General features: G+C 42.7%; 3 protein-coding genes across 7 annotated transcripts; 1 reads left to right on the top strand and 2 right to left on the bottom strand.

The window, feature by feature from the left end:
- Positions 1-20773: 20773 nt before the first annotated feature.
- On the top strand, positions 20774-56991 carry TCEA2 (transcription elongation factor A2). 2 transcript variants are annotated; one of them, XM_036752317.1, is made up of 11 exons: positions 21011-21025; positions 28114-28161; positions 29814-29876; positions 31414-31519; positions 35078-35165; positions 40876-41009; positions 41614-41670; positions 48109-48263; positions 51833-51979; positions 55120-55191; positions 56693-56991. In XM_036752317.1, exons 3-11 carry the CDS (start codon positions 29823-29825, stop codon positions 56699-56701), a joined length of 822 nt encoding a protein of 273 aa, XP_036608212.1. In that variant the 5' UTR covers positions 21011-21025; positions 28114-28161; positions 29814-29822; the 3' UTR covers positions 56702-56991. The 2 variants fall into 2 exon arrangements, with proteins under 2 accessions (XP_036608211.1, XP_036608212.1); XM_036752316.1 differs by lacking the exon at positions 28114-28161 and having other exon boundaries at positions 20774-21025.
- Positions 56992-62198: 5207 nt separating this feature from the next.
- Positions 62199-89514, bottom strand: RGS19 (regulator of G protein signaling 19). 4 transcript variants are annotated; one of them, XM_036752840.1, is made up of 8 exons: positions 89219-89461; positions 77891-78054; positions 72453-72504; positions 67349-67450; positions 67023-67144; positions 65498-65572; positions 65015-65249; positions 62218-64480 (listed from the first exon to the last, which is right to left on the bottom strand). In XM_036752840.1, the coding sequence occupies exons 4-8, from the start codon at positions 67376-67378 to the stop codon at positions 64292-64294; spliced, it is 651 nt and encodes a 216-aa protein (XP_036608735.1). In that variant the 5' UTR covers positions 67379-67450; positions 72453-72504; positions 77891-78054; positions 89219-89461; the 3' UTR covers positions 62218-64291. The 4 variants fall into 4 exon arrangements, with proteins under 4 accessions (XP_036608733.1, XP_036608736.1, XP_036608735.1 ...); XM_036752838.1 differs by lacking the exon at positions 72453-72504 and having other exon boundaries at positions 62199-64480; positions 89219-89514; XM_036752839.1 differs by lacking the exon at positions 72453-72504 and having other exon boundaries at positions 77891-78049.
- Positions 89515-96428: 6914 nt separating this feature from the next.
- On the bottom strand, positions 96429-99109 carry LKAAEAR1 (LKAAEAR motif containing 1). Its single transcript, XM_036749888.1, has 3 exons — positions 98819-99109; positions 98356-98478; positions 96429-97212 (listed from the first exon to the last, which is right to left on the bottom strand). The coding sequence occupies exons 1-3, from the start codon at positions 99107-99109 to the stop codon at positions 97156-97158; spliced, it is 471 nt and encodes a 156-aa protein (XP_036605783.1). The 3' UTR covers positions 96429-97155.
- Positions 99110-122822: the final 23713 nt, after the last annotated feature.

Below are 122822 nucleotides of genomic sequence, written 5' to 3'. Positions count from 1 at the left end.
GTAAATTTTCATTTCTTTCAAGGTGGTATGATCAAAGGAGAGGTGTTTACTGCTTTCCTGGCTTGTGCTCTGGTTTGTGAGTGACCACAAGCACTCTCTTCTGCCTTGGAACTGTGAGAATTCCTTCTCTACTGCAGCCACAAGCTCTGGCATGCCAGTGCTCCTCCTTACCCCCGGCCTGCCACCTAGGATTGTAACCCAGATCCAAGCAAGACAATCCTGCCTCAGTGCTAGCAAAGAGATCCCTGCAATCCCCCCCCCCATCAGCTGCTTGATTCCCCCTACCCTCTGTGAGCTAGGATCTCTGGAAGCAGCCCTGCTGCTGCTGCTGCTGCCACAGCCCTGAGGCTAGAGCCTGACCATGCTACTCTCTTACCCAGGTCCAATAGACCTTTCCCACTGACTTTCTAAGTTATCTTTGGTGTTTGTGGGTTGAGAAGTCTGGAAACCTCTATAGCTGCTAGTGATTCAGTGCCATGAGGCTTGCTCCAGCCCATCTGTGCTAGCACAGCCCATGTTGGGCTGCACTCCTCTCCCAGTTCGGTGCAATAGACCTTTCCTTGTCAACTTTCCAGGTTGTCTTGGGCTGGAAATTTGTTTCACTCTTATCATTTTGTGGGTTCTGCAGCTCTAGAATTTATTTGGAGTCATTTTTACAGGTATTTGGAGGGTTAGGGGGGAGAGCTCAAGCAACTCCCTGCTTTTACACTGCCATCCTGGCTCCACCCTAAACTTAATTCTTTAAGACTGAATGTCAGAGAAGATGCTGACCTGCCTTAGTAGAGATAATTTCTTCTTTTGGGAGTCCTCTGTTATCAATGAGATCAATGCGGGGTGTATTCGGTGTTCAGAGGACTAACACCTCTGGTGGGAGAGCTGCCCAGTCCTTTCCAGGGCTGCTCATCCACCTTTGGTGTTCACCTCATTCACCCAACTCTCACCTGTAGCTCCAAGAAGCTGTAGCCTGTATAGCAGTTACACCCTGGAAAAACCATCTCATCAAGCATGCTAAACTGGGTTGAGGGTGACCAAGAGGCCCAAACCTGTTGGTGAGTTAGGGGGATATCTACTCCAAGCATGTGAAGACTTTCCCCAGCAGAATGGGTGGATGACAATAATTTGTACCAATGATCATGAAGGTGGCTGAAGCAGTTCCTATGGGTGCTTAGAGCTTGGTTGGACATTGAAGACACCAGGGTCAGTCACTGCATCCCAGGCCATCACCAGTCATCTTGACTTTTGTCCTGGTATTGGATGTCAATGGCTCTGGAAGAGAGAGTGAAGTCGATGACTTTGTACAATTCTGCCTCACTTAAATCCAATTGGTCCTCTTCAAAAATGAAGGACAAACAACAATATTATCAGTGAGCTCATAGGAACAGTGCCTATCTCTATTCCTATTCCTTCATGTTCCATAGGCAGTATGTGTCCTGGTATGCAACACATGACCAGCCTCTTTCCTGGTTCAAGGGGAAAGCCAGTGTCCAACCTTCCCCTGAATAGTGGGATTCTCCTGTACTGGAAGAATTTGCTCCTTAGGCAACTTCTCCTACATTGGGCTGCCTACTATTCAACCCTCTCAATGAGCTGACATGTGGAAAGGACAGGACTAAGTGAGAGCTCTGTGCCTGCCCTTGGTGAGTCAAAGGTATTGCACATGCATGCTTACAAAATTGCTGAGCACTACTCATAGATAGGCTGGCTGGAGGGAAGGGAGCCAGGACTGCTGGGTCTGTGTTTTTTATTTTATGTTCTGCTCTAGGCTGTGCGTGGCAATGTTGTGGCCACTGGGGCCTGGACTGGGCCTTCTCCTAATTTTCTGGCTCTCTCCTCTGTGTTGCAGGCTAGATTTTCTGGGCTATGGGTGTGGAAGTAACCAGGCACTTTGGATAAAGAAGGTGCATAGGGAGTGTTGCTTTCTCTGTTTACTAGTGATGAGGAACAGAAGTCATGTTTATAATTGGGAACTTTCTCACCAGCTTCTGTGTGTGTGGTATGTGATGTTTGAGGCTATGAAATATTGTGTTGGACATTTTATGTTGTATTACGGTATAGGTGCCATCCATGGGCCATGGATGTTTTACAGGGAACTCTAGCTGTGTAATGGAGGATGGGAGTGTATTAGCAAGCACCCTAGCACACCCAGGGTGGCCTGCTAGCTCAGGTTCTTTGATCTGCTTTTGTAAAGGAAAGACATCTTCAAAGGGCTAACAGTTAAAAAAATGCAGACTTTATTTTATTTAACCTCACAAGGGTTGCTGAGCAGCAACTCCTACAGCATTCCCTAATCACCCTTCTCGCTGGGGCTGGCAAGAAGTGGTGTGGAGGGCGGGGAGGCAACTCCCCCTACAGCTCAGTGGGGTCAATCGAGATGGACACAGATTCCTCCCAGGACTTGATGGGGGCCAATCAAGGCACACACAGCCTCCTAGCTTGTGCATTTCAACCCTAAAGGTTCCCCACTCACTGACCAATGCCCACCTGCTTTATACTTAAACTCCACCCCTCCAGGGTCCAAACAGGTGACACCTGGCTTTTACAATCTACACGGGTAGTGGTGGAGATGTTTTGAACCATAGAACTCATATCCAACACCTGGGAACAAAAGATTATTACAACCATGGATCCTGGAAAACCAAACTCCTTACACTTATAGGCAATTGTAGTGGGCATTGTGGGATGTAATTGTGTATTGTCCTGGAGATCATGTTGGACTGTGGCTGGGTTGAGTGGAGCTTTAATGGCCATGAGAACATTGTTAGAGTCCCATGCTAGGTCAAGCTGAATATTACTTACTAATGGAGTAGGTAGGAATTTTCATGTTTGGAGGCTCCTTTGGCTTGGCTCAGGATTCCCATGATACTCTCTTGGGCCAGGAAACATCAGGAAGAGCCGGAAGGAAGACTGCTGAACAGCCTTGGAGGGACCTGGCCCAGAGTCCAGCAACCCAGAAGTGAGAAGGTTGGGAAAGGCTCATTCTGTTCAGAAATAGAGGAAAGAGGAGGAAGGAGCTGGGTGCTCCATGTGCTGTTCCCCCTGCCCCAGCAGAGCCTGAAGGCCAGGTTTGGTTTGGGCAATATTTTGCTATTCCAGTTCCAGTGCTTTAGAAAATGTGCCATCTTGGCTCTGCTTTCAAGGGGCTCAGTTTGGAAAGATCATGAGATTGCTTTGGTTCACAATTCAGAAAATTGATATATAATAAAAGTAGTACAGTGCAGTGGATAGAATTGTCGTTGCTGTAGTTCAGTTGTGTCCAACTATTCTTGACCCCATTTGAGGTTTTCTTGGCAGAGATACTGGCATGCTTTGCCAGTTCCTTCTCCAGCTCATTTTACAGATAAGGAAACAGCCAAATAAGGTTAAATGACTTGCCTAGGGTCACACAGCTAGTAATTGCTTGAGGTCAGATTTGAACTCAGGAAGATAAAGCTTCCTGATTTCAGGCCTGGTGCTATTTCCACTAGCTGCCTAGTAGATAGGGTAGCTGTTCTTGACCTGAGTTTGTGAACTTGGTTTTAAAAAAGTATTTTTTTTTTACTATTACAATATAGTTGGTTTCCTATGTAATCCTATATGTATTTAAAACCATTTTTTCAAGAAGGGGTTCCTAGGTTTCGGTAGACTTACCAAAGGGGCATGTGACAGAAAAAAGGTTAAGAACCTCTGGGATACAGTGCTATACTAAGTCAGAAAGTCCTGGATTCAAATCCTGCTTCAGATCTGCTAGCTGTGTGATCCTGGGCAAGTCATTTAACCTTTGTAAATCCCAATTTCCTCAGCTGTAAAACAGGGACAATATAGCAGGGATTTTGTGAGGCTCACATGGAATACTGTGCGTAAAGCGCTTTTTGAAGCTCTGGGTCAATGTCAGCCATTATTATTCTTAATATTGGGTCCCCAGTCCTCAAGAAGTTTACCTTGTTTTCCCTCTATACATGCCTTTATTCTAACCTTTACCCTAGAAATAATTGCCTTTCTATCTCTGCCTGTGTCTATTCTTGGTCTGTAAATGTGTCTATTTTCTACAAATTTCCTTTACTGGTCCATGTATCTGTGCTTGTACATGCCTCACTGTGCCCCTGTCTGTGCATGTACGTGTCCACGTGATTCTCTGGGTCTATGCATTTATGCTTCTTTTTGCCTCTCTGCATCTTTGTGTCTATGTATCTATATCTGTCCTTGTGTCTATATGTCCTTCTGCCTTCACATGCCTGTGACCATAAACATATCTGTGTCTCTGTTTCCATGTGTCTATGTGCCTCTACATCCAGGTATGTGCTTGTGCTTATCCATGTGTCTCCATGTTTTTCTGCTTATGTATCTATTTCTGTGCATGTGCACATGAGGGTAGAGGTCTGAGGGGAAGGCCTTGGCACAGACACACAGATCCACAGAATCACAGAATCTGAGAGCTGCAAGCAAGCATATGCTGGTCTGAGAGAGCCAATCATTAAACTTTCATTGCCTGCATTTGTACCTAGGAAATTGGTAAACACTACAAATTAGGGCTTGATTTATTGTTTTGTTAATTGTCTAGCCTTAAGAAAGTGTTAATAACTCAGATTAAAATTAAAATTAAAAGTGTGTCTGCTATACTTGCGAGACCCGCCCCCCCCCCCGCCCACGCCCCAGCCAGTTGTTAAACATTTACCAGCACATTTCTAGATGAAAGAGACTTCAGCAGCCCTCTCACCCAACCCAGTTATACAAGAAAGGAATTCTTCATTCCTCTGCTTGAAGATTTTCAAGGAGGGGGAACCTATTAATTCCACTCACTTCGGAGTTTGATGGAAATAGAATGGGAAGAGCAACCCAGATAAACAATCATTAAGTACCTGCCATCTACTCTGAATGTATGTTGCATGTACACATTAGAAAGTAATCCCCTTGAGAGTAGGGTGTTGTTTTGCTTTTCCTTTGTGTTCCCAGCACTTAGTATTGTTTCCGACATGTGGTAAACATTTAATAACTGCTTGTTGACTGATTGGTTAATTGATTTTATCGCTGGGTAAATGCATCGGTACAAGAGGTGGGGCATACTTTTCATGGAAGGCATCAGTGGAATTGAATTTTGAATAGGGTTTGGGAGCAGTGGATGGTCATGGATTGGAGTATGGAAGGGAGAGGTAGGCTGGTGAATGCCTATTCCATAGTACCACTCATGACTGACTTTCCCACCTGTCCCTAATCTTGACTTCCAGTGAGAAGGATAGTTTAATTTGGACCACCAAGACCCTTTGACATCCTGCACCTAAAATGTTTATAGGAATTAAGCTCTCTCCCTCCCCTTGCCTAAAACTCCACAGTTGGGAGGTTGCGAAGGGGAGCAGTTCCCTGCTCTGCTGCCCCTTGGGGGCCCTGGCTCCCTGCCCAATGGTAGGGTGGGAGTAGAATGGGGTAGGGGCCGCCAGGATGGCTGGCAGGCATCCCCTGGGAGTCAGGAGCAGGAGGCTCAATGTTTCTGGGAATTGTGTGTAGGGAGGGGAAGAAGGGGGGGGAGTAGTGAGCTCAGGCCCCAGTCCTCCTGGGATGCTCATTCCCAGACTGGGGGTGGGGTGGGGGACACAGAAGCCCTATAGTTCATCCTCTCCTTCCCTCTACCTCCCTGTTGCTGCTTAGACTCTCCACTCCTGGTAGATGAACAAAGGGCAGTTCTTAAAGCCCATTTCCATCCATTGTCTCATTTGATCCCCTGGAGAGCCCTGGGACTCAGGCAAGGCAGGTATTATTTATTATTCTACTCGCCTAGCATAGAGCTGAGACTAGTACCCAAATCCCCTGACTCCCAGTCCAGGGCTCTTTCCCCTATAAGATGCTCACAGATGATGATGATGATGACAATAACCATTATAATAATGATAGTAACTAACTATAACTTACATTTCTACGAGATTCCAGAGTTTATACAGCTCTTGCTACAAAACAACCCTGTGAGGTTGGTAATGTAAGTATTAGTATCCTCCCCTTCCAAAAGAGGATATGGGTTCTGAGAGACTGATGATGACTTGTCCAGGGTCGCACAGCTAATTAATTTGAGAGTTGGAGTGGAACCCAGGACTCCTGATTATAGGCTGGTGCTTTTCCCATTATACTGTGTTTGTTCTCCAGGCCATGCTTTTCTTTGACCCTGGCAGGACAGACAGCACTCCACAGGAAGACCCATTCCCCAACCACACCCTGAAGGGTGGAAGGACACCATGATCCAAGCCCAGAGCGACAATTTTGAGTGCTAAGTAAATTCGCCTGACGTTCAACTGCAGGAGAAAGTTACCAGGGTTAGATAGACTGGCAGTGGTGGACTGGGGGTGTGGCTTGCTTAGCAGAGGGAAGAGAAGAGGGGTTCAGGCTAAGGGAAGGGGTGATGGTGCTCAAACTTTGGAATGGATTGTGAAGGAAGGGGTGGGCCTCACATTGATGGGTGTGTGTGTGTGTGTGTGTGTGTGTGTGTATTAAATCCTATATAGTAAAGCCTGAGATCTGTCTGGGAAAGGAGGTAGAGGCAAGTATGGCGGAGGTGACTTTGTGCCTACAGGGTCCAGTGTGCCAACATGGGAACAGCTGAGATTGCTGCTCTTGGGAGGGAAGTAGCAGCTTCTCACCTCCCCCAACTCAGGGACCACGGGAAGTGTGGCCTGGGGGGGACTCCTGTGTGAGAGTTCAGCAGCCCAGCGCTTCCCACCACTTCCCACAGCCGCTTTATCTGCTGCCCAGCCCTCCCTCCCAGCTCCCTAGCCAGAAGGGAAGCGCCTGAAGCCAGTCTGCTGGGGTCAAGGGCGGGGAGGGGGCGGGGAATGGACCGTCCGCCTGGGACACAAATAGAAAAATAAATGACTTGAGCTTCCTATTTTTCACTGGATGTTTAAAAAAAAAAAAGAGAAAGAGAGACCTAGATGACTACCCCCTAGGCCAAAGGTAAGACCTGGCCCTTATCTCTGGTAATTCAACTTAAACCACTGATCAGCCAAGCCTCTCAGATCTGAGGAAGACTGGGCGTAAGTTAGAGCCCATGTCTGGCATGACTAGAGAGGGGTCTAGTGGATTCTTCCTTCCCGGTGACTCAACTTCCATATCCTTCGGTGGTGTAGCTTGGAGACAACCTTGTCTCTCAGGAAGCCCTTGGTATGAGACTAGCAATCATGGCCCTGAGTTTCATGGGCACAGATCATACACACAGAAAAAAAGGCAACCCAAGATAACATTCATGCACTCCCATGCCGAGGGGAAGGGGAAAGGAAACTGATAGCAATGGGCTTAGGCAGGAAGATTTCTTGGAAGAGCCAAGTTTTGACGGAGTCAAGATCTTAGTGAAGTTCTAGACTGGCTCTTCCAAAACACTGGAAGAGAGAGCTTCCAGATGAGAAGGCTAAGCTTGGAGAAAGGGATTTGTATGGAGCTAGGGCTAGAAGGCTGGGTTGGGCTGGGCTGGGTTGAGGTCATGGGAATGACTAGATCTGCTGGCCCTAGAGGTCCTCCTGAGGATTCCTGCCTCAGCAGGTTGGCCCCTGGAGAGGACAGGGTTTGGTTTCCTTTCCAATCTGGAGGTGGTGGGGGGGGAGGGTGAGAGTGCTGACTGAAGCTCTAGGGTCCATGGTCAGGCAAGGCCGTCAACTGTTCCCTAAAACATGGGACAGCCCTGATTTTTTTCTTAGAATAAAAGGCAAGGTGGGAGTCCAGGAGATGGGGGTTCCGAGGAGTTGGGGACACAAGCCTTCATAGAAATCTGGGAGATGGGAGATTTTTCAAGGAGTTTGGACAATGGGAGAATTCTTAGAGGAATCTAAGAGCCCTAAGTTCTTAAAGTCTGGGAAGATGGAAATTTTCAGTGGGAGATGAAGGATGGGGAGATCTCAGGAGGATGGGGGAGTGGTTTATAGAGGAGTCTGCAAAATAGACCTCTTTTCAAAGAGATGGAGGGTTTAGATGGACAGGACCACAGGTCTGAAAGAGTTGGAGAGCTAGCCTGAGGAGTGGAAGTTTGCTGGGGTAGTAGGAGACCCTTAATTCTTGGGTATCAGGATTGGTTGGTCTCTGTGGAGTTTTAAGGTAGACCTGAGTGGAGTCTCCAGTGGAAAGTGGAATCTTACCAGAGGGAGAAGTAAGCAGAGTGGAATCTATACCCTTCTAACTCTTTGGGGCCCAGGCCTCATTCTCCCCCAGACTTCAATTGTCTTTGGGTCTCTGACCCTCAACAAAGGAATAGGGGGAGTTGTCTCTTCTTGGAGTCTGTGATCTTCCTTGCCAGGCTCTTACCGTAATCTGTCTCCTGTGCTCCTCACTTCAACCCACTCTAGTCCTGTCAATCTCCAAAGTGTAAAAGCACATTTCCAGTCAGCTCTAAATGATCCAAGGACAGATTTTCAGAAGCAAAATTCAATTGTAGGCTGGCTTTCCTGTACTTTCAGGCTTGGAAGTCTGATTCACTGGTATATTTGTCTGAACTACTCAGGTCAAGGAAGTGAAACCTGCTGCCTCAGACAAAGAATGTCTTCCATATTTCAGGAGAGAAAAAACTTTGGATTATCAGCATGTTACAGTGGGAAAAAAAATACTGGAATTGGAATCAGAGGACTTATTTTCAAATGTCTCTTCTATTAATTAGCTGTGTGGCCCTGGGTAAATCACTAATCTTCCCTGGGCCTCATTTTCAGCTATAAAGTGAAAAATTTGGATTAAATAACCCCTAAAAGTACCTTCTAGCACCAAACCCTACAATCTGAGTCTAGGGATTTTCCTCAACACGGTACCTCTTCATTCCCTTGGGAGTTAGACAAGAGCTTCCTGGGGATTCAGAGGAATGCAGGAAGGAGATGGGGGAGGGAGAGAAAAGGTGTGGCAGTCAAAATTTGGGACCCCGTCCTCCCCATCATCAGTAACTGGGTACTGAGGAATGTGAGCATGGGGCCCTAGAACAGCAGTTATTGGACACCCCATTAATGAGCAATGGTGAGCTGGGACTCCAAACATTCTGTGTATCCGCCTGTAGGACAGGAGAGTGGGGTATGTGGATGTATCCCTCCCCAAAAATAGTGCTTCCCAAACCAGGTAGGGCTTGCCCAAACTCCCCATATCTTCCTGGCTCTTTGCCATGATGTCACCTCTCAGCATCTCTTTAGAAAGATCAGGGAGAAGGGCTAAGGGATCAGGTGGGAGAGAGGGTAGCTAGGATTGGGGGGTGGTGGTGGTGGAGGGTAAGGAAGGCTTGGGTGTCCCTATTTTCTACCCAGACTCTGGAAGGAATAAGGAAGGTCCTCTCCTTTCTCCTCGCCTCTTTTACCCTTTATGTGGTTCAACACTGCCACCTGAAGGCCTCTGCTAATTACTGCCCTAAAGGGCACCCTTTGGGTCTCTCCTAGGCCCTCCCCTTCTGGGGACCCCAAAACTCTAGCATTTACAGAGACCCCTCTGGCCACAGCCACCTCTGTGATCTCCAACCTCATCCCCAACCTTGCTGTTCCAGCCCCATGCTCCCAACTCTTGCCTCAGCTTGAAGATCCTGTCCTTTGGGAGGAAGAGGCAGGCCCTGCCATCAGCTGTTACTATGAAACCTTGGTCCTAACTACCCATTCAGGGACACAAGGCAAGTTTCATATTCATTTTTCCTGATCTCCTTGGCCTCCTCACAGTACTTATTACAGCTCTTTTCTTTCATTAATTCCATCTTCCTCTTCCACTCCTCTCTGCCCTCTTTCAGAGAAGATTCTTATCTACTTTATAGAAAATAATGAAACCACTGGAAATGAACTCCTTCACTACAGTGGCCCCAGATCTTATCTCATCTCACCTATTTTCTTTTCCTCTGGTTTCAGAGAATGAGGTTCTTCTCATTCTCTCTAAACTTAATTCTTTCCACCTTCATTCTTGATGACTCCACTCATGTCTTGATGTCCTCTCATGGACATGCTCTACCAATCTCCTCCCCACCATCCTCTTTCATCTCTTTTCTTTTCAAAAGTATTTTATTTTTTTCCAATTACACATAAAGACAATTTTTTAACATTCGTTTTTTAAATAAAATTTTTGAGTTCCAAATTCCTCCCTCCCTTCTTCCCTTCCCTCATCTCCGAGATGGTAAGCAATTTGATATAGATTATATGTGTGCAATCATGTCAAACATGTTTCCATATTAGTCGTGTTGTTTTTCATCTCTTTCATGTTCAATCTTTTTCTTTCCAATGACTCCTAACCCCACTGTCTACAAACTCGATCAAGTATGGCCATTCCTAAATACCTTCCATCTCCTTCTTTTATTCTTTTGAACTTCCATCCTGTACTCTATTGTGGACTCATTTATACTCATTATTTCACTTTCCTTACCTTCCACTCACTTGTAAACTGACTGCTGTTAGGATTACATTCTCATTCAACTAAAACTGTCCTCTCAAAGGTCACCAACCACTCCAGACTCCCACGTCCAATATTATTTCATCTGGCCTTATCCTCGTTGACTTTTCAGACTCTTTGAACAATGTTCCCCTTGTAGTTCTCGATTAATCCCTTCTTCCTTGGCAGGAAGACACTATGCCACTGTCCTAAGATACAACATTCTCCTAGTTCACTTCCTATCTCACTGGCCTTGTCTGTCTCCTTTTCCTTTATCCTTCTAACCCCTATATTCTGGAGCTGCCCCCAGGCTCTGTCCTTAATCATTCTGATGTAGGAGTGAAACCTTGTACTTGGAAACAAAAAGCCTGGGGTTTCAAGTCCAAATTCTGGCACCATGAATCTGGGTAACTAAACTAAATTTTCAGAATCTCACCTAATTATTCTGCAAATTAATATTTGTATTACCTACCTCATAGGGTCATTGAAAAGAAAGTGTTTTGTACGCTACTGTTCCTCGAACAGTGTAGAACAATGGCCCATCTCCCATCCAAAGTCTTTGAATTAGCTGTTCCCTATACTTGGAATGCTCTTCCTCTTCACCTTAGCCTCTTAATTTATTGGCTTCCTTCAAAACACAGCTTAAATCTCACCTTCTACAGGAGGAGTTTGCCAGTCTCCCTAATTGCTGTTGCCTTCCCCTCTTAGATTACTTTCCATTTACTCTGTGCATATCTTTTATGGATGCAGAGACTTTTTTTGCCTTTTGTGGTATCCCCCAGCACTTAGCGTGGTACCTTGCATGTAGTAAGACATTAATAAATGTCTGCCTCAGTTTCCTCATCAGCAAAATAGGGATAGTAATAGCATCTACCAGGGGCATCTAGGTGGTGAAGTAAGTAGAGCACCGGCCCTGGAGTCAGGAGGACCTGAGTTCAAAGCCAGCCTCGGACACTTGACACAGTTACTAGCTACATGACCTTGGGCAAGTCATTTAACCCCAATTGCCCTGCCTTCCCCTCTCCTCCCTCTCCCAACAAAGCAAAAGTAATAGCATCTACCTCCCAGGGTTACTGTGACATAAAATTAGAATTTTTTTTCACTTAATAGTATTTTATTTTTTCCAATTATATGTAAAGATAGTTTTCAACATTCACTTCATAAGATTGTGAGTTCCAATTTTTTTCCCCCTTTCTCCCTCCCCCGCACTCTCCCCAAGATGGCATGCAATCTGATATAGACTCTACATGTAAAATTATATTAAACATATTTCCATATTAGTCTTGTTGTGAAAGAAGAATCAGAACAAAAGAGAAAAACCACGAGAAAAAAAAAGAGAGAAAATAGTATGCTTCAATCTTTATTCAGACTCCATAGTTCTTTCTCTGGATGTGGATAACATTTTTCATCATGCGACTTTTCGAATTGTCTTAGATCATTGTATTGCTGAGAAGAGCTAAGTCTATCAAAGTTGATGATCACACAGTGCTACTGTTACTGTGTACAATGTTCTCCTGGTTCTGCTCACTTCACTCAGCATCAGTTCATGTAAATCTTTCCAGGTTTTTCTGAAATCTGCCTGCTCATCATTTCTTAGAACAATAATATTCCATTACATTCATATACCACAACTTGTTCAGCCATTCCCCAATGGATGGGCATCCCCTCAATTTCTAATTCTTTGCCACCACAAAAAGAGCTGCTAGAAATATTTTTTGTACATATGGGTCCTTTTCCATTTTTTATGATCTCTTTGGGATACAGACCTAGTAGGTGTATTACTGGATCAAAGGGTATACACAGTTTTATAGCCCTTTGGGCATAGTTCCAAATTGCTCAAAATGAGAATATTTACAAAGTGCTTTGCAAACCTTAAGGTACCACATGAATTCTGGCAATTATTGTTGACTGACTGATGGAATTGCCTTGCCAAAGTCACACAGGCAGTAAATGTCAGAGGTGTATTTTGAACCCAGATCCTCTTATTCTTGAGCTAACAGACTTTCCACTGTATGATGCAGCCTACTTAATAAATGCTCCTAGATTGACTGGAACTCCTACTAATGCAGACTGGTATAAGACTTCTAGTCTTCCAGAGTTACACATGCAAATTATCCCTAGTTTACATATGAGAAAACTGAGGCTCCAAGAGGTTAAATGCCTTTCCCAGGGTCCAATAATCATAAGAGACAAGACTGGATTGCAGGCTTCCTGACTCCCAAGTCCTACACTTTTTTTCACTGAAGTATATGGTTTTTCCAGGCCTACAGCTTTGATCTTTCAAATTTTTTAAGAGGCACAGCAAAGAGTATTGATAAAAGATAATTGCTGGGGAATTGGATACCTAACTTTTTTTCCCTTCTGGTTATTATGGATAGTGTAGGATTATAGGGTCAGAGATGTAGAGTTGGAAAAGATCTCAGAAGTCATCTAATCCAACACTTATTTTAGAGATGAGGAAACTGGCCAGAGAAGATATATAATCTGTAAAAAGTTGTGAAATAAGTGGCAGAGCCAGGATTTAAACCTAGGCCCCATTATTCCAGTGCTTTTTCCATTGCCCCATGATTATTCCTGGGTCTCTCCAATACATTTGTGACTCTAACCTCCTAAAATGGTTGATGATGTCTGATGGGATTCACCACCCTGGGAAAGCAATGGCCTAATGCTAACATAAATAATAATACAAGTAATAAATAATAATAATGACAATAATAACTCAATTTAAATAGTGCTTTAGGCTTTGCAATGTGTTTTACATGATTAGTTAGCTAATTGTGCAACATATTTTAAAAATGTTTTTTATTATGTCTATTACTTAGATTCAGAAAGATAAGTCCAAGGTTTGAGGAAACACAGTAGGAACTTGTTTATTTACTTAGATAACCCTTGAGATTTAACTAAAATTAACTGAAACAATTAGCAACCTCAATAAAGTAGGAGGACCTAAAATAAACTCATAAATCGTTAGCCTTTCTGCATATTATTTAAAATGTCTAGCAGAAGATGTAAAAAAAAGAAATTCCATTCAAAACAACTACAAACCATTGCTGTGCTATAAGAAACGATAAGCTGGCTGATCTGAGAAAAACATGGAAAAATGTGAAATGATGAAAAGTGAAATGAGCAGAACCAAGAGAGTGTTGTATACAGTAACAGCAACATTGTTAACAACAATATTAGCAATATTGTGAGCAAGCTATTCTGAGCATTATAAATTCTCAAATCAAGTACAAAGGACCTATGAAGGAAGACACTATCCACCTCCAGAGAAAGAACTGATAAATAGAAGTATGCATAATATGATTTTACATATATTTATAAATCTTTGTCAAATGATGGACTTTTCTAGTGCAGGGTGGGGAAGGAAAGAGACTGTTCAAAACTTAAAATGCAACAAAAAAACTAAATAAAATCGAATTTAAAAAATGAAAGAAAAACAAGAATGCCAGCACCTTGAGGCCATGGACTTGTGTTTTTGTCTTTTTATCTCCAATGACTAGCACACTGCCTGTAACAGAGTTAAGTGTTAAATAAATCCCTGGCAAATTAAAGCCCTCTGTTCTAAATAAAATGGTTTGTTCTCTTCTCCAAAAAAACCCCTATCATCAAGACCAAAAACAAACAAACGAAAACCTCTACAAAATTGATAAAATATCTGAGAGCCCTCCTACTAAGCTGTAATCAGAAATGTATAACTATAACCACAAAACACTTTTGTTTTTACAGAAATGAAGAATAAAATAATTGGAGAAATATTTTCTATGGTTGGACTGCGGCAATATAGTAAAAACTATGATATCACCTTTACTTACTTACTCAGTTCCATACCAACTGAACTACTAGGATTTTCTTTATAGAACTAGACAAAATGAAAACAAAATTTTTCTGGATGAACAAAAGGCTAAGAATCTCAAGGGATATATTGATTAAAAAATAGGAATGAAGGGGGTTTGGCAATAATATTTAAAACTATACTACAAAGCAGAAGTCATCAAAACTATTTGCTACTGATTAAAAAACCAAATAGTTGATTCACAGAGCAGATTAGGTAAACAAGACCAGAAACAATGAATATATTGTACCACAGTGTTTGAGAAACCCAAAGTTACAATCAGCAGAAAGTTTTATTTGACAAAAATCTTCTGGCAAAATTGGAAAGCATTCTGGAAGAAATTATTAGATTCACAGTTTACTCCATTACTTTAAAAAGATATTTGACCAAAATAAAACAGGTCATATTATTCAAAACAAAACAAAACAACTAGAAGAGAAGGCTACCATGGCTAGGGCATGAATTATTAAAAATTTTTTCTATAGCTATCTTTTTTGTAAGAGTGGAAGTTAGTAGAATAAATCGAATTGCCTCATACTACCTAAAGTGAGTGATAAGAAGTGCTTTGATATATTTTCCAGGTGAGAACAGAGCTCTATTATTTGGGTGTTTGGAGACATTAGTTGTTTACGGCTAAACTGGATTAAATGTCAGCCAAACAAGCATTTATTAAGTGCTTACTATGTGTCAGGCACTGTACTAACCAGTGTGGATATAAAGAAGGGCAAAAAATAATACTGCTCTCATGGAGTTCACAGTCTTACATATATATGTTGGATAGATGTTTCCATCTGGAGGAATTTCATACTCAGAATGTCCTTAATAAAAAAAGAATGTTTTGTGTACTATCAGGGTACTTTGTTATATATTTGAGGTGTTAGGAAAACCCCAGAGTCCAACATCCTCATTTTCCAGAGGAGGAAACTAAAACCCAGAGAAGTGAATTGATTTACCCGAGTATCAAGCAGGCAGTATCAGACTTAAGATTCAAAACCCAGACCTGTGTTAGATTTTTGGGTTGCCTGACTTGAAAGGTGGAGGAAAAAGAGAATCACAGCTGTTTGTGGTAGCAATCAGATCACTCCTAGGGGTTCTGACACTGTCATTCTACAAGCATTTATTAATGATAATAATAGCTTTGCGATGTGCCAGACACTGTGCAACCAGTCAGTGATATTGAGGTGTGCTGAGCACCCAGGCCTTTCCCCCGGGGCAATAGCTACACTCTAGGATCAGGAGATGGAATTATATAATGGGCATAATAATTATGTAATTGGCATGGGGTGGAGGTTGGGATTGTCAGCATGCTCAGTTTGTTCAATGATTGAGATTGAGCGTATCTATGTCACTCCAATTCCAAATCCAGATCTCTTCATTTTGTATTTATTTCCTTAGATGAAATGTTCTGTTTCTTTTCCCTTAGTTGGGGGGGGGGGGTGAAGTGGGGGGGGGAGGGAGTGATTACTTAGCAAGTTAGTGATTAATGTAGCAATAGGATTCTAGGCCTATCCTTTGCTGTAGTTCTCACAGAGCTTGACATGACTGCAGTGGATTATGGGTACTCTACACATTGCTACCCTGGAAGTTGTTGTTGTTCAGTCATTTCAGTTGTATCTGACTCTTCATGTCCCTATTTGGGGTTTTCTTGGCAAATATATTGGAGCTGTTTGCCATTTCCTTCTCCAGATCATTTTACAAATGAGGAAACTGAAGCAAATAGGGTTAAGTGACTTGCCCAGGGTCACACAGCTAATAAGTGTCTGAGGCCAGATCTGAACTCAGGAAGATGAAACTTTAAGACTCTAGGCCTGGAGCTCTATCCATTGGCTCACCTAGCTGCCCTGGAAGACCATGCAAAATTGTTTTTCCCATGATACATTGTTGTTTTTAGGTAGACCAATGGAAAACTACTGCCCAATCTGATGTAACTACATCCTGTTAACATATTGCTTATTCACAGAATATTCCAACTGCTCCCAAATCTATACTATGCTTCATCTGTCTTTTTTTGTCTTCTCAGACTGGTACAAAAAACCATCTACAATGTAGAGATTTTGCCCAGGATAGAGCAGAACCTGACTATGGTACCCATTTCAATGTCTATAGTCTGGCTGCTGAAATAATTCCTAATCTACAAGAAATGGTAAAATGCCTTAGCTAAACAAGAAAACAGAGTATTGAATCAATTCTGAAACACTAATGAGAGCCTGATTTCAAAGGCTGTTTCTTTTTTTTATATTTATTTTATCACATTTGAGTTCCAAGCCATTTCCCTCCCTTCCTTCTCTCTCTGCACTAGAGGAGATCAAAATCTGATACAGATGCGCAACTATATGATACATAGTTCCATGTACCAGTTCTTTCTCTGGAGATGGATAGTATCTTCCTTCAAGTCTTTGAAACTGATTTGAATATTCATATAATTCAGAATAGCTTAGTCATTCGCATTTACTTTTCAAACACTATTGCTGTTACCGTATACAACATTCTTTTGGTTCTGCTCATTTCACTCTTCATTATTTCATGCGAATCTTTCCATGTTTATCTAAAATCAACCTGCTCATCATTTCTTATAGTACTGTAATATTCCATCACAATCATATACCACAACTTATTCAGCCATTCCCCAATTGGTAAGCATCCCCTCAATTTGCCACCACAAGGAGAGCCACTATAAATATAAACATAAAGATTCTTTTCCTTTTTCCTTGGTCACTTAGGAAACAGACCCAATAGTGGCATTGTTGGGTCAAAGGGTGTATACGATTTTACCTCTTTGGGCATAATTCCAGATATCTTTCCAAAATGCTTAGATCAGTTTATAGTTTCACCAATAGTGTATTAGTGTCCCAATTTTCCCACATCCTCTCCAACATGTCATTTTCCCCTTCTATCATTGTAGCCAATCTGATAGGTGTGAGATGATACCGTAAAGTTTTTTAAAATTTGCATTCCTCTAATAATTATTTAGAGCATTTTTATATGATGATAGTTTTGATTTCATCTTTTGAAAACTACCTGTTCATATCCTTTGACCATTTTTTCAACTGGGGAGTGACTCATGCTTATAAATTTGACAAAGTTCTCTATATATTTGAGATGTGAGGCCTTTATCTGAGAAACTGTCTATAACATCCTTCCCCCCATCCCCACCCCGCTCCAATTTTCTTCTTTCCTTTTAATCTTAGCTATGTTGGTTTGGTTTTATTTGTACAACCCCTTTTAATTTAATGTAATCAAAATTATCCATTTTCTATCTCACAATGCTCTCTTATTTATTCATAAATTCTTCTCCTATCCATAAGTCTGATAGGTAATTCCATGTTTTTCTAATTTACTTATAACGTAGCCCTTTATGTCTAGGTCACGTAACCATTTTGATTTTATCTTGGTAAATGGTGTAAGATATTAGTCTATACCTAGTTTCTGCCAGACTGCTTTCCAGTTTTCCCAACAATTTTTTGCCATATAGTGAATTCTTATCCTGAAAGCTTAAATCTTTACATTTATCAAACACAAGGTTACTATATAGAATAATTTACTATTGTGTATTATACTCTATTCCGCTGATCTACCACTCTATTTCTTAGCCAATACAATTTAAGATCTGGTACTGTTAGACCTCCTTCTTTTACATTTTTTTCCATTAATTCCTTTGACATTCTTGATCTTTTCTTCTTCTAAATGAATTTTATTATTTTTCTAGCCCATTAAATTTTTTAAAAATATAATTTGGATGATACTGAATAAGTAAATCAATTTAAGTAGAATTGTACTTTTTATTATATTATACGTTATAGAAATATATTTATTATAGTATCATGTCATATTTATTAATCTACTGTAACATATTACATATTTACTAATATATAATGTTATATATTTAATATATTGGCCCATCCACAAACAATGACTATTTCTCCAATTACTTAAATCTGACTTTATCTGTATAAAAAGTGTTTTATAATTATGTTCATATAGTTCCTGGGTTTTTCCTGGCAGGTATACTCCCAGGTATTTTATATTGTCTATGGTTCTTTGAAATGAACTATTTCTTACTATCTCTCCTTGCAGGGTTTTATTGGTGATATACAGAAATGCTAATGATTTAAGGGGTTTTGTTTTCTATCCTGCTACTTTTGCTAAGGGCTTATTCTTTTGGACTTAAGATTCCCAGTTTGATCCCAAATATTCCTGGAAGTAAGGAATGGTTAGTCCTTGATTGATCTATGGTATTTCTGAGTCTGAGGGATAGGATCATAGACTTAGAGCTGGAAGGGAGCTCAGAAGTTATTTAATTCTCCTCTGCTGGGCCTACTGATTTCCCTGGCTTCCTCCAAGTCCTAACTAAAATCCCCTTTTACTAGAAGACTTTCCCTACCCCTCTTAATTCTAGTGTCTTTCCTCTGCTAATTACTTCTATTTATCCTGTATATAGTTTGCTTGTATTTATTTGTTTGCACATCGTTTCCCCTGTTAGAATGTAAGCTCCTTGAGGACAGGTATTGCTTTTTTCCTCTTTTTGTATCCCAAAGGTTTAGCGCAGTACCTGGCACATAGTAGGTGCTTAATTAAATTTGATTTATTTAAATCCCCTCATTTTACAAATGAGAAAACGGGCCCAGAGAGAGGGAAGTGAGTTGCCCTAAGGTTACAAAGCTAGAAATTGACAGAGGAAAATTTTAACTCAGGTCTTCTCACTCCAAAGACAATACTCTTTCTACTTCACCACAATGTAGTAGGACTGGGCTGGAATGTCCAGGAAGGGGAGGGGTAAGCCAATCTGCCTGGAAGGTTTTTTAAAAATAAAGGTAAGTAAAGGACTGAGAGCCATCCTGTGCTGTTAGGTAGGGATAGAAGGGAGGCTGGATATTTTAATGTAGTTCTGGGAGATTAAAGGAATCATAGTGGGACAAAGATTTTCATCTTGATAGGACAGATGAATAACCTTGGGAGTCTGCTGGTCTCTACTGATTACACCCCTTTGTTGGAATCCTTGCAATCCTATTCTTAATAGTTCTTTAAGTGTATCTTTTCCTATTTGAAAAACTTCTTGAAAAGCAAACACTAAACGTCCTTGGGGTGTTGGCTGGCAGAAGTGGAGAAGGAAAAGAGGGGAACAGAAGTTTCAGAATTCAAGGATAAAAATAAGGCCTAGAAATTTGAGGTTGACATAGAACAGAGAAGATTGAGACTGAAGGTTCGGTGCTTAAAACTCAGAACACTTCATAGATCTGGAAAAATTTGGGGCTTGAGAATCTATCTTGGGGAGCTTTAGATCCTGTTGTGATGATTCTCTGAGTAACTGGGGGTTTCTGACTGTGGGATTATTCATATTTTCAAAACGGAGCTGTTCATCTTTTCTCCAACAAAACCAGATCCAATCCTTAATCACCCTATTTATCCACCTCATCACTCAGGCTTTAAACTTCAGTATTCTTTGACTTTTCCCTCTTCTCTCTCCTCTAGCCTAGTGTAATCAATGGATTTCTTTCAATGTGTCTTTCTCTCTATTACCAAAGCCCCCTCTAAGTCCAGGCCTCGGCCAGTTACTCCATTAGCTTCTTAGCTTGCTTCCCTGCCTTGGGCCTCCCACCAGCCCTGAAAAGGCTTGCCAAGCCTGATCTTTTAACTAGCTCCCCTCCTCCAAGTCCCCCTTACAGATTAAAAATCCAAACTCTTTAATCCGGCATTCTCTTCTTCCCCATCCTTCCAACTACACTCTGGCTCTAATTTACTTTTCCACATTTATCTATCAATAATAATGTCTTCCATTTGTATAATGAATCTAAACCAGCTCCTACAAAGCTTAACTTCATTCCAGCCCTTTATACTTTCTTTTTTTAATTCTTTTGCTGGGACCTTCCCAAAGACTGAGAGCTCTAGGCTGGGGATGTTGATGGGGTTGGTGGTGGTTAATGTGAAGGTGAGGCAGAGTGTCTGAGTCATTGGGGGCTCCGGGACGAGGCGGGGGGGCGTGTGCCTCTGGGGGTGCCAGGACGGGGTGGGGAGCGTGTGCCTCTGGGAACTCCGGGATGGGGAAGAAGGGATGCCTCTTGGGACTCCGGGACCGGGGCTGGGGGGGGCGCCGTCTGTCTCTGGGGATTCCGGGACCCGGAGGAGGGCGTGTGCCTCTGGGGGCTCCGGCATGGTGCGGGACGGGGGAGGGATCGTCACCCTTTCCTTCCCCAGCCGGCCTTTCTTCCTCCACTCACTTTCTAGTCCTGTCCACCTCTTCCACCTCCCCGGGCCCCGACGGTCAGCCTGACGCTCCAGAGTCCCTCTCTAAGTATAGCTCTGTCCCACCATCACCCTCCCAAAGTAGCATCCCCAAACCACCGCAGCGGTGAAGATTCTGCAGCCTCGGCGGGTTCTCACTAGTTAAAGTTCCTTCTACGGAAGCTTCTCCGAATGAATTGTGGGGCTTGGAGTCTTCCCGTGATGCGGAGAGGCGACAGACGGCGGGCCGGAGACCACACTTCCCACAACACCGTGCGAGGGTGACTTCACCTGGTAGACGCGAGCCTGGGGCCGGGAGGGGCGGAGCAGGCGCGGGAACTACACGTCCCAGGATGCAGCGCGGCGGAGCCGCTGAGTCTGAGGCGTTTGAACGGCTGCTCTCCCGCCCGGGCGTTCACGGGCAGCGGCGGCTGCGTGGTCGTTGCGGGGAGCCGGGGGCGGACAGGACGAGCAGCTCAGGGCCCGGATTGCGGCAGCGGGAGGAGGATCCCTGGGCCAGGCGGTGCGGCGGCGGCGGCGGCGGCTGGGACAGGGCCTGAGCGAGCCGCCCACGGGACGATGATGGGGAAGGAGGAGGAGATCGTGCGGATCGCCAAGCGACTGGACAAGATGGTGACCAAGAAGAGCATGGTGAGGTCACGGCCCCCCTGAGCGCCTCGAGCACCCCGAAATTGCCCTCGGAAAACCCCCTGATTGTTTCCAGAGATATCTCTTCTCAGAGAGCTCTCCCAGCCACGACCGCCTTCAGGGCCCCCCCCCCCCCCGAGGAACCCCTCCCAAGGCCCCCAAGATTTCTCTCATGACGAGCAGTGCGCCTCAGAGACCCTTCCCCATGTTCTTGATGTCCCTGAGATCCTTTTAGAGACTCTTCTAAGAGACCCTGTGATTCCCTTGAGAGACTCTCCCCAAGACACCTTCCCCGGTCCCCTCTCCCCGCGCCCACCAAACCAGACCAAAACTGAGCCTTGTGACTTCACCATATAAATACCCCTTAGAAATCCCCCGGGCAGATACTCCTCTCAGAAACCCTGAGACACAAATCACTGAGATAGCCACCAGTGACATCCCCAGAGACTCCATTCAGAGACCCTCTGATAGCCACCTTTGACATCCCCAGAGAGTCCACTCAGAGACCCTCTGATAGCCACCAGTGACATCCCCAGAGACTCCACTAGAGACCCTCTCATAGCCTCCAGTGACATCCCCAGAGACTCAAATCAGAGACCCGCTGATAGCCATCAGTGACATTCCCAGGGACTCCACTCAGAGACCCTCTGATAGCCTCCAGTGATGTCCCCAGAGACTCCACTCAGAGACCCTCTGATAGCCTCCAGTGACATCCCCAGAGACTGCACTCAGAGACCCACTGATACCCTCCAGTGACATCCCCCAGAGACTCAGAGACCCTCTGATAGCCACCCTTGACATCTCCCAGAGACTCAAATCAGAGACCCTCTGATAGCCTCCAGTGACATCCCCCAGAGACTCAAATCAGAGACCCTCTGATAGCCTCCAGTGACATCCCCAGAGACGCCACTCAGAGACCTTCTGATAGCCTCCAGTGACATCCCCCAGAGACTCAAATCAGAGACCCTCTGATAGCCTCCAGTGACATCCCCAGAGACTCCACTCAGAGACCCTCGGGGGTTCTGCTCACAGGCTGTTGGATAGATATGCATGTCACCTGGGACCCTTCAAATTCCCTTCCACTCAAAGGTTCCTTGAGGACTCTCAGAAATTCCCATAAGACTTTGGGAACTCTTCCCTTCAGATTCCTCAGATCTCTGTCTCCGAACTCCCCTCAAAGATTGCTAGCTTTCATCCGTAGATATTTATTAAGTATCTGCTGTGTGCCAGATACTGTGCTAAGCTTTCCACCCTAGAGACCTCCCCTCTCCCCTCCAGCTGAGGGTATTCTGATTTACAGGCACCAGGAAGGGACCCTTCTCCCCACTCCTCACCTTGAAGTGACTCTGCTATTCACCACTTGTATGACCTTGACCGAGTCTTTTCTTTCTGCAATCAGTTTCCTCCTTTCTAAAATGAAAGCAGCTGGTCTGGATGATCTTTAAGAGTTCTACATCCTGTAATCCAGGCATTGGGCTGGTTCTCTGAGATCTTTGCTATAGGTCTTCTGCCTCAGCTGCCCCTGACTTAGTTTCCTCATCTGTAAAGTGAGGATAATAACACTGGCACTTGGGTTTGTTGTGGTCAGAGTACTTTTTAGCGCTTTGTGGGGTTACCTTATAGAGTTGATGTGAGGGTCAAATCAAATGAGATAATATGTGCAGACTTTAAAGTGCCATATAAATGTTAGCTGTTATTGTAGCTGTTATTTGAAAGTGTCGAAGTATTATAGAAATATGAGAAATTATTATTTTTTTCTGCTTGAGTCTTTTCCTAGAGCTATACTCAGATCAGAGCTAGAACTGAGACTTGTAAGCCCTGCTCTACCCTTCCCATAAGACCTCAAATTAAGCTTTTCCACTCCAAGGGCCACTAAGACCCCGATCAGAGACCCTAACCTTGGGGATAATTTATAGGTCTGCAGACTGAGGACCTGAGTTTGAATCCTGCAGCTGCAACTTTTCTAGCTGTGTGAACCTGGGAAAGTCATTTTACTTCTGAATTCAGTTTCCTTATCTGCAAAATAAGGGACTTGGACTAGTTGATATCCTACTGTAAATTCTTTGATCTTATGCCTGTCCTTTCAGAGGTCACTTGAGTTCCTATAAATACTCCTGCTTAATAAATATATATTCGGTATTTTTTTCCACTGACACTGTGATCCTTAATTCTCTGACTCCCTTTCTCCCTAGCTTTTGGCCATTGTTTATCTCATCTGAGGCTCCCTTGGCCTCACTGAGAGGCAGCCCCCTTCCCATATGATTCTCTACTGGTGTCTGTTATTCTTCCTTAAAGAGACTTTCTTGGGAGCTGTCCACAGACCCTATCTTTCTGATTCTCACAGACATTTAAAAAAAAAAAACCTAATTTTTATTGATTTTATTTAATTTTTGTGTTACTGTCACCTTCATTTCCTAATACATTCCTCTCCCTTCTCCTACCCAGTGAGCCATCTCTTGTAACAAAGAATAAAAAAAAGAGAAAAAAGCAGTTCAGCATAACCAACACATAAACTGTGTCTGACAGTATATGGAATATTCCACAATCATAGTCCTCTTTCTTTGCAAAGAAGAGAGGAAAGCAGTTTTCCTAACCCTTCTTGGGAACCAGGCTTGGTTATTCTAATTACATACTGTTTAGTTTCCTTTTTTGTTCTCTCCATTTACATTACTGCAGTCAGTGTCTCACAAACATTTGTTAAAAATCTTCTGTTTGTAGAGAACTATGCTAAGTACTGGGTGAGATGGAGAATTTAGATGAGACTTGGAGCTTGCTGTTCGGGGATTTTTCTAGTACATACACAAATAGCATTAAAATTATGTAAGTGCATAAGAGAACTGCAGACCAAGTGTGATGCATCTTCTTGGGGGTGGGGAGAGGGAAAGGTCGTTCCTGACTAGCATCAGGGAAGGCTTGATGGAAGAGATTTAAGTTAAGTCTTAAGGGATAGGTGAGATTTCAAAAGCTAGCCACAGGGTTAGGGAGCATCAAAAGCATAGGGGCTAGTGTGAGCAAAGCCTTTCAGTTTGGGCAGTATTTGGAAGAGAGTACTATGGAAGGTTAGGATGGTGAATTTTTGTGAAAGGTTTCATATGTCAGGGCTAAGGAATTTGAATTTTATTTAGTAGGCAGTAAGGTTTTGTGCAAAAGTGTGATATAACTACATTTATGCATAAGAAAGATAAATCTAGCAGACATATGAAGGATGATTTGGAGGGAGAATGTGTATGTGGGAGGTACTGTTAGGAGGCTGTTAACAGCAGTCCAGAGAAGTAGTAATGAAGGCCTGCACTAGGGTCACGATAGTGGAAATAGAAAGCAAGAGATTAATCTGAGAGGTACTTTGGAAGTAGAGTTGACAGGACTTGACGACTAATTGTATGGGAGGTTGCGATAAGGGAGAGAGAAAACCCCAAAACTCCAGAGTTTATTAACATGGGTGACTGGATGAGTGGCGATATCACTGATAGAAATAAGAAAGTCAGAAGGGGGAGAAGGTTTCTTGGGGAAAGCTAAGTTCAGTTTTGGACATGTTGAGTTGGAGGTGACTGGAGAATATTTAGGAGGAAAGGATCTATTATGTAGTTGGAAATGTGAGTGTGGAACTTGGAAGAGAAATCATAGCTAGAGTACAGATTTGGTGATGTTGAGGTAATAATTGAAAGGGTGAGATTATAGAGAATTATATCTTGAAGGACATCAAAATTAAGTGAAGAGAAAGAGGACCCATTAAAGGAGAGACTCAGGGTGCCTCTTAAAACTGTACCAAGACTTTTGGGACACCCTGTATAGTAACTGCTACAGAGGGAAACTAGAAGAGTTCTTCCCCCCCTCAGGGCAGTTGGGTGGCACAGTGGATAGAGCACTAGGCTTGGAATCAGGAAAGCTCATCTTCATGAGTTCAAATTCAGCCCCAGACACTTACTAGTTAGGCAAGACACTTAACCCTGTTTGCCTCAGTTGCTTATCTATAAAATGAGCTGGAGAAGGACATGACAAACCACTGCATTATCTTTGCCAAGAAAACCCCAAATGGAGTCACAAAGAATCAGACACTACTGAAAATGACTGAAGAACTCTTCCTCAACTTAAAATATCCAGGAGGAAAGTAGTTAATAATGTCCAAAGCTGCAGAGAGGATGAGGACTTAGAAAAGGCATTTGGGTTTTGCTTTGGAGGTTGTTGGGAACCTCTGAGAGATGTTTCAGTAGAGTGGTGGGAATGGAAGAGAGATGGAAAAGGGATGAGAAGTGAGTGGGTGGTGAGGTATTGGAGACATCATGTATATAACTATTTCCAGTAAGCTTAGCAGTGAAAAGGAATAATGAAGTGGGATAGTAGCTTGATGGAATACAAAGGTTGAGGAAAGACTTTTATTTTTTAGGACTGAGGATACCTGATTATAGGCTTATAGCATTTAGGAAGGAACCCTAGAGCTTATCTAGTTCAGAGCAGATGAGAAAATGGTGGTATGGAGAGGCTGAGCTGCCCAGGGTCACACAGGTAGTAAATAGTAGTGTCAGGATTCAAACCCAACTCCTCTGGCCTCAAGTGTCCTACCATGCTGTATCTGAAGACAAAGGAAAGAAGAGGGGATGATTGATAGAGCAAAGTCCTAGTGGAGCTGGGAAGCCATGCTTTCCCCTCAGAAATCACTTTGTATCTATTTTTTTTAAGCCTATATATGGACGTGTTGTATGCCTTGTGAGGGCTTTACACTTCTGTCTTCATATTCCCAGCACCCAGCATGGTACCTAGCACTCAGTAGGTATTTAATAAATGTCTATTGATTGATGGACTAAAGGACCCAAGGTAGAGAGATTAGTCTTGTCTAAGATTGGGGGTGCTTCTTCCTCTGAGATAGAAGAGGAATAGTAAATGTGATAATGTTGAGAGTCTTTAGGTAAACTGGGGGAGTATCCATTGCATGCTTTGGTCTTTTTAGTAAAGTAGGAGGCCAAGTTATCTGTTGTGCATGAGTGTGTTGGGGGTGAAGAGTGAGGTGAATGGTGGTAGAGCTGGAGGTAGGTCCTTGAAGATAGAGGAAAAGGTTTGCAGCAGTCACTTTGGTAAATAATCTAGGGAATCCCAGAGAGCTGAGTGGAGGAGGGATTGCTGAACAGCAGTGAGGGCCTAGCTTATGCTACATACCATCTATTTACAGTGGGTCAAATCAGTAGGGTTTCAGTTTAGCAGATATCGATTAAGCACACAGTGTTTATAAGCCACTTTTTTTTCGGTGATACACAGCAGCTTGTGAGTAGGAGCAGCCAAACTAGATGATGGAAGTTACCCAGAGTTGAAGAGTAGCAGGTTAGGAATAATAATAGGTCATAAGGAAAAGATATTCTGGTGTACTGATAGTAAATGATTAATATAACTTTGAGGTCACTTGGCTCTGAGAAGTTGTTTCCCTCTCCTTGATTGTTCCTGTTCCTTTCCATGACTGCCTTTCTGGAAGGCTTGTGAAATCTCTCCTGTTGGGTTTTTTTAGTCTAGCTCTCACTCACAACAACCTCCAAAGCCTTCAGGAGAGGGAACAGCAAAAGGGGTGAAATCTCCATTTCAATTAGATATATATTTTGAGGTGTGCATTTGATTCTTATATTATAACTGAAGGCCAGCATACATTAGTGAAAAGGTTGTGCCGGGGCCAAGTTATTCCTCACTATTCAAAGTTCAGTTTGGAAGTGGAGCAAGGCTTCCCCATAACTCCACTGTGTGATAATGAGAGTCAACATGGTATACTGAACAAAGAGCAAAGCTGAGCATCAGGAGATGAGGGGTCTAGTCTTGGTTCTCTCACTCAATACCTATGTTACCTTAGTTAAGGAAATCGACCTCTCTCCTCTAGTAATCACTTTCCAATAATATTTTCTCTGCCTAACTCACAGGGCCCTTTGGGATAAAGAAATAATTGATGTATGAGTGCTCTAAAATATTAAAAGCTCTATGCAGATGTAAGGCATTTATAATTAATCTTTGAAGGATTTAGAGAATAGTTCATGGAAGAAACTCCAGATTTGGTTTTTGAGGGTAGAAAAAAGAGAGAAAATGCATATTTGTCTTGGCAATGATCCTTAACCTAGATTGTTATAGGTAGTGAATTTTTCAAGGTCAGGAAATGGCAATATAGAGTGCTTTGTTCTCAGAATCACAGAATGTTATAGCTAGAAGAGCTGTTGGAGATCATCTAAGAGGGCCAAGTTCCTTTATTTTATTGGTGAAAAAGCAGCCTCAGAGGGGCCATAGGACCATAGATTTAGAGCTAGAAGGGACTTTAGAGGGCATCTACTTCAACCTCCTAGTTTTACCGGTGAGGAAACTTAGGTTCTCAGGGCTGAAGTGATTTACCTAGGGCACACAGGTAGGTGGCAGAACTGAGATTTGAACCCAGGTCATCTGACTCCATATACTCCATATTCTTTCCAGTTTACCACACTGCCTGTGTCTTGTGAGGCAAGTACACTAATATTGTTGGACTATTAAAGGAGAATTTAGAGCTTACCCACCAGTTTTGGACTATAGCAACATGAATTCTCTCCTTTGCTCCAGTATGTTTGTTATGCCAAGTATAGGAGCAAGGTCAGGAAGAATCGGTTACTTTAGGCATAAGTGGACTGGTCTTGTAGAAGAACAGAGTCTTCTAGGCTGACTAGTAAAAGCTGAGGAAGATAAGGTAATAATTGTTCTCTCTCAGAGGGTGAGACAGAAAATCCACAGGCTTTTTGTTGGAGTCATTTTAGATCTTACGTTTGAAATTGCATGCCATTTCAGGAGGATGGTCTTAGGTTAAATTTCTAAAAAATAAAAAACCAAAAAACAAGCAAACAAGAAACCGAGACCAAACAGAACAAAAGATCCTCTGGATAGGCCTCATGTGGTCTACAAAAGAAAGAGGCCAAGTGGCAGAGAAAGGACCCAGGTCTTCTGATTCTAAGTAGACTTAGGCTAGAGCCTGCTTTTCCACTATGGTTGATGACCTTCACTCTTTCTCCCCCTTCACAAGTGACTAAACATACTTTTAAAAGTTTCTTTTGGTTCATAATGTGAAAGCTGGATTTAATCAACTTGTGATTTTCAATTTTCAGAAAGATTAAAGGGAAGTGTATTTTGAAACACAGTATAAGCCATTTCAGGTATGTTTCTTTTGGTTTCCAGAATACTGAATTGCAGATGTGTGTTTGTGTTTGGCCTCTGATTCTGATTTTACTTTGGCCCATGGCCTCTGTCCTACAGGATGATGTTGGCAGTTGGTTCTGTTTCTGGGATGAATTGGAAACAGTCTGTTTGCAGAGAAGGGAGTGGGGAAGAAACTTAGTCATTTGAGCCTGATTCCCACCACTTTATTTATAGTTACTTCAAGACTTGTATTCCACATGGCTTCTTTGTGATATGTATTTTTAATAAGCTGTTAAACATTTAGACTAGAAAGAATTGTTTGATGGGTGGGGAAAAAGACTTGAAGTCCAGAATGAAGATTAACATACATCTGGTGATGTAGCAAGCTATAGTTCTTGTGTAAATGGATGCTACTAGACTACTAGAGTTTTGCAGAGATGAGGTTTTGCTCATTTTGTTCCTTGTCACCTGTTACGAAATTTTCTTGGTGTAGGGTGTTCAGGATTTTTAAAAGCTCTTCTGCCTAGGTTTTAAGATTTACCAGTAGACTTGTCATTGAAAGTGAGTCAAAAAAGTGAGTAAATCTTCTCTCATGAGAGAGAGAGAGTCCAGAAGTTGTCCAACTCATCTCTGCTACTAGGATTACATTTTCGAAACTGGACAGGTAACATTTTTGAGAGCAACTTCCAAGGTAGGGGATTGTGCATCTTATTGGGTTTGTAACTAAGTATAAGGCCTCAGCACGATCAAAGTGGTCTGGTAAAGTATGGTGGCAAAAAATTTTTTTATTACTATTTGGAAGATAGTATGCTTTGTGATTGTTCAGTGTGCTTCCTCTTCGCTGATCTTTCTGTAGGCCAAAATAACAGTGTGCTTTTCCTTTGGAGGGTTTATTTAACTGCTGGTAAGCTGGACTTTGGAGAGGGATCTTTTACCAAGATGAACCACACCAAAGTGTAGACTCAGTACCTTGAGAATATAAATTCCATTCCACTCAATGTTTTGGGTAATTGATTAGATTAGATTATTGATAAGATGGTTACTAATTAGAAAAATATAAGGAAGAGTTTTCTGCAGTCTGGTTGAGGACTGAACAATATGAAATTTAATGAATGTCTTGTGTTACGGTCTGTTGGATAATTAAGCTTTCTTTATTTTTCTTTTGGCCCTTGTTTTTAGAGGGATATCGCCCCATGTTGTAATTCTGGCAGTATTAGATGGCTCTGATAAGCACTGCCTTAAATTTAAGTACAGAAAATGGTTTGGTGATAATTGTCACTTTCCTTCTGTATCCCACAGGAACTATAGGATATTTATAAGTTTTCTTCTAATACCTACAAGACCTGTCATCCTTATCATGTTATATTTTCATGTATTTAGAACTGGAAAGAATCTATTCCAATCCTCTCATTTAACAGATGAAGGAACGGAGGCTAGAGAGGTTAAATAGCTTGCCTTAAGTCATGTGGGTAGTAGGTAGCAGAGCCTGAATTATTAGAATGTAGCCCCTCTGCTCACCAGACTTCCACTGTATCATGTGGACTCCCTTTTGGATTAAGTTCATTCCTTAGTCTGTTTTTTCATAGAGCTATGTTGGAAGAGAGATTGTAATTACCCAGTTTTGTTAATATTTGCTTTTTTAGTAAATCCATCTTTTCCTTCTTCCTAGGATGGAGCTATGGATCTGCTAAAGGAACTGAAAAGTATGCCAATTACTCTAGATTTGCTTCAGGTAAATCTTTCTGCCTTCCCACCAGGAAACTGAAAATCTAATTATAGAAGTTCCTTTTGAGTAAGGTTAATTATTCAATTAGATAAACATTTATTACCCTGTGCAAGCAAAGCCCTATGCTAAGTGTTGGGGTTATAAAGATGAAAGTTGATAATAGTCTCTTCCTCCAAGAAGCTTTTGTCTAATAAAGTAGGATGTGACACGTACACAAATAAGTATGATATAAGATAGAATGAGACAAGGGAAAACGAGTGTTCTAGACAGAATGCTCCAGGAAAATTTGAGGAGAGAGAGAGAGCTTTTAGCAGGGAGAGTGAAGTTTCAGGGAAGGTTTCATAAAGAAGGAGGCATCTGGGCTAGACTTTGGAGGAGAGAGAAAAAAAAGACTTTGGCAAGCAGAAATGAAGAGTGAGTTTTAGGAATGACACATAATCAGTGATCATAGGATCAGAGAATTTAGAGATCATCTAGTCAGCTCCTCATTTTATAGATAAGTAAATTGAGGCCTAGAGAAATTGGGACATGTCCAAGGTCTCACAGGTGGTAGTTGGGATTAGAACCCAGGTTTCCTGGCCCTGGGCCTGTGCTCATTCCACTACCTCATTCTGGCAGCTCTGCTGTGTTAACCTATGTATGTTTACCAGCAGTAGTGACTTAAACATTGACCTTAAACAAAAGTCACTAATTAATTGAGATGGTTCTAAACTCTTAACAATAATGTCACTCCTTTGGAGAATTCATCTACCATAAGTGACTGTTCAAATACAGTTCTCTGATTTCACAAGGGAAATGGACTTCCTGTTCCTCTCCCCCTTGCTTTTTTTTTCCTGGTACTATTGAATTTTTTGAGTATATTATTGTAAGAGTTCAAAAATAGGGTAGAAGATGGACTGATATCTTTTTCAGATTAGGATGCATGTTTCTCAAAATCACACTGTCTATTGGGAACATCTAGTCAGAAGTGATCCTGAAGCTTTTCAGGGTACCTCTGAGCAGGCTGTTGGTCATTAGACCTGATATACTGATATAATAATGGTAGTAGGCTGAGTGATGTGGAATACATGTGAATTGAATAGTGAGCCTCAGATCTGAGTCTCTGGCAAAGTGGTTTTACCAAGGTAAGTAGGTTAGACCACTTAAAAAAATATAGATTATAGATATCATTAAATAGTTCCCAATTACATGTAAACATTTTTAACATTTATTTTTAGTTACATTTTTATCTAACCAAACAAGACAATTTATTTGATTATTTAAAAATTTTGAGTTCCAAATACACTCCCTCCCACTGCTTCCCCTCCCTGAGAAGGCAAGCAATTTGATATCAATTATACATGTTAAGTCATGCAAAAGAAAATATAGACAAAAAAATTCAAGAAAAATAAAGAAAGTAAAAAGCTTCAGTCTGCATTTAGAGTTCATCAGTTCTCTTTCTGGGATTGGGTAGCATTTTTCATCATGGATCCTTTGGAATTGTGGGTTAGACCACTCTTAAAAAAATTTGTGAACAATTTCTCTCTTGAATGTTGATTTTCAGTCTACCCGGATTGGGATGTCTGTGAACGCATTGAGAAAACAGAGTACTGATGATGAAGTTATCTCACTTGCTAAATCTCTCATCAAGTCATGGAAAAAACTGCTGGGTAAGTGACCAACCTATATTTGATTAAATGAGAGCTAAGGCATTTGGTAAGAGTAGTAATTCATTTATTATGGTAAAACAAAAGTCCCTAGTCCCCACCCTGAGAAAGAGAGAGAGGTGATTTGCTTTTGGAAGGTGAGCTGATTTTTAGGCCATCAAGGACATAATTCCCTCCTCCCTTTTCATGGTTCTTATGCTCCTCTCCAGAGTGAAACATTTTATTACAATCTTACCTGCAGTATGATCTACTGTGTTACATTTACTGCTAAGTAAGTTTAAGTGTGGTTGGAGTCTGTTGTTGGGAATAAAGGGACTTCATGGTTGAATTAATATGAGCCAGTTAATGCTGAAAGCAGTGTGCCCTTTTATTGGTATGTATAAGAGAAGGGCCCAAAGGGAGGGCTGTGTGGCTTAATGGAAGACATCTAAGAGAATTGGATATAAGTTCAACAAGAGAGGGCAATTCACTGACCTTCTCCTTCCACCTGGGGCCATAACTGACATCATCTCCCTTACACTGAGACTCTCACCTCCAAAGTAGAAGTAGGGAGGGACAGGGAAGGGATACAGCCATCCTTGAGCACCATAGTCTTCAGGCCATGGCAGGAAGAGGTTGTTTATGATGATCTGGTGAAAGGCATATGTAACCCAGCATATGGGTTACATGAAGCTCCAACATAGAACTCCTGAGTCCATGTTTCACGGTATCTCTGGCAGTTGAGTTGCCAGGAGGGTAATGATAATTGCCTGGCTCAGGGGTTATGTGTTCTGAGTAGTGTTAGAGGGAAGGGGATAGGTACTGCTCATGCAGGTGGGATTTGTTTCCCACCCCTGAGGTCACAGTTATGAGCTATACCAATCAGCTAAGAATCTGAAAGTTTCTAGCCTGGAATAGAAGATTCCAGATAAAGGGTGTTCAAGAGATGGAATAGGACAGAAATAAGGGGTTACCAGGAACAAACTTAGCTAGCTTGTTGGACAAAGAAATTCTAGACTGGGAGAAAATCTCTGATTTTTCTGAATAAGTTTATTCCCAATTATTTTTGATAAATTATTATTAGACTTCTTTGCTTAAGTCTTCCTCTGATGCCTCATTCTGGCATGGACGTGATCCTGGCCTCTTGAAGGCTATATTAGCAGAGTGTAAGCCTTGGTAATAGATTATATTCATTCAGGTGAGAAATAGTCTAGCTGAGTGCACAGAGGCTTATCACCAGAGGGCTGGCCACTAGGTGAATCTTTTTTTTTTTTTTGGGCTGTAGCCATTCATGAGGACAGTCTGTTAAAGTGTAGGGATTGCCATTTATGTGGGTGGAAGTCCCCATACTAATGAAATCACAGGTCTTTGAAATGTACATATATGTTAAGCACCTTGAAAACCTTAAAGTGCTATATAAATGCTAGCTAGGTATAAGTCTCATTAGGAAAAATATTCGACATCCTTATGTATTTGTGTATTGGATAACTTCGCTTATATTGCATATATAGTTAATTCCTGAATGTTTCATTTAAGAATGGTGGCTGTAATGTTTTAGTACATGCTAGTTTTTAGCTCTCACCCTCAAAAAGACTGTAGGGGTGTTTTCATGTGTAAATTAGCCAGAATGAACCTGGTTGAGGATATCAGTGGGGTGAGTGGGGTGGGGGGCAGGGAATAGGGTGTGGAGGGGGGTGATTCAGACTGTTTGAAAGAGTTCAGCTACTTTAATTGTCAGAATCTTCGATCAGAATTTCTGAACATTGGTTTGTCATTGAATTTTGAAAAGGACTTAAGTGGTGATGTTGCTACACGTCTGCTAGAGAATGTTATCAGTATGCCCTTCAGTCCTAAAATGCAAACCCCTCTCTGCAATTCTGCCTAGAATTCTCTCTTACAACTGCACTTATTCTACTTGCTCTGTCTTTTAAACTGAACTCTAAAAATGAATAAAGTTGATTGGCAAAGAGCTAGATATACAGGCCTTCTTTGGATGTAGCCATCAGCTGTTTTACCCCTTAGCTGGGGGAGTATGACAATGTTAAAAGTTCTCTTAACCGCTCAGTGTGATTAGCCAGGCTGGTGATGAATAGAAATCACTACTGCTGGTAGGAATACCTGCTAGGGAAATTTTTCTATCAAAAAGGTCCTGTCTTTTTGTACAGTTTGTGTTTCTCATCTCTGCATGTCTGTTTGGCTAAATAAAAAGTTCTTTAATGTCAGTAGGTTATACTTCTTTAGCACCTTATGACTTAAGAGTGTTTTTCTCTCAGTTCCCTATGAGATGGTTAGTGCAAATATTATTATTTTCATTTTACAGATTGAGAAACTGAGACTCAGAGAGGTTGAGTGATTTAACCATAACCACGCAACAAGTAAGTGGCAGATTTGGGCATCAAACTCAGGCCTCCTACCTCCAAGTCCAGTGCTCTTTTTGCTGTGTAATGCTAGCCATGCCATCTGTTTTATAAACATTGAATTACAAAGAATTTATTGAGAGTAACAACATTTGCAATATGATAGGCATGACTTTCGACTTATTTATTCCCTATAAGGTGAAAGATCAGCATTACATGAGACCATGTTTGTATTAGCAGTCAAACTGGAGCTGTATCCCAAAGGCCTGGCTCTCAGTAGAAGTGTGACTGTGATCCTGATCAAGATTCCTTGGTTAGTCAGCCTTTGGGCCTAGATTTGACCCTCCTTCTCAGGATTGCTGGATATCTGGCATTAGTGGCAAGACACCCTACTCTCTGCTGTTACTGCTGTAGTGTGGTATAGAGGAAAGAGTGCTAAACTTGGAGTGAGGAGACTTGGGCTTAAGTCCTGACTCTCTACTGCTTACTAGCTATGTTTTCTTGGTCAAGTCACTTGATCTTTCTTAGCTTAAAGTTTTCTCATCTGTAAAATGGGAATAAGGATATGTGAGCTTCTTATCTAGCTGTGAGAAAACTGATCTGTAAATTGTAAAACATCTAAATGTGAGTCATCATTGCTATCAGTACATCACAGGTCTATGTTTTTATCATATGTGTGTTCATTATGTTGATAACTGGCTAAAACTCCTTCACAGTGGTGGTGTGACAAGTTGCTGTGCCTCAAAAAATTCCTCACCTGTTGGCCAACATCTTTTCACTTAGCTAGGTGGGTACTTGGACAGAAAATATAAAATCCGTTGGTGGGCCTGTACTTGAAGGCTTTCTAGTTTAGCCAGACTTATCAGAGCTTGTATTGTGCTAGAAGAACCTTTGAGGACTCAGAATCATCTCTCTGCCACAATGAAACACTGGAGGAGAGCCTAAGGAGAGATTTATTATTCTTATGATTTTTAAATTGCTTAGAGTCTGCACTTTCATTCTTCCCCAGCAGAATACTCTTGAGAATATAGCTGAGATTGTTTTGTGCTCTAGGCCAAGGTGTCCGTTGATAGGTTTGGCCCAAACAGTATATGTGCTCTTCTAACTAGGCTAGGAGAAAAAGAGAAGGAATTTGTGGTTTGCTTTAAGATCACTTCTCAATTTAATTATAATTCCATTTTGTCTGTCATTATGTGTGTTTCCATTCTTTCCCTATTAAATTTAGATGCCTCAGAAGATAAAAATGATGAGAAGAAAAGGAATTCTTCCTTGGCAACATCTTCGAAGGATGCCTCTGACACAAAAGATCAAAGGTGAAATTTCAACTGACAGAGATGCTCAAGAGAAGTGCAGACTGGGAATCATTCTGATGTGGGAGGGGAGACCAAAAGCATCCTTCTTTTTGACTTTGTGTCTCTCTTTGTTTTTGGGAGCAAGCCCCTGTTTCCCCCATCAGTAAAACATGGATAAGAATCTGTGCATTTACTTCAGAGGGATGTTGAGGACTAAAATAATGTCTATAAATTACTTGTAGCTCCTTGAAAGGGAAATTATGATGAATACTGTATTATACACAAACAAGTCACCAGTCTAACGTAATCTGAAATTGGAAAGGATTTTTTCAACATGATTCTTTCGAGACATGTGCAAATTTCTGATTATCCAGTTGGAGCACATGCCTTGCTTGTGGGCATGGGATTATTTTCAGCTACAGAAGATGTAAAATGTTAGGACTTGTTTATTTTTGCCAATCCTACTTTTGGTCTTCAGAAAGCCCTTTTTGGTTTTTGGGAATTGATGGTTTTCCTATTTGCAAGAAAAACTTTTGTCCATTCATCAACATTTTCTGAAATGATCATGGGATTTGGAGTCAGAAGGACTGGCATTGAATCTTGGCCCTTCTGTTTCCTAACTATATGACCTTGAGCAAGTCATTTTTCTACTCTGAGCCCCAGTTTCTTTATTTGTCAAATGAAATGATTGGGCTGATTGTTCTCTAAGGCCCCAATCATTTCTAAATCTGTAGTCCTGGGTACATGTGTTAGGATGATCCTTTTCACTTGTTCTTGCTTTGCTCTATGAAGAACCTTTCCTTTTGGATTCTGAACTGTATTTTCTCCTGTTGACTAGGCTTGGTTTATTTTAACTTTGTTTTGGCCATTCCATACATACTTGTTTGGTTCTGGTGTTTCTCTTTTTTGATTGTACAATTATTGTGGATAAAAGTTATCCCACATGCAGCTGCTTGGGAGTAATTGGCCTGGTATCAGATGCCCTTGAAAAGCACTTTTCCAAGGCTGACGGTGGTGAGGTTTTCTTTCCTTCCCCCTAAAGTTATTTCAAATGAGAGTGGGCAGGAAAAGTGACTCTTTACTGCCTCTTTCTCTCTTTGAGTTTTTCCTTTTGTCTGAAGAAGAGGGGTTGGTGAAGCTTGGGCAAAAGACAAATCATCATTGGGGTATCTATATAGACTGCATAAGATCATAGGATATGGAGCTAGAAGGGACTAGAGAGGGTGTCTAGTCCAGTCCTTCATATTAGAAAAGAGGACGCTGAGACCTTTGGTTACCCCTATTATTAATTGTAAAGTGTGACCTGGAGCTAGCTCTTCTGACTTCAATTTATTTTTGAAAAAAGCATGCTGTCAGAATTTCCCATCATCTCAAAACTCCTACAGAAATTCACTAAGACCATCTATTACGGATGTCCCTTCCTTTGAGGAAAACAGGATGAGCAAGGATGCATCTACTGGGTTCCAGAGTAATGTGGGGGAGGAGCACACTTTGAGTGTGGAGAAGAGCAGAGGATTTAGAGCTATAAAGGGACCTTCGCATCTAGTGCAAATTTCTTGTTTTATAGATAAGGAAACTGATTTGCCCAGGTTATACAGTGGTTAATATCAGAGCCAGAATTTGAAATCAAGTCTTCTGATTCCAAATGCAGGGTTTTTTCTACTACACCATACTACTTTATGTTAGACTTATGTTTTGGGGCCTGTCGTTTGTATTGCTGTGAGAAACTAAATAAATTGGGCTTAATCCCAGAAAATTTTCTTAAGGAGGGAAGGAAACAAGTATCTGCTAAGCACTTACTGGGTACCAGGCAATGTGCAAAGCTTTGACAATACAAATACAAACCAAAATATGTCTGTTGCTCTTAAGGATTTTACATTCTTTGGGGGGAAGCCACCATGCAAAAGGGTGCTGAAAAGCAGAAGGTGCAAGATGAAGGGATCTGTGTAGTACCGTGTAGAAGCCACGGACAAATCTGGGAAGGAGTGAAGGCCAGCCTGGTCCAGAGGGGTGTTCCAGCATGGAGAAGGGTCAGCAGACATAGTTAAATGTTCAAGGGTGAGAAGATCCCAGACTCTGAGGGAAGTTCTAGAACAGGACAGCATCAGGAGCATAGTTTTGAAGTCTGGAAACCAAGGACAGGGCCAGGTTTGTTGTTCATTCGTTTCATTCGTGTCTGACTCTTCATGACCTCATTTGGGGTTTTCTTGGTAAAGATACTGGAGTGGTTTGCGTTTCCTTCTCCAGCTCATTTTACAGATGATGAAACTGAGGCAAACTGAGGCAAAGGGTTAAGTGACTTGATCAGGGTCACACAGCTAGTAAGTGTCTGAGGCCACATTTGAACTCAGATCTTCCTGATTCCAGGCCTGGTGTCTATCCGCTTTGACACCTAGCTGCCCCTACAGGGCAGTCCCTTAGAAATATGACTAGTGTAGGGCGGAACCTTCCTTACTAGAATGTGATAAGTAACTGCTGCTTCCTAGTTCTCTCAGGAGTGATGCTTTCCTCCATACCCCCATCCCATCAAGAGCATACAGTGAGGAATATATCCTGGAAATCTCTGCCAGCAGTATAGGTAAGCCCGTGATTGACAGAGCCCTGCATGTGAAATGAATCTTACCCAAGTGAGAAATACAAGTTAGTAGAACGTCTTTCTGTAGCTTGGTGTATTGAAAAATGTGCTGGACTTGGAGTGAGGAGTCAGGGGCACAAATTCACTTCTAACTGATATCTACAAGCTATGTGACCATAGACAAAGTCATTTAATCTCTGAGCCTCATATGTAAAATGAGTATACTATTTGTACTGCTTATTTCACAGGGTTGTTGGGTGGAAAGTGCTTTATTTACAAACTGTAAAGTATTTTTACTTGTCCAAGAATGGAAGCTCACATAGATGGAAGATGACGTCAGGCACAAAGTGAAATTGTCCTTAGGAATAAATGTGTTCTGTCATAATCCTTAAGCCAGTCTGGGTCATGGGGCACTGTAGACATAGGTGAAGCATTGGAGAGAGTTCTAGACTTCCAGAGAGGAGGACCCTGTGGCCTAAATAGCTTTTTGGCTCTGGACAGTCTACTGAGGTGGTCCAAACTTGATCAAGACTCAGATGATTTCTTTCTGATTCGGAGGGTTGCTGGGGGCATGGGAGGGAAGACAGGGGTCGTGGGAAAGGAAGACTTAAAATAAAACAACAATAATTTCAGAAGTTAGTGTGGTGCTGGGGAAATGAGCTCATTTTCTACACCTGTGTGTTTTTTGCTTTTATTTTTTCTTTTTCCCCTTAGGAAGTCCTTCTGTTTCCCTTTAGTGCGTAGACTCAAATCTGTAAATCTCACCTGACTAAATACAGTAACAGCTGCTAGGAATGTTTCAAAGGACTTTACATAGGATCTGGTGCTAAATCATAGGATCAACTTTAGACATATGAACAGCACTAGCTGACCTTGTGGTCTTAGATAGCATCCTCTTCTTTCACAGAAGAAGAAACTGAGGACCAGGGACAGTAAATGACATGGCCAAGTTCACACAGGTAGTGAATACTAGATCTTTGACATGAACTCTCAAAGCCTCTGCTTTATGTTCACACCATACTGCTTACATGTTTTTTCTGTGAATGCTGTATGTAGTTCAGGTTTGGAAGATCTGATCTTAAAACAGGGCTTAAATTAAAGGACACTGTAGACACATTATAAGCACCTTTCCTTTTTCTCCTTTTCCCCTCTTGTCAGATAATGAGTGTCTTACAAGACCACCCAAATCATGACCAATTCTTCAATATCCTGAGCAGAAAATACCTAAATTAGTGGATTTTGATTTATGAAATAGGCTGGATCAACAGATTGAAGTTCTCTATAATTTTCCAGAGAGTTGAAATTCTCTAGAGTTCTCCATGGAAAGTTGGGAAAAAAATAATGCTTTAAAATAATTAATTAATTGATTTTTCATTTTCAACATTCATTTCCATAAGATTTTGAGTTTTAAATTTTCTCCCTCTCCATCTCCTCCCCTTCCCCAAGACAGTGTGCAGTCTGATATAGGCTGTACTTATACATTCACATTAAACATTTTCACATTAGTCATGATGTAAAGGAAAATGAGAACTAATGGGAGGAACCATGAGGAAGAAGCAACAAAACAAAACAACAAAAGAAAAAGAGAGCAAATAGTATGCTTCCGTCTGTATTCAGACTCCTAAGTTCTTTCTTTGGATGTGGATAGCATGGAAAAAATAATTTTTTCTATTAGAGATTTGTGGATATTGATGACGTCTGTCGAGGTTCTGTGGCCTGAACTTTTTGACATCTGACCCAGTTACACCTGAGAATTGGTAAGGGATCACAAGTTGTTGTCAAGGATAAGACCATGCGACACAGGCATACTCTGCCTAAGATCTCAGGCAGGTTACTTCACAGCCCAACACACAAGATTTTCCCAGGAAGGGTTTGCACTCACATATAGGGGAAACCATCCAGGTAACCAGACTCCCTCGAGCCACACTGCACTGTCACAAGGCAGTTTTGCCTGGATCTTTTGCTTTCTTCCTCGAAAAGCACAACTCAGCCACCGTAGTATGATGAACCACCAAGTACCACCAGCCCAGAGACCTGGGTTCTCTGCTTGTATGTGGTGCCTACATGTAGGCTCAGAGTGGGAGTAAAGTCGGTGGCATTGTAAGGGCTATTGGCAACAGCCTTCTGCCTCCCAGCCTCATGGGTGAACTGCCTCATTTTCCTGATTTGTGATAACATCTTGTTTGGGAGATAAAAGTATTTCATAAGGCTTATAGGGTTTTTCAGGTAGCCTTCTCTGGTTTGTCCAACTGAGCTATATACCAGTTACCTTATTTTTGTGACCTTATCAATTCCCAGCCCTTTTGCTAAGGGAATCACATAGGGAGAGTGGTATGTTTTTAAAGCCTATCTTTTTTGGTTTCCTTTAAAAATGAACTCATCACTAATCAGGCCATTCTTGTAAATTAGACCTGTTTGACCACGAGAACCTTTTTTTTAAAAACATCAAAAAAAAATTTACAGACTCCCTCCCTCTCCCCAGTAATGTATGGTTTAGGGACTTTTTGGGGGGCATAGTTTCAAATTGCTTTCCAGAATGCCTGGACAAATTCCCCTCCAACAGTTATCTTTCTTTTCATCATCTTTGCCAATCTGATGGAATGAGGTAGAAACTCAGAGTTGCTTTAATTTGCATTTCTCTAATTGGTGATTTGGAGCATTTAAAAAATATGGTTGTTGAGAACTTGGATTTCTTCCTTTGAAAACTAACTGTTAATATCCTCTGACTGTTTTGGATGGGAATATTGGACTGGAAATAAATTTGGTGTGCTTTCATTAGTTTTTGGGCAGCTATGTGATGCAATGAATAGAGCACCAGGCTTGGAGTCAGAAAGACTCATCTCCCTGTGTGCAATTCTGGCCTCAGACAAAAGCTGTATGACCCTGGGCAAGTCACTTAACCCTGTTTGCCTCAGTTTCCTCATCTGTAAAATGAGCTGGAGAAGGAATGGCAAACCACTCCTGTATCTTTGCCAAGAAAACTCGAAGTGAGGTCACAAAGACCCGAACCCAACTGAAAAAAAGACTGAACAACAAACAACAACTTTAGTTTTTATTTAGCTCACTTGCTTTTATGCCGCTAGTCACACATCTCTATCCCATTGAGTTGTCTGTGTTTGCCTCAACCAAAACATTCTGACAAAGTTTCTTTTTTAGCTCCAACAGAAAACAAGACCCACCAAGGACTCTATCCACTCCGAAAATTACCACCTTTCCTCCTATTCCCATCACCTGTGATGCCGTTCGTAATAAATGTCGAGAAATGCTGACAGCAGCCCTTCAGACAGACAGTAAGTGAAGAGAAGCAGATAACTGGAGGGTATGGCCACAGAAGTTTCCCTAACATGATGGGATCCTAAAAAAAGGCCTGAATCCTGAGACATTTGCATCTAGGAACTCCTCTTCTGGCATTTAGTGAATAAAACCCTTGGACACCCCAGTGAGACATGTAAAGGTGTTTAATTCTATAAAGTACTTTGAAGTTCTTGGTTGGAAGCTCCAAATAAAGTTTTTATTATAGAGGATCCTACTTTCTGATGTCATGATGCCAAATCCAATTTAAAATATAATGACTTTGGTCATATTTCATTTTAAGTGCCAAACTAATTAGAAGGGTTGATTATATTGTGGTCATTTTTGTTCATGACAGATGGAAAGAGTCAGGGGAGAGAGGACAGTATAACCCTGAGAGAGATCTGGGTTGTGGACATGGCAAAGAATTAAAAAGTGAATCAGTTACACAGTTTGGGTTTGGCGTCAGCTATAAGTTATGGGCATCACTTTATTTCTGGAAAATGATGAATTAACTCAATTAGCTTTTCACAATGAGAAAGTTATTGTGTTTTTTTTCCTTCCTGACATTGGTTGTTGTTTAGAACTCTCTTTTGTTTACAGATGACCATATTGCGATTGGTGCAGACTGTGAGCATTTATCTGCCCAGATTGAAGAATATATCCTTTGAAAGAAGCTTTGCCAAATGGAGGCTGAGTTTAGATGAGTACTTGCTCCACAGCCTGGGAGGGAGTCACAAGTGGGCTTAATTATGTCTTAAGGGAGATGTTATCAATAGCTCAGGCCATTCCTATCTGGAGCTGTAAGACTATAAAGTTAACATACTGTATAAATTTTTTGGTTAATTTAGTTTAGTAACAAATGTTTCTTAAATTCCTAATATGTTCAGGGCCTAGTGCTTGATGCTGGCATACAAAGATGAAAAATGGACCAGTCCTTAATCTCAAGAGCTTACAGTCTAAAGGAAGGTGGTAGTGGACACAAGATGAATACAGAGAAATACGATGCAAAGTAGAATGTGGTATGGTCAAAGGAGAGATACAGACAAAGAACTCTAGGAAAATTTGAGGAGTGAATTGATTATTTTGGCTGGGAGGAGTGGGGGATGGGGAGAATGACATTTATTGTGGAGCTTGAAGGAAGAGGATTTCAATAAGCGGAGAGAAGGAGACAATGCATTTCAGAAATTGGTGATGGCCTGTGGCAGTGCATGGAGATGAAGACAAGCTCAGAGGGGTGGAGTGTAGTTCATATCCTATATCTAGTTAGTTGCTAAGGCTTATTAATTCTATCTTCCAGCATCTCTCTTATCACTCTTCTTCACTAACCAGCATTTACCTAGAAGCTCTGGATTTTGGCTGTAGTGTTCTTGGGAGTTTTCATTTGGAAGATAAAGTCTGATTGCTGTCCCTCTGGTCTGAACTCTGTGAGTTCTTTACCTGGGTTTGGGTCTGAGCAACAGTAGACTAGCTGCTGGGCTTAGTGTCAGTCAGCCAGCTGAGAGAGAAGCTCTGCTGGCTTAGACTGACAGAATTATAGACTTCCTTTTGGTCTGGCATTCCTACTTTGGTTATTCTTCTGCAGACTTCAGAGCCACACTGCTGCTGCTTGCTTCTGAAGCTTCTGTTTGTTTGATATACAATCCAGGGTCTGTGCTCAGGGGGTAGAGGTGGGGCAGGGGCAGGAAGGTTCTCTTCCTTACTTCACTCTGGATCTGTGACCCAGAACTGGATAGTGGGTGACAAAAGTAGCTAGTTGGTACCATTAAGGTACCCTGGGATGGTTCTGGTGTGTCTCAGTATGGATCTGGTACCTCCTTTTGTTCTGGTGTACATCCTCTTCCTGTGTTCCACATCAGACTCTGTCCCCAGTGTTCAAAGACTTCTCTGTCTCTCTGTGCTTGCTGATCTGGACTGGAAGGATGACTCACTCTGACTTTGCCTTGAATTTCTTCATTAAGATTTCATCTGGTGTGCTTTATGGATCTGTTTGGAGAAGGTTTGGAGGAGAACTTGCTGTCTTGCTACCCCAGTATCTTGGGCTGTGCCTCCAGCAGTTCCATTTAAAAGATGCCATAAGTCCCACAAAAACACTGACTCACCTATAGGCAGGGAGCTGTGAGGTTTAGTCCATGGTGTTTCATGCCTGTTTCTCCATCATCACTTCTATTTGACTTTTTTCATTCATGGCTCCTTATATACTTTTAGAATGAAATCTCTTACTGCTCTTTCTGTTGTTATTTTGTTGTTCTTGGTTGCTGTATTTGATTACCTTTCTTGTATTTCTGTTGTCAGCAGTGTTTGCAAAACAAATAATTTGTTCAGGTCTGGCTTTCTTTCTAGAAGTGCTTCAAACACCTTCTTTATTGAAGTCCCATTTTTTTTTTCATTATTGGTTATACTCAGGTTTGCAAAGTATGTACCTTGGGCTACATCTCGAATTCCCTTTGCTCTTTGGAACATTTTATTCCATTCCCTTACGTGGTTTCTGGTGAGTACAGAATAATCTTGTGTTATTCACATTTCCTTTCCTTTATTTTTGAAAGTCTTTCTTGTGATCATTTGCAGAATTTGTTGTTTGTGTCCCACCATCCCAGAGGACCTTAATGGTACCAACTAGCAAGTTTTGTCACCCACTATCCAGGCACCACTATGTGCTTTGAACGCTGCAGCAAAGAAGGTCATCTTTCTGTGGGTTCTTTCTATTGGCATTTTGTATTCTGTGTTCAGAAGTTCTAGGCAGTGTTCTTGTATTATTTCTTCAGGTTTTTTGACTTGATGTTCTTTTGGGGGACCTATAATCCTTAATTTGTCTCTATACATCCTGTCTTTGAGTTCATTATCTTTTGCTTGTATGGAAAGCATGTTTTCTCTTAATGTTTTTGCTTTTGTCTTCTCTTCCAGATAATTCTTCACTCTTTGTACTTGCACTCTCAATCAGTTATTCGCTCTTTTGTTTCTTTGGTGAGACTTGTCACTGTGGACTCAAGTTTTTCTATCCTTCTGATTATTTCTTCTGTGTAAACCATAAATTCCATTTTCATAATCCCTATTTTTCTTTTAAACTTCCAGAACATTTTGCTATTATTCCATGTTCTCTTGGGAATTCACAAGGTCTTCTGACTCATCAGGTATTGATTCATTTTTCTTTATCTTTCATTATTTTTCTTAGCTCTTTGGACTCTTTTGGCCAATTTGGAGGCTATATTTCCTTCTGTTATTAATATCTTCCCTGTTGGTTCATCTCTTAATGTTTAAGGTCTTTAACTGAGTTTTCTTCCTCCTAAGAGCTTTGTTAATTTCAGCTGTTGCCTTATTTTTCTCTATTACTCATTCTCTTACTCCTTCTCCTTTGATGGTGGTTTCCCTGGGAGCTGGATCTCAAAAAGCCTCAGCCTTCTCCCGTGCTAGATAATTAACATTTCTTCATCCTCAGTCTTTGTCCCAAGTAGCTTCTGGAGTTACAGAATTGGTCCCAGCTGGATACTGGACTCTTTCCCTCAGACTTAGTGGAGTGTCACGTAGCCACACACATATGCCCCAGTTTCCACTGTTCCTGGGTTTCTAGCTGAGCTCTGTTGCACAAAGCACTGTCACATTGCTGTTCCAACCAGGACATACTTTTGCTTTTTGTCTTTCTGTGGCAAAGAGGGAGGGAGGGATTTAGAATAGAGTTCTACTGCAAGCCTGTGGTTCAACTTGTGCACCCCTTCTATAAGCATGGTGGGTTGTAGGGTAAGGGGTACTGAGTGAGTGCTTTAGGGGTTATAGATTAGATTTCTGTGTTGTTAGTTCTGCGGATTACTACCTCCTTAGGTGTCCTAGGTGATGGAGGCAGCTGAAATTACTTTATCTCTTTCGCATAATTCTTATTTTGGAGAGTTTTGAGAGGTCTTGAATCTATGAGAAAATGTCTAGCCCTCCGTCTTGGTCACATGACTCAGAACTCTAATGTTAGTCATTCACAATCTGGTTCCAACCTGTTTGTCCAGATTGATTTCCCATTATTTCCCCTCATATGCACCATGGAATGGGGAGATTGGAGGGGTGGGGGTGGGGTGTAATTCTAGACAAATGGGCGTCCTTGCTGTCCTCCATACGTGATAATGCAATTCTTGCCTCTCTGTTTTTGTGCTTCATGCCTGGAATGCCCTCCTGTTCTTGTCTCTGCTTCTTCAGATTCCCAGCTCCTCCTACAAAGGCATCTCCTAATTCCTTCAACCTTCTTTTAGAATTACTTTGTATTTGTATTGGACATATTTTATATTTACTGTTATTTCCCTCAGTTAGAATGTAAACTCCTTGAGGGCGAGAACTGTTTCCTTGGTGTAGTTTGGACAGTGTCTGACACATCGTAGGGGAATAACAATGCTTGTTAAATGGTTGAATGAAGTACAATAAATCAGGAAAAGTAGGTTGGAAACATTGTAAATGACTTTGAATGTTAGGCTCAGAAATTTGTATTTTATCCTATAGACAGTATGGGGCCTTGTACGATTTTTGATTTGGAGAGTGACTTTGTTAGATTTGTCTGTTAGAAAAATTATTTCATAGCAATGTCAAAGATGGATTGCAGAGGAAATATGATAAATTCATTTGGCTTTCTGTAGTATCCACCTGAGAGATTTTGTATTTAGTTGTATGATGGATACAATTTCTCCCAATTACTGATGACTACGCTTGATGCACGTACAATGCCTACAGCAGGACCTTTCGGTTGGTAGCAGGGCATGAGAGTTAACTGCATTAGCCCCTTCTGATAACCCTCTACACTTAGGATTGCTTATTCTTCTCCAGAGCCTTAGCTTTTTGTTTAGATATTTGGTATCACAGGATTGTAGGCTGCTGCCGTAGAGTAGAATCTCACTGTTGCTTGATCTGGAAGGGAGGGTATCTAGAGGTTGACCAGATTGGTGAGAGGCCTGGAGGCAATATCAAATGGAAATTGATTGAAGGAATCTCTGGAGAAGAGAAGAGTTAGGGGACATGTGATAGCTGTGTTCAAGTAATTGAAGGGCCACCATTCTGTCTGGATCCAGAGAGCAAATCTAGGAACAGTGGGTGGAAGTTTCAGAAAGATAGAATTTGGTTTAATGTATGAAAACACTTTCTAATAATTAGATCTGTTCAAAAGTAAATTGATTTCCTAGGGACGGAGTGTGTTCTTCCTCACTAGAAGTCTTTCAGCTGGATGATTATTTGTTGAGTTTCAAATCAAAGTGCTATGTGTCAGCTATCATCATCATGATCATCATCATCACTATAAGTTCTTTTTGAGAGTTTAGATAGAAATAGTCCAATATTGCTACCTGCTGTTATTCTTTTATATTTAATGTTTTATGAAGTATTGCACATTCAGATAAAATAACTTCCTTCTGTAGTTGAATAGAAGTATTAGAATGTAAGCTCATCTTCTCTAGGTTCACTGAAAACCTCCTCAGTTCAACTCCAGTAGCAGACAAGATGATGAGAAAGTCTGTCTTTTCATTTCCTCACACGATTTTGCTAGATTTCTACATTTTGAAAGCTTTTTGCTTTGTATAGCTTGGAGATTATGAATATTTGGCAGCATCTATTCAAATATTCCTTTTGAATTTTTATGAATCAGAATTCTGTCTGGGTGATTATGAACAATAGTTCAGTCTGTGAGGGGGGTTTCAGTTTCAGTACATTTCATTGGTTGAGTTCTCAAGGATATTTTGAGGTCTGTATTTGTAGTATGGGGATTTGTAGTTTGTCAGTCCATGAGAGACAGCAAGCTTCTAATGTTTAATTCTAGCCATCAGTTCATATCTTGTTAGGTATTTACACAGCTGGATTCCATCCCCTTCCACCCACTGTTTCTAGATTTGCTCTCTGGATCTGGACAGAATGATGGCCCTTCAGTTACTTGAACACAGCTATCATATGCCCCCTAAATATGCTCTTCTCCAGATGAAACACCTGGGTCACATAATTTCTACTACTTCCTTATATAGATTGAATTGATCATTAAGTCTAGGCTCCTTAATGCTAACTTTTCTGTAATTTCTGGTGGCGATCACTTGGTCTCGAATTGCTGTCATCAAGTCCTCTGTTTCTATAGACAGATCCCCATAACTTGACCAGTTATTTGACTCTTCCTTGTCTACATTATTATTATTTATTTTCATTATACTAATATATTAGAAGAATGACATTATATCATTATTATTACTATTATTATTGTTTTGTGTGGTAGGTAAAGTTGGGTCTTGTGTGACTCTTAGATGCCTTTATATGGGTAGTTAAACTAATATATGATTGCTGAAAACATCAGCAATATTTTTGTCCCGTTCCTTGTTGGCAGAAAGTGTATCAGCAGAACTTGAGGGGGAAAAAGCATAATTTGTATTGTACAGGGTGTTCCTAAAGTCTGGACACATAGGCAAAAATGCATATTTTCAAGAAATGAAATTTTCAACAACATTTAATTGGAGTATTAACAAATAACATCTTCAATATGATTTCCATCATTTGTGATGCAAAGGTTGTTGTGCTTTGCAAGATTCACGTGAACTCAATGCAATAACTCCACATTGGCGTCAATTTTAGCACATTCACTCTTTATGCGTTTATGTGTTCAATCAAGTGTGTTGCATCTGTGATTTTTATTGAATACACCTTCTTTAGCATACCCCAGAAAAAGAAGTCACTGAACAATACAGTCTTTGGTGAAACGGTTAATGAGATGTTAACGATATTTTATGTGTGTCCAGACTTTAGGGACACCCTGTAGACTATTTTTGCTGCTTTTCTTCTGCCATATGAGTGGCCATATGCTCCCTTTTCTTTTGCTTCCTGACCTGAAAGTGGCTTTCCAGAAATGCCTTTTCTGCTTGTTCGTGGCACATCCTTTCTGCTTCCAGTAAGAGCCTGTTTGAGATGATGAATTATCTCCTTAACTCTGATGCTGGTGTATACAAATAGGTTTATAGAAGATTTTTTAAAACATTTTGAATATCAGATATACCAAAGAGCATTTGGAAATCCTTATGCTAGAAGGCATTGATCCTCTAATTGCTGAGGGAAAAGCAGGTAGTTTCTCTTCACCTTATAAATCCTTAAATATGCTTGTACATATCTACCAAGATGTCAAGAATACAGATATGAAGTACAAAAACCGAGTGAGAAGCCGGATCTCCAACTTGAAGGACTCTAAAAACCCTGACTTGAGAAAGAATGTTTTGTGTGGAGCAATCACACCAGAACAGATTGCTGTGATGACCTCTGAGGTGAGATACTAAACTCTCTCAATACTACACTCTTTCCCCCCTTGAATATATTGGCCCTGTTGCTGTTCAAATAAAATAACACTTGATGATAGACTGTCCACAGAATTCCTGTTGCAATGGAATCAACTAGGCTTTTAGTTACTATGAGAGTCATTAGCCAAGTAGGCCCATGCCTCAGCTTTTAGAGAAAGGGTCCTATAGAATTCAGAACAAGTATTATAGCGTGAGGTTTTTTGTTGTTTTTTTTTTTTGCAATATTGGAATGGAAGTTAAACCCATGAAAGCTAGTGCTGTGTCTTCTTTGGTAACTCCCAATAGTGCCTAGCCTAGGACAGTATGAAGGTGCTACTGTTACATGAATAGCATTGATGTGGTATTTAGAGGAATAATTTAGTATACATTCTCTGAAGTAGGGAATACATAGCAGCAGGGAAAGGGAATTACACTTTTTTCCCTTTACCACTGAATTTTTTTTAAAGTATTTAGTGATGTCTCTTTACTGGCTCTCTTGTTTTAGACCAGTGGTGTCAAACTCAAATAGAAATGGATCTTTGTGGGCTTTGTATTGACGTAGCAAACCACAAATTAACATTATCTGAGCACTTGAGGCACGGAATATAATACCTCTATTCTAGACCAGTTCGCTCATAGACATCTCTTTAGGAGGCAGTGGAATGTTGTAGGGTTCGCCCTTAGCCATGTGCTGTTCAACTTTTTTTTTAATCATTGACAGGGATGGAGAAATTTAGATAGTATGCTTATAAAATTTAAATATAATGCTAAGAAGGGTAGCCAACATATCAGATGACTAGGTTAGGATCCGAAAGACTCTCAATAGGCTATAGAACAATGATCCCCATCTAATAAGATGAGTTTTAATTGAGATAAATGTAGGATTCTACATTCAGGTTTAAAAAAATCAATTATACAGGTATGAGATAACAGAGGCATGGCCAGATAACCATCAAGCATTTATTAATTATCTACTACATGCTAAACATTGTGCTATGTAGAAAAAGATCTCGACATTTTAGTGGACCTGTAAGTTCAACATGAGTGTGTGACATGGTAGCCAAAAAAACCTAACAATCTTGGGCTGTATTAATAGAGGTATCAGTGTCTACTAGGAGAGAATTGAGAATCATATACTCTGCCTTGGGCAGGCTGCATCTTAGTATCCTGTTCAATTTTGTGAGCCATATTTTAGAAATGACTTTGCAAACTAAAGTTTGTACAGGGGAGGGTGACCAGAGAACTGAAGCTCTGTTAAAGGAAGTGATATTGTTTAGACTGAAAAAGGGAAAATAGTACCTGTCTTCAGGTATTTGAAAGGCTCTCACCTGGAATGGGGATTAGAATTGTTCTGCTTGGCTTGTGAGGGCAGAATGAGGATCAGCAGGTGGAAATTGCAGACAGGCAGGATTTAGCTCAGTGTAAGGAAAACTCTTTAACAATTGGAGCTGTCCAAAAATAAAGGCTACTGGGGTGGTTGGATGACCATTTGTCAGTATAATTGTTGATGTAATTTCTATTCAAGTGTGTTGGATTAGATGACCTTATGGGGGAGTCCTTTCCAACTCTAAAGTTTATTGTATTTCTCAGACCTTTGTATTTTAAAATTCTCTTAGTAAAATTTGTAAATATTACTAGGTTGAAAAGGAAAGTAGATCACCTCATGCCAAAGAGGTGATGAACTTAAAACGTAGAAAGAGACATACATTTTCAGGGATGGCCAATATGGGAATTTGTTTTGCTGGACCATGTAGACTTATGAAAAGGGTTTTATTTTTGTTTTTTTTCCTGTTAATTGTTGTTCAGTGAGGGAGGTTGGTATTGGGAGAGACAGATAAATGCATGAAAAAGATTAACAATTAAAAAAAAAAAAAGGAAAGCAGAGTCCAATAGTCATTAAAAGTTCATAGCAGTGACTGCTCATCTTGGATTTAACACTGCAGGAATTATGTCAAGAATCTCAAGGAAGGTTGTTAAATTCTCAGGGATGTCTCAAAATTAATTGTCTCTTGATATTTTAAAAAAAACATGTCATATTTTTGAGAAGGAACAAGGGGAGGGAACATTGTGAAATGAAACAGATGGCAGTGGACTGTGATAAAAAGTGACTGAGAATTGCTCTTTATCCTTCAGTGCTGCTAGGTTGCTACTTGACCCCATTCTGTAGCTCTGGTAGGTTTCTGGGTCTCTGTCTCAATGTCCTTTAATAATTTTAGTGTTATGTGTTATAGACTGCCTTTTCTGTGCAACTTATTAAATGTGCTGATTTCCTTTGTAGGCTTTTTAAATTCCTTGATCTGTAAGTCGGAGACTATAAAGCAGGTATTAGGAGAAGTGTAGAATTATTCACATAGTGAATGCCCTGATCTTAACAGATGCTTCTTAAGAATGAAGGGTTTTAGAAACCATGCCATATGAAGACTGGTGGAAGAAACTGGTAGTGTTCAGCCTGGAGAGGAGAAGATTTGCAGGAGGTGGGGTCTCTGTCTCAATGTCCTTTAATAATTTTAGTGTTATGTGTTATAGACTGCCTTTTCTGTGCAACTTATTAAATGTGCTGATTTCCTTTGTAGGCTTTTTAAATTCCTTGATCTGTAAGTCGGAGACTATAAAGCAGGTATTAGGAGAAGTGTAGAATTATTCACATAGTGAATACCCTGATCTTAACAGATGCTTCTTAAGAATGAAGGGTTTTAGAAACCATGCCATATGAAGACTGGTGGAAGAAACTGGTAGTGTTCAGCCTGGAGAAGAGAAGATTTGCAGGAGGTGGGGAAAATGATAGTTATCTTTACATATCTGAAGGGCTGTCACGTGGAAGACAGATTAAGCTTGTTCAGTTTGGTCCCTGAGGGCACAACTAGAAACAATGAATGGAAGATGAAGAGATGCAGATTTTGAGTTGATTTAGGGAGAACTTTCTAGTAATTAAAGCTAGCCGGAAGAACAGTCGGCAGTAAAAGAAGTTGGGAGTTCTCCTTCCCTGGAAGTCCTCTAGCAGAGCTTGATAGAAGCTTTGTGAGTGATGGCAGAAGAGGAGGTTCTTGTTCAGGGCCAGGTTAGCCTAGATTACTTCTGAGGTTCCTTCCAACTCTGAGAATCCGTGATTCATACAATTTAGGAAAAGATGGCTTTAAGAGATCCCCTTGTCCAATCTTTTTATGTTATTAGCAAGGAATCTGAGGCCATAGAGAGGTTAAGTAACTGGCAGATGCAGGATCCCACAAGTGATGAGTGGCAGAGCCCAGATCCTCTGACTGGAAATCCATTGTTTTTTTCTGTTATACCAAAGCTGCCTCCCCAGGTGCTACAAGTGATCCCTGCTATGTTGTGACCACTCTGGCTGAAATTCGTGCAAAGAAAACCTTTTCTTTTCCTTAAACGTTAGCGTGGTGAATAAATCTATAATGCCCAAGTTTCAGCTAAAAATGTTGGAGTTTTTGTAGCTATAGTGTTATCTTTAGCACACAGAAGCATGTAACATACAATTCATTCCGTGTTATCAGAACATGGATTCTGGAGCTGCTTTAGGCACCGATGTTTTTCTCTCCTCACAGGAAATGGCCAGTAATGAACTAAAGGAGATCAGGAAAGCCATGACCAAGGAAGCCATCAGAGAACATCAGATGGCAAAGACAGGGGGCACCCAGACAGATCTTTTTACCTGTGGAAAGTGCAAGAAAAAGAATTGCACTTACACTCAGGTCAGTATCTTCATGCTTGGCACAAGTTAGCAAGGCTGTGACTGGGTGTGGCTCCTGGAGCCCAGGGGCAGACGTACCAGGCTGGGCCTTGCTGCTTTATTGATGGTGAAAGCAATAGATTAATCTGGCTTTTAAGAGTGCAAGTGTGTCATACCATCATTCTAAGCCACTTGGAATTTTGATAGCTTTAGTCAAATTGCTCTTATCTGTTTTGTAGGCTCATAGTCTCCTGCTCAATTAGAATTTTTTTTTTCCCTTTAAAGGACTGGGGGAAAGATCTGTTGTTAGAATATTACAGTCAGATCTTGCCCTCCCAGTCATCGTAGTGGACTGTGTCCTGAGGAAGGAAAGGGGAATTAGAGCTGTCAGTATGTGCTTGTGGTCTGAATGAAGGGCTTACCAGAGTGTCTGGTCCTTCCCACCTTTTTTCTTCTCCTCCCTATCTGAGGAATCCTCACTCCTGCTGCTCCAGAGAGCTAGCTGATGAGGACACCTTAAGACTCCCTGTGTGGCAGGCACACAGTGCCTTCACTTCAAATTGTTTCCATAGCGTAGATTTCCAGGTAAAATCGTTATTTTACCTGGTAGTCTATGCTGTCCTTTATGGCATAAGCTTTTACAAAGAAGTGGTTTATGTGCACAAGTACTGTTTTTGGAACCCAGAGTATAGCTGAATTGTTGCAGATATTTGTTGTGTCCAAGATACATAACAGGAGAAGAAAAGAAAAGTAGGGATAAAGACTCTTCAGATTGACTGTCACATGGTGAAGTGGCTAATACAACGATGTCTTGATATGGCTTTGTTATACTTACAACTTGTGTTCAATCAAATTTGAACCTGGTACTTGGGTGAGTCATCTGAAACTTCTGAAAGGGAAAACCCTCATTTCATTCCCCTTCTAGAATTAGGTGGTCTTGTGCCATTTTCCATTCAATTTAATGAACATTTATTACACTTTAAAAATGCCTTCTATTGCCAAGCATTGTGCTAGGCACAGAGTATACAAAGACAAAAACAAGATGTCCCTGCCCTCAAGGAATTTGAGAGATGGTGAAAAGAGCACTGGACTGGGAGTCAGGAAACCTGGGTTCTAGTCCTGGCTCTCCCACTAACTTGGCTGTGTCACTTTGGGCAAGTCACTTACCATCTCAGGGCTTCATTTTCCTCACCTATAAAATGTGCGAGTTGGACTAGCTGACTTCTAAGGTGCTTCCAGCTCTAAAATAGTATGATTTTATGATTCAAGTTCTGTGGTTATTTTCTCAGGTGAAACTCTTAGTCTCAAGTAAACTGTGGTTCTTTGGTTGGGGGTACATAATTGCCCAATTGTTTTGAAGGTTGGGTGCACTGTAATAGGAATAGTGTTCAACCAGTAGGGGTGCACATGGAAGAGTGAAGATGCTGGCAGGGGAGGCTAGGACCTGCAGTATGGCCTGCACAAGAGGCCATGCTGAGCTCCCTGGTGCAGCGGCAGGAGGGGAGAGAGAGAACCCTCGAACACGGAAGTGGAAGATACTCGTGATCAAGAGGTTGGGGGAGCTCAAGAGAACATTTGGATTCCAAAGAGATGTTGGGAGGCCCTTGAAAGCACAAAGGTAAGAGACAAGAGTGTCAGGGCAGCAGCTAAGGCAGAGAAGTAAGATGTAAGCTTTTATGAGGCAGTGTGGAAACTAAGATGTCAGTGTTTGTGCAAGGACTTTCAGATTTACTCTCCCTCCTTCCCAAGACAGTCTTTTCCTGCCTGTCGTTTATACTTGGGAAATGAACATTTTTTTCTTTGCCCCTAGAGGATTCAGACAATTTTATCATCAGTAACTAGGTTGGTTTGGCTTATGTTATGTTGGAATAATTGGTTGCTTCTGAGGCTCAGTGTTTGTGTGGGAATACTAAATTTACTTATTACCTTGTTCTTTTTTCCAGCAAGAAGCTTGACTCATGTGGGTAAAGGAAGGTACAAGGGCCAATGGGCCTTCAGGAGGGAGAAATTTAAGGGTCTCTATCCATCTTCTGATTCCTAAAATGGAAAGAGATGGCAGACAGAGAATTTATTCAGATGGATCTTTGTCATAAAAAAATGCAGATGTTAACTCTTTCATCCAGTGAAATGGGAATTTGAGGATATGTTGAATGTCTGAGCATGTTCCCAGTCTCTTCTCCTCCACGTTCATTGCAGTTCAGATTTAGATTTTAGAACCTGGGGCTTTCAAACATGAAAATCCCTCATCTGTAGGATTCATTGCTAGAAATTCCCATTAAGAGCTTTTTAGGACTGAAGTTGGCAGTTAGACCAGACTGATCATAATACCAGACATTTCTAGCAAACAGAAATATACCATCCCCTTTTCTTTAGCTCTCCCAGAACTCCAGATGATGAAACAAATGCAAGTTTGCCCTCATATAACATGACTTTTTCAAAGTCAGGATGAGTGCTTTGTCTAGTTCAACTTTCCTGGCCTGGAAAGTCTTACTCTCAATAGAAACTAAACTTCCCCCTGTCCCCAGTAGAATGGGAGCAGAGGATCAATCAGGGACCAGGTCAGATCTGTTTCTGAGCTCAAGGGGGGTAGGTCAAAAAGGGATTGGTACCCAGGGATAATTGTTTTTTCTAGTAGTGATCATAAATGTCTTCATTTATAGATCATTTTTCTTCCAGAAGAACAAAGTACTTTGCAGACATTATCTCTGTGATCCTTTCAGCCTTCCTGTGAGGTGGGAAAAGGCAGGGATCTGCAGTACATTTTACAGTGGGAAACTTGGGCAGAGAGATGTCAAGCAACTTGCCCAGGGTAACACAGCAAGCCAGTGGCAAAACCAGGATTAGAAATACAGTTTCCTTTAATTCATTCCCTCCTTGTATCATAGCTTTAGTTTTCTGTCTCATGTTAGATGGGAAGGAAGAGGGTAGAAGTGGTATTGCCTGTTAATATTAATAGCTAAAATTAAAGAGTGAAGCTCTTTAATAAATTTGTGACCTTCAGTAAAATGTGGTCCTCCCTTTAGCAAATGTGACTGGTATTTTTTCCATTGGTGCTCTGCCAGCCTAAAGGGTTCCATGCACAGTGATGACCCTGGGGAAATACTGCATGTATTAGTATAGAATGCATTATGATTCTCTTTTCTTTTCTCTCCATTCCCAAAGGTTCAGACTCGAAGCTCTGATGAGCCTATGACTACCTTTGTTGTCTGCAATGAATGTGGAAACCGTTGGAAGGTAGGGCATATCACTTCATGTACTAAGGTCCTAGAGGTCTCTGGGACAGTAGGACATGAATGATCTGAATAATCTTCAACCTTCCTCCACCCACCCTTCCAGCTTCCTCAGTAGCAGGGATTGCAGACATGTGCCAACACACCTGGCTCCCCCAGGGTCCTTTTCACTGAGGAGTGGTAGAGATCAGTTTCCTAGATAAGAGTGACCAGGCCTCAGGGGTAGGTCCATTCATGTCTGACACATCACTTCATAATAGTATTTTTAATAATTTTTTATTCATATCTTTTGTTTTCACATGATCTAAATTTCTCCTTGTATTTATATTAGTATTTGTGTGTGTGGCCTGTTTCAGCTACAAAAGATGTTTTGGTCTCTTTTGCCTGTATAGCTGGGGGTGGGGTGGGGTGGGTGAGTATGTGGGAGGGTCAATAATTAAGAGCTGGAAGTTCCCCTAAGAGCCTGGCCCTGAAGGTCAGAACCCAGTGCTTCTGGCCATCCTCTCCCTTCACCTTGCCCTAGGATCTCAGCTTCACAAAGTCTAATGGGGATATCTATATGACCCTCACTACTATGGAATACTCCCTCATCATATGCATTTATATGTACACAAATATATATATACATATACATATATCTGTGTCTGTACACACACACACACACACACACACACACACAGAGTGGGAGACTAGGTAACCACATTTTGTTTCCTGGGCTGGGTTACATCCTTGTAGTCATTCTTCCTGGAACCATATAGTTAAAAACCAGAAACCATTTCTTCTAGTGTCATACCCAGCAGTCATGTTCTTGCATTGATAATAGACATATACACGCTACACACGCAAATACTCTTTCTCGTTCTTTTCCATAGATTAGAGCCTCAAGTGAAATGCTTTATTCCCTTTCCTCTTTTCCTCTCCCTGTTGTTGCCCAAACCTTGTCCTCCTGGTTCTTATCCTTGAAATATAAGCTGCCTGGTGTGGCAGCTTGGTTTCTCAGGGTTAGCACACATTTGCAGTGTGGCTAATGTCAACGCCTAGGAAACTCTAGGCCTTATCCTGCTCTGACCTGCAGTTTCCAACTGCCCTAATGGAGATCCCTGTTTTTCCAGGTTGTCACTGTCATAACCAAATTCTCAGAAAACAGGTGGGAATTTTACACATGTGATTAGGGTTGTCCATTCCCAAATGGCAAGGACTGTGTCTTTTTTTTTCCTTCTTGCTTTTGGCCAGTCACCTTAGTCAGTTTAAGTCAGTTTGATTGGGAATTGATTGGTGTGCCTCTTTTCCCACTCCCTCAGTAATTTCCCCCTGTGGGATGGAGCCAATGTACTGCCCCTAATCAAGGGGATCACTTCTGGCATCTGTTGCTCCTTGTGCTGGGGCAGAAACTGTACCAAATCACCCAGTGAAGTGTGAAGCTTCCCTCAGGCCTGGGCCTGGGTACTCTGGCTATGGGGAGACATTGGGTAGGATGGCATTGACATGTTCTTAATTTCTTACAGTTCTGTTGAGACTTTGCAGAATGGGACAGCAACCACTGAGCCAGGATGGGTCCACTCACGTTCTCTAGCTTCTAAAGCAGTTCTGTGATGTCTTCCCCAAGTTTCCTTTGCAATGAACACATCCAAGAGCAGGGCGCTGCTGTGCCGAAGGCTTAACCTCAACCTCCACATATGCTCCACGGAAATCCATCAGCTGGTAGGGGCCCCAGGAGGGCGGGCGGGCAGAGAGCCTGTCCACACAGCCTGGCCATTTCAATGGTCTCATTCCAGTATGTATCATTATTTTTTTGTTTTCTTCCGAGGAATAATAAACATTTTCTTTTTGTCACTTTCTGCCATCATTTGCCCTTTTGTAATTCCTTGATGTGTCTGAGTCTATGATTCCAGGAGCTTATAAAGCACCTCATCTGGAGCACAGTGTGTACTGCAGTCAGGGAATGCCAGCTTCCTCATTTCTAAGCCTGGAAAGCCTGTCACCAGGCCCTGCTGCCCCAGTTCTATACCACATCCTAGCAAGCTTTGGGCTGAATTCTTGTTAATACAGAAAAGATTGAATCCCCAGGGCTCTCAGTCCAATCACAGTGAATGGGAGGTAATCTGTGTGCTTCAGCCTGGATGGATGGCTTGGATTCAAGGAGTCTCATTCTGGGGTCCAAGAAGAGATTTTGTTGGCCCCTTGTACAAGTTGGACAGACCAACCTAACAGCTGCTCTGGATACTTATTTTGGCCTTTCTGCCCATGTGAGAACACATGTACCTTGGAGGTCAGGCACTGTGCACAGGGGACTTGGGGATCAGTTTGTCTACTGCTCCTCTGCCCCAGAACTAATTTGTAATATTATAGGAGTTTCAAGTATCAGGAATTATATTTTTCCACCTGCCCTTTTCCCTTCCCTTAAAATCAGAACTGGGTAGTTAGGGACTGGTAGCTGGGCAGGTAGGGGTGTGTGTGTGTGTGTGTGTGTGTGTGTGTGTGTGTGTGTGTTAGAGAGAGAGAGAGAGATCATAGGTAGATTATTTCTTTTCCCTTTTGGATGCCTGCTTTTGTAGAGCTTAGTTTGGAGGAGCTATACTTCCATTGGCAGGACTCCTGATAAATGCCTCACTCACTCCTCACTTCAGGAGGCTGTTGATAACAAAATCAATTGGATATCCTCATTGAATGGGACATGCTGAAGATATGAAGACTTCTTGGGGAAGCATTGTTATTCCTCTGGTATGGGGAGTATGTTATTCATTTTTTTTTTAATTTTTGGAGGGGGGAAGGCAGGAAATTGGGGTTGTGACTTGCCCAAGGTCACACAGCTAGTAAGTGTGTCAAGTGTCTGAGGCTGGATTTGAATTCAGGTCCTCCTGACTCCAGGGCTGGTACTCTACTCACTGCACCACCTAGCTGCCCGAGTGTGTTATTCTTAACAGAGGTTATCAGAGCTGTGTCCAGAGCAGTGCAGGTAATGGTGGACTAGATATAGTCCTAGAATCCACAGCTCCAAGATTTTTCAGAAGCAACATAGAAGGAACACTGACATATGGGGATACTCAGAACCCCCACCAATGTGTTAGGAATTAGACTGTTCTGGGCAGCTTTTGCCTGTGCAACAGAATGAGACCACCCGCTCTGTGAGAAAGCTGACATCTCTGCTACTCTTCTCACAACAGGAGGCCCCAAAGCTGCTGTCCAAGACAGGCAGAGTAACAGTAGCATATGGTGCTACAAAAGGATCTGATTATGCCAGCAGATCACGAACATGAGCTGCCAGTGATGGGCTTCTACCTGACCCACTTTGTTGAGCCCTCAGGACGCCCAACTTCTCCCTGAGAATCTGCCAGACCAGACTATTATAATAAAGACTTCATGGACTGGGGTAGAATCTTGCAAAAAATAAGGTGATTATATTATAGGCCCTTCACATGAAACTTGCTGTTCAGTTTAATTCAGTATCACCTCAGAGGTAGCAACCAGGTTCCTTAAGAAAACAGAAACATGTTTAAATAATATGAGGAAGTTTGCATTGAAAGACCAAGCCAGAATAGGTTTTGCCACCAGAGGTTACAGAACAGGCAGGCTGTGTTCCAGTTCCCAAAACCTGCTCCCTGGCAGAGAGGAAGCCACAGAAAGGATGGGATGAGGACAGGAGACTTGCATGGCTATCCCAAGTGTTTCTGAAGTCCATATTTGTGCTGGGGAACTTTAGGTTCTTTTTGCCTGCTCTTGGTTTCAGAAAATGAGGGAGCAACTCCTTCACAATGCACTACCCCCATCCACTCTGCTCAGTGCTATGCTGGCTTCAGTGCTAGATGTATATGAGGACTTGGGCCTCATGTTGACTTGTTGGCCAGCTCCTGATTTAAGAACAAGGGGAATGAATGGTTTTAGTCATATGAAAAGTAATGCCTTTTTAATTTTTCCAGTGGCAAATTATCTAGGTGTAGATGATCCAAGTGGCTTGCTTCCCCTCATCCTCTTGTGGTTTGATTTTGGACTTCACCATTGCTCCAGAATCCAAGCAATGAACAGGTTGGGAGAGGGAAGGAGATGAGTCATCTAATGAATTCACAGCAAGGTTGAGAAATGGAGTCGGCCTGAGCCTCAGTGAAGTTTGTGATTTTCTAGGATTCTTTTCTTTGTTCAGCCTTCATAGCTCTACAGATTGTGGAGCATATATTACATCTTATTGCCTGCCAGGGCATCCTAGAAGTATCTCTTGGCCAGGAAAAGTTGGGTCATCACAAATGCATGGGGGTTTATTTGAACAGGGGCACTGGATGGGGCACTTTCCCAGGCCCTAGAAGTTGCCCACAATGTTAACCTCCTAGAGAATGCCTGGAAATGCTGGCAGAATCCAGGAGCAACCCTTTTTTAGTTTGCCTAAGGCTGAGAAGGCTGCTGCCATTCTCCTGACATATAACACGTAAGCTCTGGTCCTGGAGGAACCATTAATATGAGGAAGTGTCTGGAGTTTCCGCCATTGTGTCAGGCAGGAAGTTGGGCTGGAGTTGGCATTTTCCAGCAGCTGTTGTATCCCTGGCAGTTAAGGGCTGGGAGGAAGCTGTGGCTTGTGAGCTTGTCACAGTCGGCCCAGCCTGTATGTGAGGAATATATGTGTGTGTCTGTGTGTATACTTACGTATACAAACATGCATGTATTTGTGTGTGTATATATATATACACACACATTATACACACATGTAAGTATAGATATATATATGTATACATATGAAGGAGAGAGATGGTGGCATGGAAAAAACAAATTGGATGAAATTATTATCTTTTGGGGTTGCATGGAAATTTTATCAAAACCCAGTAGTTCCCAAGCTACCGACCTCTTAGGCCCAGGTTTTTCTGAGTTTTCTGTTCTGAGTCCTGTTTGCCCCCAGAGGTCTGCCTGTGCACTTTTCAGGCTGAACTGCAGGCTAGGCAGTGAAAGGTTGTGGAGATTGAGTCAGAATGAGTAGTTCCTGTCCTTATAGGTATGGCTGTTAAGGTCTCTCACCAATGTGCCTTGGAGGAAATTAGCCCACCTCAGGCAGTTAAATGGAAGGTCACTGCTGCAAATCTCCTTGGGTCTTTCTGGCCCAAAACTTTATAGGATGTTAGGCACTGGTCATCTCATCAGTGATGAGAGATGACTAACACAAATTCTTGCTTGGCCTTGATTGCAGTTATGGACATGGCTCATCAGATGGGCTGGGTTTTTTGTTTTGGGACATCATTGCTTTGAGGGATAGAGGATGGGGAGGTCCAGTTGTCTTAAAGTGGCATAGGCTACAGTGGTGGGTAATGATCTCCCTCCATTACTGGAGGTCTCTAAGTAGAGGCTGGATTCCCACTTGTTGGAGATGTCATGGATGGGATTCATACTTGGGATAGCAGTTGACCTCTCAGGTCCTTTCTAGCTCTGAGATTCTCTGATCCTAAAGCTAGTATAAATATTTTTTTGAGATAACCTGATGAAATTCCACTACAGTGCTTTGATGCCTCCTTGTGGCATGGAAGTGACCGTGAGTTCTTATGGCTGTGGGTTAAGAGCCCAAGCTCTGGTACTAATAAGAACTTTTGAGTGCAGACTCAGTAATAGACTGTTGTTCAGAGACCAGACTGTCAAAGTTTAGAGAGGCTTATTACCAGAATGTTGGCCAGTGAGTTAACATTTTTCCTCATAGCAATCAGCATTTCACACAGGCTATTAATGGTAGCACCGCCTCATAATGGAAAGAGCCTTGGATTTGGAGTCAAAGGCCTTAGTCTATATCCTGTTTTTTCCATTTACTTTGCGTGAGACATTGGATAAGTCATTTAACTTCTCTGGGCCTGTTTACTCATCTCTAAAGAGATGACTGGACTAAATGATCTCTCAGGTCCCTTTCAGCTCTCAATTCATGATCCTTGATCCTTGATCCATGAAGGGATTGAGATTGTTATCTAAGTGAATGGAGGGAGCACATGCTGATGACATCATTGGCTTCCAGGTCCCTGAAAGGATGCCCTGCCTAAAGTGAGGTGCTTTAGAAAACATTTTTGCAGTGAGATTAGAAGCTAACAGGCATGAATATAAAGTGGACTTTCCCCAACTCCCTCTGTGTTACTCAGAATGTATCTCAGATAATATCTGTAAAGCTCTTAGCACAGTGACTGGCACACAGTAGATGCTATGTTAGCAATTATCATCTCTGAATTAAAACTTGGGCTCAATTAATATTGATAAAGGAAGGGTAACATACTTGTTCTCCCTCCACCTCCCAGCTGGATGGCATAGCTGATCAAGAGCCTTGTTCATACTAGGTAGGGTTTATCAGTTAAGGGTCACCAGGGAAGCAGAGCCCCTGGTAGAAGAAATGTTTGTGTAGATAAATATATCCAAAGCTCTGAATGGAGGAGAGCCTTGCTTTTGGACATCTGGACAGAAGCACATCTGTCTGCTTCTTGGTGCTTTGTCTTGCCTTCTGTGTTTGACTGCTCTGAATCCATTCACCCTCAATGTCTTTTGCGTTACAGCCAACCAGGCAGATCCTTGCAGTGCTAAGGTGCTTCTCCAGAAATGAAGGATCCTAGTCTGTATGGTCCTGGGTTGTTACTGTAAAATTATACATAAGCCAATTTCATCCTGCACATTCTCTTGCCTTGAGGCCACGTTATGTCTAACCTAGATAGATGAGAGCCTCTTACCCCATTGTAAAAGGCATCTAGGAACTGTAGGTGAACCGGTTTGATAGATAAAGACCAGGAGCAGCATCTCTTTAGGGCGGACTGGGTCAAGAAACCAATTTAGAGGATTGGAAGGCCTGCCCCCTGGTGGTAGCTGGAGGTAGTGTTTGGAAAGACCGTTAGGTTCAGTAAGCTAGTGAGTAAAAAGTACCCCCTCTTCTCAGGGATTCTAGGCCCAAACCCAAAGGGCTTCTGTGTGTTTGCTTCAGTCTTCCTTCCTCACCCCCTACTGTGCCTCCCATTCCCACCCCTGTAAATCCAGCAAAGGGGAAAGAAAGAGAAGCTATTTTTGTTTTTGTTTAAAAAATATTTTCAATAAAAAGAACATCCTAGATTTGGGGGCGATAAATATTAAAACCATGGTTTCCCCCCTAAAACATACAGGAAAGACTATTGTTTTCACAGCCTGGCAGACTTAGAAATGATATGAAAATACAAAACATACTTGAGAGACCAATAATTTTCTAGGGCTCGATTAGGGGATCAGTGGTTTCTTCCTGAAATGGCTGGCACAGGGGTGGAGAGTTGGGAGTGTTGCTAGAGACAGCCTGAGTTTGAGCAAATGGTTTTTACCTTACAAAAATATATCCATACAGAGAATATATTCCTCATTAAAGATTTTTCTTCCCGTGCAAGTCTGAGAAGGGTAGGGAGCTGTATATTCATTTATAAATTAATGGCCCTGTGGTCTCTTTCCTTACCCTACCTCCACCATAAAAAGTCTGCTCAAGTTGTTTCCCCAAGCAAAGTTATCAGGGTCTACGAGGATCAGGCTCAGAGCTCCAGGGAGGTATCTTCAGAGGCCTGGGTTCATCTGGCTCAAGGGTTGGATTTCTTTCTGATGGCCTCTTAGAATTTGGCACAGGACTCTAGGCTGGCTTGGATTGGAAGGGGGAATAAAGTGGACAAGAGCCTGGCTGGCTTCTAGCCCTCCCCTTGTAAGCCAGGTGTGAGACACTACCCATGTGCAGTAAAGAAGTGGGGGAAGGGAGTCCAGGGCCACAGAGAAGAGGAGGGTGGGGGTAGGGGTGGGAAAACAGGGAGCCTGACTGGAGGCTACTGTGGGGGTGGGGGAGGGAGTGCCAAAGCATTTACCCAAAAATGGTTAGTTAGAACTACCCAGTCCCTGCTGACCAGCATGAGAAAGAAAGACTTCTCAGCTCAGGGCTTGGGCAGAGCCTCTATTACAGGATCATTCTTCCTCCTCCCCCTTTCTCCTTAGCAATTTTTCTCTGCCTCCCCAGGGCTCTCTCCTTTTTTTATCCAGGGCTTTAAAGAGGACAGATGGGAGGGAGCAGGGAATGGGGATAGATAGTTTCTGTCACTTGGGCATGGCAGGATCTCAAAGCCACAAGAAATTACCACTAGGAAACTGAGGTGTGGTGGGGGTACTGTCCTGGGGACCTTTCTCTGGGGGAAGACACAACCTTAGCTTGAGTACATGTCTGTCTTACCTACTTCCTACCAGAATCCTGCTGCTCTAGGGACAGAAGTGGGTGTTGGGTAGTATTAGGGGCTTGGTCCTTGTCTTAATTTTTTAAACTACACTTAAACATGGAGATGGGTGGGGGGAGGCTAAAGAGAGGGAGGCCTTTAGGACTTCAACCCTCTACATCCCCGAGTTCAGTGTCACTATCAGCATGGTGCTGGCCTCAGCAAGGGCAATGTAAACTTGACACTTCTTTATACAGAGACTAAAAAAAATAATACTAAACCTTCCCTTCCTGGGGGGAGGCTGTTGGCCAGAAGACAGGACTAGAGGAGGGAGCATAAAGTGACCATTTAAAAAGAAAAGCAGCAGATTCTGCTGGTTAGGGCTGTCCTCCTGCCCTATAACACCCTCCACTGCCCCATTCTGCCCTGAGAGCCCTGGGGGTCCCTGTGAGGGGGTTCAGTAGTAAAAGAGGCATTGTGGTGTTGTGGAAAGAGCACTGGACTTGGAGTCAGAAGACCTGAGTTCGAGTCTCTGCTCTGCCACTAATTAACCATGTAACCCGGGCCAAGTCATGTAACTTCTTCGAAAGCCTCAGTTTCCTGAATTGTAAAGTGGGGAAAATACTTGCAATACCTACCTCCCAGGGTTGTTGTGAGGACAGCACTTTTGTAAACCATAAAGTGCTATAGAAATGGGAGCTGTTATTATTAACGAGAAGTCAGGCCTGAGGTTGTGAAGATAACTTGGTCCAACACTGTAGTACAGGTAGTGGGCAGTAACCTTAAGGGACAGAGGACAATTCTGTGTGGAAAAGCTTGAGGTTTCTCTAAGAGTGGGGGCACAGGCATAACTGCCCCTTTGGTCCCATTTTCCAAAGTGGCCAGATCTCGTCCCTCTAGGTGTTGTAGAGCTAAGAGTCTAGGCTGCCCTCATCCCTTCCATGGGGAGGGAAGGCTGCCCTAAGACTCAGAGGAGGATCTCGAGGTGCTGAGAAGCAGGGCTTTGTAGAAGGCTGAGTTCAGGAAGCGAGGGTAGGAGTCCCTATGCATGAGGGTGTAGATCTGGAGCTGGGCATCATCAAATGTATGGGATGATGGCTCTTGCATCTTTTTGTTGATGACCTCTCGTACCCTGGAGTCCAGGCTCACCTGAGTATGAGGATTATAGGTGAGCATGCACTCCCGGTACCCTGAGGTTTACCAGTAATGGGGGTTGGGGCTTACCTTCCCCAGAGGCCACAACACTGGTGGCCCCCTCTCCTCCCCTTCCCTCCCTGGGGCTAGGCAGTATTGCCCCTTCTAGGGATTCAACCTTACTGGCCTTTCTAGATTTCCCCCTGCCACCCTCCAGCTGACTCCACACTAGCAAAATGGGGAGATTAATTTTGGACTAGTCAGACCAACACTTGCCTCCCAGGGAACAGGCAACATTGGCGAAGCATCTGCCAGATGATGGCACCATCCATCCCATCACCCCAGTCCCTCTTTGGGGTAAACACAATGCCAAGCATTAGTGATGATCTTGGCCCAAGAAGGGTTAACCCTGTCCTGGAGTTGGGGATGGGCTTGGTGACTGTGGGGATGAGACAGAGGAATACAAGGACTAGGTAAAGAGGGTAGCTAGGTTGGGGAGGAGAGGGGGATACTGAAGTTATTGAGGGCTCTGGGGGCCCTAGGCCGCACCTCTTTGGGAGAGAGGATGGAAATATAGTCCTCGTAGATAAGCCGAGCCTTCTCATCGATGGCTTGCTTGTTGCCTTCTCCCTTGAGCTCCTCACAGGCCAGCCAGAAGAGCATGTTCTCCTCACTGTATTCTGTACGAAGGAACTCCCGGAACACATTGCGGCCAGCAGGATTCTTCATTAACTTGTCAAAAGACTTTGCCCAGCTCTGGACCTCCTCTTGGCTAGGCTTGGTGCTGCAAATGTGTAAGTCCATATGGAGGAGATAGACATTTGTGAGGGTATCATCTGACCTTTATTCTCCCATCACCAGCCTTCTCCACTCCCCTCATTCTCCAAAGCTATTTTGCTTGGAAAATTCTGAAATTCCCCTCAGAGCCAAAGTCAAGCTTCCTGACTGCTGAAACTTGCTAACCCTACTGTGAAGTCCCCCAGGGGAGAGAGCTTCCTCCATGATTGTGGGCATGTAATGGGAGGGAATTACCAAGTTTCACAGTTGGGAATGGTCTCCAGTCTGGTCTCTCTAGAGGTCTTCCAAGCCCGCTGCCGATCTTCATTCCTAACAGTGAGATCGAAAGGTAGTACCAGCACTCAGCACACTGATACGGTTACACTCACCCACCCCTATACCCCTACTCACGAAAAAGCACATGTCCCGATATAAGCATGTGGATTCAGACACATGCTTATATATATAGGAGCATGTTCTTAGTTATACATAGACACACTCAAGACATGTTGCACATATGTTCACACTTTCGGGCCCTCAACCTAGGCTCATACATCCTCACCTCTTCATATCTTCTGTAAATAAATACTCCAAGCAGGAAGGGGGAAGTTCCGGAACCCAAGACTGAGGCCCCACTTCCATAGGATTTCCCTAGAACTTGGGGTTCCAGGGAAGGAGAAAGCATGCCTTTCTGCCTCTGCCATCAGTAGGCTTTGATTCCTTCATCTGGCCTTGGCATGGCTAACCCCTTCTTCCTTAGCCTTCTCCTTCCCCAGGAACAAGACCAGGTTTCAGGCACCGAGTGAGAATCCCATTTTCTCTAAGAAAACTTCCCCAACTTATCTAGCCCAATGATCTTTTCTTTCCTTGGTATTTTGAAGTAGCTATATAACATGGCGTTATAGAATCTCAGGTCTGGAAGGGGTTTGGGAGATCATCTAGGCCTAAACTCTCATTTTAGAGATGGATAAAAAAATATTAACCGAAGAAAGAAGATGACTTGCCCAAGATCACACAGCTAGTAAATGGTAGTGATGGACTTCAAATCCATAGACTAGACCACATGATGTAGCACTTGGTCATGTCTTACTCTTTCCTTTAAATCTGCAAGATCCTGGTCTTCATTGATTGTCCCCTAATGATGCTGACAGTTGCCACTCCTCATCTGTTTCCTCAAGATTGGCCCAAGGACAGGTCCCCAATCTGTTCTTCCTGTTTTCTCAGGACTATCAGTTTACCAAGGGTGAGGATAGGGTCTATTTCTTCTTTGTCTCCCCCAACTCCTATCATGGCCAGGTATGGTGGCAAGAGGGACGAAGTGGTTCAAGAAGGAGCTGGATGGCTGCCACTTACAGATTCCTAAGGTCAAATGCTAATGAAGTGTGTTTTAACTACTGCATTGGCTTATTTGCTTTCCTGCTGTGCTATCAGTCAGGAGATCTGAAGGGTGAGTGAGCTGGGGTCCATCTCGAGATTATTGTTGTGGTTGTCAGGCCAGGGGTGAAGTGTTAGAGGCTGTTCTACCCAAAGGAAGAGGGATGGCTACCTGTGAGTGTGATCGTAATGACTAACAACCATTAAAGCCGTGGCCTCATGGATGTTGGAGGGTACCTGCCTGGGAGGTGCTGGTGTCAGGATGGCAGAACAACCCCATTCTAGATATTCATTTGTTAAGGCCACCACACATGCAGCGCGTACGCGCACACACACACACATATGCACACATGCAGATGCATGCACACACGTGTAGATGCACACATTTATGTACACAAACACATACCATGAACAGCTGCAGCAGCAGCACCAGCAGAAGCAGCAGGCATTGGGCCGGGAAGGAGCCAAAGGGGCTGGGTCATTTCGGGACATAGATGGGGGCCTGTCTGCCTCCTCAGGCCCTGTATGCTGAAAAACAAGAGTAAGGAGGCCTGGGGCCCTGCCCCAGTGTGTGGTTCCCCCCAATCCCAGGGTTGATCCTTCCCAATGTATGGATTTTCTCAGACTGGGCAGCTCATCTTTCCCACTTTCTCCTTATTCTCTGCATCCCAAGGGTATGTTGTAACCACTTCCCTGAAAGGGCAAATTGAGGTCAAGGTGTTGTTCTCTCACCTGCTTCCCAGCCTCATCAGCTGTCGGCATGAATGGGCTGTATTTGTCCCTAGTGCTCCTTCCACTTTGGGCCCCAACGCCCGCACTCTTTGCTTAGACGTCCTGGGGAAAAGTAGAGAAATGGGCTTAGTATTGACCTTCCTTACTGAACTCTCCTTTGCAGAGGAACCCTCTTGGAATAAGGACCTCTACCTCTCCCCCAAGCACAGAATTTCCCCCTTCAGCTTCTATTCCTTTTCCTTACAGGGAAAATGGACATGTTATAATGAAAGGAGAGCCTGGCCTGGATTTGCAAAGCGGGCCACTACTTCTCCTTTATTACAGCAAACTCTCAATCCTAGCCTGGGCCACCCAGCCAAGAATGTGATCGGCCTGGCTTCCCAGAGATAAGGAGAAGGCACTCTGGGCTCTGCTGTTTTGGTTATCCTATCATTCCCTCCTTCACGGATCTGAATAATTCAGAGTGGACCACACCTGACCCAGGATTGGTCTTGTGGAAGAAGGAAGGGACCACATAACCCTTCCCTTCTCTCTCCCTCCTTATGACTGTTCTTTAGAAGTGACTTCTGGTTACTCAGCTCAGGCTCTTGAGCTTTGAATGACAAACAGTGCTTAGGTGGGGTCCCCGATGTCCTCTCAGTGCCCGCTCTCCCATTTTCCTTTCTCTAGAAGCTATGACATGGTGAAAAGGCAAGATGCAAATAGAAAGCAACTGATGTATGATTAGTAGTGAAAGGAGAGAAGAGAAAGGAATAGATGAGAAGTAGCTGGAAGTTAGAATGCCTACATCACAGTGAGTATCGTGTGGATCAGGAGATAACATATGTGAAATGCTCAGCTATAAAAGTCAACTATTATTTTTCAGGAGAGCTCCTCAGACAACTGAGGACAATCACTGCAATTGGCGGGGGGGGGGGTGTTGACTAAAATCTGCTAATTGTAAATCAGAGGCACCTGACTAGCACTAGGTATCAGAAAAAGCTGAAATGCCCCAGAAAAAGGTGGGAAACATCTAAAAAAATCTAGGAAAAAAATTTTGCTCAGAATTCCTTCCCACAATTCCTCTTTCCCCTCAACCCCCTCAAGCCTGAGGCTGTCAGGAAGAGTCAGCAGCAAAAGCCACACTGGAACATGGTATCTCAGTTTCAGCAGGTAAGGAGAACAAAGGGAGTGTTGTTATGGATAAAATGTGAGCTAGTCTCATTACAACAGGTGAGAAGGCTGGAGCAATGCCTGTCTGTCTACTCTTCAGTTATCATAAAGAATAAAAGGATCGAAGAAACTCTTCAGGGGAAGAGCAAAAAGAAGCCAGAGAGAGGCAAGAGGCAACCTTAATCAGTGTCAAAAGGATAAAAGAATGTGACAGAGAAGGATGGGAAGAAGGACCATGGCAGGAAGCTTTTCCCATAGAAGGTGAAGCAGTGCTCCACTGAATGGTGATAAGGACATATAAGAGGTGCTTCCAGGAAAGGGGGCCAACCAGTACTGGCCATAGGGAGAAGAGAGGAGTCTTAATAGCTAGTGACTCCTTCCTGAGGGCTGTCAAGGTGGCCACAGGTCAGCCTGATATAAATAACTGAGAGGTGTTATGACTTATAGACCATCAAACTTGGAAGGGACCTTAAGAGATCATTTTACTGAATCTCCTCATTTATAGGTAAGAACACTGAGGTTTTGAGGTTACACTACTTCTGAAGGTAACACAGTATGTGAACCTGGTTCTTATGAACTTTCCTGAAGCTATTCAGACTTGATGACCACTATTCACTTTTGGTGATTTGTGTAGAGATAAATGATACTGACAGAAGGACCCTTTAAAGCACCACTTGGGATTATGGGGTTCTGGGCAATAGTTAGGGGCAATGTTTTCATCATGGATGCAGATTAAAGGTAAGAATGGTGGCCAGGAATGGAGAATATCTAAAGAGGACTGGTAAACTACATAATTTCTTGCAGATCTGTTCAGGAGGGCTTTAAATTTAAACTAGAGAGGGAGGTGAAAAAGCTGTTCATATTATTTACCAAGGCAGCTAATAATAATAAATAATAATCTAGGCACTTTACAAATATTATCTCATGTGATCCATTCAGTAACCCTGGGGGTGGGGGCAGTGGGGGAGACAGGCATTATTATCCCACTTTATATTTGGGGAAGTTGAAACAAACATGTTAGGTGACTTGTCCAAGGTCACACAGTTAGTACGTATCTGAGGCTGGATTTGAACTTGGGTCTTCCTGACTCTGGGCCCAGTACACTATCCACTGCACCACCTCACTGCCCTATGTACCATAAATGCCACTTGACCTGCAAGTGTAACACAGGAAGAAAGGACGGGTAATTTGACAACATCAAAAGCAACAGCAATAAAACACACATAAAAAATATGTAAAATAAACATAATGAACTAGAGATGATGACAGCGGGATCAGTGAGAGCTTTTCTTTTCGGCTGACTTGCTCTGTAGGATTTTAGACTTGGTGGTTTGCAGCTCAATGATCAGAATATGGCTATGAAAGGTTACATTTTATTCAAGAGGATCAGACTAGGAAAGAGGGAAGGGTCAGTAGCTTGGTAATTCAAAAATGTGGGATCCTATGTGGGAATGCATGTGTCTGCGGGGAGGAAGCCTGGTGGGGAACACCTGTGTGCTGGTCAAAGGAGGAAGAAGCCGGTGATACAGTGTGTATGATACTACAAGCTACTAGGCCAGCTGTATGATGCAGACGGTGAGTTTCTGACAGAGGACCTGAAGACATGGAGGCAGTATAGAGCTCTAATGGGGGATTTCAACCATTTAGACAATTAATTCAAAAGGGGTTAAGAATTGATTAAGCTCTACTGTGTGCACAGTACCATGTTGGGTACTGGAAGGAGTGGTGGTGGTGGGTGATGGACAAAGCTTAGAGAAGACAGTGTCCCTACCCTCATGAAACTTAAATGTAGGAGGGCAACATGGCACAAACATACACAATCATACATGATAGATGCATTGGAGAGTTGTAAAACAGTGTTATATGAGATTTGAGGTGAAAGGTTATTACTGACCATCGGGCATTAGGGAAAAGCTTCATGGAGGAGGTGGCATTTGAGTGGGGCTTTAAAGGATGAGGAAGGAGGGAGGAGGGAGGAGGATAGAAGGCCTTCCATGGGTAGGGTAGGTCAGCCCACTAGTGAAAGAGATGCAGGAGGAGGGGTTAGAGAAGTAGGAGAAGCAGGATGATGAGGCATCTTTGAAACCAAGGCAGTAGTGAATGAACAGTAATGAGATCTGCAAAGGGAGATTTCGTCTTTCTCCATATTTCTCATCTGGCTGCACTATTTTGGTTCATCTCTGACTAACTTCCCCACCATCCTACCCTGCTCCCTCGCCACTGCCCCAGTCGGGTCCCTTCTCCTTCCCCCCACCCACTTTTTAGCTTCCTTTTTAAATGTTGTTTGCTCCAATTAGACTGTAAGCTCTTTGAAAGCAGGGTCTATCTTTCTTTTTTTCATATTTGTATCCCCAGCACTTTGCATAGTGCCTGGCAAATAGTAGGCACTTAATAAATGTTTGTTGACATTGAGAGGCAAAGGAGTAGTAGACTAAAAAAAAGATCATTGGTTTTGGTGATTCAAAGGTCATCAGTAACATTGGAAAGAATATCTTTTGTTGAATGTGTGTGTGTGTGTGTGTGTGTGTGTGTGTGTGTAAGACAGAAGTTGCAAGGGGTTGAGGAGAGAATGTGTAATGAGAAAATAAAAGTGTCAAGTTTTTTTTTTAAAGAAATTTAGCAGTAAGGGGAGGACATGGTAGCTAGACAGGGGAGAAGGGTCACTGGAAAGTTTTTTAAGGACTGGGGAGACCTGAACATGTTTGGAGGCAAATGGAAAAGGGCCACTGGAAAGGGGGAGACTGAAGATGCAAGAATGAGGGGGTCTGACTAAGAAAGCAAGATAAACAAGAATACTGCCTTCTGAAAGCTGTGGGGGATGTGGAATGGGTGGTGATGCTGAGGAGTTTTAAGGAATGGAGGAGAATGAGGGAGTTCATAGCAGATGGCCTTAATCTTCTCAGTGATGCAGGAGGCTAGGGTCTTCTGTTCTATGTATAGGAGGAAGGATAGAATTTGGGGGAAGGGAAAGGAGAGAAGAAAAAGTTTGCACCAGACATTATGGGGAATGAGATAAACAACAGGTAAAGTTAGGCCCAGCTGAGTTTATATAACAAATTTGTGATGGGAGAAGTCAGCTGAATTTGGGGATTTTCTTAAGTAATTCTCAGCAGCTGTATTGGAGAAATCACTGAATCTCAGACATGGAAGGGACCTCAGAGGCCATCCAGTTCAGCCCATACCAGAACAGGAAAACCCAAGACAACGTCCCTGACAAACCTTTTATGGGTTCAATGATAATTTCTACATAGACTACCCCCGAATCTATACAGCCATCCCTAATTCCCTATGTGCTGTCTTGCATCACCAACTCTCTGCTGGCTATCCTTACCTGGATAGCTCATAGGAAATTAATGTGTCCAAAATGGAGCTCATTATCCTCTCCTAAATCCACCCCTCTTTCAAACTTTCTAATTTCTATCATATTCTAGTCATCCAGGTTTATTCTTCTTTTTCTCCTCCCCTCCATAGCCCCCATTCAATTAGTTGGCACTACCTCCACAAAATCTTTCACATTTGTCTCTTCTCTATTTCCCATTTGTTACCCTTGTCTGGACTATTTGAAATAGCTTCCTAATTGGCTTTTCTGCTTCCTGTTTCTTCCTCTTTCCAAACCATCCTCCACACAGCTGCCAAATGAACATTTCTAAGACATATGTTCCAGATGATGCCTATTGAAATACTTCAAAATGGCTGTCATATCTCCACAAGGCTTCTTTTCTTCAGGCAAAACACCCCTAATTCCTTCAACCAATCCTTGTACCTAATGATCTCCATTTCCTTCACCATCCTGGTCACCTTCCTTTGGATGGGTTCCTGTTTGTAGATGTTCTTTCACAAGTGTGGTACCAAGTTCTGAACACCATAATCCAAATGTGGTCTGACTAGGACAGCACCGATCTAGCCACGTGGGATAGGATTTAGCATCAGAAGGCATGAGTTTGAATCCTACCTTATTTATTATCTGAGACACCGTAGGCAAGGTCTCTCTGAGCCTCTGTTCTCTGACAAAAAAATATTCAGGGTTAGGTCTAGATAATCTTTGAATTCTCTGAACTGGAAGTCTCTTCCATTTCCAAGAAACTTAACTCTTGATATTGGCCTCTCACTGTAGCCTGAGATTGCATCTACTTTTTTGGCTGCCTCATTCTCTTAACTTCTATTAAGCTTGAGGTCAACTAAAACCCTCAGATTTTTTCCCACAAAGCTGTTGTCTAGACACACTTCTCATATCCTGTAATCATGCAGTTGATTTTTTTTAACCCCAATGTAGGACTTTACATTGTTGCAATTACATTTTCTGATTTGATTTAGCCTATCTTTCTAGCTAATTTTCTTTGAATCTTGACTCAAAGCTCAAGGCTCACATCAACTGCAGATGTTATCTATGTCTTCATGCAAATCAATGATAAAAATACTGAACAGCACAGTGACAAGGACGAGATACTTGGGACTCTCCAACTGACCTCAAATAAGAGCTAACTTTTCTTCAGGTTTGGCTAATCAATCAGTTCTAAATTTACCTAACTGTATTATCTAGCCTATAATTCTCTATCTTGTCCACAAGTCTTTCTCAAATGCCTTGTTGAAATCTAGGCATCTTATATTTCTATGGCATTCCCATGGACTATCCTCTGTCAAAAGAGGAAATGAGGTTCATCAACCATGGCTTGTTTCCAATGAAGCTATTTTGACACTTGGTGTTCAATATTCTCTCTCTTAGAATTTTGCCGCAAATTGAAGCCACGGTTTAAGGCTTATTAGAAGAATTTACCCTCTTTCTTATTTTGTAAATGGTGACATTTGTCTATTCCTAATCCTAGAGTGACACTCTAATTTTCTGTGGGTTTTGAAAGATCATTGACAAAGATTCAGCAATCACACCTGGAAATTCATTCAGTCCCCTAGGATATAGTCTTTTGATTGTTCTTAGCATTCATTATCAGCCTGAACGCATTCTGAATTTTAGCAATCCTGAAACTCTTTTTACAGGGTGACATCACTCTTTCTGTATTCATTCTCACTTACTTGCCCTTGCTTATAGCAAGATTAAAAAATCTTGGTCAGTGAACTTTCTATGTATCCACTTTAGTGTTCCTAGACAGCTTCCCCTTTTCTTCCTTACTGAAATTGTATCTTCAGAACTGCATTCTTGAGAGCTTTCTACCCCCTGAGTATCACGGGAGCCTACTTATTCTTTCCCTAAAATCCTTGAAGTTCATTCTTCCCAAATTTAGGGTGGTTGCTGTTCACTTGTTGTCTGGCTCTTTGTAACCCCGTTTGGAGTCTTCTTGGCAAAGATACTGGAGGTGTCTGCCATTTCCTTCTCCAGCTCATATTACAGATAAGAAAACTGAGGCAAACAGAGCTAAGTGACTAATTTAGGTTGCAATTAGACTATTCCCAAGTTTTCTCTCCTTGTCTATGAAGAATTACTTTCTCCCAAGGTTCATGTCATTTTTTTTTTAAATTCTAGCAACTAGTTCTTCCTTATTGGTCAGAATTTAGTCCAGAATAGCAGTTCTACTTCTTTTCTTCCACATTCTGAAGTATGAAATTATCATTAAGGCATGTCAAGAATATTGCTTTTGGCAGAGAGAACAGCATGCTGGAGTGGAAAGATCACTGGATGGGGATTTGGAAGACCTGGGTTGGGATACTGCCTTTGCTGCTTACTGTGGGACTTTCTATTCAAGTCACTTGACCTCACTCTGGGGTTTGGTTTTCTCATCTGTAAAATGAGGGAAATTCTACTAGATAATTTCTAATATCCTTTTTTAGCTCTAAATCCTATGATTCTATGAATCTATGTCTGGGGAGTTATCCCCCATCCCTACAACCATATTTCCAAGTAAGATTTGAGATCTTTCCCCAACATCCTTGGCCATTTTCTTCTCCTGGCCTAGTCATCTGATGTAAAATCCATTACTGCAAGATAGCAAAATAGTGCATCTGTTTCTCCTTCCAAGTTCAGCCTAGACCTAAGTCTGAACAATTGGATGGTAAGGATTACTCAGGGCTGAGAATTCACAGAGCTACAATAATAGAAAGTCAGGGGAACAAGGTATTCTAGAGTAAGAGGGGAAGGAAGGGAATAATTATTTATATAGTGCCTGGTACTGTGCTAGGCACCTTATAAATATCTCTTTTGATAGTACTAATTTGATAATAGTTGGTAAAACATTGAAATGAAACCATTTTGGGGGTAATGGACTGAGAGATGAGGATGAATAAGGGTACTGGAAGTCACAGTGAAGGCAAAGAGCTGGTTTAATGAATTGGAGAAGTGGAAGGATAGGTTCTGTTACATTTTTGATAGATAGTGAAGGTCTAATGTACGTAAGAAGTAGGATGACAAAGTTCATTGCCATTAAGGAGGCAAGAAGTCAGGTTGTTGTAGGGGTGATGAAGAGAGGCATGCAAAGACTGTGGATCAGGTGTGCCAACATAGGGTTCTGTCCAATGCATGCCCAGGGTTATCAGTATGAATATGTGAAGGGGAGGAGGACCAAACCTTGATATTAGATTAACTGAGAAAGTTGGGGAAGTGATCTGAAGGCCAACAGATGACAGCAAAATGAAGAGAAGGCGGTAAAGATGGATTATATAGACCTCAAAAAGATGGAAGAAGAATGAGCTGAAAGCAACACTAGAAAGCAAGGTGAATGCTCAACTCTCTCCCTGGCCTTGTCAATCAGTTAGGGTGAGCAGAAAAAGTAGCCTCCAGTATAAAATTACAAGTGATGTGGTAACCTTGGGGGAGATGCACATTACAGTTAAAGCCAGAAGATGCAAACATGTTAGTTGAATGTTTGAGTAGATGGGAATCTGTTGAGAATACACCACTGTTGGAGCTCTCTGCTAAAAGCAGAGGAGATAAACTCTTAACTTCTCTTGCTGATAATTTCATCTTTCAGAAGGCAAGAAACAAAGAGAAGTTTTTTTTTAACTAGTTATTAATGCACAAGAAGGGGCAGGAAGGTGTTATAATGGATAGAGCACTAGGCCTGGAGTCAGGAAGACTCATCTTCCTGAATTCAAACCTGGCCTCAGACACTTACTAGCTGTGTGACCCGGGCAAGTCACTTAACCATATTTGCCTCAGTTTCCTCATCTGTAAAATGAGCTGGAGAAAGAAATACCAAACCACTCTAGTATTTTTGCCAAGAAAACCCCAAATGGGGTCATGAAGAGTTGAACATGACTGAAATGACTGATGCACAGGAACTTGGGGAGGAGACACAGTCAGTTCATCTTAAGAGTTAATAATTGATAGAAAGTAAAGCTTGATCCAATCTGATGAACAACCAAGCTTTTGGGAAAGCAGACTTCAAAGGTTCAAGGAAAGGATAGATAAGGGAAGTTGGTCCAAAATGGATCAGATATCTTTGGGACAAATTCTGAGAACATAAACACATTATTACAATGAGAAAGTAAAGGGGGGCATTTATAAAGATAGATTGGAAAATGGCTGAAAAATTATGACACGTGAATGAATAGTATTGTGAAGTAAGAAATACCAAATATGAGGAATTCAGAGAAACATGGGAAAATCCACATGAAATGATACACAGCAAATAAGCAGAACCAAGAGAACAATTTACACAATGACTACAATGTGAGTGAAAAAAACCAAGAGGAAGTTAAACTTTGAGTAACAGTAACAAAAAAAATAACAACAATAAAGGTCTTAGAGAAGAGGTAGTGAAACATGCTTCTATCACGGCAGAGAGGTGGGATTCTGTGAGTACAGATATTTTATACTTTGTCAGTCAAGGTCTGGATATTGGGTATTTTTATTGAATGTTTTTCTTTGTCACAAGGGAGGGTTTAATCCGAGCAGTGGTGGGAAATGACTTTGAGGTCAATAAAAAAAGGTATCAATAAAGCATTTAAAAATTAAAAGACTGATGTGGATGTACAGAGAGATCACTGAACAACTTAGATTCTTAAGACATGTTTATAAGATTGAAGCAAGGGCAAGGGACTGCAGACGAACACAAACAGTGGCATGGTCCTGTTAAGAAGAGTGGCAGGAATCCAAAATCTAGAACAGGTCAACTGATGCTGGCAATGGATGCCAGACTCAACAAGAAGAGCATCTTTTAAAAAGCTAAGCTGGGGGCAAGAAAAGATACAAGAAAACACTTAGGGTGGATGGGTCTATGATAATGAATGACAGAGACAAAAACAGAGCTGCTCAACTCTATCTTCCACCCTGGTCAGATCATTTCTGGAGTTTTGTGTTCAGTATGGTGCCCTAATCTATGCAGGCCACTGATAAGATGGAGGGCATCCAGAGGAGGGTAGCCAAAATAGTGAAAGGCATCAAGTCCATGTCACATGAAGATGTTGCTGTTGAGTCATTTCAGTTATGCTTGACTCTTCATGACCCCTTTTGGGATTTTCTTGGCAAAGATGCTGGAGTGGTTTGCTATTTCCTTCTCCAGCTCATTTTACAGATGAGGAAACTGAGGCAAATAGGGTTAAATGACTTGCCCAGGATCACACAGCTAGTAAGTGTCTGAGGAATTCATGAAGATGAGTCTTCCTGATTCTAAGCCCAGTACTCTATCCATCGTGCCACATAGCTCCCCACACAAAGATAGGTTGAAGGAATTGGGGATGTTTAGTTTTGAGAAGAGAAAAGGTAGAAGTATGATATGTGTCCAGGTACTTGAGGGCTGTCATATATAAGAGGGATCAGTAGTGTTCTGTTTGGCCCCAAAAAGCAGAACCAGGAGTAATGGATGGAAATGGCAAAGAGGCAAATTTAGGTTTGATATCAGAAAAAACCATCCTACTGGTGAAAGGTACCAGAAATAGACTGGGCCTCCTCAGGAGGAGGTTTTCCCCTTCATGGGGATCTTCAAGTAAAGGCTAGAAGATTATGCTGGGACTTGTCAGGAATGTTCTAGTGGGGATTCCTTTTGGGTATGGGCTGGACTAACTGGTAGCTGAGGTACTTTCCAACTCTCAAATTCTGTGATAATTCCTATTTTGCTTCTGTTTTCTCTGACAATGAGAACAATTCTTCAGATCATGAAGAAAATGATGACTTAGGGAACTGATATGGAAGTGTAGAAATAGGAGGAGAGTACCAATCTGCTCTCTCTGAGTTCAACTTGTCAGATCAAGATGAATGCCATCTTAGGGTACAAAAGGACTTATGGATATGATTGCTGAGTTCCTCCAAAGACTGAAAGGTGTCAGTGATATGGCTGGATAAGAAATGGGCATCTTCCTAGTGTCTCACTCTTTCCTTTTCTAAAGATTAAAAAAAAGAAAATTCCTTTGGTCATCTTTTCTAGAATTCTGCCAAGACTAAAACTCAAGTTCATAGGCTTATCAATGAAAAATCTTAAACGTTCTCAAAATTGGGACATTTACCTGTATCTTGTCCTGCTGCACCACTGCCACTCTTTGCTATTTTCATCCAGGACACGTTTTGCCAGACAGACCTTTTTGATAGGGTTATTGGGCTGGTAGGTCAGAAGAATGCCATATTATGTTTGGATTTCAGCAAGACATTTGATGAAGTCCTTCATCCTATTCTTGTAGACAAGAGTGAGAGATGAGGATCTGATAATGGTTCAATTAGATAAGATACATTAAAACTCCCCCCTTTTTGCCTCCCCCTCCCCAAGTGGGGATTAATGGATTGATGTTACAGAATCTTGATCCAAAAAGATCCCAACAGATTAGAGAAATGGATTGAATCTAACAAGGCAAGATTTAATATAAACAAATGTAAACTTGGGTTTATACTTGTAAACTTTTCAATTTGGGTTGAAAAAAATCAACTGTGCAAACACAGATTAGGGGCAGTGTGGACCAACAACAGACCAAATGAAAAGGATCTGGGGGCTTTAGTGGATTGCAAGATCAACATGAATCAAAAGTAACATGCTAGCCAACCAGTACTGGTTCAGAATGAGGCAAATGACAGTCTGATAGTACTTTGCTTTGGTCAGGCCACATTTAGAATTAAATTAATTAATTAATTAGATTAATTCTGGGTACCACATTTGAGAAAGAGAGACATTAGCAAGGTGGACTGCATCTGAATTAGATTGATTAGGAAGATAAGAAGACTAGAGACAAGGCCAGATAAGGAATGACTGAAGGAAGTGGGAGTGTTTTGCTTTGAGAGGTGAAGATTTAACATGATAGCTGTCTTCTAAGTAGCTGAATTAAATCTGTGCTACTTGGTCAGAACTTAGGTGCATTAAATAGACATTATAGGGAGGCAGGATTCAGGTTAATATAATGAAGCACTTGTTGACAATGAGGTCTGTCCAAAAATGGAACTGGCTGCCTTGAGAGGTGGTAAGCTCATGGTTACTGAAAGCGTACAAATAATAGTGAGTAGTTTTGCTGACTTAGTCTTTTTCTGCATACCTTTGACTTCTGGGTCAGTTTTTTACACAGGATGCTGAGTCCCTAAGCCTCCCTCTCCTTCTCTTCCCTCTTCCACCCTCAGGTTAGCAATATCTCACCCTAGGCCCTTTTTGTCACCTTCCAGATAGTGTCAGCTTGGAGCCCTGGGGAGAGGGGACCCAAAAATCTGTTTGTTCCCTTGTACCTTGTTCCCCACCTCTGACCAAATCCCATTCCTTTCTGAATCTCTATGGAATTTCTTTTGGCTTGGTGACTGGTCCCCTCATAGCTCCTGGGTGTTCAGGTGGATATACTTTACTCAAGAGGGCCAGTTATAACTCTAACCTGAGAATGGGATGCTTTGGATCTCTTTATGGTGAGAGGTCACCTCCCTCAAGGAGACTTCCCAGATTCACCCAGATGATTCTCCGATCTGACGTGCCCCTCAATTGATATATCAAGGTTATTATTTGATAAATATAGATTATAAAGTGTACTTTATGCTGCCACCCCTCCCCCCCCATCAGCCTGAGATCTCTCTAGAGCTTCTGGGACTATATCTCCGCCCTCCCCATGGGTTTGCTCAGTCATTTCTCTGCCGGAAACCCGGAAGAGAGGGTTGTTCCTCTTCCACGTTTCCTGCTCTCTCAGCCCCTCCTAGATCCTATTTTGGGGAGGGAAAGCTGGGGGGGGGGTCATATTAGCCCTAAGGAAGCCAAAGGAGAGTGGGGTCATGATAGAAGGGGCCGGGGAATGGGGTCGCCAAACATATTCCCTCCTGTTCTCATTCTGGCCCTTCTGCCTCTAGTTTTCAGAGGCTGGGGTAGGGGTGGAGTGTGGAGAGAAGGAAGGAGTGGGGCCCAGCTGCTTTTAGTTCACTGTTTCTCAACAGTCCCAGGAAGTTGCCGACCATCTACTATCCTCAAAGGATTGAACCTAAGAAAGTGAGATGGGTTGTAATGTAGAATTATGCATGAGGACAAACCCTGGTCAGGCATTCTTTCTATGAGATGGGGGAGGCTAGACCACAAGAGCTTTTCCCTTAGGGGTTTTGAAAAGAGTAGTCAAGGGGATGGATGAAATGACTTTCTTTCCATCCCTAGGGCTCAGGCCTTCTCCCTTAGGTAGGCCTGTGTTGGGCTCCCAGACCCTGATGGCCTCTCTCCTTCCCTTGACTGGCCCCTGACCACCCCCTCCCAAAGTCCTCTGTTTGCCCATCCTTACCAGGATCCCTGTTTCTTCACCAGTTACCCCCTGCTAGTGGAGCTAGAGACATCCTATGCGGGGGCGGGGACTTGCTAGGTTAGGGGAGGGGCCCAGGGAGCTGGGGCATCCGGGTTGAGCTATGGTTTCTTTTTAAGGCTCCTCCACAGTGATTCCTAGCCGGGCTCAGCCCTGAAATCTCCCCTCCCTGGGCTCCTAGTTTGCATAATCTGGGCCACGTGCCTGCTTTGACTTTATCTTCCCACCTTTCCTTCTATTATGAGCTCCCCTCATCCTCGAAGAATAGGGGCCTGAGAAGGGGACAAATAGCTCAGACAGAAGATCTCTTCACTTTCCAGGTCAATCTGCCGGCAAGGCACAAGCCACCTGTGGGGTCCATGGGCAACCCAAGTTTTAATTCTGGGTAGTGAAAAGAGGCCAGCCTGGGTCAACACTAGCATGGATTAACCAGCTGTTGTTGAGTCATTTTTCAGTTGTGTCTGACTCTTTGTGAGCCCTATTTCGGGTTTTCTTGGCAAAGACACTGAAGTGGTTTGCCATTTCTCTCTTCACGTCATTTTATAGATGAGGAAACTGAGGCAAATAGGGTTAAGTGACTTGCCCAGTGTCACACAGCTAGTAAGCATCTGAGGCTGGATTTGAATTGAGGAAGAGGAGTCTTCCTGACTCCCACTCTATCCCCTGTGCCACCTAGTTGCCCCGATGATCCATAACACAACCAAAAATGGGTGAACAAGTGAATTCAGAGGCTCGTCAGTAGGGGATCACCCGGATGCTCTGGGGCAGGCAAATCTAAGATGACCCAGTCAACTGGAGCCCTGGAGGGAAATTTTCATGGGGCTAGACTTGGGTGTGGCCATAGCTCCCTTTGTGACTCTAGCTTCTGTTTTACCCAGATACCTGAGTTTTCAGCAAGGCTCCGAGAGAGACTCAAAAGGGCTGGGGAGACCTGCAGTCACATCCCAGCAGTAATTGTCTGGGATTTTGTATCTTGCTAGTGAAATAGAGCCATAAAACAAATGTTTGCCCTGATATGTTGCTCTGAAAGGTAGTTGATATGGTATCCCACATGGGAATAGCAAGTCTGGGGCTCCAGCTGATGGGCAAAGTGAGGCAGGCCAATGTGAGTCCTCAGAGTTGTCTGAATATTAACAATGAAAGAATATCTCAATGTAGGATACTTAGGTCCTGGTGTCCTGAATCCTATCGAGGGACAGAGATTGGGGGAAATATCAGAAATGTCAGGAACATAGAGATATTGGAGCCCAAGTATGCCTCCTGCCAGTGTCCTCATTGCCTCATTGCTGGGGTACCTGGCTCAGGGAATGAAGTCAACTCCCTCTAGAGTGGATGGTCGAGGTACAAGATTGAGTTCTCTGGAGGACAGACAGTGTTCTGGGCAATTCTGGTCTATCCCCCTAGTACAGATCAGGTACCCAGATTTACCTCCTGCTGACTTCCTCGTTCTTTAGAGTCCTTTTCTCCACTTACCCCACAACCGCACTGATTCAGCATCACCTCTCTTGGACTCTTGAAATAGCTCCCTAACTAGTTTCCCTCCCTCCAGTTTTCCTTCTTTCCAATATACCCTTCACAGAGCTGCCATTTTGATATTCTTTTTTTAAAAAATAGGTTAAGTATTTATTTTTAGTTTTCAATATTCATTCCATACGTTTAATTTTTCTCCCCCTCCCTCTCCTCCTGCTCCCCAAGACAGCATAAAATCTGACATAGGCTCTACATATACATTTATTTTCATATTCTTAAAAGTATGTTTCACCACATTACTACCCTCCTCAATAAGCTTCAGTGGCTCCTTGTTATTTTTCAGGATAAAATGCAGACTTCTCTCTTTGGCATTTAAAGCCCTTACTTTAATAATTTGGTTCCAGACTGTCGTCCCAGACTGATTATACATTTCTCCCCCTCATACATTTTAATTATTTTGGTCAACTACCTTCTTCACTGTTCACCGTGCAAGACATTCCATCTCCTGCCTCATGTGCCTTTGCATAACCTGTCCCCCTTGCCTGGAATGCCCCCCTTCTTCCTTGGCATGGTAGCTCCCTTCAAAGCCCAGCTCCTAACCCTTCCATAAGAGGGTTTTCCCATTCCTCCCCAAATTATTTTTGCATTTATTTGCCATACCACTGTCAATATAAGCTTCTTGAGGCAGCAGGCTGTTTACTTTTGTCTCTGTATCCCTGGTCTCTAGCACAGAGCCTGTGACATATGAAGGATTTGATAAATGCTGTTGATTTGAAGTGGGGGCAGGGCTGAGCCCAAGTGTTTGGCTGCCCACCATGAGACATATATATATATAATGTATATATATATATATAATATATAATATATTATATAGGTATATATATATGTATATATTATATATCTATATATATATATATCTATTATATATACTATATATATATATATTATATATATATATATATTATATATATATATATATATATACTGTAGCCCTAGGAAGTGATGGGGCCAGATGTATGAATATTCTGTGCCAGCCATGGTGCTACAGCCCAATGTCCCCCATCTGTCTCTCACTAGCTCTGCTCACCATTCCTCCACTTCTCCCTGTCCCTATTCATTATCTTCCTTTCTCCTTTTCTTTCTCTGATATGTTTTGTTTCCCTCTCCTCATCTTCACCTGGTTTCTTGTCCTGTTCATGATGTTCTCTTTCCTTCCCAGACCCACTCTCCATTCAATTAACCCCTTCATGTATCCCTCTCATTCCATGGGCTAACTCCATAAACCTCCTTCTCATCTCTGACTTGCTCTTCAACTCCCTTTCTTTGGTTCTAAATGCCTTCTATCTGGTATCCTGCTGGCATCTCAAACCTCACGATTTCAAAACTAAGCTTATTATCTATTTTCCAAACCAATTCCTTCTTCCTGTCTCTGTCAATGGTGCCCATCAACTTCAGTTACCTTGGAGTCTCTGATCTCCCCCCCCAATTCCCCTACCCCTTGCCTTCTCCTACATCTAATCAGTGGCCAATCTTCTTAATTATCTATCTCAGTCTCTCTTGGATCATTTCTCTACTCTCCATTCCCACTGCATCATCCTAATTCAGGCCTTCTTTACCTTTGTTCCCCAACAAGTCTTCCTGCCATATTTTCTCCTCAATTGGTCAGTAAGCATTTAAAAATGCCCTACTATGTGCCAGGCACTGTGTTAGATGCTAAGGATACAGAGACAGGCAAAAGACAGTCCTTGCCTTCAAAAACCTCACAATCTAATGGGAATAGACGATAAGTAAACAATTATGTACAAACAAGCTATATGCAGAAAGGTTTCTTGTTGAAGGTTGGATTTAGTTGGGACTTGAAGTCAAGGGACAGGGATGAGGAATGGAGAGCATTCCAAGCATGGGGAATGGCTATCAATCACATTCCTGCTGAGGGAACTCTTAGGTGTTTGAGCTTCAAGCGACCTTTTAGGAATCATCATCCAACTCCTTCATTTTAGAGTTGACAATACAGAGACCCTCAGATATACAAATAAAGTGACTGTCCAAGGTCATACAAAGTAGTAGGAGACAAGGGCAGATGTGAACATAGGTCTCTTGATTCTGAATCACAGCCCTGAATTGCCCTCAGCGCCTGCAGAATAAAGTGCAAATTTCTTAACCCGCCATTCAAGGCGCTCTCCTGTCAGGCCTCAACTGAGCCTTCTAGTCTTATCTCATGCTACTGCCTTCCCATAGTCTATGCTCCATATGATCCAGACATGTCCTCAATTCCCTCATACACTTTTGTTCATGCTATCCTATGCCTGCCTATGTTTTCACTTACTAAAATCCCTAACCATCCTTCTAGACCCAATTCAACAATGTGTTTAGTCATTTGAATAGTGTCTGACTCTTCATCCTATCTGGGGTTTTCTTGGCAAAGATGCTGGAGTGTTTGTAATTTCCTTCTCCAGCTCATTTTACAGATGGAAAACTGAGGCAAATAGGGTTAAGTGACTGCCCAAGGTCACATACCTAGTAAGTGTCCAAGGGCAGATTAGAACACAGGTTGTCCTGACTCCAGCTCTATCCACTACACCACCTAGCTGCCTAACTCAGCAATAATAGCTAGCTAATTTTAAGGTTCACAAAGCCCTTCACCTGCATTTTCTCATTTGTACTTCAAGTAAGGTTGGTGCTTCAGGTATCATTGCTTCCGTTTTGAGACTATCACTCAGAGTGACTTTCTATGATCACAAAACTGGCGACAGAGGCTCTCTGACTTCAAGTCCAGCATGCTTTTGGTTTATCACACAATCTTTCCAAATGCCACCTTCTCCATGAAGACTTCCCAGTTGTCACAACTAGTCTCTCTATTCTCTGATTTCACAGAACTGGGATATCATCCACGTTCACCTCCGCACATAGTTGTGTCTATGTATTCTTTTCTGGAGGCCGGGGGCCTATAAGTTCTCCATGCACATAGTCTGAGTCTTATCCTCTTGTCTCCTCCTAGGATGGGACCTCCAGGATCATGGAGTTTAGGGTCTAGGTTGACCTGTCCATCACCCTAGACTGTGACCTCCCGAAGGCAGGGATTGGGTATTTTCTTATCTATAACCCCCAGCTGATGTGCTCCTGGATTTTGGGGCTCAGGGTGTTCCTCCTTAGACTGTGAGTTCCCTAAAGGAAACACCAAGCTCTTGTTTCTTCTTGTTTTTTCCCCTAAACGTGAGCATCCTAGGATCGGGTCTGCTCCTCTATAATCCTTCAGTTGGTTAAATGCTTCCTGAGGGCAAAGCCTGAGTCTCCCTCCTTCTCCAAACTTCCAGAGGAGAGGGTCTAGGTCTGTTTTTCTTTCACCCCCACAGGTTATGAACTTACTGAAGCAGAACCTGGGTCTTATTAGTTCTATCTTAAGTGCCATGTCAGTAAATGTCTGGCTGACTGAACTGAATTGATCTTAAAGCCAAATCAGTTTTCTATACTGAGACACAGCTAATTCTAAGGTATCTCTCCTTGCCTGGGAAGGCCTTACTTGTTCTTGGGTAGCAAATCACTCCAACTTTTTGCTCAAATCAACTCAGGCCCTGGCTGGGCTGATGGCTAAGTTTAGCTCTTCCTGAGCCCACAGGATGGGGGGTGGGGCCTGGATTTAAACTTTTGGGCCCCAACAATTCTAAAAGTACCTCTAAATTGTGAAGGGAGAGAATATGCCCTAAGATCTCTGTCACAACCTGAGCCTGGTTAGGAAAATTATTATCCACTAGAGGTGGTGTCATTGGTTATTGACCCAACCTCTGGAACCAATGGCTCCATGGGGAGGGGGAGTTTAGCCAACTGACTGCCCTTAATCAGGCTACTCTAGGCTCCTGGAGCATTCTCTATCAGAGGCTGACAGGACCCCAATCGATCTTTCCTTGAGGAATCAAGAATCCACGGACTGGACGGAACTCAGAAAACAATCTTGGCCAATATGCGATCGAACAGAAATCCCCTCTATAACGTCCTTGACAGGCAGCATCCTTGGCATCTAGCCTCCTTGCTGAAGACCTGGAAAAGGAAACACACGACCTCCTGAAGCAGCCCCTTCTACCTTTGAAACAGCTCTAATCAATAAGAAGCTTTTCTTTTTCTTCTGATAGCTCTTCGAATATTGAAGACAGCTATCATTCCCTTCTCACATCCCTGTAGCCCCCAGTCTTCTCCAAGTTACGCATCATTTCCTTCCAATAGCCTTGTATGGCTGGTCTCTAGTTTTGCTACCCTGGATACTCTCTGCACCCCATCAAATTCATCTTTGACCTTTCTAAATGTGGCACTTGGAACTGAACATATAATACTCAAGTGGTAATCTGACTACAGAAGAGAATATGACTATCGCCTCCTTTATCCATGGTGCTTAAGCTCACAGCTTTTTGGGTTAACATGTCCCATGGTTGACTTGATTATATTGACTATGCAGTTCACAAAAATCCCAAAATCTTTTCATAGGTATTAGTATCTGACCATGAGTCTTCCATCTTATAACTGTACATAATGCAGTTTCTTTTCAAATGCAAGGAATGACCTGAAATCCTGGATGTTGTATTAAACAGTCTGACCTTCTGCAGATGGGCTCTGATAGTGGTGAGGATCCAAGGACAGATTTTTTGTCTGTTCCCTCTATGCTTTGCTCAGTGTTTCTCCCACAAAGTGGAGCAGTGGAGGCTCCTGGCTGAAACCCCAAGGAGGGCCTGGCTCTGAAAGCTGCAGCAGGGACAGAGGCATCCTCCATCCCAGGTCTGAGGTGGATGTGGATGGGGAGAGAGAGCCTGCTCTCCCACAGGAGGGTTCTCTGAGTGACATCAGCAGCATGATTGGGATCACAATTATATACCATCAACCTGACCACAAGGGCTCCCTGGGTAAAATCACTGCTCCACTGGGTAACAGTACTAGTCTAATGATATAACACAATCAACCTGACCACAAAGTGTCCCTGGTAAAAGTACTGATCAGATCATTCAAGGTCCCTGCATTAACCCTTCTGGCCTGACCAAAAGGTCCTGGCAAATCAGGATGGGAAAATCTCCCCAGAGAATTACTCTCATACCAGGGGAGGTTTTGGCTCCAAACAAGGAAAAAGAAAATTCCTAGAGTCAACGATGTCCAAACAAAATCGTAAAATGTGACAGGCCTGGGAGGACTGTCCCCCACTGGGCTCTGGAAACTGAGTTCCGGCTGCCCCTAGGACACTTGGGTTGGCTGTGACTGTCTGATACTGTCCTCAACTGCCCTTGAGCTCCTTCCCTATACAATAGCTGCCCCCTCCTGAAGGACCCTGAGATATGTCTACTGTACAGGACACAGATCTTATCCTAGCTCTCCCCTCAGAGGGCTTTTGGTAATCCACATAACCCAACTCGATCTCTGCTTTATTGTATCCCTTTAGCACCTAAGCTTAAACTATGTTTTGAGAGTGAGGGCTCGAAGCGAGGAGGGCTGTGTCGTTTTCCTTAGGCAGCTCTCCCCAAAGGCCTTCCACCCTCATTCAGCCCACACTAGAGTCAAGGGGAAGTTTGTCCTGTACAGAATTTGTCTTGTGGGGACCTGTGGGTCCCTGTAGGATATTTCTCTCTCTCTCTTCTCAACTTCCCTATTTCAATTGAGGGCACCACCACCCTTCAAGTCACCTAGGTTTGCAACTTGGCCTCCATTCTTCACTTTCTCTCACCCCATATATTGGATCAGTTGCCAAATCTTGTGATTCTACCTCCTCAACTTCTCTCTCATCCCTTCCTTTCTCTTCACTAACGTGGCCACTACCCTATTTCAGAACTTTCATTGCTTCTTAACTAAATTACTGCAACCACCTCCTACTTGATGTCTTGTCTCTCATCTCTTTCTTCTCTGAGCCACTCCCACAGAGCTAATAAAAGATATTCCTAGACCGAAGGTCTGACTGTATCACTCCTCAGCTCAAGAAGCACTAGTGGTTCCCTATTGCCTCTAAAATAAAATCAAACTCCTGTCTGGCATCTAAAGTCCTTCAACAACCTGTCTCCTGTCTACCTTACCAGGCTTATGATACACTGCTCCCCTTTATGGTCTAGTTCCATTAGAAATCTTGCTCTTTTTCCCATACCATATCCCATCTCCTTTGCACAGGCTGTGTCCCATGCTTGGAATGTGTATGTTTCCTTCTCATCTCTGCCTCTTAGAATCTAGTTTCCTTCGGGCCTTGGCTCAAGGGCCCCTCCTCTTGATCTTCCCTCAGCAGATAGTGCCTCCCTCCCCAATATCCTGTATTTATCTATTTTATATAAACAATAAGGGGCATATGTCATAACTCCCAATAGAACAGTAAGCTTCTTGAGGGAAGGGACAAGACTTGGCACTTAAGGGGCACTTAATAAATGCTTTCTTGTGCGCTGGTAGATTTAAACTGTAAGGGACATTAGAAATCATCTAATCCACAGACTCCATTTTACAGAAGAGGAAAATGAGGTCCAATGAGGGCCCAATGTGACTGGCCCAGGAATACCCAGGTAGGAGGTAAGCAGAGGCAAATTTGAGCACACATCCTCTTGATTCCATATCCAACATGCTTTTCATTACACCATGCTGCCTCTTATGTGGATTGAACCGAACAGGCTAGGAACAGATCAAGGGAATACTCTTTCTACCCCCTCCCCCTTCTACCCCTTCCCCAAGCATCCCCCGTTGGGGGATGGGGCAAAGATGTGATCCACATCAAAGCAGAAATACAGTCCAGCATAATTAAGGTGATTGAGGAGGAGAGAAGCTTAAAGAACAGAGCAGTTCTGCAAAGAACCCCTGGGGCTTCCCTGGAAGTGGGGATCCAGCCTGTCAGCTCAGGCCATAAAGGCACTCAAGCTGTAGGCACTGAGTGCAGTCTAGAGGAAGCCAACACTTCCTGCCAATGGGGAAGGGCACCATGTCTTTACAGTAGGGAGTGGATGGGGTAGACCCTTAACTCTTCCACCTTGGACATGAAGCTGACATTTACTCCCCGGAGATGGTGAATTATTGGTGCCCCGGACACCCCCCACACCAACTTGGTGGAAACGAAGTAGAGCCTGGTCTCCTGGAGGTTCTGAACCCCTGCTTCGGGGATGGGGAGGAATCTTGTCCTCCTGTCCCACAGGTAGAGGCTGGAGGTAGTGGGCTGCGGACATGGGAAGCCCGGAAACCTGGGGCCTCACTGCACCCCTTTTGTGCAATCACTTCCGACCCAACCGCAGAAAAGGGAACCTGTGACCAGTATGTAGCAACGCCCTGCCCTTCCCTTCCCCGTTGTCCCCTCTCTACTATGCCCCCTCCCGTCCCGCGCAGACCCTCACAGAATCCTTCCCTTTTCCCTGCAGCAGCCCCCTCCGCCTTGCCCAAGATCTTCCCCTTTCCTCTCCAGACTCCCACTGGGCCCTCCCCGCCCAGTGCAGACCCCCCCCCCCACTTCCCATCCTTCTACAGACACTCCCACAGGCCTCTCTTTCTTTCCCTGCGACCCCCACAGGACTCCTCCCCCTCGGCCCTGCAGACCCCCACCGTTACTCTTCTTGCAGACTCCCCCTCCCCACCCCCCCACCCGCCAACAAACACACGCGGGGCATGAGCACGGATAGGCAGATCTGCACTCACCATCGGGGAGTCCACAGCCTCGGCCTGCGCTCTTTTCCCGTTCAGGGGTCTCTCAGTCTTTCTTCAGGGTCCCTGTGTCTCAGGGTCTCTTGTGTCTCCCTTAGTATCTCTGTCTGGGGGTGCCTGCGTTGTCTCTCAGCGTCTCAGGGTCCGTGTGCTCTCGGGGTACGTGTCGCAAGATCTCTCAGGGTTACCTTAGAGTCTTTCAGTCTCGGAGTCTCAGGATCTCGGGATCCCGGGCTCCCAGCGGCGCGGACAGAAGGCTCCGGAGTCGCCCCCGGGGCTGGGAGGAGGGGGCTGGGGGGCTCACTGCGCAGGCGCCAGGGCTGCCACCAGTGACTTCCCAAAAGCGACGGAGCCGAGACTTCCTTACCACTGGGGGCCCCCGCCCGCCCCCGCCCCCGCCTCCGCCCCCGTCCCGGCCCCCGCCCTAGGACTCACTTTGCAGGCCTCCTGGGGACGGTAGCCCCGGAGTTTCTCATTCTCACCCGCCCTCCCCCAGGCCTGGAGGGGCTCGGGATAACGCTCGGGCTCGTCTCACTGGGCTAAGAGTGGGTGTGTGAAGGTGTGTGGGTGGGGGGACCGGATGGTGGAGTGAGGAGGAGGAGACCCACAGCGACTCGTGGAGAAGCTGGGGGTAGAGTAGGCGAAGAAGAGGAGGGGGGGAATCTGGTCCCACCCCCCAGGTGAATGGTCCCGAGATGCGCGTCCTCTTCCCCCCTCCGCATCGTGGTTCTGGACCAGGGATGGGGAGAGCCGGTCCTGAGGCCTGTGCTGTCTATGTCTCTGTCCTTGACTCTGCTCAGTTTTCCGAGTTTCACACATATGTGTCTGTGTCTCCTGAATCTCTATCTCTGTCCATATTTCTGCATCTCTGACTTTGGGATTATGTCTCTGACTCCATATTCCTCTCTGTCTGCCTCCGTCTCTTTTCTTGTCCCTGTGTCCTCTCATGTCTGTGTCTTATCCTCGTGTCTCTGTCTTAGTGAGGGGGCAGATCCTACAGGTCTGTGGGGGAAGACGGCAGAAGCTGCCATGTCTGGACTGCCCAGCAGGTGGTGACCAATTCACACTAGGAGAATAGTGGGTCTTTAAGGGGTGAGGGAGAGGGGTGCAAACGACCAGGATCTAATCATTTACTGTACAGGACTGGAAAAGGTTCTAAGTGGCTCAGTTTCTCCAAGGATAAAAATTTATCCCAGCCCTGGGTAGCTTGTTTGGCAATAGCCAATATATATTAAGCTATATGAAATTAACTGTGCTAAGTGTTGGGGATACAAAGAAAGGAGCAAAGCCCTGCTCTTAAGGTGCTCAGAATCTAATGAAATGATTGCTAATAAGACAATTATATACCTGGTCTTTGGAGGGTGTGTGTGTGTGTGTGTGTGTGTGTGTGTGTGTGTGTTTGTGTCTGTGTTTGTGTGTAATATTGGGTAGGAGCCTATTCCCTCAGGTTTTTGGATTAACAAAGCCCCTACCTTCTCCTGTGCCACCTTCTCCCTGCTTCCCTCCCTATGGCCTGTACTGAATCCATCCCTAGGAGTAAATCCATCAGATTAAGATACCTCCACTAAGGTACCTTTGGGAGATACGTAGGCCTGAGTTGTACAAGGATGTACAATTCAGTGCATTCCTCCATCTCCTCCTCTCCCCTGACCATGTGGGGCTTAGCATTTGCCATTGAGTCAAAAATTCAGAAAGTGGGACCTTAAAGATCGAAGCCAACCCCTTCATTTTACAGATGGGGAAATTGAGGCTTGAAGAGGTGAAATTACTTGTCCTAGGTCACAGGAAGAGTCAGAGGTAGAATTTTATTGTAGAAAGTTCTAGGTGCTAAGGGAAGGGAGAGTGAGCTTAGTGCAGGGAAGTCTTTTTTTTTTTTCTCTTTACTTGATCTACCTGAAGGAAAAATAGGCAGGTAAGGTGGGTAGATGAACCCTTCATTTTTTTTTTCTCCTCCTTCTGGGAAAACCCCTTTGAATCCAGGTTATAAATTGCTATGAATTTCTGGACAAAAAATGGGAAGACTGTCCTCTCCCAAAAGGACTGAGAAAGGAATTGGTTAGCCTTTCCAGTGAGGGCTTTTTAAAAGACTGTTTTGGCTCCTTGAATTTACTTTCTCATTTTCGCAAGTCTGAGTACCTTTCTCCTCTCCCCTTCCCCCACTCAGTGGAATTCCTACTCGTCTTTTAAAGCACAACTTAAATGCTACCTTTTCTATGTAGCCTTACTGAATTCTCCAGTTGGCAATGGCCCTTCTGCCTTCACACTCCACAAAACACATTTAGTCCTAGTATATAACTTCAAGAAATGGACCAGCTTCTTTGCTTATGGTGGGAATAAATGTGTGTTGAGTTGAATTAGTATTCCATCGTGCTGAATATTCACATTTAATGTCCACTTACCAAGTGCCTAGTGTGTACTAGGCAGTTTGCTGGGCCCTGGGGATATATAGAGGCAAAAGTACATTATACTGACTTGGGACCCTAGCATTTCAGTCTTACGTCTCTGGGCTTCACTGTGATCTCTAGATCCTCTCTGATGGGAAGATGGCTTTGGTTCATGTAGGTTCAGAGATGCTTTGATAGGGACAGGTTTACATCTAAGATGTCTCTGAGATATGGGCACTGGTTTTAAAGGAAGGGGGCTTGGGTTCAAATCCTGTTTCTGATGATTACTACCTGTATGACTTTGTGTAAGTTACTTATCAGTTTCCTTATCTGTAAAATAGAGGTTGGACTAGATGGCCTCTGAGGTCCCTTCATGCCCTAGAACTGTGGCTTTATTATTCTAGTAACTGGAAGTCTTCAGACAGGGAAGATTTGTTAAAGTATTAAGGATAGGAAATGGACCTGTGATTTCATTGGCATAGAGAACTTTCAAGTGAGAAAATTTCCTCCACCAAAGCAGGTAGACAACTCCTCCATAACTCGTTTCAACAGAATTTCCTGAAACATTGACAAGTTGACTTGCCCAATGTCACACAGCCAATATATGTCAGAAGGAGGACTTGAAATTGGGAGGCAGAGCCAAGATTGCAGAATAGAGAAAGCACTACAGTTCAGCTTTCCCAACATTCCCTTCCAAACAATGCCTTGAAATCCAGTTCTTTCTGGCCTGTGGCCACATCTCTATGCATTATAACCTTAACCATTAAGTATGGCTTCATTCCTCACAGCTCCACCCTAGGAACTCTTCTATCTGCTGTCTTTTGGTGAGTTTCATTAGTTTCTATGAAGTTATATGCTCAGTGAACCACCTCAGCTTGTTGATCCAAATGTATCTCAAGGTTGCCATCTCACTCTGGCAGAAATGAAGTTCATCCTCAGATTCTCTTCTGCCTCATTTCAGTGTCTTGAAAATCATTTACTTGTCCTGGAGTAAATAGTTTGTGATCTGTACACAGCTGCCTGAACATATCCTGCACTATGGTGGATCTGATGGGGGAGGGTCACTGCAGAGCAAAGGAAGGACATGGGCTTTATATCCTAGGATTAGTCCTTTTGAGAGATCTCCTCTAGCCCAGTCACTCCTCCACCTGATCACCGCCCCCCCCCCCCCCCCATGGCATTTGGAAGTTTCTTGGGAACTCTCTTACCTTTGTCCTCCACCCAATTCTGTCACTCAGCTCCTCCCTGCTCTCCCAGTCCATAACCCTTTCCTTGGCTTCACTCTTCTCCTTTCACAGTATGGATCCTCTGGTTAACTAATTCAACTGTATGCTGAGCCCTCTCTTTGATTCCCTTGCTCCCTTGTCATCATTCAGGCCTTGCTTCAATTCCAGCCTGGGTTACCTCAACTGGTTTCTCTGTTTCTACTCCCATACAGCTCAGGAAGGCATGACTTAACCAACGGGTCCACTACACTGATCTTATCCAGGCCCTAATTGCTTCAGTGGCATCTTTTATTTGTTCCTGGTTGACTTTCTATCGAACTATAGCTGAAAGTTCCCACCTCTTTTCAAGCCTCCTCTACTACTTTCTCCCTCTCTCTCTCCTGACTTTTACTAGTGAAAAGAGGTTATCCATTGAGAGCTCCCTCTCCTCCCTTAATCCACACCTGAGAATCCCTCTTCACTATTCATCTATTCTTTGCTTTGGCCTCTGGAAAAAAAAGAGTACTCTTCTTACCAAGTCAACTCCCTTTACTTATCCTTTTGATTCCATCTTCTCCCATCCCTTCCTGGGAACTCAACCCCTTCAATCCTTCCTATTCTCTCATTTTTAGTCTTTTCTGATCTACTGGTTCCTCCTCTCCTCTCAATGTACTCAGGTTTCCACATCCTAAGAACACAAATAAACTAAAAACCAAACCCTATACATGTTCCGAGCACCTTCTCAAATCTCCTCTACTACTTTCTCTCTCTTCCTTACTACTTTCTCTCCCTCTCTACTTCCCAGTACCCACCACTTTACTAGTAAAAGAGGCTATCCATTGTGAGGTCAGTTATCCCTTAATCTATGCCTCAGAATCCCTTACCACTATCCATCCATCCATCCATCCATCCATCCATCCATCCATCCATCTATCTGTCTGTCCATCCAGCCTTTCCTCTGGCTTCAGCTTTTGAAAAAAAGAGGGCTCTTCTTACCAAGTCAACCCCTCTACTTGCACTCTTGAATTCCTATTCTTTTATTTTCAGCCTCTTATCCACTGGTTCCTCCTCTTCTGTCAAAATGCCCAGATCTCCCTCCCTATCCTAAAAACCAAGCAATCAACCAACCAAAAAAAAAACCCCAAAACCCTGTACACGACCACCATCTCCTTAATGGGGACCTTGACATCTCCTTAGTCATGTAAGATTAACTAAAATTTAATGGTTAATCCAATGGCCATTTCTCAGGGATTATCCTTTGCATCTTTCAACACCATGGACCATTCACTCTGCTTGGATTCTCTATCTTCACTTGGGTTTTGAGACATTGCTCTCTCCTGGAATTCTTTCTGTCTGGTCGTTCCTTCTTTACTCTCCCCCTCCTCCCCACCCTATCCAATAAGCATGGACACCATCCCCTAAGCCTTCTGTCCTAGGCACGCTTCTTTTTGCTCTCTTTGGATGACGATTTCATTAGTTTTCAGGGGTCTTCTCTATTCAGATGACCCCCACATCTACATATCTAGTCTTAATCTCTTAAACTTCAATTCCCTATCACCAACTGGTTGCTAGACATTTCTACCTGGATGTTCCACCAGCACCTCCAATTCAGCATGTCAAAAAAAGGAAGACATTTCCTCCCAGACCTATTACCTCCTCAATATTTCCCTATTCTTTTAGGGGGTACAATCATCCTTTCCAGCATCCAGCTTTCCAACCTTGGATTCCTTCTTGACTCTTTGCTCTTTTTTATGCTAATTTACCATCAGTTGCCAACTCCTATCCAGCGTACATCTACAACTTCTTTCATTTTTTCTTTACTTTCTCTTTTTCTTTACTTAGTTTACCATGATTCAGGCCTTTGCAATTTTTCACAGGCTATTGAAATAGGTTACTAATTGTTCTCCCTGCTTCTATTCTCTCCCATAACCAATCTAGCCTCCTACCAAACTGACATTCCCAAAGCATATATCAGGCCAGGTCAGTCCCCTACTCAAAACTGACAGTTAAAATTTTCCATTACTTGATTTCTTACTTTTTCAGTTTGATTTCTTATTTTTTCCCTTCACAGAGTCTCCATTCCAGCAAAACTAGCCTACAGTCTATTGCCTGCCTCCAAATCTTTACATTCCCTCCTCCCAAATTGCAGCTCAGGCATCACCTGTATAGTATAGAATGCCTTTTACAATCCTTCCTGTTGTACTTCTTTTGACATTACTTTGTCTATATTTATGCTTACTTATCTATGTACATATTATATTCCCCTCCCAAGCCCCCAACCGAAGAGTACAAAAAAGCCTTTTGTTCTTGTATCCATAGCCTAGCATAGTGCCCCTTAATACTTACCGTTTGTTGATCTAGACTTGGGGGTACAATCTCTTTGGAGGAAATCTCTGGGGTTGTTTCATAAAAAATTCCTTGAGTTAGGTAACTTGGTTTCCCCTCTTACTGGAAGCTCCCTGAAGGCAGAACTGTACCTCCCCCTCCTCTCTTAGGTTCCCCTGAATCCAGAGAGCTACTCTTCTCCCCCCTCCCTCTCTCCCCGCCCCACACTTCCCATTCCCTCCTCCTCTTGCCCTCAGTAGTTATAAAAATAATCTTTCTCCTTCCCTCTAAATTGAAGGGGACTTCCAACACTCTTCTGTTTCTGAGTTGGGAAAAACAACTGTGGATTTGGATGGAAGCCAAACGCAGCAGAGGTCTCGGAGAGTGAAGGAGTTGAACATTAAATAACATAAAGACAACCAAGACACACAGAGAAAGAAGAAAATCTGTTGTTGTTGTTGTTGTTGTTGGCAGCTAGGTGGCTCAGTGTATAAAGTGCTAGGCTTGGAGTCAGGAAGACTTGAGTTCAAATCCTCAGTCATTCACTAGTTGTGTGACTGGACAAGCCACTTAACTAACCTCTGTCTTAATCCATTGGAGTAGGAAATGGCAAACCCTTCCAGTATCTTTGCTAAGAAAATCCGTACTGGGTCACAAAGAGTCACATATAACTGAACAACAAAACAACAACAAAAAACCATGACACACAGAGAAAGAAGAGAATCCTACTTAGAGAATCTTCGAGTTGACCTTCAAGGGATCTCCTCTATTTGAATTTTGGAGAATGTGCTCTGTCCTTTGGCACACATTCAACATTTGGATAGCTCCAGTTGTTGTGCTGGGATCTGCCTCTTAAACTTCTACCTGTTGTTCCTAGTTCTGTTCTCTAAGGTTGGCTAAGCAAGTCAAAGTTGTCTTTGACATGGCAGATCTTCAAATATTTGAAAAGTTGTGTTTCCCCCTAAGCCTTCTCTTTTCCTGGGTAAATATCTCCAGGTAATTCGACTGATTCTCGTGTAGTATGATCTCATATTCTCCTTTATACACACTCTAACTTATCAGTGCCCTTCCTAAAATGTGGTGCCCATGACCTGATACCCCAGATGTGCACTGATCACATTAGGACTACATCAGGGTAGAACAGAGTTGGACTGTATGACTTCTCTCATTGGAGACCCTCTGTTTCTATGAATTGGCTCCAAGATCACAGTAGCCATTTTGGCTGCCATGTCATTCTGTTGACTCATATTGAGTTGTATCCACTATAACCCTTGATTTTTTTTCCCCACTTGAACTGTTGTATAGAAAAGTTTCCCCCTACTCCTGGATTTGTGTATTTGATCTTTTGGAACTTGTGTCGGAATTTACATTTATCTCTATTAACCTTCATCTCATTAGTTTTGGCCCAATCATTCTAGCCTGTGGAGCTCTTTTTGGATTCTGGCATCCAACCTGTTACCTATCTTTCTCAGCTTTAGCTCATCTCAAGTCACTAATAATCATATTGAATAGTACAAGACCCAGGATTGATTGCTAGAATACTTCTTTTAAGACTTTCCATCAGATGGACTGCTCTTTGGGTCCAGTCATTTGATTAGTTCCAAATTTAGTTTGGGACAGTCATTTAGCCCTTATCTTGCCTCCTTATCCATAACAATGGTATAAAAGACTTTGTCAGATATTCTGATGAAATTCATGTGTTTTTTTTAACAGCATTTTTGATCTAGATTCCAGCAAAGTATGCCTGGTGCCTATATCCATTATGTGTGTCTGTAATCTTATCTGGGCCAAGGAGGCTTGTTTGTGTGGTGGTGAAGCCAGCATGTGGGCATATACCTGACCCACGTATCCAACTTATGGTCACAAAATTAGAGTCTTAGTCATGCTATCAGGGAATACTGTGATAGAAGATAAAAGAGTCTCAGGTGGAAAGAATTCTTCTCTCTTGTTTTTTTTTTCTTTTTCTTTTTGGTCCAGAGTTTGTAAGCGAAAATGATTCCTAGCTGATTCCTCCACATCATCTGAACAGTGGATGGATGTTGTCTTCTTGCAGGATGGCCTCTACTCGGTGCCTCTAGGATAGTGGGGGAAGGAAGTTGGAGAGACAGAAGAAACTAAATGGGGATGGGGAATATCATAACTAAAGAACAGGAATGACTGAAGAAAGACAGCTGTGTCTGAGAAGGGTAGGTGTGCCTGAGAAATGACAGTAATAATTGGAGCAAGGAAAGAGTGAATGAGGAAAATCAGAGATGGTTGATGTGACAAGACTGACTTTGGAAGATAGGCATGGCTCAGGGCAACAGAAATGGATGAGGAGTTATGGGAGTTATTGAAGGGATAGGAGTGACAAGAGTGATTTGAAGTTACAGGAGCAATCAGAGTGAATGAGAAGGGACAGGAATGCATAAGGTGAGACTGGAGAGACTGAGGGTTAAGAAGTAACTAGAAGGGGTTGGCCATCAATGACTGGAACAGGTATGACTGAGGGGACAGTAATAAATCAGGGGGAGAGAACTGACAGAAGAAGTGGAGTCTCTTTGAAAGACAAGAGTGACTGAGGTGACAGGAATGTCTTGGGGGGGATAAGAGTTAATTAAGGGAACAGGACTAAGGGGGAATTGGGGCAATGGGAGGAAACCAGAGAGCCTGAGGAAACAGAAGTGACTGTGGGAATGGGCATGTTTCCCCCACCTTCTGGTCCTCCTGCCCAAATCAATAAGAAATCTTGGGGTTTAGGTGGAAGGTTGGGGAGGTTAGCTTGCCCCAGGGAATCCTGGATAATCAAAATCCATGAATAATTACAAGGCACATTTTAAGGCAAAATACCCCTCTCTCAAAGGTCCTTCGGAATTCTAGCTCATCTCTCCTCTCTGCCTGGCTTTTCTGGGGTTGGGGTAGGAAGTCCTGGAGGGATATTCCTGGGGGTGGTTAAAAGTTGGTCTCTCTTTAAGTAAAAGGAAAACTAGATTTAAACCAATGAAATTAGGGATAGGATTGTGTTTGGTGGGTGGGGAGGGAGAGTTCTTTCTTTGCCTCCTGTACAACAGGATTCAATTTACACACTATTTTTCAGGACTCTGCCAATTGCATAAAATGAACTATATATCACACGTTCTATCTATTCCCCTCCTCTTCCCCAAGGACCTCGATCTTCTACTGCCACTGGGGTCCCACCTATAGCATTCCCTCCCAGCTTCCCTGGGGCTTGGGGCACCTCACGTCTGTCCAAACAGTCCGGGATCTTCGTGGGGTTCAGACGAGGGGGCAGGAATATTTCAAGTCGGATTGCTGCCCGGGCTGTTTTCTGCCTGCTAATCAGGTGCTTTATCTCCTCAGCCTGTGGACCCAATACCCCACCACCCAGAACAGTGTTGCATCTTGTGCCCCATTCTTCTGCGAGCACACATCCTGTGGGGGGAATTCCCCCCACCAAGTTCCCCCAGGACTGGGACCTCGAATCCTGTGCCTTTTTTGTTCCAAGCCACCCCCTTTTCCCCCTTCCCCTCCCCCAACTTCCCAGACTTGAGGCGATCTCGGGGATGGCTGGTATGAGGAATACAGGATTCACAACTCCTAGGGTAGTGGATAAGTGGGCACACCTTATATACCCCATCCTCCTCCCCAAGCTTCCCTTCAAGTAAGATTTTTGTTGTTGGTGTCTAACCTGTATCCCTTACCCTCATCCGTGTATATCGGAGTCGTAGCGCTCGGACTCGGCTTCGAGCCTCAGAAGCCTTCAGCACTCCAAAGAGGCGGTTTCGCTGCTCCATTTCTGGCTCCGCAGGCAGCTCCCACTGCCTGCAGCCTTTGCTGCTCATGCTATCTGTCGAATCACGGGGGAGTATGCCTCTGTTGTCAACTTTCTTAGGTTCCACAAAAAGCAAGTAGCGCTTTGCCTCGGCTGGAGTTAAGGCACTCAGGTCCCTGTGCAGCAAAACATCTGGGTGCTTTTTCAGAAATGCGGTCATCGCCTGAGCTACAGGTTCTCCCCATTCGCTTTTTTTCTCGGAGTGTTTTCTTGACTTTGCAGCGAGTACTTTCGCGGCGGCCTTTGCAGCCATTATCTTCTTCCAGTCTTTGGTTGCTGTCTCTGCTGCTGCTTTATCCACTTGCCTAGATTGTTTTCCTGCCACCTTCTCTGCTTCCTGCTTCGGTTTCCCTATTTCACTCTCCCCTTTTATGGAAGGTGACTTCTTTTGTTTATTCATCTTGTCTGAGTACAGTTGTGCTCCTGGTATCTTCCTGGCCTCTAAATCAAAGAATAAGGTGGGGTAACTTTGGGAGTACCATACAACTTAGGCTTAAAGCAGGTAGGTTATGGAGTTAATAAGGAAAAGATATAGCTCTGCCCTCAGGGAGTCCCTGATTTGAAGGGGGAGATTTTTTTTTCCCCCGTAGAGGAATTTGCTGACATTGTAGGTGGCAAAACCTGCCCTTCTTCCTCCCTAGGACACCCAATTTCTACCACTAACCTTCCTTCCAATTCCCTCTTTCCCTTTTCCTTTCCTGACTGAACACTGACTAACCCTCCTCCCGCATCCCTACTCTTGCTAGAGGGAACCTTTCACCTGACTCTTAGAATCACTGCTGCTGTTGTGGTTGTTTAGTTGTTTTCAGTTGTCTGACTTTTTGTGCTCCCCCTTTTTTTTCTTTGCAAAGATACTGGAGTGGTTTGCCTTTTACAGCTCATTTTATAGATAAGAAAACTGAGGCAAACGGGATTAAGTGACTTGCCTTGGGTCACACTGCAAATATCTTGAGTCCCATCAGATTTCAGGCCTGGTACTGTCAACTATACCACTTAGCTGCCTCTCTTAGAATCACTCCCCCTTTCCTAAGTGGGCTGAACTTCCCTAGGTCCCCTCCCCTGTGATACTCTATGTATCCTAAGGCCTCCTGGGCCTTTCTCTCCGCCCTGCAACAGAACCTTTCTATAAATGTTTCTCCCTGTTAGAAGGTGAACTCCTCAAGAGCAGGGACTGTCTTCTTCAATTTGTATTCTTTAACAGCTCAATGGTATTTCATTCATACAAAATTGTGAAATTTTTCCACAGATACTTATGAAGAAAGGAGTGTCTTGTTTTGAGAAACTTTGGGAGTGAACTGACTGTTGAGTGGAACTATCCTTTTTTCTTCTTCTGGCTGATAGGAACCATAGAAGTGTTTTTTTTTTTTGTTTTTTTTTTTTTTACCAGGCTAATTCTTTCAAACAATAATTTACTGGTTTTCAGAACGCCTGGTGAGGAACTCCTAACAATACAAATCAACACCTGCTTGGTGAATTATAGTCTTAGAGAGTTGTTTGGGACATTGGGGAGAGATTGAGTGAGCTGCCCAATATCACATAGTTGGTTTGGCAAAAGTGGGACTTAACCTATGTCTTCTTGAGTCTGAGGCTCTAATGCTTCTGATAATGTAATTCCATTATGCAGTCTTTCCCTCCTTCTTTTTGGATAAAAGAAGGGGTGAATCTCAAGGATCACCACAAGTCTGCTACTGATTAGGAAACTTCCTAATAGGCTAAAAGTGGTTTTGGGATTACAGGCCCAAGTGGACAAAACTTCAATTGGTTGTAGCCATTTTCATAGAAGTGGCATCTTATTTGGGGTCATAAGGGAGGAGGACCTAGGGAGGAATCATGTGGTATCCACAAATCACGAGGAACTTTATATAGCTTAAGGATTGGTTATTTAAGTATCAGTATAGTAGGGAGGCTGAATGGGGCGGGGGGAGGGCTAGTTGCTGGCAAATTGTAGGTACTTAATATGCTTGTTGCCTTGATTTTACTTGACTGTAAGTATCTCATCAAAATATTAACTGGTCCTATCCAGGGGTGAATGCTGATTATGTGGTAAGAATATATACAGAGAGGGCAGATGGAGTGGGAGGAGCTAAGTCCAAAGGTAGGGTGAGTGTGGCATGTTCCTAGAAGTGTCAATGGATCTGAGTTTAGAAGAATTTAAAGGCCTTGGAGGGACTAGGCTGATGGGTTTTTGGTAGAGGTTCTTAACTTTTTTTGTGTGTCATGGACCTCTTTGGTAGTCTGATGAACCCTTCTCATAATGATGATTTTAAATGTGTAAAATAAAATACATAGTGAGAGAAATTAATATTATACTATTATATTAATAACTAATAGTTAATTGTGATCCACCCTTTTCTTTCTATTTTCAGTAAAGGCACAATTCCTGTTAAGGTCAGTCAGTCTCTGAAGGACATGGCTAATTGATGAGATTGCTCCTAGCCCTCAAGAAACATGCTCATCAATCTTGGGCAGGACCCTACCTAACTAGCTGTTTCAGAGTATAAACAGAATTCAGTCTAGGCAAGCCCTTACCCTGGGGAAAGGAACCCCTGTCCTTGGTCCCCTCCATTAGAATTTAGGGTGATTGAGATGGTGAAGGAGACAACCAGCCAGAGAGGTCTGGATGGAAATGGCTTCCCCTGCTCAGATTTCTGAAGGCTGCTTAGTCTCATGATCAGCCCACGTTCTTAGCCAGAGGAACTAAAGACTTTTAGGCTACCTCCTCATTACATGTTCACCAATCAAACTTGATTTTCACTTGTCAGGGGAATTCCCTTTCAGAAGGAATTTAAGGCATTTCAGGGTCTCCCTTGGTGTCTTTGGTTACTGAGAGAAACAACTAGCTATCAATTTTTTGATTGCCAGCTAGCCTAATAAATAAATATATTGTTAATTACCCAGAAACCCTGTCTCTTGGGATTTTCATTCATCTCAATAGGGTTGTGAAGAAGATCAATTCTATTCAACTATAATTATCACAATTTGAAAAAAGGTGTGTGTGTAGGGGAAGGAACCAAGATCACCTGAGCTCTCCCAAATTCTCCTCCAAACAACTTGAAAATAACACCTCAGAATAAATTCTGGAATGACAGAACCAACAGAAGACTAGGGCAAAACAATTTTCAAGCCCAAGATAACTTAGAAGGTTGGCAGGAAAGGTCTGTCTCATTGGGGTTTTGAAATTGGAGTGAAGTTCTGTACAGGCCATGCCCCAGTAAGCCAGCAAGCAGCAGACATTTGGGGTGACTGAATGGGCATCACTGGTGACATCCGGAGCTCTCAGTCCACAGACAGTAAGGGGGTTGGACAACCAGTCAGAAGGAGATTATAGAGCACCCTTTACTGGCAATGGGTGCAGAACTCTGTTGCATTGCCTATGTGAGATTTCAAGTTGTAGTCCCAGGGTGAGGAAGAACGCTAACACACTAGAGCATTTGGAAACAGGGAAGTGGGGACCCTGGTCACAGTTCCAAGGCAGAAAAGAGTACTTGTGGTCACTCACAGACCAGAGTACAGCCCAGAATAACTGTGACCACACTTCTCCTTATGTCAAACCACCTTGGAAGAACTGAAAACTTACAGACCTCCAGACCTAGCCCAGAAAATAGCAGCATGAGAAACTTAAAGCTTGGGATGCTCCCCCCTCCACTCTGGAAGCAGAGCCCAACTTTAATATGAAGTTTAAAGTCAAGAAATATCAAGAAAATGAGCAAACAACACAAAAGAACCTGACCATACAAAGTTACTGTGGTGACAAGGGAGGATCAAAATGCAAACCCAGAAGAAGACAACAAAGTCAAAACAGCTATATGCAAAGCCTCAAAGGAAAGATGTGAATTGGTCCTAGACCCAAAAAGAATTCTTGGAAGGGCACCAAAAGGATTTAAAAAATCAAATGAGAGAGATGGAGGAAAAATTGGGAAAAGAAATGAGAGCAATGAAAGAAAATAATGGAAAAAAAAGAGTCAATAGTTTGGTAAAGGAGGCACAAAAAATACTGAAGAAAATAATACCTTAAAAAGCAGAATATGTTAAATGGTAATAGATATAAAAAAAATTCACTGAAGAGAAGAACTCCTTAAAAAGTATAGTTGGCCCAATGGAAAAGGAGATACAGAAGCTCACTGAAGAAAATAAGGGGCAAGTGGAAGCTAATGACTCCATGAGACATCAAGAAACAATAAAATAAAATCAAAAGAAGAAGAGAAGGGGAAAATGTAAAATATCTCATTGGAAAAACCACTGACCTGGAAAATAGATCCAGGAGAGATAATTTAAGATATTGGACTACCTGACAACCATGATTAAAAAAAAAAGAGCCTAGACATCATTTTTCAAGAAATTATGAAGGAAAACTGCTCCGATATTCTAGCACCAGAGGGTAAAGTAGAAATTAAAAGAATACACTGATCACCTCCTGAAAGACATCCCAAAATGAAAACTCCCAGGAATATTATAGCCAAACTTTTTAGATGTATTTCTTACTCCACTTTGCATCTGCCAGGTTTCAACTCCATAGAACCAGATGCCTTTCCTAAATTAAACTCATCACCTCTAATCTCATCACCAAGCTGTTAGCCTTGACTGACAACACCTCCCTTAGCCTCCTCTCTCTTCTGATTAGAGCACTATACAGTGAATACCAAACTCCTCCCAGTGCTTTCTTTATACAGAGAAAAAACTGGATTTTTGGGCTCACTCTGCTCTGAATTTGCTGCTCTACCTGGTTTCAATTTGACAGAACAAGATGCCCCTGATCCAAATACCCTTTAATGTCTCCCCCAACTTTTTCTGCCTCCTTTTATATATTGTCTTTCCCCCACCCCCATTAGATTGTAAATTCCTTAAGGGCAGGGACTGTCTTTCTTTTTATTAATTGTATCCCCAGTACCCAATAGCTCAGTGCCTGGCACAGGTTGTTGTTGTTCAGTCATGTCTGACTCTTTGTGACCCTGTGGACCATATTATGTGTGGGGTTTTCTTGGCAAAGATATGGGAATGTTTTGCCATTTTTTTCTCCAGTGGATTAAGGCAAACAGAGGTTAAGTGACTTATCCCGGGTCACACAGCTAGTAAGTGTCTGAAGCTGGATATGAACTCACATCTTCCTGACTCCAGGCCCAATGTTCTATCCACTGAGCCATCTAGCTGCCTCTGGTATGTAGAAGGCACTTAATAAGTGTTTATTGGATTGGATTATTGGATCAGATAAGCAATAGATTGTGGGATTTTGTTTTCTTATACAACTATTTTATTCAACTGTTTAATCCATTCACACTTAAAGTTATGAGAGTTAGGTTTGTGTTTTCATCCATTTATGTCTCCAATTTTTTTAAATTAGGGTTTTTGGCTCCCCTTTAAATCAGTAGTTTGTTTCTTATGATTAAGTTTGCTTAATATACTTTGATCCAACCCTGTTCCCACAGGCTCTATTCCCCTCTTTATTCCCTCCTTTCCATTGTCAGCCTTTTCCCTAGTTGTGGAATTTTACTTAATTTCTTTTGTTCTTTCTTTCATTTATCTTATTTTAGCATCTATGTCTATAGATGTCCCTTTCCTTTCCTTCAAGGGCTATCTTTATTGCTACCTCCTCCTTGAAGCCTTTCCTGATCCATAACTGAAAGTAATCTCTCCCTCATCACATAGCCTGGACCTCTCCTTCCTACTTTGCATTATGTGTGTGTGTGTGTGTGTGTGTGTGTGTGTGTGTGTGTGTGTGTACATGTGTACATATACATACCACCGTATATATACATATATATTATTATTATTTCTTCCATTAGAAACTGTAACCTCATTGAGGTCAGTGTCCCATCCAATAGACTACACTAAGCATTTATTCTCTGTGTTATATCTGATTTTGCATTTCTGGCTTCTAGCTAGTACATGCTTTGAGCATAACCAGCACTTTTAAAAATTTGTTGAATTCAATGAATGATCCTCAGACTGAAGCTGACTGAGGGAATTGAAACCTAAGATAAATGAAGAGATGGTAAGAGAGCACCTAGTTTCCTTCTATGAGTTCAAGGCATCAGACTTGAATGAACTTATCTCATTTTCAATGCGTGGCACTGAAAAATTTGATAGATGTGTTTGCTAAGCTGCTCTGAAAAACTGTGGAGTGAGTATAGATGTTATAGGGCTGCAGATGAACAAATGCTATCCTTATTTTCAAAAAAGAGAAGATGGAGGTTTCAAACTATATGCCATGTACCTTGACTTTGCTTCTTAGCAAAATGCTATTACTAAAGTTTAGGAGGACTGAGGAAGGGAACTGGTAATCACTAAAAACTAGCACTGGTTTTCAAGAAAAAAAAATCAAGCCAAACTTTTTTTGATAGGGTTATTAGACTAGCAGATAAGAGGAATGCCATAGACCTAATATACAGGGTATACTAGTACATTGAGGTATATATACTAATATGTATTTACATATGTATACTACGCAGAAGCATATTAGTACATGTAAAAAAGTATGAGTTCATATAAATAAAATATAAGTAAATATTTATTTATCTAGACTATCATACATAAAAATACTAATGTAATAGGTTAAAATTGCACAATGACTTTTGATATACCTATTTTTAAATTTTATCAAGGGGTATAAAACTTTTCTCAATTTCTTCTTACCAATAAGATGAAAGATATATAGACTGACAAGATTATTCAGAACTGGCCTGATTATGTTACTCTCCTTTTCAAGAACCTTTAGAACTCTTCATAACATGTCTCTAGCCTGCTTTTTGAGGCTTATTTTCACATTATTCTCCTTTTGCACACTCTTGTTTCAGCTAAACTGGTCTACTTCCTGTTTTCATCTCCTACCTTCCAACTCCCATCTCCCACCTCCATGTCTTTGCAAAACTTACCCCCAAGAATAGAATCTATTCCTTCCTCATCATTGTCTCTTAATAAGCTTCAAGGGTCAAAGGCTCAGGGGGCAACCTCTTAGGTTATTTTTTTCTGAACTCCTTAGTTATTGGAGCATTCTTCCTCCTCTGATGATCACTTATATGTTGGTCTATTTACATGTTGTTTCTGCCTAGCAGAATATAAGATAGAGCACTGGGCCTGGAGTCAGGAAGACCTGAGTTCGAATCTAGCCTCCGACACTTACTAGCTGTGTGAACTTTGGCAACACTTAACCCTGTTTACCTCAGTTCCTCATCTGTAAAATAAGCTGGAGAAGGAAATGACAAACCACTCCAGTATCGTTGCAAAGAAAACCCCAAATAGAGTCATGAAGAGTCAAACATGACTGAAACAACTGAACAGTAAACAACAACAGTATCTCTAGTGGCAAGCACAGCGTCTCATACATTGTAAAGTGTTTAATCAACGCTTGCTAGATTGGATTGGAATCAGTCCCAGACTGATACAGAGATAGACTAGAGAGAGGTCTCAGTGAAGTGCCCAAGGGGCTCTGTCCCTAACCTTATTCTACACAAGATATTTACCAATGACTGAGATGAAGGCATAAATGGTATGCCACTCAAATTGTAGAGGAATAACTAATATCTTGGATGACACAATCTAAATTAAAAATATCTCAGTAGTCTATACTGATGAACTGAATCTAGTAAGATGAAATATAATAATGATAAAGTCTTACACTTTTTTTTTTAAAACAAATCAGTTGTATGAGGGTAGGAAGGGGGAGGAATGGTTAGACAAAATGGTTAGACAAAAAGTTGGGGGTTCTAGTGGATTTTATCTTCAATATAAGTTAATGTTGGGATGTGGTGGCTAAAAGAGCTGTTGCAATCCTAAACTGTATTAGAAGAAGTGAAGGAAGTGATAGTTCCACTGCGTTTAATCCTGACAACAAAAACACCACCACCACCACCACCACCACCACCACCGCAGCTGGAATTTGAATAGTCCTCTAAGGTTTGCAAAGCGCTTTACCTATGTTATCTCATTTGATCCTCACAAAAGCCCAGTGAGGTAGATGCTATTATTATCTTCATTTTACAGATGAGGAAGCTGATGCCTAGGGGGGCTATATGAATTGTCCTCTAGGAGGTAAGTGTTTGAGAAAGGATTTGAACTCAAATCTGAATTCAAATAGAGTCTTCCTAACCCCAAGACCAGTGCTCCATGCACAACACCACATTATAGCTGCTAGACCATGTCTGTTTGGAATACTGTGTTGCGTTTTGGGTGCCATATTTTGGGAAGAACGTTGATGGATTAGAGGACATATTAGAGCGCTTAGACTGGGGGTAGTGAGACACATGGAACAGATGCCAACGAGGAATCACATGGGGTCTAGGACTCATGTGGTTGCTTTCAGGTACAAGTACTGAGTATGTTTATCCTGGAGAAAAGAAGATGTATGGAGCTATGAAATTAGTCTTTAAGTATTTGAAAGAGGTATTAGACTTGTTTTGCTTGGCCCAGGAGAGCAAACGTAGGAGCAATTTGTGGAAATTATAGAGGTTGGGTTAGGCTTGATTTACAGAAAAACTTCCCAATAATCAGAGTGGCTCTAAACTGGAATGGGGTACCCCCAGGAGGTGGTTCTTTCCCACTCTCAGTTTTTTAAGCAAAGACTGGAAGGGCATACTTGTCGTCATCGTTGTTGTGTTTGTCCTTCGTTCTCAAAGAGGACCGTGACATCAGGAAAATGATGACATGACTTATGGTTGACTTTGATTTGAGTGAGGGAGGACTGTGCAAGGTCACCAGCCTCACTTTCTCCTCCGGAACCACCTGGGTCCAGTGGACAGATATTCATCAGAATGACTAGGGATGGCCCGGGATGCGCATACTTGTTAGTTTACAGCGTAGAGAGTCTTTAAGTTCAGATTGGATTCTGAGGTCCCTTCTAGCTCTGAGAATCTGTGATTCTAATTCCTTGTTTAAATTCCACTTGCAATGCTATGTTGTTTGTGAGGAATATAGGCTCCTTCAGCAAACAGCAGAACTCCAGAACTGAAGCAATGTGGGAGTATAGGAGACCTTGCTGGGAGTGTTACTCTGTGTAAATGTCAGGTTACTATGAGTCAGATGCTTCCTTGGGAAAAGCGGATGGGTAGGGGCTGTTTGAGTGAAGTGGGAGATTACTTCCCCTGATTAAGAGAACTCAGGCTCAGAATTCCTGTCTCTCTACAGTCTTCCTGGTCTTTTCCTGTGTTAACACAGGAAATGGAGGAAAGGTCTGAGAGAAGAGCAGAAAACCTTGGGGAATTAGCTGGGGCAGAAAGCCATCAGGCAATTCAGTTCTTTTAATAAAAAAAAAGATATATTTTGTTACAGAGCTCTTAGACTATTATCCATAGGGGTAATGACTGTCACTGTATTTTCACTTGTTTTTGGGACTCAGCACCTTCTCTAAAACTTATAATCTTGAGAGTTTCATAGAATACTGAGAAATTAAGTAACAACAAGGATCACACAGGCAGCATTGTGTCACAGGTAGGATTTGAATGCTAGTCTTCAGGTTTTCAAAACTGGCTCTTTATCCCTCCCAACTTAGTAGCGCTCTAGAGACAGCTTCTCTATAAACATCTGACTGTTCATACTTTTAATGTGTCATCTTTGGCCAACTACCAATGAATCGATACATTCTTGGAGGAACTGAACCACATTGTTACTGATATTCTAGCTAGAAATGAAACCAGAAGGCAAGAAGAAGTTGAAGTTAAATAGGGACAAAGGAGTCGCTTCCATCCTGTGCCAAAAGGCAACAACAAATATCATTTCATGGGATACTTGGTCACCTCACTGCAGTGTTCACAGTTAAGTGTAAGCAAACAGACCACCTTGAAATCAGCTTAACTTTTACATACCCCAGTATCAATTGTAGAGGATGAAGATGCAGACGTGTTACATGAAGAATTTGACAAATTCCTCTAAAGAAAGTTAACATTGACACTGATACTTAGTGTCTTCAATATGAAGGTAGGCACAGGCGAGGGCAGTGAAAAATATATTAGAAAATATATTTTAGTACTAAAAAACAGAAGATGCTAAAACATTGTACATAGTTTAGAAGTCTGTACATTATAAATATTTTCTTCAAAAAGAGTTAGAAAGAGCTGGATGTGGTGAAGACTGGAGCAACCTCACAAAAGTGAAATTGGACTACATGTTCACAGCAGGGAATAACTTGGGAGTAATTTTAGAGTCAGCTTTCTGGGCAGTCAGATCATCAGCTTGTGGGAGCAAAGGTCAAAAATCAATATCAAATTGGAAGAAAGGATAAAAATGAGAATATACTTCAGTCACTCATAGCAACTCTAATTGAACTTGTTAAACTATCTATTGACTCTGCAAAATGGGAAATTAATGAACAAGACAATGGGTTTATCACAAACTTAGAAAAAAATTTCTTTTGCAATTAGAAAAATTAAACCAATTCAAAACAGTAGCCAAAATGAGGAGGTAGAATGAGCTCAGAAATTACCTCAGCCAGCAAACACTTGATGGCTTTATGTGTAGAGAGACTGTCAGCTGAGGACAGCATGACTTTAGAGTACTAGCTCATTTTCAAAATACTGTGGGGGAGGATGGGGAAAGATTTATGAGTCCTGTTATCCTATGACTCTAGTGAAAAACAGTGGAGGGTATATAAGTCCATAGAAAGAGTTTGGGGGTTGCTCCAGACAGAATTCCCTTTTAATGCTGGGCTCCCAGCTCCCAACACTGGAGTACTTGTCCCTCATATACGACATCTCATCTTCCATCTCTATGCCATCACACTGGCAGTCCTGCATATCTAGAATGCTTTCCTTCTTCACTTCTGTCTCTTAGTTTCTTTGTCCTTCAACCAATCACTTCCAGTCCTGCCTTCTGGAGGAAGCCTTTCCTTGTTCCCCTAGCTCCTAGTGCCTCTCTCTGAGATTACAATCCACCAGCTTTGTACATATCTAGTACGTACCTAGTCATTTACAGGTTGTCTCACTCATTTGAATGAGAGCGTTTTGAGGGCAGGGACAAAAAATGTTTTTTTTGTCTTTGTATCTTCAGCACTTAGCATAGTAACTAGCACATGGTAAACATTTAATAAATGCTTGTTGACTGACATTTGTTCCAGTATAATCATAAGTCAGTGAAACTAGAAAGAGGGCAACAAACGTATGTGAAATAAAATAACTCCGCTAGCACTTATATAGCGATCTTTTCTCATTAGCAATGACAAGGGAACTACCAGATTTGCCCCCTGCATTTTTCAGTATCTGATGTGAGTAAGCTACAATTGCATAGGAAGAACAGCTGGATCTGACCAAAAAACTGCATGCTAGAGATGATGAAATTTAAAAGACATTCAGAGTTCTTTGGATCATAGATTTAGGGTTGAAAAGGACCTTAGAGATGATCTAAGATCATCAATGCCCTCATTTTACTAATTTGGAAATTGAGACTCAAATAGGTAAAGTCCAGTGTTACCTACAGGTACTAAGTAGTAGAGCTGGTATTGACCTTTGAGGTCTTTCAAAGAGGGAGAAGATTCTGTAAGATGGACAAGATCACAAATGATACTCTACTTTCTGATCTCTATAAAATCTTAATGAGAATATCATATACATATGTTAAAGCTATGCTTGAGGAAAGCGTAAAATAGGCAGGCTTCTGCAATTTTCTATGGGAAACCTCATCTTAAATTACAGAAATGAATAATTATTTTAAACAATATAAGGTCCAACTGCGTCTATTTGTTAATTATGAAAAAAAAAACTGGACTCAATAGAACAAGATATAGCCTCAAATTCATCCTTAAACAAGATGCCTTATTTTCCTATGCTAAACTTATGTATATATATGTATATACACATACACATATATGTATACACATATACACACATATATATGTATATGTGTATGTGTGTGTGTGTGTCTATATATATGTAATTCAATGACATTTGCCTCCATGGAGATCAACTTTGTTCAGTGATCCTTTGATTATCAATATCAAACAAAGCAAAAAAAAAAAAAAGAAAAGAGGTATGCTGACTAAAGATGTAACACTTATGAAAGGATGTCCTGTGTCAAGTCCAAATAGAAGAGGAGTTGTCTATGGGGATATCTAGATACATACCTGCTGATCACACTGTACCAAATGAGTCAAGTAACTTGCCCTCTCTTGATCTCCATAGGCTCTCAAAAGAGATCAGCCTAGCCATCCATTGAGGAAACATAAAGTGGGTGAAAAATGTGTCTTATCCAGGTTATCACATGAAGTTGGAGGAAGGGCCCTTTTATTAGTCTATCAGTAAAAATACTGTGTATAAGCACTACAGATGGGACCCAGAATTAACTAGGGGGAGAAGAGCAGGCTGGATCAAATTTGGTGTGGTGTTTTTAACGATCCTGAGCTATCATTTGCCAGAAAAGGCTGTCATCTTAATACCAACATTCTTTCTCCCAATGCTACTATATGCTTGTGAACTGTGGAACCATAGCAGATCAGAAGACTTGAAAAGACTCAGACATTTCCTAGCTGTATGACCTTGGGCAAGTAACTTACACTTTGCGTGCCTCAATTTCCTTAACTGTAAAATGAGGTTAATAGTAGCACCTATCTCCCAGGGTTGTTGTGATGATCAAATGGGACAATGTGTATAAGGTACTTACCACAGTGCCTGGCACATGGTAATCTCTATATAAATGCTAATTATTATGATTATGACTATTAATTTTAGATGACTCAAAGGACAAAGAAAATGTGTATGGATCAGAGCGTCTGTGTTTGAATTCCAACTCTGCCACTTACAACCTGGCACCTAACCTCTCTGGGACTTAGTCTCTTAATCTGTAAAACCAGGGAATTGAACCAGCTGACTTTTAAAGTCATTATCAGCTCTAAATCTAAGTAGAGTACAATATATTACCAAGGATGCCTTGTGTGGGAGATTTGGAGCAGACCTGTGATTTTACTGGTTTAGGAAACTTCCAGGTGAGGGAACTCCCTCTACTGATTAGAAATCCACATCTGTAATGTTAATGGAATAGGAAGATCTTCCCCGTCCATTAATAGGCCTATGTGACCACATATGTTCAATCACAGCTGTGATACATCCTGAGTCACGTAGAACCCGTTGGGGGAGGAACTTGCCTAAGGAGGAGCTTGCTTAGGGGGAGGCTTGCTTACTGGGAAGCTTGCTTGTAGGAAGGCTTTCACAGCTTTCAGTACTAAGCTAATTGGGTACTGAGTCACATGGGTTGTGATGCCTTCTGGCTCTGAGCCTGTTAGCCAAAAGTGTATGTATACTCTGGGGCAAGATTTTGCTTTGGTGGTTTGCTCATGAGAAGGATGTTTTGATTCCCTGGACAGGACTCTGAGGAGGCATTTGTTAAGAGCCCTCTGATGTTTGATGCTCCCCTGATCCGGTGGCATATGTAGGTGGTTATATTACTTTGTTCAGACAGTTGGAGCTCTGTCTGTTGACCTTTCTGCTAATTTCTCTTCTTGTATTTTCTCCACATTCAGGGTGCTGATCTTTCCCCTGAACTAGTGAATGATTTATATATGTTTGATTAAAGTAAGGTTGTTGCCTTTCCTTTAAGAAAAACAGGTCAAAGAACCTGTGCTAGCAGGCCATCCTAGGTGTGCCAGGGTGCCTGCTCTTAGACCATCTTCTCTGCAACTTACAGACTCACAGAGTTGTTTACATGACTTGTCCATGGTCACACAGCTACTATATGTCAGAGGCAGGACTTGAACCCTCATCTTCCTGACTCTGATGCTGGCTTTATAATCTAAATCTAAGTAGAGTACAATATATTTCACCATGTTGGCTCTCTCCTTTCATGTGACAACTGGCATAAAATTAATCATCTGGGACAAGTCTGATCAGCAAAAGGAGGAGGGCTGGTCATTTAACAAGGCTGGGGAGTAACAGTGGACAACCAGAGTATCCTCCAAATATTAAAAGAATCAGAAGAAGGCTAACAGAATAATTCCTCCTCCCTACCATCTCATCTCACCGAGCCGCAACACACTGTAAGCACCCAAATAACAAAGGGGAGAGGGTGTAAAGGGGGGCTAGCAGTATCGGCAAGGGACAAGAATGCTCAGGCTATAAGAAGGGGAGAGAAGGAAACATACAAAAAGTGTTAGTTATTACTCCCTTCCCTGTAAGCTTGGTTTGGTACCTATTTTGGGGGGCGGGGCAGCCTTGGGAGATCTAAGACTCATAGTTAAGCTTCTTTTTAAGGCTAGGATTGTTTTGTTGTAATTCTACTTATTACTTTTTTTTTTTCATTTTAGTTAAGCTCTTGATGCAACAGGATTGCTCTAAATCTTTGGTGGTTATTGCCACAGGAGCCAGTAATTAGCACCCTGCCTATTTTTCACTGGGAGCAGAGAGTACTCTGGCTTTTCTGGGAGCAGTGCCATCTAGTGTCCATAATACAGTCCTACACTTTTTTGGTTGGGCAGCAGAGGGCGGGGTTCACCCTTGGCAGCCTGAAAGATGTTGCATGGTGACTTGGGGAAAGATAATCCCTTGCTGGGAAGCTGCCAACACTTTGAGACAGATTTCTAGGTGATGTTTGGTTCACTCATTTGAATATGGATTGCTGCAATTGTAATGCTATCTTTTAGTGAGTATGGGAGATCCTTGCTGGACTGTGTGGAAGACTCATTTTACGAGCCATTTTGGGGGTCAAAGTGGGTAGGAGAAGTCTTGTTGGAGATTTTTAAGAAGGGCTTAAGTGAAGAACTCTAAGTCTGCTTTCAAGGTGCTCTTTCCTGGACAACCTGACAGGTTTGATGGACATGGGCTTGGGCCTGGCTGTCTAGACAGCAAACTGAATCTGAAGACAGGGCAAGCCGAAGACTCAAAGGATAGAGGGGAAGGCAGTCTTGAACCCATGCAGCTGGGCTCTCCCTGGCCCAGATAAACTTCCCAGACTTGGCAGTCCAGGGCAAGTCATGGTGTAGATTCCCAGGCCATGTGGCCCAGCAATGTTATTGCTTCTAAGTTCAGGATACAAAAAGAACAGTTTGTGGATTAATAAGATAGATTGGACAAATAGCCCCAGCAGTGCCCTAAATTCCCCAAAGTGGGGCTCTGATAGGCCTGCCCGGGCCTGTTTCTAATGTAGGGCCAGGTCCTCCCTTCTGAAGTCACAGAGCTGGATAATGCCACTCCTCATGGGCTTGGAGTGCTGAGCTTGAGGCCCTTCCCATGATTCTATTACCATAAAGGGCACATGAGGTCAAGATCGACAGGAGGGGGGTGCAATTACAGAGGCTAAGGGCTTGGGTTTGGGAAACAGCAGATCCACAGATGTATCAGAATAAAGGAGACCCTGGTAGAAAGGGCCCTTAAATTCAGGCATCCACCTTGGCTCAAGGTGAGGGGATGACCTAAAAGAAGCATTGGGCTTGCCTTCATCTCTACTTTCTCTTCTAAGTAATGTTTGGAAGGGACCTCAGGTCATCTTTTATTTTACAAATGAGGAAACTAAAGCTGAGAAAGTTTATGGACTTGCTCAGGGTTACACACCTAGAGTGTGAATCAGGATTTGAACTCATATTTTTCTGACTTCAGATCTAAGCTCTATCTACTGTACTACTTGCAGAAAGCAAGCACTCAGATAAGAAATCAGGGCCTTTCCTCAAGCAGACCCATCAGCCTGGTGGGAACCTCACAGCTGGTTTCCTCTCTGGGGCAGGCAAAGAGGTAAGGTTGAAACCCTCTCTTTCCACAGGAGGGGGAGGACAGGATTTGGAGAGAGAAGCTAGATAGGTGCCTAGAAGATTTCCTTCTCATCTCTTACCAAGTGGGGGCAGATGCAAAGGGAAGGAAGTGCCTGCAATTCATGTGTGTGTGTGTGTGTGGGGAGGTGGGGGTGGGGGTTAGGGGTGGCATCGTGGAGGATGAGGAAGCAGCAGGGCCTCTGAGTCAGGAAGACCTAGGTTTAAATGCAGCTCCTGCCAGGTAATGACTGTGTTGCTCTGGGCAATTCACTCAGCCAATCTCTGTACCTCACCACCCCCAAACTCCCAAGCAAATCTCTGAGACTATAAATTACAGAGCTTGATGGAGGAAGTTCTTCACCAGAAACTCCCTACACTGATGAAATCTTAGGTCTGTTAAAAAAAAAAAGGAAGTAGCCTTGGGGTTGGTGGATGTTTATTGGTGGTTTGAGAGGCTGACTTGGGAGCTGTGAGTGCAGCATCTTGTAGGGAGTCAGTGATTACTGTGTGGGAGCAGAGATTTTGTAAGTCTGTTGGAGAGAGATTGCAGAATTGGGAAAGGCTAGAGATTTAGTGGAGCGTGAATTTGGAGCTTGGGAACCACAGCAGGTCCCTGGGGACTTGGTGTGAGTATAGTTATGGGAGGGGTAGAGGAAGAGAACAAGCATTTATTAAGCCCCTACTATGTGCCAGGCACCTTGCTAAGTGCTTTACAGATAGTGAATTTGATCCTCCCAGCAACACCAATAATTAGGTGCCATTATTATCACATTAGATTGTGAGATCCCTGTTCAGGGTCACACAACTTTTAAGTGTCTGAGGCCCTGCTTGATCTTAGAGCTTCCCCACTCCAGGCCCAGTGCTCTATCTGCTGCACCACCAAGTTATGTAAGGAGTGTGGAATACAGTTGGTACATGAGCATAGGACTATCACCTGATCCCTACAGCTCTTCCTGATCCTCCCTACTGCCTCTCCTTCCTGTGAGGTCAATATGGAGTAAGTGATGGTGAAAGACTCTAAAACTAGATTCTGTCCAGTAGGGTACATCTGAATCATTCACAGGCTTCTGAGATCTTGGTATCTATTGAAAAAAGGGTGTTCTGGGGTAAGGATGTAGACACAGGGGGAGGGGGTGTCAAGGTCATTGGACTGATATAGATAAACTCCCTTCCAAACAGGGTGTTGGAATCTCAGATAATCTTGTGACTGTGGAAGGGTGGATTGTTTGTTTGTTTGTTTGTTTTTGGAGGAGGTAAGGAAAGGCAATCAGGGTTAAGTGACTTGCCCAAGGTCACACCGCTAGTAAGTATCAAGTGTCTGAGTCTGGATTTGAACTCAGGTCCTCCTGACTTTGGGGCCAGTGCTCTGTTCACTGCGCCACCTAGCTGCCCCATGGGTGGATTGTTTTGTATCCATGGTAGCATCAGCTACTAAAGAGATCAAAAGAGATTTTTGCATAGTCAGTCAACTAGCATTTATTAATGATTATGTGATAAGTACTGGGGATACAAAGAAAGGCAAAATATAGCTCTCAAGAAAGGCACAGTCTAAGGGGGAGACGACATGCAAACAGCTATGTATAAAGAATATTATATATACACACATATCTATGTTATATATGTTACCCACACACATATACCATATATACACATACTCGTTTGTTGTTCAGTTGTTTCAGTTGTGTCAGATTCTTTGTGACCCCGTTTGGGATTTTCTTGGCAAAGATACTAGAGTAGTTTGCCATTTCCTTCTCCAGTTCTTTTTACAGATGAGGAAACCAAGACAAACAGGGTTAAGTGACTTGCCCAGAGTCACACAGCAGTGGCTGAGGCCAGATTTGATCTTAGGTCTACCTGACTTCAGGGCCTGTGCTCTATCCACTGCGCCCCCTAGCTGCCCCAACATATATGTTCATATCTACAGTCAATATGAGGTAATCTCATAGGAAAGGCACTAAGATTAAGGAGTACTGGGAAAGGCCTCTATAGAAAGTAGAACTTTAGCTGAGATTTGAAGAAAGCCAGGGGGCAGAGATGAGGAGGGTGAGAGTTCCATGCATGGAGCCCAGCCAGGGCAAAGGCTTAGAGTCAGGAGATTGAGTGTCATGTGCAAGGAATAGCAAAAAAGGCTCTAGTCTCTGGATTACAGAGCATTCGGAGGGGAGAAAGGCATTAAAAAAAACCTAGCATGGGCCATCTCACATGAAAGGGGCTGGTAGGGAGTAGATCCCAAGGATGCCATTTTTGGGAGGATGCTATAATAGGAACGATGGAGTTATAGGACGGATGATGTCCTGGGGAGCCCAGAGGCAAAGAGAAGATGGCATTAAAATGAGGACTCCTATGTTAGGGAGGATGGGGTGGCAACAGGGGCTTTTAAGCTTAGAAAACACCTCACAACAACTCTGTGGGGCAGGTGCCATAACTATCACGATTCCCATTTTATAGATAAGGAAAATGAGGCTTGGGAGGTTAGGTGGCTTGCCCAGCATCACACAGCTAGTCAGTGTTAGAGGCAAATTGAAAACCTAGTCCTTCCTGAATCAAAATCCATCACTCTGTGACTCTTTGTTGCCTCTCATTAGAGGGGGCAGGGAATAGAAAAGAATGCAAAATTGCTAGGACAAAATTTACATGAGGCTCAAAGGAACAGGAATGTCACAAGTGTCCCTGAGGTTGAGGGGCAGGGAGAGTCCCTGAGGCCTGTGGGCCTGTGACTGGGGGAATAGGTAAATGATTTGAGAAGGAATGTGGAGGTCTTGGGGGGAATGGTGGCTATCCCTGTGGACTCTGGGTAAGGGAGGAGAGACCTCGCGCTAAGTCTGGGGTGACATAGTCTGACTTGTCCTGTGCTTGGGTAGTGTGGGGGTGGCAGCCCCAAGAGGAGGCCAAGACTCTTGCATAACCCCTCTCTCCCAGAATCTATGAGGCATAAACTCCTTTCCTGCCGACCCCCAGACCAGTCCCTTTGTCCCTTACCTGAATTTTGTCTTTCTGTCTATTCTGTTAGGAAGCCTCTTCTCTCCTTGGTCAGAGGCTCAGGCTGTTGATACTGTTGACTTGGTTGCCTGGCAACCCCAGCCTTGGCAACCATCCCCTCCCCTCTCTTCTCCCCTCCCTTCTAAGTCCCTCTCTCTTCCAGCCTGTCACTGAGTTCAGTTTGAGGAGGTGGAGGTGGTGGTGGTAACAGCATGAAAAGGGCATTTTTTGTGGGGGGAGGATCTGAAAATCATATCCCTTCCAATACCTGGACTGATTGCAAGAGATCATTGGATTATAGATTTAGAGTTAGAAAAAAGCCTAGGAGGAAACTTCAGAGAGATCAAATGAATTGTAGTAGCTTACACTGGCAGTGAGTGGCAGAGATGGAATTTGAACCCAGGTCACTTGACTCTAAACCCAACAGTCTTTTCACTGTGCTAGGGTGGGCTTGGATCCTTAGGCCTCTGATGTCTCAGACACTCAGGCCCTCAGACATTCAGACAGGCCTCCTGGGAGTCCCCCTTTCTGCCTCCCAAACTTTGTCCCTCGTAGTCAATGGCTGACAGAGAGGGGCCTGGATGGTCAGCACCAAGATGTACAGGCGGGGTTAGGTGGGGCTATCTGGACAGTGTCTCTGGAGGTCTCCTCTCATCCACAACCAATCAAACCAATCCAATCCAACACATATTTATTAAATGGCCCTTATGTTCAAGGGACTATTAGGCGCTGGAGATACAAAGATAAAATGACATGTAGTCCTTGCCCTCAAGGAGCTTACATTCTGTGCGGGGAACCAACAGGTAAGTAAACACCTGACATTTTGAGAAGGAAGGAAACAAATAACTCAGGAAAATAAGAAAGGTTTCCCAGAGAATGGAACATTCACTGAACCTTGATGATAGTAAAAGCATTTTTATATCCCCTTAAATTTTGCAAAGCAAACACATAGTAGGTGGTATGGGGGATAGAGCGCTGGCGATGAAGTCAGGAAGAGCTGAATTAACATTGGCCTCAGATCTTCCCAGTTGTACAACCCTGGGCAAGTAGTTTCGTCTCTCCTACCTCAGGTTCCTCAACTGTAAAATGGAATAACAGCACCTATCTTCCACAATTGTTGCAAGGATCAAATGAGATGATATTTATGAAGTGCTTAGCACAGTGCCTGGCACATAGTAGACACTGGATAAATACTTATTTACTCCCTTCCCCTCATCTGACCCTCACAATAATCCTTTGAGGTAAAAACTATCATTATTCCCATTTTACAGATGAAGAAACTGAGGCTCCAAGAGGTTAATTGATTTGCCCAGATCACCCAACCAATGTTTGGTGCAGGATTTGAACTCAGGTTTTCTTGCTTCCAAGTCTAGCATTTAATTTACTATACCACTTAGCAACTTTGATGGAAGCTAGGGATTCCAAGATATTGCAGGCTTTGGAGGCAGCCTGTGCAAATTGTATGCAATATCAAGTTTGGGGATATTAGGCCAGTATGACTTGAAAGTAGAACATGATACGAAATAGTTTGGCTCCACGCTGTGGAAGGCTTTAAATGTCAGGCTAAGGAGATTGCATTTTATCCTAGAGGAAACAGGGACCCCTAAAAGATGGAACAGGGGAGTAGCATGGCCGGAGCTGTGTCTTAGGAAGATTTTCTGGGCAGCTCTGTGTGGCATATTGAGAGAGATAGGATTGAAAACAGAGAAACCAGCTGGGAGGCTATTGCTGTAGTCTAAGTAAGGGGAAAAAGTGGTACACACACAAGTCATTGAATATTGAACAAAGGGGATGGTTTACTTTGGCAGGTCTGAACTTGTAGGGTGATCATGTGAGTGAAGAAAAGAGGACATAGGCAAGAATACTGTGGAGGTAGTACAGACAAAACATTGCAACTAATTGGCTATGGGGATTAGGGAGAGGTAAGAGTCAAGCAAGACGTCATAGTTGTAAATGTGGGCGATGGAAGAATGGTGCTTGCCCTCCATACAAATAGGGAAGTTTGAGGTGGGCTGGACTTAGGGAGGAAGATGATGAGTTCTGTTTTGGACATTGTGAGTTGGGGTGTATAGATGAGATGTCTAGCCAACAAGTTGGTGATGTGGGATTGGAGTTCAGGAGAGAGATTAGAACTGGACACAACTGAGGAATTTTCTGTGTAGAGATGGTAGGTAAGTGAATCTCCATACCTAGTTCTTGACCAACTCAGGGTCAATTGGTGTCATGTTTCACTAGTCACAAGCCAGACCTACCATTCCTACTCTGCTAATCTTCATTCTGGAGTAATAGCCACCATTTAATTGATGTATTCCTACTCAAGCTACTGGAGAAATTTTTGGGTGCCTAACTTCAGCTGGGGCCCCTTACTGTTGCTTAGAAATTTTTATACTTTATTCTTTTTGATTTCTTATCCTTATAGTCAGGTATCTGATCCATACTTTTCCCTTTACTTCCTAGCCCGAGCCCTACCTTTTCACACTGCCTCCAACTGACAACATTACTTCCTCTCCTTGACTCTTCCTCACTTCTCAGTATCTTCACAGGCTCTCCTTCCTTTTCTCTTGTTTCATAGGGTGAGCCATCCCTATCCATTGCCAAGGTTGGGTCACATCACTCTCACCTCCCTCATGGACACAGATCCAATCAGCCCTAGTACTAGCATGATGAGTCACAGCACAAAGCAAACTCAAGGAGCATATGAAACGACCCGCATTTTCCTTATAAAGCTCCCCTGATGGCCTCAGGTTGCCTGATGCAGCTTCCTGGTCCGGGGCCATTAAATGTCCCATCCGCATGTAGTCAGGGCCTCTCAGACTTGGTGGGTCCATACCCCACCCTTTGATGAGTTGTTGACTGGTCACATTTGCAGATGGAGACAATGGGTACCACATCCAGAGAAACTTAAGTGTCTCGGTGTGTTAGGCCAAAGTAAACCATCCCCTTTGTTCAAAGTTCATTGACTTGTGAGTGCCTCTTTTTGTTCCAACATCAAACCTGAACAAACTGATGCTGGCATTAGCACCATGCCTACAGCATATGGTTGTTGTTATTGTTTAGTCATTTCAATTGTGTATGACTCTTCATGACCCCATTTGGGGTTTTCTTGGCAAAGATACTGGTTTATCATTTCTTTCTCTAGCTCATTTTCCAGATGAGGAAACTGAAGCAAACAGGGTTAAGTGACTTGCTCAGGGTCACAAGTCTAGTAAGTGTCTGAGGCATGAAGATGAGTCTTCCTGACTCCAAGTCCAGTGCTCTATCCACTGCACCACCTAGATGTCCTCATGCAGTTAGGGTAGGCTTGGGTTCAAATCTTGCTTCTGACACTTACTAGTTATGTGACCAATTCATATAACCTTTTAGATCTTCAGTTTCATTATCTGTAGAATAGAGAAAATTCTATCTGTAGCACTTACCTCACGATGTTATCAGGAGGATCAAGTGAGATAATGTTTGTTAAATATTTTACAGAGCTCATAGTGCTATATAAATATTACCTATTATTGTTATTTGATAAGTTTCCTCTAGGGCTGTTTATTCTTTTGTTTTATGTCTACAGTCCTCCTTCTCTTCTTCTGACCTTGGTAAGTCCTCCCCCTTGTTGCCAATTTACTCACCAAGGCACTCAGATGGCTCCATCCCAGGCATAGACAAATGGCAATCTCTTAAATACCTGATGAAGTGCCAGTATGATCAGCTGCAATGTATCTCTCTCCAGACAGACATAGCACAAAGTGCTAACTATGGTCTTTTCTACCTCTGTAGCCCTATGATACAAACAGTTATTAACACAATTGAAGAGTATATTATTATTATTATTTGGTTGCCATTTCCTACAGTTGACTCATACTGAGCACACACACTCCAGTAGACCCCTCAAGTTTCTTTCATATAAACTACCAGCAAGCCACAACTTCCCCATCTCATGTTTGTGCAGTTTGTTTTCTAATTGACGTGAAGACTTTATATTTATTACTAATAAATTTCAGCCTATTAGATTTTGTTTGTTGTTCTAGACAGTCAAAGTATTTTTGTATTATGTCTTCTGTCGTGTCATCTATAATGCTTAGTTTTCTGTAATCTGCTAGTTTGAAAAGCATGTCATCTCTTCCATCAACTAAGTCATTGATGAAGATGTTGAACAGAATAGATAAATCCCTTGAGAATTCTACCATATAGGTTCATATTGAACCATCAATCATTACTTTTTGAGTCCAACTATTTAGCCTAGTCTGAATCCACTAAACAATACAATTGGAATTAGGAAAATCCTAATTATCCATTACGCACAATTATCTATTATGTGGATTTCAAATCATCATCAGACAAAAACATTGAAAGAACAAATTTAATCTGAGTCCATGCTTATTCTGCTGGCATTTTGCTAGCATCTGTAGTTGGGTGCAGTGGCTCAAAACTTTGTTCACACACTAAAAAGAGCAGTCAGCTTGCCCACATCAAGGAGAGGATTTCTAGCTATTTCTCAGTGGATGGTAGCAGAGAACCACCTGTCAACTATGAGAACCAGGGCGGACACCTAGAAGAGGCAATGTGATACCCAGAAGAGAGTGAGATGTGACACCCAACTGAAATGCCAGCAGAGAACAGCACAATGTCATCACCAGAAGCACCATTAGCAGTCCTGCACTTTAGAATGTGTGAGTTGCCCTAGACACATGCCTACTCTGACCATGTTTGTTCTCTTTTTATGTACCCTAGATGTCTGTGCCCTGGCCACATAAATTTCTCTTGTGCGCTGCTTCATACATAAGCCTTGGTGGCATGTGTTTCCTAAATGTTTGTCTTCTATACATAATCACTCTCTGGTTGGGTGAGTTCTCTATATGTACATCCTTCTCTATTGGTAGCATTGTAACTTTTTGGAAAGTGAACTCCTTATGTGCATGGAATGTTCTTTTCTCAACACTATTTGCTATGCGGTTTGATTAAATATCTCTTGCTTTGAATTGATGTGTTCTCTGACTGGCTGGTAAGAACAAATTGGTGGGAACTCATGAGTAGGTCTCAAACCTAGGGTAGTTTTTCTTGGGGACACATGTTCCCTTGGTACTACAGAAAGGATCAGTTTGTACCAAAAATGTCCATGGCTGCTTTCTTGGTAATAACAAAAAAAATCTGGATACAACCTGCATTTTCAACAATTGCGGAATGGCTGAATTAACTGGCATATATTAATGCAGTGGAATGCTACAATACTGTAAAAAATGACAACTATAAAAAT

The sequence above is a fragment of the Trichosurus vulpecula genome, chromosome 3 (assembly GCF_011100635.1).
Source record: "Trichosurus vulpecula isolate mTriVul1 chromosome 3, mTriVul1.pri, whole genome shotgun sequence".
Lineage (NCBI taxonomy): Eukaryota > Metazoa > Chordata > Mammalia > Diprotodontia > Phalangeridae > Trichosurus > Trichosurus vulpecula.
The sequence above is the reverse complement of the archived record's forward strand: the minus strand, read 5'-3'. Positions and strand labels throughout refer to the sequence as shown.

Excerpts from the sequence above, each read along its gene's own strand:
- RGS19 (XM_036752838.1), bottom strand. The coding sequence starts at position 67,378 with ATGCCGACAGCTGATGAGGCTGGGAAGCAG. Across the intron at positions 65,250-65,497 it reads ATTCCCAACTGTGAAACTTG|CACCAAGCCTAGCCAAGAGG; the intron begins GTAATTCCCTCC and ends ACACATTTGCAG. Across the intron at positions 64,481-65,014 it reads CCATCCTCTCTCCCAAAGAG|GTGAGCCTGGACTCCAGGGT; the intron begins GTGCGGCCTAGG and ends CCTCATACTCAG.
- TCEA2 (XM_036752316.1), top strand. The coding sequence starts at position 20,954 with ATGATGGGGAAGGAGGAGGAGATCGTGCGGATCGCCAAGCGACTGGAC. Across the intron at positions 35,166-40,875 it reads TCTGACACAAAAGATCAAAG|CTCCAACAGAAAACAAGACC; the intron begins GTGAAATTTCAA and ends TTTCTTTTTTAG. Across the intron at positions 51,980-55,119 it reads AGAATTGCACTTACACTCAG|GTTCAGACTCGAAGCTCTGA; the intron begins GTCAGTATCTTC and ends CCATTCCCAAAG.
- LKAAEAR1 (XM_036749888.1), bottom strand. The coding sequence starts at position 99,109 with ATGACCGCATTTCTGAAAAAGCACCCAGATGTTTTGCTGCACAGGGAC. Across the intron at positions 98,479-98,818 it reads TCCGATATACACGGATGAGG|GCTGAGGAGATAAAGCACCT; the intron begins GTAAGGGATACA and ends TTGGGTCCACAG. Across the intron at positions 97,213-98,355 it reads ACTGTTTGGACAGACGTGAG|AGGCACCGAGTAGAGGCCAT; the intron begins GTGCCCCAAGCC and ends CCACTATCCTAG.